Raw genomic sequence first — 128,159 nt, forward strand, 5'->3', positions numbered from 1 at the left:
AACCCACCCTTCTTTCCCCTTTTCCCCCTTTCCCCGTTTCCCCTTTCCCCTTTTCCCCTTTCCCCTTTTCCCTTTTCCTCTTTCCCCTTTTCCCCTTTTCCCCTTTTCCCTTTTCCTCTTTCCCCTTTTCTCCCTTTCCCCTTTTCCCCCTTTCCCCTTTTCCCCCTTTCCCCTTTTCCCCCTTTCCCCTTTTCCCCTTTCCCCTTTTTCCCCTTTTCCCCTTTTCCCTTTCCCCCTTTCCCCTTTTCCCATTTCCCCATTTTCCCATTTCCCCATTTCCCCATTTTCCCCATTTCCCCATTTTCCCCTTTTCCCCTTTCCCTTTCCCCCCTTTCCCATTTTCCCCTTTCCCCCTTTTTTTTTCCCTTTCCCCCCTTTCCCTTTCCCCTTCTCCCCTTTCCCCTTTCCTCTTTTCCCGCTTTCCCTCTTTCCCCTTTCCCCCTTTCCCTCTTTCCCCTTCTCCCTTTTCCCCTTTTCCCCTTTTTTTTCCCCTTTTCCCCTTTCCCCTTCTCCCCTTTCCCCTTTTCCCCTTTTTTCCCCCTTTCCCCCTTTCCCCTTCTCCCCTTTCCCCCTTTCCCTCTTTCCCCTTCTCCCCCTTTCCCTTTTCCCTTTCTCCCTTTTTCCCTTTCCCTCTTTCCCCTTCTCCCCATTTCCCTTTTCCCTTTCTCCCCTTTCCCCCTTCCCCTCCTCCCCTTTTCCCTTTTTCCCTTTTTCCCTTTCCCTCTTTCCCTTTCTCCCCATTTCCCTTTTCCCTCTCTCCCCTTTTCCCTTCCCCTCCTCGCCGGGGGGAGGTCCCATTGTCGGTCCCACAGCGCCCCCTGCCGGCCGTTGTTGGAAGTACCGAGCTGTTCCCTTTTTGAAGGGGACTTTGGGTACAAAAGTTTTTTGGGTACAAGGATTATTGTTTAGTTGCTTTTATGTTCTTTTGTTGTTCTGCCAATACACCTATATCCATATATTTTTCTTTTTTCCATACTTCCTGAATTGGAGCCTCTGAATTTCAGATTTACAGTTGCTGAGAGAGAGGAGTTTGGTCTACCTCATAACTCACCCTCAGCAAAACACTTCAGTCTCGTTAAATTGAGACAGCAGTGTACTGTACAAAAATAAGTGCTCGTCGGCCACCACTTGTGGAAGTCTATTGGAAAGCCTAAGGGCTTGTTGGCCAACACCTTCTGAGTGTAAACTGTGGGCTGGTTGTCAGACTTAAGGTGACTGTACCATAGAAGTTCAAGAGCTCTGTGACACATCTGCTGTCTTTATTCAGCCTGACAAGAATTTACAATGAGCATCATGCCCTTGTTCATGGGTTGTGACACTTTCTTTCTTCCCTATCATCTTATGCCTTTATCCCAACCCTACTGCCATGTGCAGGTCAGGGACTAACATCCCAATTTCTATGGCCAAGTGTGTGATTTACTAATAAAACACTGCGAGTTTTTGTGAACCCTCTGATTTTCGTTGTTCCTTTTGACCACCATCTACAACTGTTGGGTGCTCCCTTCCCCTTCAGGGTGGGACATCACAGCATCTGGCTTTGTCCAGAGCAAAGAGCTTGGAGAGCCTGGAGGGAAAGCTGCTGCCTTCAGAGGAACCACATCAAATGACCTGTGGTGTCTGTCCCGGTTGGAGATCACCCCAGTACAGCCAAGGTGGCACCACTGGTCCCCATGCACAGGTTACCTGGGTGAGGGGATCCAGATGTGACAAGAGCTGGCACCAGGTGCCACTTGGGCTCTGAGGACAGGGCTGGGAAGGGCAGGGACAGAGCTGCACTGGCCCACAGAGTGACCACCTACGTCCCACAGGAGCCCTGGCACACCTGGAGGAGCCAGAGAGCTCCCAGGACCAGAATCAAACATTCCCTCAGCTTCTGGGTGGTGTCAGCACCAAGGAGGTGTCGCTGTTCTGCTGACCGGGCTGTGGAGAGGGATCCCCACACACTCCCTAATGAGCAAAAGGTGCCCAAGAACAGCTGAAAGGGACCTGCCGTGAGCGGCTGTGCTGGAAGGGGCTGCTCGGGCCGGTTCCAGCCAGTTCTGGGCAGGGGCATTTCCATGGCAACTGCCGGGGCTGTGTGATGTGGGGCCTGCAGGTGCCCAGGGGCCACTGTGACACTGCGGGGCCTCCTGGAACTGGGGGGACATTGTGACCCTGCAGGGCCTCGCCCTGCCCGTGGGGTGTCTCAGGAGCCCCCCGGGTGCCCAGTCCAGCAGAGCAGAGCAGAGCACCTCGCTCACGAGGCAGCAGCTCCCGGGCTCCCCAGCACTGTGCCAAGGCAGCCGCCTCCAGCCCAGGCCTCCTCCCGCTGCCCTCAACTGCAGCAGCGGCAGCCTCAGGGCAGCCGGGCCGGGCCTAGTCCCTGGGCGGGGCCGGGCCGTGATGGCCCCGCAGTCCCCGGAGCTGCAGGAGCCCCTGGAGCCATGGCAGCCCGGCCCCGGGGGCACAGGGCCAAGGGCCGCAGCGGGGCAGGGCCTGTGCTGGGGGTCCCTGGCAACCGAGCAGCCCGGTCAGCAGCAGCGCAGCCCACGGCCAGCGCCGGCGGGGCAGGAGCTGCCGGGGCTGCGGTGGCTGGCGGGGCTGGAGCCCCAGCGGTACGCCAAGGAGCCGGCAGTGCCGAGCACGGAGGGACACGGGCAGGGCACGGGCCCGGGAGGCTCCCGGCATCTGCCCAGCCCTGGGCCAGCAGCCGCTGCTGGTGGGGCCCGCCAGGCCTTGGCTGGGGGAGCCGGGCGGCCTCTGCACATTCCCCGGTCTGCTTTCAGCTCCCTCAGGGCAAATCATCTCCTGACCTGCGCTGGTCACGCCAGAGGCACCCGAATGATGGCCTGAGTGAGAAGGAGGAGGTGCTGGAGGGGCTGGAAGCCCAGACACAGACCCTGGCACAAGAGGCACATGCAGCTGCTCCCCAATATGCTGAGCAGGGGACACGGATGGAGACCTCGGCACAAGAGGAGGCACATTCAGCTGCTCCTGAGTCAGCAGAGGTCACTGTTCTGGGATTCAGGGAACTGAATCATCTCCCCTGTGCTCAACATCCCGCCCTCCTCAGTGAGCTGTGTAAGAGTCCTGCTGAGCAGGTCTGAACTTACAGTCACGTAGGTACCTTACGTCTTACTGCAGCCAATGATGTCTTGCCAGATCAGGACTGGAGCATCCACTGGAGCCCAAACCCTGTCAGTTCACATCACCTCCATCTTCCCCATGACACTGGCTGGTGTGTGACACAGCTATGCTGGCTCTTCAGGCAGAACAGGCAAATATTTGATGCCTGAACTGGGACTTTTCTCCTTGCTGTCAACATCAATGCAGCAGGGTTGAGACAAGAGGCCCAGCTTTGTGTTAGACCATCCAAAGAGAACATCCCACAGGCTGTGGGACTTTCCCTTTACTAAATGCCATTGGTGAGTTCAGGTAATACAGCCTCACCTATTTTTACCTCTCATGGGACTTCTCTGGGCCAAATGCTCAGGTGTTCCCAGGAACCTCTGGAGCATGGCAGACCAATTCCTGTGTTCAAGGACCTGGTCCAATGCCTCATCTCCCTTTCTGCCTGGCTCATGTGCAGAGGGTGGTAAAAATGACTGCTGGAGGTGTCTGGTCCTGGCTCCTACCAAGGGCTGGAGGTCACCAACTGCAGGGTCAGGTCAGCTGTGACTTCGTAGAGCTAAAACCTGAAAACCTCCAAAGATGGAGATCACAGAAAGTGTCTGGGTCTCCTGCTGCACTTGGCATTACCCTCCTACTCAGGTTTTCTTGAGGCACGCTCTGAAGTCCCCAGGAAGAAGCCTGTGGCTGTGGTCTCTGCCCTGCACATTGCACATTGCACAGAGCTTGGCTCCACCACCTCTCCAGGCTTTTAGCCTGCCCTGTGCCTGCCCTTCAGCAGCTTAAAGAGGCCCAGTTACCTCAGTCTCTCCACACAACTCCTCATAGAATCACAGAATCAGCCGAGTTGGAAAGGACCTCCGAGATCATCGAGTCCAACCCTTGATCCAACCAGACCATGGCACTGATGCCACATCCAGTCTCATCTTAAAAACCTCTAGGGACAGAGAATCCACCACCTCCCTGGGCAGCCCATTCCAACACCTGATTACCCTCTCTGTAAAGAATTTCTTCCTAATATCCAACCTAAACCTCCCCTGGCACAGCTGAAGACCCAGTCCTCTTGTCTTACTGATAGTTGTCTGGGAGAAGAGACCAACCCCCAGCTGGCTACAACCTCCTGTCAGGGAGTTGCAGAGAGTGAGGAGGTCTCCCCTGAGCCTCCTCTTCTCCTCAGCCCATTGTACCAAACTTCCTCTGCACCTTTTCCAGTGCCTCCACGCTCCTGTCAAAATGGGAAACTCTGGGCTCATGCAGACTTGTGCTTTAATCTCAGCTGGCAAATAAGCAGCTCCCAGTCACTCACTCCCTCCCTTCCGGTGAGATGGGTGAGAGAACGGGAGAAGCAAAAAAACTCATGAGTTGAGAGAAAGACAATTAAACACATAAAGCAAAAACTGTGTGTGCAAGCAAATGAAAGCAAGGGATTCATTTGCCACTTACCGTGGGCAGGCAGGTGTTCAGCCACCTCCTGGAATGCAGGGCCCCATCATTCCTAACAGTTTCTTGGGAAAACAACCACCATCACTTTGAACATCCTCCCCTTCTTCCTTCTTTCCCATGCTTTGTATACTGAGTATGATGTCATATGGTCTGGAATATGCCTTTGGTCAGTTGGGGTCAGCTGTCCTTGCTCTGCCCCCTCCCATCTTCCCATACACCCCAAATCCCCTCCCCAGTGTGGCAGCATGAGAAGCAGAGAAAGGCCTTCACACTGTGCCAGTGCTGCTCAGCAATAACAGAAACATCTCTGAATTATCAACCCTGTCTTCAGCACAAACCCAAAACACAACCCCAGAGCAGCTACTGTGAACAAAACTAACCCTACCCCAGCCAAAGGCAGCACAGAAACAATATTCCTTCACTGATAGGCCTTGTTTTTTGGTAGGAGATGCTGGAGAAGGAAGGTGACTGTATGGAATCCCCTTCCACAAGGAAATTGCTAAAGGAGGAGGTGACCTGAACCTCTTTGCAGAGGTGAAAGTTCTCCAGCTGGCTTTGGACATTGCTGAAGGAGAGAAACAACAATACTTTATCTCTACACTGACTCAGGGATGGTGGCAAATAGCCTGAGGGGTGTTTGCAGCAGTGGAAGCAGAATAACTGGAAGCACAGAGGTAAACCCATCTGGGCTGCTGCACTGAGGCAAAATATTGCTGCCCGGATGGAGAACCTTCTTGTGAAGGTGTATCTCATGGGTGCTCATGTGCCCAAAAGTCAGGGCACTGAGGAACGTTGGAAAAACCAGGAGGTGGATTGGGCTGCTAAGATTGAAGTGGCTCAGGTGGATTTGGATTGGCAACACAAGGGTGAGTTATTTCTGTCTTGGTGGGCCCATGACACCTTGGGATATCTAGGAAGGCATGCAACATATGGGTGGGCTCATGATCGAGGGATCCACTTAACCACGGACAATATCTCCCAGATTATCCACGAATGTCAAACGTGCTGCAGTTACACAAGTCAAGTGGGTAAAGCCTCTGTGCTATGGAGGGCAATGGCTGAAATATAAGTGACAATATCACACTGCCCCAAACCCACCACGACAAGCACCCTGTGCTTACAATGGTGGAAGCAACCACTGGATGGCTGGAAATGTACCCTGTGTGCCATGGCAGCACCCAGAACAGTGTCCTGGGCCTGGAAAAGCAACACGTGCTCCAGAAAGAATGGAGTGAGACTCGTTTCCGAAACAACCTCACAGAGACTTGGGCCAGAGAACCTGGCACTGAGTGGGTGAATCACATCCCCTGTCATGCACCAGCCTCTGGAAAGATCAAACAATGCAATGGACTGGTAAGGAGGACACTGAGAGAGATGGGTGGGGGGGACCTGGAAACATTGGATAGACATTTAGCAAAGGCCACCTGGTTAGTCAGCACCAGAGGATCTGCCAGTCAGGTTGGCCTTGTCCAATCCAAATTTTTACGTACTGTAGAAGGGATGAAGATCCTGAAGTGCACATTAAAACCATGCTGGGGAAAACAGCCTGGGTTATTCCTGCCTCAGGCAAAGGCAAACCCATCCATGGGTTGCTTTTTCTCAGGGACCCAACCCAGTTGCACTTGATGGGTAACAGGGGAAGATGGGAAGTCAGGTGCGTGCCTCAAGGGGATTTGATTTGGGGTGAGAATAGCCAATGAATTAAATTGTATTATGTTAATAACTATCTAACACTGTGTATTACCACTTCTGTGGTGACTGTTTGCCCTGTCAGGGTTATTACAGTAGAAATCATAGAGATTAACGAAGAGTGAACTTTGATGAGGCCACACACAGTGATGAGACCAGCACAATGGTGATGGAACAAGAACCAGCTTCAAAAGGAAACAATCCAACACCACATACCATTTTTCCTGTCCTGAAAAAGTATTATGAGAGATGGACCCCAAAGTCATGGGATAAATGAACTCAATGGACTTTTACAGACATGGTTCATAGACTAAGCAATGAGATCTGTGGGTTTATATCAAAAGATAGAAAAGGTGATGGTGGAAGGTACTGGAAAGTGTGGGATATGGCATGATGTAAATGGTATGGAATAAGGGGTAGATACTGTCCTGGTCTTGGCTGAGAGACAGTTAATTTTCTTCCTAGTGGCTGGCACAGTGCTGTGGTTTGGATTCAGTGTGAGAACAGTGTTGATCACACACCGATGGCTTTGTTGGGCTTTTCAGTGTCTCGTGCTCTGCCAGCGAGCAGGTGCAAGGAAGCTGGGAGGGAGCATGGCCAGGACATCCCAACTGTCCAAAGGGATATTCCACAGCACAGAACACCATGGTCAGTGTATAAAGGAAGGGAGGTTGCCCAGGAGAGGCAGTGGGAGGACGGGGAACTGAGTGAGAAGTTACATGGTATGTATTTGCTCACTGGGGTTAAACCACAAGAAAAGGGAATATACAGAAGTGGAGACCTTGCTGGAATGTGCTTTGTATTCATGAACTGCCCAGCATCCACTGGATAGAGAAGGGCCAGACCTTATGTCCCTGCAGTGCTGGGATTCAGTCACTGACCCAAAGGCACCAAATCTCTCTGAGGAGCCCTGGGTGGTGCCTGTCACACAATTGGTCTGAGTGGGGACAGGGTTCCTGTACAGGACCTGTGCTGTCCATGGCAGGTGCTGGAACTGTACTGGAGAGCCCTGGCACCTCCCCTGGCACTACAGGCTTGGATATTAAATTCAGATTTGGCTGCCCTGAATTAGGTTCAGCAATGAAGGAATGCCCATGAGACTGCTGCCATTGTACTCTAAGGACATAATACCACTGATATAGAAGAGAAGGGGAGAGACTTATGTTTTCCTGTGACACGTGATTGCATTGGTCAGCTGGACACCCCTGTGGGCTGCCACAGACATAAGGAACAGTTATAGGTTCACCTGTCCTACATGTGAGTACCTTCTGCCATTTAAATTGGGCAAAGCAATTTCCCACTAGCCCCCAAGAAGATGCCCTCAGATGCTTCCTTGTCTCCATGGACTGCTCCATTGGAGCCTGCAGTTCCCAGTAGGAATCTTGGTCACCTCTGGCACCTCAAAAGTAACCAAGTGTTTGTGTCCAGCACTTGTAACCAAGTGTTGTGAGCTTTTGTCTTCATTAATTCTCATGGGAGCTGGGACAGGAGCTCATCTGCAGGTTCCTGTTTTGTGCATACCTGAACTGGGGATATGGGAATCCCACACCATGGGAAGTTGTGGTGGGAGGTGAGTGTCCTTTTAGCCCCAGGTCCATAAACTCAGAATGACATGCCTGTATTCACTCAGCTGAGTCCCTTCCCTCAGTGGAGGAGAAGGAGATCCCTCCTGGGCACTGTCTTGGTTTCCTGTCTAATGATGGGACTGTGGTGGGGGGAAAGAGTTTTCCCCCTGAAGTTATAAAATGGTAAAACTCCAGGGGGTGGTGACCCTTGAGGTTTGGAGCCAATGAGCACTTCTGCAAAATATAAACATATCACAAGTAGACCGGAAAAGAAGGAAGTTGTAGTGGTTGTTGAAGAAGTAGCCATGTTCTGAGGCCACGAGGAGAAGGGGCAAGAGCCCCTCTGTGGGACCACGGCCCCCCCAGCCCCCAGCAGGGGGGCTTACAGGGACTTGGAACAGTGTAAAACTGGGCTAAGTACCTGTAGCTAGAAAGCTAAAGAAGTTTTCTCCACCGTGAGTGAGCAGAGACAGAGCAGCAGCAGGAGCAGCGTCCAGAGACTGTGGCTGAGAGCCAAGAGATAACGGAGAAGCAGCAGAAACAAACATGCAGCCGAGCAGGAAGACAGAGTTATCTGAAGAGAACGAGAGCCAGCAGCAGAGAGAGCAAGACTAAGCTCTACAGAGACAGAGTTTTGGGGGTAAGAACTGAAACCAAAAACCCCAAACTCCTTTTGTGACCTTTCCTAAGTGGAGAGGATGGACTCCTACTGAATGGAAGTCCTAAATGCAGCAGCACTGCAGAGAGGAGCTGAAAAGCTCAGGCATCCTGGAAAGCTGGACCGGGACGACTAAAGGAATGTGGAGGGGGTGACCTTGGCTCCCCCTCGCCACTGCTGCCAAGCTAAGCTGGCAGCCTGAGATCAGAGCACAGAGGCTCTGACAGAACTCTTGAGGCAAAGGCCTTCAACTGGAAGCTGCCCAAGACGTTCTGACTCAGGGATGAATCCCCCGAGGAAGGGACCTTCATGGGAGTCTTACACCCCATGATATGATGTGGTGAAGTGAGTTTTGTCCCTGCTACGCAGCCACAGAAGGAGAAGACCCTCGCTCAGAGACAAAGGGCCACGTGTGTACTGGCAGAGATCCAGCTACAGCTGCTGCATGGAAGACAGTGAGATAAGCTGCTGCCCTGAAGACACTGCTGCTCCGAGAGTGGAAAGAGATCTTTTCCTTCTTCCCTCCTGGACTTTTATTTGGAGGGGAGAAGAGATTTGGTCCATTGTAAATACTTTTATGCCATGGTAGAGATAGCTAAGATTGTATATAATGTATTGTGGTGTTTATTTTGTACAGTCATTGTAATATATTCCCTTCCTCCCATTTTGAGTCTCGTGTGGTGTCTGGAAAATCCATCTCACACCGGGCTGAGATGTGGGAGGGGGGGCTTGGACTAGGGAATTGGATTTTTGGGGCTCTCAAACCATGACAGGACACAAAAAGGTGAATCTTGAACTTAACTCAGAGTCTTTGGAGAATTGACACTGGTGAAAGAAGTGTCTGTGCCCAGCTGAGAGAGGGAACATCATTATTTCCTTCAGCTGTGTCCCAGCAGGTTCCCCTGGAGCCCCAGGGACACCTGGAGGGAGCCCCCAGGGGGCAGAGAAAGGGCTGCCTGGGGCTGCTCCTCTGCTGCTGAGCTGGGCTGGGCTCCTGGGCTGGAGGGAGCTCCTGGCAAGCAGGCAGGGCTGCAGAGAGACAGCTCTGCCCAGGAGCAGCTCCTCTGCACAGCCCAGCAGGGCTGAGGGCACTGCCTGCAGCACCCAGGGCAGGGCAGGGAAGGGAAGGGACAGAGAGGTTACAGGCAGCCTGGGGTGGGAGGTGACTGAGCTCTCACTCCAGAACAAATCATCACAGTATTTGAATGAATAATTCTCTGGCTGCAGGAAAGTTAAACTTCCATTCCTGGGGGGATCTCTTAAAGCTGACACATCCCACAGCTTCTAGGATCTTTCAGCAGGACTCTCACAGTTCCTCTAGTGGAGAGGATGTGGCCACATGGCAGAGCAGGACAGGACCTGCAGGCAGCAAGGGCAGACAGGAGGAGTGAGAAAGAGGTCAAAGGTATCCTGGGGGAGGTGAGACCTCATCAGGGGAGGAATCTTCACAGCCCTTTGTCATGGTAAGGCTCTGGCTCGAGCAATGCAGATGAGTCCCTTGGAAGTGTCTCTTACACCTGCCAAATGCTACCACTGACAGGACCTTTCAGGATGGTTCTCCTGGATTTCCTGGTGTGGAGCAGGAGAACCTGCTCCAGAGCAGGACTTCCCTGCTGCACCATCAGAGGCACAGGGCAGGACAGCTCCCTCCTCCCAGGGATGGTGCAGGGTGTGAAGCTGGGTGTGCAGCCAGGGGTGCCCAGGGCTGTCCCTGAGAGCAGAGTCCTGCCCCCAGGGCTCTGTGTGCTGGGTCAGGGACTCTGTAACGTGCCAGCTCCAGCTCTCAGCCCGGCCAAGGAGCTGCCACGGCCCTGCAGGGAGAAGGGGTGGGTGGAAGGAGAGACCCCCCCATGGTAGGTCAGGGATGAGCAGGGCAGGGCCCTTCAGCTGCAGGCTCAGGGCTCCTCACAGCTTCAACCTCCACCTCCTGCCATTTCCAGGGGCCCTTCTCAGGAAGCACATCCCCCCAGAACACCTCCCCCTTCCCAGCCACTGCAGGGAGTCTGGGATCTGCTCTGCAGCCCCTGCCCAGGCAGAGCTGCCCCTGGGCACTGGGCTGGGGATGGCTCTGGCAGCACTGGCAGGGAGCTGAGCTGGGCACAGGGAGGGGCTGCTGGCAGGAACAGCTCCTCACCCAGAGACAGGCAGGCAGGGAGAGGGAGCTGCTGCCACAAGTGTGGCAGGGGGATGTGGGCCCCTCCCTGCTGTCCCTGTGGCACAGACCCCTTCCCTGAGCAGCTCCTCCCTGGCTCCTTTCCCAGTCTAAGCAGAGCCTGTGCCCTCAGGCCCATGGGGGCTGGGCTGTGCATTGCCCTGCAGCAGCCAGAGCCCAGGCAAGGACAAGTCTTGATTTCCATCTGTCTCTGTGTGTCCCTCCTCCCTTGGCAGCAGCATTGTGGCATTTCCCTGCCATCCCCTGCTGCCTGGGATCTCCTTGTTCTCACCACTGGATTTTCTAAGCTACTGTGGGAGGTTGGGGGTGGCAGGTTCCTGTCCAGAAAAAGACCCTTTGGGTCAAGCTGTGGAGATGTGTCTCTGGGAGCAAAGTGCCCAAGTGCCCTCCAGTCAGCTTCAGGACATTCAGCTGTTTCCCTGAGTGTCCTGCAGGGCTGCAGGGTGTCTTCCAGAAAGGCAGGGATGCCCTATAGTACTTCTGTGCTGCCTTGAATCCCCGTGGAGGAGACACCTCAGTGCTGGGGACACAGAAATGATGCTGGGCAGCTACAGTGATCCCTCTGTGTCACAGTCTGGGAGGAGAAAGAAAGCCCTTACCCATGGTCTCTCATGTGCAGTTGGTGAGCCACTCTTGGCACTATGTGGACAGGAAGAACTTTCTGTCCTGGCAACCTTTTGTCTGGAGGAATCTTCGTCCATATTCAATTTTGGCAGTCGGGCGGCCCATTCCAGCGCAGGGCTCCTGCAAGCAAATGATTGCCCTTCCACTGAGGAAAGAAAGCCCTTAACCATAGTCTCTCATGTGCAGTTGGTGGGCCACTCTTGGCACTAAATGAACAGGAAGAGCTTTCTGTCCTGGCACCTTTTGTCTTGGAGAAATCTTCGTCCATATTCAATTTTGGGAGTTGGAGCTGCAATTTCAGTGTGGGGCTCCTGCAAGGGAACAACAGCCCTTTACCCAAGGAAAGGAAGCCCCTGTCCTCCACTCTTGTGTGCAGTGTCTGGGCCACTCTTGGTACTCCGTGGGCAGCAAGAGCTTTGTGTCCTGGCACCTTTTGTCTGGGAGGAATCTTCATCCATATTTAATTTTGGCAGTCGGACTGGCCAATTCAATTGCAGGGCTCCTGCAAGCAAACAACTGCCCTTCCACCCAGGAAAGAAAGCCCTCCCGCTCTCATGTGCAGTTGGTGCACCACTCTTGGCACAGCATGGACAGCAAGAGCTTTCTGTCCTGGTACCTTTTGTCTGGGAGGAATCTTCGTTCACTTTTGGGAGTCGGACGGCCAATCACAGCACAGGGCTCGTGGAAGGGAATGACAGCCCTTCTCTCAGGAAAACAAGCCCTGACCCTCCATCTCTCAAGTGCAGTTGGTGGGCCACTCTTGGCACTCCACGGACAGCAAGAGCTCTCTGTCCTGGCATCTTTTGTCTGTGAGGAATCTTCATCCAAATTGGAGACACCCCCAAAACACCCCCTTTCCCTTGTTCCCTCCCTGTGCCCCATGCAAGACTCTCCCAAATTCCCTCCACCCTCTCTCATCCCCATAACCCACATCTCCTAAGTCCCTCCTGACTCCCGAACACCATCAGGTTCCTCTGGATTGTGGGGGCAACCTCTGGAGGTCTCCCCAAGTGGCTCACGTTTCCCCCCCCTTTCCCCCTCGATATAAAGCAAAGTGTGGGTTTCCTTCTATTTAATCCTTAAAATAGAAAAAGGATTTAGACTCTTAGAATGATGCATAAAGAGGCTCTCCTCTCGATTTAAACCCTGAAAAAGGAGAAAAAAAGGGTGAGTTTCCCTGAAACTGGGGGCACTGGGATGCTATGGGCTGGTTCCTCTGGTCCCGCTGCTCCTCCAGGACGGTGCCTGAGTTGCCATCCCCGGCTGTGCCACGTTCCAGGAGGGCTGAGGGGGCAGCTGGGACTGCCCTGACATGGAGGGGACCGAGGCTGAAACGCTGGGAGCTGGAGAGGCCTCGCTGCAAACTGCCCAGGGTGGGTCAGCAAGAGCAAAGTGCCCCAAGACCCGACTGGAGACCCCGCAGGAAACTGGAGCCCCTCAAGACCCCCCCCCCTTTGAGACAGATCACCCCATAGTGGAGCAGAGTCACCCCACAGGGACTGAAGCCCCCTGAGATCCCCTCTTGGAATGGGGTCACCCGTGAGATATCCCCCTTGGAGTGAGGTCACTCCACAGGGATCCTGCAGCCCCTGGAGACCCCCATGGAGCAGGGACCACCCAGAGAGCACCAGACAAGAGACATGACTCAGAGAGGGTCTGACCTTTAATAGGACACAGGGAGTACAAATTGAGGGTTCTCCCACCTTCACACCCCCCCCCACCATGTCCCACTCCCCCTCGGCGTCCATCCATGGCCCGGGGGAGGAGGGGCCCCCCCTGAAATCCAGCACCGAGGGTCCGAGCTGAGATGAGAAGGAAATCAGTGGGGAAGGGGCACTCAAAGAGCCCCCAAAAATGGGGTTTGGGGGCACAGGAGGAACCCGAAACTATCCTCCAAATAATTGGGAGGGTCAGAGAACTCTGTAGCCGCCGCGCCCCCAAAAAACAAGGGTTTGGAGGGGTCAGGGACTACCCAGAATAATTTGCAGAGGGGTCCAGAGCCAGCACAGCCCTCCAAATGGATGTTTTTGGGGATTCAGGGACGTCACTCCTCCTAAAAAATTGGGGGCATAAAAGGAGAGAACCCCAAAACCATCCTAAAATGACTGAGGGGATGTCAGAGTGTACCACAGTCCCTCCAAAATGGGAGTTTGAGCAGGTTCGGGGACCCCCAACCCCCTCAAATTGGCAACATGGACGAAGACTCCAAAATTTTAGGAGAGACAATAACCCCTTCCAAACTCCACAAAATTGAACTTTGGGGGAGCTAAAGGATCCCCCAAAAATAGCTGGGGGGTGTCAGAAAACAATGTAGCCTCCCTCCAAAAATGGGGGATTTGGGGGGGAGGGTGTGGGGTTGGAGGGTTTTCGAGGTCCCCAGCTGTGTGCAGGGGGGTTCCCCAGGGTGTCCCCAGTCACTGTTGGGGGGTGCCCCCCCCACCCCCCCCGCCGCCTGCCCTACCTCAGTTGTCATAGTTGTCCCGGTACGAGGCCGAGGGGAAGCGCTCGCCGTAGCCCCCCTGGTTCCTGGGGGAGATCGGGGGGGTCAGCACCCATGGGTGCCCCTCCCGCAACCAGGAGCCCCCCTCCTGCCCCCCAAGCACCCCAGAGCTTCCCCCAGGATTCTCCAGCACCCAAAAGACCCCCCAGCTCTACCACCACCCTCCCAGCACCCCCAGGGCCTCCCCAAACCCCAGGGGTGCCCCCCCACTCACCGGCCGCCGTAGTCACGGGAGCCCCCGTAGCCCCCCCGCTGCGCCCCTCGTAGCGGCCCCCGTAGCCACGGTCACCTCCTCCTGTGGAGGGGGGTAGGAGGGGACATAAGAACTCCTCAAGACGCCCCAGAGCCCCCCCAAATCCTCAGTCCCCAAACAAAGCCCAGATGCCCCCAAAACTCTTGTTGCTCCCCCCAAGATCCATCTGGGACCCCAGTGCCACACTGTGTCCTCCAGCTCCCCCCCATACAACCCCCAAGATCCCCCATGTACTCCCCCAGGTCACCCCAAATCTCCTCCAGCCCCCTCCCCTCCAAAGACCCCCCAGGTACCCCCTCAAAGCCAACCAAAATCCCCAAGTCCTCTCCAAAACCACCAGACACCAAATTATCCCTCCAAAAGCCCCCTGAGCACCTTGCAAATCCCCTCACACCACACGTCCCTCCAACCCCCCCTCCCAAACAACTCAAAAACCCTTCACCCTGCTAAGCACTCCCCCCAAACGGCCCCAGGTTCCCCATTAACTCCCCCAAACAACCCCACAGACCCCCTGCCCTCCCCAAACCACTCAAATCCCCCAAAAGCCCTCCAAAGTACCCCAACCCACCCTATAAACCCCCCAAAGAGCCTCTTAACCCCCATGAGCCCCCCCCAGGTACCCCAAAACGTACCTCGAGCGTAGCCTCGGCCCCGGGCCCGGCCCCCCCCGTAGCCCCCTCGGGCACCGCGGGGCGATTTCCCGGCGTGATCCACCCGGATCTGCCGCCGTCCAGGCACTGGGACACGCCATGCTGGGGTCACCCCGGCCCCTCCTGGGACCCCCCAGCCCCAGACCTGTTTAGGGCTCCTCAACTTCTACCCAGTGCCCCTTAGAGACCCCCAATGGCCTCCTGGGGATCCCCAAGTGCCCCCCAGAACTCCCGGGACCCCCCACCAGGGGCACTCAGGGACCCTCAAGTGCATCCTCACACCCTTAGAGACCCCAAGACCCTGCCAGGGGCCCCCAGACCCCATTAAAAATGGCCCAAACCCGCTCAGAGATCCCCAGGCCCACCTGAGGGTCTCCCACATTTCCCCGGCCACCCACAAGGGACTCCAGACCCTTGAGGGCCCCCAACCTCTCTGGATCCCCCTCCAGACTCCTTCTGAAACCTCTGAGTGTCCCAGACCTCCTGAGCGACCCTAAATGTGGTGCAGGGCTCCTCAGGGTCTCAGTGCCCCCCGTGCCCCCCGCCCACCTCGCCGTTCATGGCCCTCATGGCGTCGCTCGCGTGTTCAGGGTTGGTGAAGGTGACGAAGCCAAACCCACGGGAACGTTGGGTCTCCCGGTCCTTCACCACCACCACTGCGGGGGAACAGGGGGTCAGGGGGGTCAGGGACCCCCCAAACCACCACTGAGGGGGAATGGGGAGAGTCAGGGAGGGCTGAGACCCCCTGAAATGGGGTCGCACAGGAGGAAGGGACCCCCACCCCCAAACCCAATCCTGTGCATTAAGACCCAAAACTGGGGTCCAAAGGGACATGATGACCCCCAGCCATGGATATCCCCCCTGAAAATCTGGGGTCCCAAAAGCAGAGGGAACCCCCCAAACCCCATTCTATAGGTTACACCCAAAAACAGGGCCTCCACCCTTGGGTGTCACCCCAAACCCAAGTCCTCCAGTGGGGGAGTTGGCCATTCCAACGTGTCCTCCCTCCCCAAGCAGTTTTCAATACTCTGGGATTCCTGGAGAGATCTGGGGGTCCCCAGGGAAAGGTGGGGGGACCCGAGGGGATTCTGGGGCTCTGGTAGGGGATCCGATGACTCTCAGGTGGGTTTGAGTGAGGAAATGTCCTAGAGCAGAGTTTGGGAGATCTCAGGGGCTTTTGGGGGCAACAGATGGGGTGCTGGGAGGAGTTGGTGTGTCTGTAATATCTGGGGGTCCCAGGATGGATCTGGGGCTCCCAAGGGGCTTTGCGGGTCCCCAGGGGAGGGCTGAGGGTGTTGGGGTTCCAGGGGGTCTTGGAGTGCCTCACCCTCGGCAATGGGCCCAAAGGAGCTGAAGTGCTGCTCCAGTCCCTGCTCGTCCGTGTCGTAGTTGAGGCCCCCCACAAAGAGCTTCCCCTCCTCCGCCGCCATGCGTGGGGGGCGGGGCCGGGAGCGATGTCATAGGGTGGGGCCCTGCCCCTCCAGTGACACTACAACCTGGGGAGGAGGAAAGAGTTTGATGTCATAACCCTGCCCCACACCCCCTGGTCTGCTATGACATCACAGCCCTGGCAGGGAACTCCCTGGGATCCCCCCTGATGTCACAACCCTCACAGCAATCTCCACCCTGCCTGAAGCCTGATGACGCCACAGCCCAGAGGGAATCCCTCTGCCCCACGCAGGGTTCAGTGACGTCACAGCTCGCAGAATGCACTCCCCTGGGCCCCTATGACTTCCTTACTCTCGTGGGCACCCCACGTGGTCTCCAGTGACGTCATAGTTCTCCAGGAGACCCCAGTCCTAGAGAAACCCCCATGACGTCACCGTCTTGGGGCTACCCCTCGCAGCTCCACACCTCTCCTCCCAGTGACGTCACGGGAGCTCCCCGGCTCCCCCGTGACGTCACCCCAGCCCCACGTGGGTCCCCCCGGCCACGTGGGCACCCCCCGGAAGCGCCGCTCCCGCTCCCCGCGCGCGCTGGCCACGCCCTCCCGCGCACGCGCGAACCCCGCGCGGCCCCGAGCGCGGCGGGGCGGGAGCGGAGAGGGGGAAGTGCCGCCCGGCGGCAGCGCCTGCGCGGAGCGGCGGGAGCCGTAACTATCGCGACAGGGGGAAATGGGGGACGGAGCCCCAGGAGCAGCGACGACTCACCCTCGCGGCGCCGGCCGGGCCCGGAATGAGGCCGCGCCCGCCCCGCCCCGGGTTATCAACTGGCCCCGCCCCTGCCGCGCGTCACGGCCGCACCGCCACGCGATTGGCCACCCGCTGGGACCCGCCCCCCCTTGCGCGGAACAGACCATTGGGGGGGGTGGGGAGGGAAAGGAGCGCGTGGTACCGCCCGGGCCGAGGGGATCTCGGGCCCTCGTGGGGTGCGGGGTCGGGGCGGTCCCGGTGGGTCCCGATGGGGACCCGGGGGATCCCGGGGGAGGTGGGAGGGAGGACGTACCCGAGGGCTCTCGAGGGTCACACAGGGTCCCGGGAGGGGCTGGGAGGGCTCGGAGGGGTTCACACGAGGGGTCCCGGGGGGGCTCACACAGGGTCACACCGGTCCCGGGGAGGCTTTAATGGTCGGTCCCGTTACAGCCGAAACGCCGCGGCCCCGCCCCGTCCCCTCCCCCCGTGATGCCGGGGGAGCGACCCCCGTAGAATCCATGACCCCCCCGGGGCCAGAGGGGCTCCGCGCACCCCATTCCCCCCTCCCGGGCCCCCGTGTGAGCTATAGGGAACTCCCCCACCCTATAGAGACCCACAGACCCCCGGGGCCACAGGGACCCACCAAGGGGGCCATAGGAGCCCCCGCGGACCCGCCGAGCCCCCGAACAGTCCAAGGGCCCTTCCGAGGGGCTCCCGCGGCCCCGCAGGGCGCTATAGGGGGCGGGGGGGCCGGGGCGGGCCCCCCCCCACTGCATATAAAAAGCCACGCCCCCTGCTCCTCCCCCTGTACATATATACACGGTACCTATAGAGACAGGGACGGGACGGGTGGGTGAGGTTTGGCGATCCTGAGTGAGGCTGGATGGGAGGGGGGTGAGATGGGAGTAACCTCAAGGTAAAGGGTGAGTAACCAATGAGTTCTCTCTCCCCCAGGGCACGAATCACCCTCAATGTAAAGTGTCCATTTTGTGCGGCCTCGGCCTCGGGGTGGGGGGCATGTGAGTAACCCAAGAGTGAAGTGTCACCTCGGCATCAAGTGTGAGTAACTCTGGAGTAACACCTGATTAGCCCAAGGATGGGGCTGGGTAACCCTGGAGTGAGAAGTGGAGGCTGAGTGCTCTTGGAGTAAGAGATGAGTAATTTCAGAGCAAGGATTGACCACAGAGTAACAATTGTGTGGCCACTGGGTACGTAGGAACCTTGGAGTAAGGGGATAAGCAACTCTTGAGTAAAGACTACTCCCCTCCCACCAGTATACTGGGTAACTTTTGCAATCTCAGTGTAAGTTGTGATCTCTAGTAGCATCTGAGTAATTTCAACATAACAAACCTCAAGTAACTTCAAGATACTGGACAACAGCAAGGGCTGAGTAACCTTGGAGTAAGAGCTGTGAGGCCCAGAAGATAGTTGAGAGCATCTTGGAAGTGCAAAGGGTAAGTAACACCACAGCAAGCAGTGAAGGAGGTGTATCCATTGGGTATCCTCAGAGAAAAGGCCTGGAAGAACAGGGGAGCAGGAAACACCAGAGCTGAGACTGAGTAACATATGAGTAAAGATGTGACACAGGTCAACTCAGCAACCTCTGAGTAGCACAAGGAGGGGCTAAGGAAGCGACTGGAGGGCGGGGGAAGCTCGTAAGCAGAAGAGGGGCTTCGTATCATCTGAGTAAAGGTTGAGTAGCAAAGAAGGCGCTGCCATGTAACCCCAAACCCACTGGGGGTAAACAGGGCTGGCCCACTAAGGCCTTAGTAACTTCTGAGTAAGCATTAAGTGTTGAGTAAGGCCTAAGTCCCTTCTGAGGACCCACTACACAAGCCCAATTACAAGTGTGGAGCAAGTCAGCGTTAAGATGCATTTAAGTAACCTGCTAGTAAGGGCTGAGCAACCTCTGAGTAAGATGAGGCAGGCCAAGACTTGTGTAATGCCGGAGTACAGCTTTGAGGATGTGAGAACCTGGGATTCAAGCAATAAATAGGGAGAGCTGAGTAGCAGAAGGTGGTAAGGGCTGAGTAACTTCTGAGTAAGGGCTGAGTCACTGTGGCGAGTAGCTGGGCAGCAACAGAGGAGCACGCGCGTAACTTCCACGGAAGCACTGAGTAGGCCAAAGGGTTGGTAACACCAGAGTAAGTGTGGGGCAAAGGCAAAGGAGAATGAACCATATGGAGTAACCCTGGAGTAAGGTGCGAGTAGCAATAAAGTATCAAACAACACAAAAGGATGAGCTGAGCAAACCCAGAGTAAGGGCCCATATGAGTAACCCTGGAGTAAGTTCTGTCTAGAAGTACTGAGTAACCTCAGACTGAGTAAACTCAAAGTAAGGACACCCAGAAGGAACCCTGGAATAAGTTCTGAACAGGGGCAACGTATCAAAGTGACTTCAGACTAAGAGCTGAGAAAGCTCAGAGTAAAGACCACCCCCCTCAATCATGAGTAACGCTGGAGTAAAATCTGGGTAGGAGTAAAGTACCAACCAACCTCAACATAAGGGCCAAGAAGGTTCGGAGTAATAATCTCCACGAGCAACCCAGGGGAGGGAGCCCCAGCTGAGTAGCATCTGAGTAATCAGAGTAGAAACTGAGTAACACCACAGCAGTGAGCAAGGAGAGGCTGAGGAGTCATGAAATAAGGCTGGAGTAGGGCAGATACGGCCACAGAGCTGGGCCTGAGCTGCCTTGGAGTAAAGTCAGAGTTGGGCCTGAGTAACCCTGGGGTAACCCTGGAGTGAAGTGGGACCAACCTCAGAGGAAGACCCGCCACCCTGGGGAACCTCCTGGGAGATGCTGAGGCCCCAAATAACAACAGGGTAACCCTGGAGTTGAGTGTAAGTAACCTCAGAGTAAGCACAGAAGGGCACTGTAACTCACCCTCCCCGCCCCAAAACTGCTCCCAGGGTGGCCCTGCCCCTGCTAGGCCCCACCCTGCTGTGCTCCACCCCCTCTGAGCCCCACCCCTTGGGGGGAGGGACCCATATGACTCTTATTTATAATATTGCCTTGAAAAAATAAAACTCGAAGTAAATTGGGGGAAAAACCCCAGACTCAAGGGAACTCCCCAAAAAATAGGGGGGACCCCAAACCCCCCTCCAATGGGGGGTCCTACATGACGCCCCCCAAATCCAGCAGCGGTTCCTCAGGGGGTCTTTTGGGGGGCTGTGGTTACCGGTCCAGGGGCCCTCTGTAGTTCTGGGGTGACCCCTTATCTTGGGCATCACCCCCCAGTTTTGTGGCAACCCCCCCCCAGTTTTGGGGGGTCCTGGGGCGTTGCAGCAGCAGTCCAGGGGCTGTGGGGAGAGGAAGCAGTTAAGGGGGGTGACTCCAAATGGATGAGCCCCTAAATTTGCCCCCTCCTCCCTTTTTAGAGGTTTCCCCATTCATAAGAGTTATTCCGTTTTGGGGGTCTCTGAGCCCCAGATATCATGGGGGCCCATACTGTAGCAGCTCTATGTTTTGGGGGTGTTCTGACCTTTAAGGGTCCCTGTTTGGGGGGTGTTCCCTGGTTTTGGGGTAGATCACCCATTTCTGGAAAGTCCCCTTTCCAGGGGACCCTCCCAAATTTTAGATGTTTGGGGGGGCTCGTTTTTTGGGGTGTTCCCCATAGTTTCAGGACCTACCCCTAATGCTACTGCTCCTCGACTTTGGGAAGAGTCAATTAGGCAGTCCCATGGGAGGGGTCCCCCATTTTGGGCAGGTCACCCGATTTTGGGAGGCCCTACCTGCTCAGCATCAGAATTCAGTGTCGAGCACCCGGAAGGCGGAAGAACCTACAGAGAAAACGAGGGGGGCAGGGTATGGGTTTGGGGAGGTCGCAGTTTCGGGGGGTCACAGTTTCGGGTGCTGACCTGGGGGGGCAGGGGGGCCGCGCGCAGCCCCGGCTCCTTCTGCAGCTGGATCTCCTTCAGCGCGAAGAGGGAGGTGGCTGCAGGGGAAGAGGGGGGTGGGCAGGGCCTCACATCAAGAGGGTGTTACCACAGCAGAGGGGATGTGGTCGTTTTCAAGCCCCACCCACTAGAAAACCACACCTCACTGATTTGCATTACCCCACATCATTGATTTGCATAGCTCCTCCCCACCTTATTGATTTGCATTACCCCACATCATTGATTTGCATAGCTCCTCCTACACCTCTGAGGCTCTACCCACCAATGGCTAAACCCTGCCCCTGGAGTTCCTCCCACTGCCACCCAGTTCCACCAATGGGCGCCCTCCTCCAGGGGAAGCTCCACCCCCTCCAAGGCTCCACCCTGCCCAACAAGCCCCACCCCCCACAAGTGCCCCACCCACTCCCAGCCCTCACCATAGACTTCTCCCCACCCCTAGCCCACCCCAAAGCCACACCCAAAAAGCTCCACCCAGTGCACAAAGCCATGCCCACTACAGCCCCTGCCCTCAGGTCACGCCCACACGACACTCCCCTGGCACCAAGTGTTGGCAGCCCCACCCCCAGGACCCCGTCCCCTCGTCCCCACACTCACTGTCGGGCAGGGCGCTGACCCGCGGGCCCAGGCAGCCGAAGAACGGGTGAGCCATGGCCTCCGCCGCCGGCAGCCGCCGTCGCCCCTCGAACTGCCCTGCCTACCGTCAGGACACGCCCACGGGGCGGGGACACACCCGCAGAGGGCGTGGCCCCACCACTCCCCATCCCCTCCCTCCCTTGTGTGCCTCCCACCCCACAGTAGGTGGAGCCTGTGTAAGCCACGCCCATGGGGGGGGGGCCTTGGGGAGGCCACGCCTCATCTGGGAAAGGGGCCCGGTCCCTTGGACTGGGGGGGTGGGAATGGCACAGGGAGGGGCTCGGGGCAGGGCTGGGAGGGGCCCGTGGGGAGGGGCGGGGCCAGCACAAGCCCATCCCCCTCACCTGCAGCAGCTGCCCCAGCAGGTCGGCGCCGTCGTGGTCCAGCCTGGGGGGTGGAAAAGAGGGAGTCAGGTACCCCCCCATGGGGCAGCAACCTCCCTATGGGATTGGGACACCCCCTATGGGGCAGAGACCCCCCCTCATGGGGCAGGGGAAGCCCCTGCTATGGTGCAAAGAGTCCCCCTATGGTGCAGAGACCCCCACTATGGTACAGAGACCCCCACTTTTGGGCAGTAACCCCCCCCCTTTTGGGGCAGCCCTCCCACGTGCCCCCCCCACCGTGGGGCGTGGTGCCGCAGCCCCTCGGGCGGGTACAGCGGGTACTTGTGGGCCCGGAACTCAGCGTTGGCCCCGATCCCCGGCCACGTCTCCTCTGTCGGGGTCCCTGAGGGAGACAGGGCAGGTCAGAGGTCCCCAAAACCCCACTGAGCCCCCCCAAGTGCCCCCTCACCCTCCAAATCCCAGAGGACCAATCCAAAATTCCCCACAGCCCCCAAACCTTGGACCCCCCCAACCGTCCAATTCCAGGGACCCGCAAAATAACCCCAAATCCCTTTATTCAACCCCAAACCCCTTTAATTTTCCCCAAGCCCCTTAATTTTCCCCAAAGCTCCTCATAGTACCTCAGACCCCCTTCAGTTATTCCAAAACCATTTATTTCCCAAACCCCTGACTCTCCCAAATTTATCCAAACCCCTAACTTCCACCCAATTTTGATTAAAATCTCCTAGATTTCCCCAAGGCCCTTAATTTACTCCAAGTCCCCTGAAATTTTCCCCAAAACCCTAAATTTTCCCCAACTTTCCCCAGTTCCCCCCAATTTTCACAGAATCTCTGAATTTGCCCTAGTCCTGTCAAAAAAACCCCACATTTATCCCCCCCCAAGCCTGTTTATTCTCCCCCAGCTTTGCCCCAAAAACTCTGATCTCACCCCAATCCCCCCAGGTTCACCCCAAACCCCCTGGATGGCCCCCAAAGTCAAGTCCCCCGTACCCAGCAGGCGGAAGATGAAGTGCAGCTGCTCCTCCACGGTGGCTCCGGGGAACAGCGGCCGCCCCGTCACCATCTCTGAGAAGATGCAGCCAACGCCCCTGTGCCCAGCGAGACCCTCAGGCAAGAAACCCCCCCAGACATCCCACTCCCAGCGAGACCCTCCTGCGAGAGACCTCCCACCCCAAACAGGGCTCGTGGACCTCATGCAAGACCCCCAGGCTGGCACAGAGCCCTGTGCCCCTCCTCATGCAAGACCCCCAGGCTGGCACAGAGCCCTGTGCCCCCTCCTCATGCAAGACCCCCAGGCTGGCACAGAGCCCTGTGCCCCCTCCTCATGCAAGACCCCCAGGCTGGCACAGAGCCCTGTGCTCCCTTCTTATGCAAGACCCCCAGGCTGGCACAGAGCCCTGTGCCCCTCCACTCGTGCAAGACCCTCGTGCGTGAGAGCCCTGCAAACCACTCCTGGAGCTGTGCAAGAGCCCCCGGTCCCTGTGCAAAGGGCCCCTGTGCCCCCCGAGCCCCCCTGCACCCACCACATGTCGATCTGGGTGGAGTACTCGGTGGAGCCAGCAGGATGTCGGGCGGGCGGTACCACAGCGTCACCACCTCACTCGAGTACGTCTTTGGTTGGGATGGACTTGGCTCGGGCCAGGCCTGGGGGGCAACAGGGGGTCAGGGTCCCAGAAGGGTTCAGGGGGGACAATGGAGGGCCCCTAAGGGGGTCCTGGGGTTGACTGGGGTCCCGGGGGGAGGGAATTGGGGTCCCTAAGGGGGCTCCCATTATCCAAGGAGAATGGGAGTCCCTGGAGGGGAAAACTGGGGTCTACAAAGGAGTCCAGATGGGGCAATGGTGGCCCCTAAGGGGGTTCTGGGGGTCCCTGGAGGTAAAACTGGGGTCTCTGGGGAAACAAATGGGGTCATGTGGGATAACTGGGGTCTCTGAGGAGGAAATTGGTGTCCCCACAAGGGTCTCCAAGAGTGTTCTGAAGGGTTCTGGTATCTGGAGATGGGAGACTTTTGGGGGTCTCAGGTTGTGTTTTGATACACACCATGTTTATTTTAGAAATGCAGGGACAGGGATTTGGGGTATCCGGGAGGGAGGGCAGGGAGGGTATTGAGGGTTCCAGGGGGGAAGCTGGGGTCCCAGGGCACATTTTTGGGGTCCCCTGACCGAAGTCGGCGAGCTTGAGGTCCCCACGGCGGCTGAGCAGGAGGTTCTGGGGCTTGAGGTCGCGGTGCAGCACCTTGTGCCGGTGGCAGAACGCGAGGCCCCGCAGCAGCTGGAACAGGAACAGCTGCCCCCACCCAAAAATGGGCCTTGCATGCTCAGGGCACACTCATTGTGCACTCATTGCATGCCCCTGGCACAATACTGGTCCCTCCGTGGGTACAAACCCATAAACAAGTCCTAAACCCCCCCACCTCCTGGGAGACACCAGACCCCTCAACACCCTCTCATCACCCTGGCCCCCGTTAACCCCACACCCTGACATTGTGCACCCTCCTGACCTTCCCCCACACCTCCCTGATCCCTACACACACTGGGATGAGTCCCCCCCAAAACTTCCCTCACCCTGACACTGTGCATGCTGATGACCCCCCAGACCCCCTCACCCTGACATTGTGCATGCTGATGACCCCCCAGACCCCCTCACCCTGACATTGTGCATGCTGATGACGTTGCCACAGTCATCCAGGTACTGCTTGAGGTCCCGATCCTGGAGAAGGAACAGGGGGACCCCAAAATGGGGCAGTTAGGGGGGGGTCCTGGACTTCCCGGAGGGGGTCTATGGGGAATTTGGATGGTTCTGGGGGCATCAGAGAAGGTGTGGGCGTGTGGGGGAGAGTTTGGGGGTGCTGGAGAGTTTTAACGAGCCCTGGGTGCAACTGAGGGGGTCAATAGGGCCCTACAGTGATCTGGGGGGTCGATGGGGATTTGGGAGGGCCCTTGGGGAAGATGGAGGTCCTTGGGGGGGAACCTGGGAGGGCTCCAAGTGCCCAGGAGTGAACTGGGGTGCAGGGACTGGATTGGTGTTCAGAGGAAATTCTGGAGTCCAGGGGTGTTTGGAGGTGCAGGGAGGGATTCTGGGGGTCCCAGAAGGGTTTTAGAGGTGCTGACCAAGTACTCAAAGACGAGGGTGAGGCACTGGGGCGTGTGGACGATGTCATGCAGCGTCACCACGTTGGCATGTTTGAGATCCCGCAGCAGCGACACTGTGGGGGACACGGGAGGGGATCAGAGGGACATGGGAGGGACACAGAGAGGACACAGGGGAGACACGGAAAGGGGGACACGGGGGGGACATGAGGGTAAGCGGCCTCAGCCTTCGTGTGAACCACGCCCAGACCTCCAAACCAGCCCTCCCATTTCCACCCAGCCCCAACGCCCCCAGTGTCCCCCAACCTCTGCATCCCCCCCATGGTGTCCCACAGCTCCCACCCTGCTCCCCAGCCCTCAGATGCCCCCAGCCTCCTCTGCCCCCACCTTTGTGCCCCCCAACCCTCATAGGGTCCCCCCATGCCTCCTCTTCATGGATGGACATGCAGACCCCCCTCGGGCCCCCCGGATGGCCGTGCAGGCCTCCCTGTGCCCCTCACCCTCGCGGATGGCCGTGCACGGTGCCCCTCCTCGTGCTCCAGCCGAATCTCCTTCAGGGCCACCAGGTTCTCGGTCAGTTTGCTGCGGCCCTTGTACACCGTGGCATAGGTGCCCTGGGGACAGGGGCACAGGGACATCAGGGACACGGGGGGCATGGGGACATCGGGGACATAAGGGGGACATGAGGTCATCAGGGATACAGGGGGAGGCAGGAATATGGGGGACATGAGGACACAAGGATAGTGGGGACATGGGGACAGTGGGACATCAGGGACACAAGGGGGAACACAGGGTGGCCCCGTCCTCCCACCTACTGGGCACCCCCCTCACCTCTCCCAGTTTGTCCAGTTTGACGTAGGTCTCCAACTTCCCAAAACCGATCTCCGACTGGCCAGAGAAGAGGGAAACGATTACTGGGAAAACTGGGAAGTACTGGATGGGGTGATGTTGATCCCTCCCACCCTGTACTGATTCATATTGGTCTACACTGCCTATACTGGTTTACACCAATTCACACTGGAACACGTTGATATTCAATGGATGCCACTGCAGAGGGCTCAGAAAAACTGACAAGCGCTGGGAAGCCCCAGGAAGTGACACTGGGATCAGCTGCTCTATATACTGGCCTGTACTGGTCCACACTGGGATGCAGCAAGGGATGCCAGAGCAGGTGAAGGCTCATCAGCTGCCCCCCCGAGGAGACCAAGGGGCACACTGGGGGATGTTGCTGTCAGTTCCTACCCCTCAGTATCAGTTTGTACTGGTCCGTACTGGGACGCACCAGGGAGACGCGGCGCAGGCGGCGGCTGAGGGGCCCGGGCAGCCCCAGCCCCCCCTCAGGCAGGCGGGGTGTCGGCCGGCAGGGACAGGCGCTTGGTGAGTCCTGGGGGACACGGGTGACACGGGACCCCAAAACCACCCCAGGATGCCCCCAAAACCCCCACAGGCTCCCCCAAAAACCCCCGTGCCCCCAGTACCCCCCAGTTCCCCTGAACTCTACCCAGTGCTCCCCATTCCTCCCAGTCCCCCAGTGCCCTCCATTCTTCCCAGTGCTTCCCATTCCTTCAGTGGCTTCCAGTGGCCCCCAGAGCCACCAGTTCCCCCAGTGCTTCCAGTGCCCTCCCAGTCCCGCATACTCCCTCAGTGCTTCCAATGCCTCCCAGTCCCATTGGTCCCCCCAGTGTCCCCAGTCCCCCTAGAGTTCCCCAGTGCCCACAGTGTTCTCCAGTGCTCCCAGTCACCCCCAGTGCTCTCAGTGCCCCAGTCCCCCACGTGCCTCCAGTCCCCCCAGTCCCACCTCGCAGGCGCTGGGGCCGCGGTGCTGGCGGCAGCGCACAGGCGATGCCACCTCCTCCGAGGATGTCCCCGAGGGGGGGTCACTACCTCCCCATCCGATCCCATTCGCCCCCTCCCCCCCTGCCTCTGGGGGCAGGGGGACATCAGGACCCCCCGAAACCCCTCAGGATCCCTGAACCCTCCTGAGACCCCCCCAAAATCTCAGAACCCCCCTCAAAGTCAAGGGATCCCCCCCCGGGATCCCCCTGTGTCCCCAAGCCCTCCCAAAGTCCCCACTCAGGGGACCCCCATCTCCCTGATCCCAAGAGCCTGCCCACCAAAGCCCCAGGACTCCCTCAAACCCCAAGGGACCCCCAAAGGTCCCCAGGACTCTCCCGAACCCCCCTCTAAAGCCCCCAAAGGTCCTCCATCCCCTCCCACAAGTTCCCCAGGGATCCCCAATTCTGTGTCCCCTCCTCCGGGACAGGGGCACAGGGGGGACCTGGGGAACAAGTCTGGGGGGGTGATACGGGACACAAGGCAGGGGGGGCCGGGGACAGGTGGTGACACCGGGGGGTGGGCAGGGGACAGGATATGGGAACAGATGGCATGGACAAGGGGGGGTCCTTGGGGACAGATGGACAGCGAAGGACCCAGGGGGTGAAGGGGGGGGCACAGAAGGGACCCCAGAGCTCTTAAAGGGACCGTGCCCCGCCGGGGGTGACTTAAAGGGCCAGGCACCTCCAACCCCTGCCCCGCCGTCTTAAAGGGGTAGATGCTCTCTTAAAGGGTCAAGCACCTCCTCAGTCTCCCCCTCCTCTCAAAAACGCTCTTAAAGGGCCAGGTACCCCCAACCCATGTCCTGTCCCTCTTAAAGGGCCAGGCCTCCCTTAGAGGGGCGGGGTTCCCTCAAAGGGGGCGGGGCTCCCCTTAAAGGGCCGGCGCTCACCGGCTGTCCGCTGCCGTGGCCGTCGCGGGGGTCCCCCAGACCCTTCTCGGGGGCGCGGCCCCCCCGCAGCGTCATCGACAGCTGCCGCTTGATCTTCTTCATCCGGTCCATGGCCGAGCCCTGGGCGGCGACACCTTTGTCCCCCCTGCACACCTGGGCCCCCCCCCGGATACCTGGAGCACCCCACACGCCTGGGCACCCCCTGCACACCTGGACCCACCTGAGGCCCTGCAAAAACAGGATCCTTCCAAGCCTGAGTCCCCCTCCCCAACTGCCAGAATCCCCTCAATTCAGGGTCCCCCCGCGCCCCACCGCCCCGGTGCGCGTGGCCAAAGGGGGCGTGGCCTCCTCCCTTCCTCCCCCCATCTGCTTCACAGAGGCGGGGCCGGGCCGCGGGATCCCGGGGGGCTCCCTGGGGGGTTCCTGGGGGTGTCCCCGTTACCGGCTCAGCGGCGCGGGGCCTCCCAGAAATCCTCGGCCATGGCGGGGCCGGGCCCGACCCCGCGGGCGGCTCCGGGGGGGCCGGGGCCGGTCCGGGCGGGAGCGGCGGGAGCGGCGGCGGCGGCGGCGGCGCAAGATGGCGGCGGGGCGGGGCCGGGTGACGTCAGTGAGGGGGCAGGAGCCAATTAAAATCCTCTTGGGGCGGGCCAGGTGAGGGCACGCCCCCCGCAATGATGGAGGGGCCTCGGGGGGCCTGCGGGCGGTTCTTGGAGCCCCCCAACCGAAGGACTCCTTGGGGCCGGGACCCCCCTGAACTGCCCCGCCGCGGAAGGAACGGGGGGATCCCCGCTGGGGAGGGCTGGGGCAGCTCCCGGATCGCGGGTCTCCCTCTCCACCAGCCCAATGTCGTCACGCCCGGCCGGGCGCCCACCCGCCCCCCCATTTCCATCTGCTCCTTCTCCGCCCCCCTCCACCCCGGGACCAGCCGCCCCTCACCCCCCACGCCGCGTTCGGCTCCTCCCCCACTCCCAAACATCCAATAGGAACCCCTCACCCTGCTCCCCCTCCCCTTGGGCTGGAGGGGGCGGGGGACACCCCAAGATGCTCCAACCCCTTTTTTGGGGGGTGAAGGAGACCAGACTTTGGGGTTACTCGTTATTTATTCCACAGTCACTAATGGGCCAGGAGTGCTTTGAGATTACTCCAACATTACTCCTGGGGCTCCAGCAACTACTCCGAGTTAGTCCAGTGTCAGTAACAGGATACTCCTGGTACCTGAGGTTACTCAGGTCTTATGCTGAGGCTACTCAAGTTTGCTCATACGTTACTCCGGATTGCCCGCAGTTTCCACTGTGATTACTCTGAGGTTGCTCCTGGGTTATTCAAAACCTCTCCAGCCACTGTTGAGCTCCTGCTCTGGGTTACTCATAGATCGTGCCAGTGTTGCATATTGGGTAGTCCAGGGTTACTCCAGGATTACTAAGAGGGACCTGCCGGGGCTGCTGACAGGTGGCTCACTGTTTACTCACAAACTACTCCAGGTTCCTCCTTGAAGGCACAAGCCTTTACCCGATGTTTACACACGTTACTCCAAGGTTACAAAAAGCTCTTTACTCCAGGTTTACATACACGATACACAGGTGAGAGGAGGGCCCAGGTGTCCATCAGGGCTCAGAGGTGGCAGGGGGATCCTGGAGCCCTGGAGCTCCCGCAGGCCCTGGGGGGGCAGAGTATTGGGGTGGGGTCAGGAGGTGGAGGGGCAGGGCCAAGGGGAAAGGAGGGGGTCGGGGGGTGTTACCTCCAGCACCAGCCGGATGTGCGCCCGGATCTTGGCCCCATCCCGGGTCAGGGAGTCACTGAGCCTGTGGGAGGGGTGGAGCCTCAGCAGGGGGTGGAGCCTCCCACATGGAGGAGGCGGGGTCACACTCCCCATTTTTTGGTCATGGGGCAAAGACCTGGTCTCCTCTTATGGTGAGGGGCGTGGCCTAGGTAGGGTGGGCGGGGCTGCAGGGGGTGTGGTTTATCCACCAGGAGCTTCCTGTGGCCACAGCTGTGGGCAAAGGGGGTGTATCCCGAAGCAGGCGTGGTCCAGGAAGGGGTGGGGCTTATTGGGATGAGCACTGCCCCTCCCACCCCACCCATCCCCAGGCAGCTGGGACAGGGGGCGGGGCATGCTGAGAGGGCGTGGTCTTTGACAGGAGTATGGGTAGAGTCTTGGCAAAGTAGGGGAGAGGTTTGTGAACCTTCTGTAACCACCCAACAGCCAGGTATGGAGTGTCAAGAGCCACCTGCTGGGGGGCGTGGCCTAACTGGGGGCATGGCCAAGGCTGGGGTGTGGCAAGTGTTCAGAGGGTGTGTCTAGGGTGTGTCCAGAGGGTGTGTCCAGGGCCCAGAGGTGTTTTGGGGGGTGTGTCCAGGGCCCAAGGCCTAGGGCTGTGTCCCGGGGTGTGCCCAGCCCATGTCCGGGGGGTCTCACGCTGCAGGAGGCGGCTGCGGCGCTCAGGTGCCGAAGGGCCTCGGGCAGCGTCAGCTCTGCGTAGAACCCGTAGCCCAGGGCCCAAACACACGCTGCGGGTCCGGGCTGGGGGAAAAGGGAGGTTTGGGGAGCTATGGGGGTCCTTGGAGGGTTTATGGAGTGCCACAGGGGTTGTAGAGGCCCACGGGGGTCACAGGGGCTGTCCAGAGGAAGTTATGGAATTCCAAGAGATTCCCAGTGGGCTCCCAGGGGGATTCCCTGGGTGGTTTTGGGGTCCCTGGGGAAATCCCACCAGGCTTTGGGATCTCTGGGGATTGAGGGTGTCTCAGGGGGAATACGAGGGTCCCAGGGGAGTCCTGGATTCCTCTGCAGGTCCCAGGGGGAGGTTGGGATCCCGAAGCATCCCATGGTAACCCTGGGGGTGGGGTTGGGTCACTCAGGGGGTTTTTGGGATCCCCTCCAACTCACACTTCTGCAGTAACGAAGAAGTTGCAGCCGAGGTCGACCTGGGTGCGCAGGGGGGCGGTGGCTTCCTGGGGACCCCCAAACCCCCCAATGCAACATAGGGACCCCCAGCCACCCCAGGGACCCCCAACCCTCCTTCAGGAACCTGAAACACTCCCCAGGACCCCAAATCACCCAGATTCCCTCCAGTGCAACTCAGGCACCCCAAACACACCAGGGACCTCCAATCCCACTTCAGGGACCCCCAAATCCCCCCAGGAACCCTCAAATACCCCAGATCCCCCAATATAATGCCTTCAAATAGCCTTCAAATAACCCCTAATCTCCCCAGGGACCCCCAAATACCCCCAACTACCTTCAAACATGCCCAAACAACCCACATACCCCCAAATATCCCCCAAATCCCCCCCATGAGATCCTCAGTGCCCCGCAGGGTCCCCAGCTGCCCCCTCAAGACCCCCAACCCCTCCAGTGCCACCCCGGGGCCCAAAACAATGCCCCCAGTGCCCCCCAAAAACTTGCACTCCCTCCCCCCCAGCCCCCACTATCCCCCAGGCCCCGCCCCCCAGGCCCCGCCTCCAGGCCCCACCCACCTGTAGGCGGGAGAGGGCGGAGCGGAGCTGCAGCACCTGCGCCTGCTGCTCGAACACGGCGTCGCGCTGCTCCTGCACGCGCCTGCGGGGGGCGCTGTTGGACAGGGCGGGGCCTCGGCGCGGGGGTGGGGCATCGGGGCAGCAATGGGGCGGGGCTCGTCGAGAGGGGGGGTCAGCGGAGGGGGCGGGGTTGGAGCGGGGGCGGGGCCTCGGTGCTGTTTATAGGCGTGGTCATTGAATAACGCGGGGTGGGAAGGGGGCGTGGCCAGGCCGCGGGGACTGGACCTGAGCGGCCTGTGGGGACGGGGCGGGGGGAGTGGGCGCGGGCAGAGGCCGGGGCGGGGCCCGGGGCGGGGTGTGACGTCACTGACCGCAGGTCGCGCTGCAGGACGTCGCTCACGAAGGCCTCGTAGCGCTGCGTCTTCTCCGCCGCCGCCATCGCCGCCCTGACGTCATCGCCGACAGACGCGGCGCGGGGCGGAGCCGGACTGCGTCATCGCCGCGCGTCGCGCCGCTGCCTAGTGCCTGGAGCGCCCCCTGGCGGGTGGGAGGTCCAGCCGCCTTTCTTTCCCCTGGGCTTATCGGGACTCATGTCGCGACATTCCCCAGGCTGGGCCTGTCGGGACTCCCCCGCCTCTGCAGAGGCCATAACGGCCCCGGACTCTCCAGGGCACGGAGCCCCCCCCCCAGAGCAATGGGGGTCTGTAGGGTCTACGCTCCACTCCCGGTTCCACCCCCCTCCCCCGGTCTACGGGCCCCCAGGCCCAACATCACCCAGTTCTGGGGGGGTCTATAGCCCCCTGCCCGGGGTCTGTACATTGTACTCGCGTGGCCCCCCGCCGATCTTTAGGTGCCACCCTCAGCTCCAGAGAGTCCGTGAGCCCTCCCTGCCTCGGGGGCCCCCTTCCCCGGCAGAGACACAGCGGAAGCAGCTCCAGGACTTTATTGCCCCTCCCAAAACACAGCAGCGAAAGGGGCGGGGCGAAGCGGGGGCGGGGCGAAGCGGGGGCGGGGCGAAGCGGGGGCGGGGGCGGGGCTCACACACAGTGTCACGAGCACACAATGACGGACCCCCCAGGCTCTTGGGGGGGGGACTTGGGGGTGCGCAGAAAATGGGAGGGGAGGGCTTGGTGCCTGAGTCCCCCCCGGGTGGGTTCAGGGGGTCCCAGAAACCTGGGCACCCCCGGGTGCATTTGAGGGGTTCCTGGGGCTCCCCGATGGATTCTCGAGGCTCCCGGGATCCACCCAGGGGGCGTTTCATGGTCCCAGGTGCCTGAGCACCCCTGTGTTTGGGGGTCCCAGAGCCAGGACCCCGGGTGGGCTGGGGGTGGCGGCCCTCAGTCGGTGAAGAGGCTGGCGAAGCTCTGCCGCAGCGCCCGCAGGCTCTCGGGGGGGCCCTGCTCGGGGGCGGGGCTGCAGAGGGGGCGGGGTCAGGGGGCCCGGGGTCGGGCCCCGCCCCCTCCCACCGCACCCCTCCGACTTACCTTGGGGGAGGGGCTCCGCCCGGTTTGGGGGCCAGGGCCGGTTTGGGGGCGAGGGGTGGAGCCTGTGGTCGGGGCTGCCTAGTGGTGGGCGGGGTCTGCGGGCCTGGGGGGCGGGGCTGGGCAGCGGGGAGTGGGCCTTGGGGGCGGGGCTGGGGCACTGAGGGGGATCTGGAGAGGCGGGGCTGGGCAGTGGGGGGCGGGGCTTGGGGCCGTGGCTGGGGGGCCGGGGCTGGGCCTGGTGGGCGGGGCTGTGGGGAAGTGGGCGGAGCTTTGGGCCTCGGTTGGGGAGATGTGGCTGGGCCTGGTGGGCGGGGCTGTGGGGTGGTGGGCGGGGCCTGAGGGCGAGGCTGTGCAGTCGGTGGGGCTTGGGGGCGTGGCTGCGGGGAGGTTGGTGGGGCTTGTGGGCGGGGCTGGGGGTGGGGGGGCGGGCTGAGGCACAGATGGAGAGAGTGGAGGGCGGGGTTGGACGGTGGAGGGCGGGGCTTGCGGGTGCGGCTGTGGGGAGGTGGGTGGGGTTTGGGGGCGGGGCTGAGGGGAGGTAGGGGGTGCTTGTGGGCGTGTCTGGGGGGATGTGGGTGGAGTTTGGGGGCGAGGCTGTGGACCAGGTGGGCGGGGCTGAGCGGGAGTGGTGGGGTGGTGCTGGGATGGGCGGGGCGTGGTGAAGCTCCACCCAGCGGGGGGCGAGGCTGCCCTTGCGGTGGTGGGCGGGGCTGGGCGGGGCCAGACAGCGGTGGCGCCCCTGTGGGGGAAGAGAGACACCTGAGAGGGCCAGTTAGGGGGAGGCAAAGGAGCCCATTTTGGGTGGAATCCCCCAAATTTGCATCCAGCTCTGTCCAAGCATTGGATGGAAGGGCAGGTTTGGGAGCAGATTTGGGGGGATGTCTCAGCAGGGTGGGGTCCCAGATTTTGGGTGTCTGAAGGGTTTTCTTGGTCCCTGCTTTGGGGATTCCCAGGACTTGGGGTTACACCCAAATTTCAGGGCCTGGTCCCAGTATTTTTGTGGGTCCCACTTTAGGGGAGGTCAGGTTTTGAGGGGGATTGTCACATTCTTGGGAGGCCCCACAGATCCACAAATTATGGAGTTTCCTTAGTTTCTGGGTTGTCCCAGGATTAAGTAGGTAAGGAGGGGTCTCAGTTTTGTGGGTTCACTCACCCTGTGGTTGGGGCCGTTGCTGTGGGGGGGTCCCTGGCCGGGGGGACCCCGATGTCACTGATGTCTGCGGGGCAGAAAGGAAGGGCAGGTTTAAGACTTGGGGGGCTCAGGATGGTTCTGGGGGACTGTGGGGGGAGGGGGAGTTACCTGTAGGCGTGGCCGGGAAGGGGAGGGGCTCCGGGGGCATGGCAGCTCCTCTCTCATCCGCGCCAGCACCAGCTCCACGATCCGGGCCCGATCCTCGGCCGCCCCCGGCCACCAGTGGCAGCCACGAGCCCAGAACCTGGAGGGGAGGGCCCCAGGAGTGACCCAGGTGCCCAGGGGGTCCCCCAGGGGTTTGGGAGGGCCCCCGGTGCCAGGGAGACCCCAGGTGTGGAGGTACCTGCACGATGTGCTCCTGCCCGTCGGGGCCCCGCAGAGCCTCCACGCCGCAGATGTCGACGCCCCCAAAGAGGCCAGCGCAGGCATCCACCACCCCCGGTGCCTGCAAGGCAGGGGGAGGGGCTCAGATGGCCATGCCCAGAGACTGGAGTCACGCCCACTAACCCTGGGCACGCTTCCCTGAGCACAGGGACACCCCCCTTGGGTATTATTGCACCCTCGCCTGAAGCTCCTTCTCCAAAGCCCTGCCCACAGAGCCACGCCCCCAGCCCCAACTCCTTGATGTAGCCCCTCCCCCAAGCAGAGCCACGCCCCTTATGAAAGCCACACCCTTTCCCAATGGCCACACCTCCAATGCCCCGCCCCTTCCCACCCTCATGGCCCTGTTTCCTATGGCCCCACCCCTTCCCATGGCTCCACCCTTCTATGTAGCCCCACCTCTTTTTGCATAGCCCCGCCTCCTCCACACAGTCCCTCCCTGTTCTGTCTCCCTGCCCTTCTGTAGCCACACCCCCTCCCACAGCCCACCCAGGCATTCGACCCCCCTCAGCACTCTGAGAACCCGCCCCTCAGAGACAAGCCCCGCCCCTCATGGGTCAGGCCCCGCCCCCACACTCACCGAGGGCTGAGGGCAACTGGTTCCACGTGAGGCCCCTCCCCGGCAGCATCTGCGGCCCCCAGAGACCACCTGGGTTGTGGAAAGGGGGGCACAAGTGTCAGGGAGGGCCTCAAAGGCCCCATGGCCTCTGTTACCCCCCCAGTTCCCCAGTTCCCTCACACCCCCACAGGCCCCCCCAGGTTCTGTACCCCAAGCCCCCCCCCCCCCGCGGAGGCCCCCCCTCATGAGAGTGCCCAATACCCCCAAAGCCTGACCCCACCCTGACCTGGGCCCTACTCCTCACCACTGGGCAGGTACCCTAAGCCACGCCCTAAGCCAAGCCACACCCCCAGGCCATCACCCGACCCCACCCCCCAAATCTTGCTCCACACCGAGGCCCCCTCCGTGGCCCCTCCCCCACCACAGGACCCTGTACCTCCAAGCCCCGCCCCAAGGCCCAGGCCCCACCCCAGGTCCAAGCCCCTCCTCCAGGTCCAAGCCCCACCCATCACCACAGAGGCCTGTACCCCAGTCCCCGCCCACAAGGCCTGGCTCCACCCCTCAGCCCCACCCCACACAGGACCCTGTACCTCCAAGCCCCGCCCCCCGCCCCGCCCCCGTGCCCCGCCCTCACCGCAGAGCCCGGTACTCGTCCCCGATGCGCTGCACCCGCAGCCGCTGGGTCCCCGCGGGGCCCCCTGCACCAGGGCCCCGGCCCGGGCCCCGCCCATGGCGGCCGCCACCGCCCCCAGCACCTGCGGCGTCCCCACGCGCACCTGGGGGGACACGTCACACACGCCCCACCCCCTGGCCACGCCCACCGGGACCGCCCCCGTGAGCCCCTCAGCCCTCCCAAAGGGATCAGCTTCTCATCTTGGGGCAGGGACGTGGATGAGCCACCCCACAGGGCCACACCCCATTTGGGCACACCCAAAAAGGGCCTCTCCTGTGAGCCCACCCATCGATCCCCCTCCCTTCTGCCTCTGGGGGCGGGGACAACGCTAAGCCACGCCCACTTGTACCCCCACCCCCAAGCCACACACCCCCCATTGGTCCACATCCCCAGCTGGGACACCCCGGCCCTGCCCACTGTGGGCCCTGCCCTGGCCACACCCTCGGGACAGGGCAGGGCTTGAGGAGGGGTGGGGCTTTGAGGGGAAGGGGCGGGGCCTCACCTGGCCCACCCCAGCGGGGGCGGGGCTGAGAGTCACCGTCATGGGGAAGGTCGGGGCAGTCAGCTGGGGACAGATACCAGTGACACCAGTGACACCAGTGACACACCAGTGACACCAGAGACACCAATGACACACCAGTGACACACCAGTGACACACCAGTGACACCAGTGAGACCAGTGACACACCAGTGACACACCAGTGACACACCAGTGACACCAGTAACACACCAGAGACATCAGTGACACCAGTGAGACCAGTAACACACCAGTGAGACCAGTGACACACCAGTGACACACCAGTGACACACCAGTGACACCCCCACTTGCCCGAAGATAGATCCCAGTACTCCCAGTCCCCTCCCCACCCCTCCCAGTCCATCCCAATGCTCCCAGTCCCCTCCCATTGCTCACCAGTCCACGGGGGTGGTTGCAGAAGCGCTGTGGGACCAGAGGAAAGGCCTCGGGGCCCAGTTCCCGCTGCAGCCGAGCCAACTGGGCAAACTGGGAGCACTGGGAGTGTCAGGGGGTGTGCAACCACCCCGCCCAATGCTCCCAGTCTGCCCGATTATCCCTCCCAGTGCCTCCCAGTACACTCTCCATCTCTCTCAGCCCCAGTCTCCCTCCTCCCAGTCATCCCAGTCACCTCCCAGTCCACCCCAGTGCTCCCCAGTGCCCCTCACTCCTTCCCCAGTCCCCCACAGTCCCTCCCAGTCCCCTCCCAGCAGCTCCCAGTCTGTTCCAATCACCTCCCAGTCCCTCCCGGTTCCCCCAGATGCCGTCCCAGTACCTCCCAGTCCCGCCCCAGTGCCCTCCAGTGTCCCTCTCCGTCCCTCCCAGTCCCCCAGTCCTTCCCACCCCCCAGTGCACCCCCCAGTGCCCCACACACCAGGCAGGGGGGGTGGGCGAAGCCGTACAGGGCGGGGAGGGGGTCGGTGCTGGGGACCCCCCCCAGGTGCAGCCCACCAGCAGCCGCCGAGGGGCGTCCCGGCCCCCCCCTCGGGGGGTTCTCGAACCAGCACAAAGTCAGGGCGCACCCGCCTGGGGGGGAGGGGGTCAGGGGGGCCCCAGAGCCCCCGCCCACCCCAAAATCCCACCCCAGAATCCCTCCCTCCACCCCAAGGCCCGACCCCACACCCCGAATTCGACTCCCCATCCCCAAAAACGACACCCGGAACCCAAAAATTCACCCCCACCCCCCAATAACCAAATTCACCCCAAAATCCACTTTGTTCCCCCTAACCCCGGTGTCAACAACCCTCTCCCACACCCCAACATCCAACTCTGCACCCAAACCCCTAAACTTCCCCTGCACCCAAATTCTGCCCTGTCCCTCAAACTCCACCTGTGGCTCCTCAAAAACAACCCCCGGGCCCCCAAAATCCTCCCCACAGCCCAGATTCCCACCTAGTGCCCCCCAAGACCTCCCCAGCCTCCCCAAACTGCCTTCCCCCCTCCCATAGCCCCAGTACACAATTTCAGCCCCTGAATGGGGGAGGGGGGTCCCCAAATCCCACCTGGTGCCCCCCCGGGGGAGTCGATGGTGACACTCAGGGCTCCGTGGGGTGGAGGCAGCCAGGAGAGCTCCGAGAACTGGGCCTGGGGAACCCCAAAAATCCAGGGGGGACCCCAAAGCCTCCCTGGGACCCCTGAACACCCCCCCACCCCAAACCTGCCTGAAGCCTCAAATTGGGTCGAGAAAAGAGGATTCAGATACACCCTCAAAATTCAGGGGGGACCCAAAATCTCACATGGGAGACCTCAAAATCTAGGGAGACCCCCCAAACCTGTCCTGAACCACCCAAACTGGATTGAGGAATAGGAGGTTTAGGGGCACCTGAAATTCAAGGGGGGAACCTCAAAATCCAGCAGGACCCCAAGACCCCCCAAAACCTTCAAACTGAGGTATAGGAAAGGAGTTTAAGGGCACCCCAAAATCCCCCAAAAGACTCCTCAGTATCTCTCAGGGCCTCTAAACTCTCCCTGAACCTTTCTGACCCCCAGACTGAGTCAAGAATGGGGGGGGGTTAGAGCATCCCAATAATTAGGAGGGGACCCAAAAATCCATAGGGATGCCAAGTCCCCCAGAGCCCCCCAAAAACCTCCCTGGGGGCACCCTCCAACCTGTCTGAACCCCCAAACTGGTACATGAAACTCTATGGGCAGGTCCCAGAAATCTGAGGGAGAGCCCAAAGGATTGAGAGACCCCGAATTTTTAGGGGTTATCCAAAAGTGGGGAGGGCCCCCAAACTCACCTGCTCCACTCGCAGCTCCACATCCCCATGGACCGATTTACCCCTGAAGAGCTTCACCCTGGGGGGGTCAGAGGGTGCAAAAACCCAAAACTGGAGGGTTTGGGGGCCTCAAAATGCCCCCCCAGGGTCCCCTCTCCAACCAACCCCCCCCCGAAAAGACACCCCCAAGTGTCCCCACAAATCTGAACCTCCCCAAATCTGCACCCTCAAATGACCCCCCCCAAAGTGCCCCCTCCCATACTGACCCCCCGTTAATGTGACCCCCCAAATCTCCCCACCCCAAACTGACCCCCATACCAGCCCCCTCAATACGAGACCCTAAATCTGCCCCCCAAACTTGACCCCCCACCAAATGTGACCACCCCAAACTGACCATCCCCCCAAAATGTTCCCCGGTGGGGAGGGGGTTGAGGTCCCCCAGGTAATCGGGGGGTTCCACGGGAGGGGTGCTGGGGGTCCCAGAGGTGACGGGGGGTTCCCCGGGGGAAGGGGGGGTTGGGGGTCCCAGAGGGGGTCCCAATACCTACCAGTCGGTGCCAGGGGGGGCAATGACGAGCAGCAGCGGGGCCAAAGCGGTGCTCCGGGGGGGTCTCCCCGCCGACCCCACTCCAGGCCCCCCCCCCCGCCCCCGGCCCCGCCCCGGGGGGGTCCCCGCCCCCCCCCCGCCAGGAAATTCCCGTCAGAGAGACGGCGCCGCAGGAACTCCATCCCGCCGCTGGGGGGCGCTAAGGGGCTGGGGGAGTCACCCTATAGATGGGGGGGGCACCCTATAGATGGGGGGGGCACCCTATAGGGTCCGGTCATGGGGGGGCGTCACCTATAGGTGCCTCCGAAGGGGTCCCGAGACACCCGAGGGGGCTGGTGGGACCCCGCTATGGGCAGCTCTAAGGGTCGGGGGGGTCAGGGCTGGGGGGGTCAGGGCTGGGGGGGTCACCCTATAGGGTCAGGGCTGTGGGGGGGGGTCACCCTATAGGGTCAGGGCTGTGGGGCCCGGCAGGATTCAGGGATACGGGGGCGATGTGAGGGCAGGATCCCCTATAAGAAGGTGGACTGTGGGGGAGGGAGAGCTGGGGGAGAGGGTCGGGCCGCCCTATAGGAAGTATCTGTTGGGGGGGGATCTATAGGGGATGGGGTCTATGGAGGGGAAGGGACCCCGGGAAAAGCTGCTCAATCGGGGGAGGGAGCTGGAGTGGTTGGGGACAGCGGCCCTATGGCCGGGCCCTATAGGGGATGGGGGGCTGTAGGGATGGCCTATAGGGGGATCGGGAGCTATAGGGCTTGGGGAGCTACAGGGATATGAGGGGGCTACAGGGGATGGGGCGCTGTAAGGGATGGGGGGCTATGGGAGAAGGGGGGCTGCAGGGGATGGGGCTGTAAGGGATCGGGAGGGGGGGGGGCGGCCCGGGGGGGGCCGGGGGGGCCCTGTGGGACCCTCTGGAATGACCCCCCTGCAGGATGAGCCCCCTAAAGCATCCCCGGGCGGCCCCGCCCCGCCCCGCCCCCGCGCGCTCACATCCGGCCCCGCCCCCGCCCCGCCCTTCCCAATCCAAAACACACTGAGTGGGCGTGGTCTCGTGGTGACATCATCATCAGTCCCGCCCCCGGCTCTGCAGAGGGAAGGGGCGGGGACTTGCGAGGTGTGGCCGGTTACGTCATCGCGGGCAGGGACACCCGAAAAAAGAACCCCTGGGCCGCCCCTTCTCCCCCCCGAGGCTGCCCCTCCCCGGGACCCCCCTCCTCCCCTCCCCTCGGGATTTCGCTCCCCCACACCCCCCCAGGCCCTCGGGGGCCGCTTCAGTGCCGGGTCTTTATTAGGGGGAACGGTCGGGGGGAGGAGCCAAGCGCGTTTCGGGGGAAATCCAGGCGAGTTTGGGGTCCGAGGAGCGTCCCACGAGGTCACCGGGAGTCTCATTCCTCTGGGGGGCGGGAGGGGGGCAGGGGGTAAATGGGGGACCTCGAATCCGAGGACTACCCCCCTCCCCCCAAGGGACCCACATGTTCTGCCCCTCCCCCAGGGGACCCCCCCTCCCCCCGCTGACCGTCGGGGGGGGCAGGGCAGGACGTGCAGGCAGGGCCGGGTCTCCTCCAGGCGCAGCTTCTGCCCCAACAGGGGCTCGCAAAGCGGCCTCGGCGTCCCCCAGAACGTCACATTCCTGCTCCCGCTGCTGCCCACGTTTGTCACCGTCAGCCTGCGGGGGACACCGTCAGCCCGGGCCCCACGGCCTCACAGACACCCCACAGGGACCCCAGACAGCCCAGAGAGACCCCACAGGGACCCCAAAGAACCTCCATAGAGACCTCGAAGAGACCCCATAGGGACCCTATAAAGACCCCCAAAGAAACCCCACAGAGGTCCCCTAGAGCTCCCAAAGAGACCCCCCAGAGACCCCACAGACACCCCATAGAGACGCCCCCAGTACACAGAGCCCTCCTGACCCCACAGAGGCCTTATAAAGTCCCCCTGGCCCAGTCCCATAAAGCTCCCCCAGCCCCCCCCAGCCCCTCACGCACTTGTAGGAGGGGTAGGTGGCCCGACACTCCCGGCTGCGGCTCCGCGTGGGGTTGGTCCCACACGGGGGGGTGCAGAGCCCCCAGGGGCTCCAGTCTGACCAGTTCCCACGCACTGGGGGCACAGGGCAGCGTCACCCCCCACCCCCCGCACTATGGGGCGGCTCTGGGGCAGCTCTAGAGCTCCGAACGAGCCCTGTGAGACGGCTCCGGGGCAGCTCTGGGGTGGCCCCGGGGGGCGGGGGTCACTCACGGAGGCAGTTCTGGATGTTGTAGCAGGCACGGACGTGGATGGTGCCGAGCCCCTCCCCGGCGGGGCACGAGGGCCCCCCCTGGCCGTGCCCCACACACGCCCGGGTGCGCCGCTGCTGCCCCACCGTGCTCTTGCAGGCGATGGACTCCCAGAGCGGGCGGGTGCAGGGGCTCCAGGGGCCCCACGGCCCCCAGTGCAGCACCTCTGAGGGGCACGGGGGGGTCAGCGGGGCCGGGGGGCCTCGTCCTGACCCACGTGGAGGGGCATCGTGGGCAGGGAACGGGGGGTGGGGTGGGTGCCCCACAGCAAAGGGGAGGGGACCCGTGGTGCCCTGAGGGTGCCCCATGGCAGTGGGTTGGGGGGCCCCCCCCCCCATCTCCTCTTCGAGCCCCGCCCCTGAAGGCCAAGCCCCGCCCCAGGACTTGCCCCGCCCCATGTCACATTTCCCCAGGCCACGCCCCTCCCCGCTGGAGCCCCGCCCCCTCAACCAGAGCCGAGCAGCGGTGCCTGCCCGGGCCCCGCCCCCTCCAACCCCCCCCCAAAGCCACGCCCTTCCAAATCCACACCCATCTCCAGCCTCACCCCTCCAAAACCCATCCCCTTGAAGCTCCGCCCCTCCAGAGCCCCACTCTCACAGACCCCGCCCCTTCAAAACAAAGCCCACCCTCAGACACCCCGCCCTCGAAGCCCCGCCCCCATTGGCCCCGCCCCAAAAGCCCCGCCCCGCACCCGGGCAGGCCCCGACGGGCCCGCAGACCCCCCGCCGGGTGTCTTTTCCTGCGCAGGCGCGGCCGCCGTGCTGGGGGGGAGGGGCGTCGCACGCGCGGCGCAACGTGACACCACCCAGCCCGCACGTGACCGGGCAGGGCGTGGCCGCTGACCACGCCCCCCACGCGCCGTCCACTGCGGGAGGAAGGGGTGGGGTCAGGGCCGTCCGGCCACGCCCCCCTCGCGGGGGGCCACTGGGGGGGGGGGGGGCCTGGGGGTCCCAAGGGTGTGGGGGGGTCCAGGATGTCCCAGGGGAGTTTTGGGGGTTCCAGGGGCTCCTGGGGTTCATGAGGGCGTCTTGGGGGTCCTGTGGGTCCGGGATGTTCCAGGGGAGTTCAGGGGAGTTCAGGGCTCCCTAGGGCATCCTGGGGGTCCTGGGTGTCGGGGATGTCTCAGGATAGTTCAGGGGTCCCGGGGTGATCCTGAGGGGTCCCATGTGCCCTGGCTGTCCCAGGGCAGTTCGGGGTGCCGGGGGGTTCTTGGGGGTCTCATGTGCCCTGGCTGTCCCAGGGCAGTTCGGGGGTGCCAGGGGTCTCACCGGGGCAGGGCTGCAGCCCCGGGCACTCCTGGCTGTCGGTGGCACTCCCGGCACACGGGGCCCCAGGCGGGTCCGTCGAAGGCGGCGGCGAATCACAGTGGCGCTTGCGGCTTCCGCCTCGGCTTCGGCCCCGCCCCCCAGCACGTGCCAGAGCAGCCGCCCCACGGGCCCCACGGGCCCCAGGCCCCGCCCACTGCGAGGGGGCGGGGCTCAGTCCCATCCCCCACACCCTCACACGTCTCCCCCACCCCCGGCCTGTCCACCCCCCTGCCTCCCACTGCTACCCCTTCTGCCCTTCCTCCACCTCCTCCCACCCCTCCCCCTCCTTATCCCACTCCACTCCAACCCCCTCCCCCCCTCCCTCCCCCCAAAATCTGCCTCGCTTCATCCCCTCCCCTTCTCCTCCCCCACCTGCTGCCGCTCCCTCTCCTCCAAACCCTCCCCACCCCCTCTCCCGTGCCCCTCGTCCTCCCCTCACCGGGACAGGTCGGGGTCCTGCCCTGGCACTCCCGGGTCTCCTCGTTGGCCCCCGGGCCACAGCTGCCCCCGCAGACAGGGGGGGGGTTGGTGCAGCTCCGCTGCGCCTCTCAAACCCCCAGCGCACACGTCACGGAGCAGCTGCCCCACGGTGACCAGGGCTCCAGCCCCCCGGCTCTGGGGACAACCAACGGGTCACTCCACGTCCTCCGTTCCCCACATCCTCCACGTGTCCCTTATGTCCCCCCAATGTCCCCATGTCTCCTCATATTGCTCCAATATCCCCTATATCCCCCGTGTCCTCCATGTGTCCCTCTGTGTCCCCCCCCGTGTCCCCACATCCACCCACGACCCCTCTGTCTCCCCACATCCCTCATGTTCCCCCATGTCTTCATGTCACCCTATGAATTCCCATATCCCCATTGTTCCCCCATGGCCTCCCCATGTCCCTTCATGTGCCCCCGTGTCCTCCCCATGTCCTTCATGCCCCCCCCACATCCCCCACACCTCCCCCCATGTGTCCCCATGTCCCACCTGGGCAGCAGGGCAGGTGACACGCTTGCAGCTGCCAGTCCCTCCTGTCCCCATCGTCCCCGCCGGAGCTCCGGCTGCGTCCCCGCCGCTGGGTCCCCTCCCCACAGGTCACTGAGCAGCTGCTCCAGGGGCCCCAGGGGCCCCACTCACCCTGTCTGGGGACATGGGGTACCCAGGGTCACACAGCATCACCTGGCGTCACCGAGGTCACCCGGGGTCACCTCGGGTGTCACCTGGGGTCACCCAGCACCACTCAATGTCACCCGGTATCACACGGGATCACCCAGTGTCATTTGGTGTCAGCCAGGGTCACACGGTACCACCGGCAGTCTCATTCAGTGTCACCTGGTGTCACCTGGTGTCACCCAGTGTCACCCAGTGTCACCTGGTGTCACCCACTGTCACCCGGGGTCATTCAGCATCACTCAGTGTCATCTGGAGCCATCAGGTGTCATCTGGAGTCACCCAGGGTCACTTGGTGTCACCTGGAGTCATCCCGTGGCACTGGGTGTCCCCCAGCGGCCCCTGGTGGCACCTGAGGCCACCTGGTGTCCCCCAGCCCTGCCCAAAGTCCTCTGGGTGGGGCACAAGAGAGGCGGGGCATGAGAGGGCGGGGCTGGGAGCAGCGAGGGGGGTGGTGGGTGGAGCTTCAGTGGTGTAGGTGTGGCCTCACAGGGGGAGGGGCTTTTGCACTGGGTGTGGCCACTTGAGTGGAGCTCATCCAATGCGGTGGGGCTAGAAGGGGGTTGTGGGCGTGGCCATGGAGATGAGTGGGGTCAGGTGGGTGTGGGTTTTAGTGGGCAGGGCTTTGTTGTGGGTGGGAGTACTTGTGGGTGGTGCTGGTTGTGGGCAGGGCTCATTTTGGGTGGGGCTAACCGGCAGGAGAGGCAGCTGCCGTGGGGGCGGAGCCTGTAGCCATAGGCGGGGTTGAGGCAGCAGTCAGCCAATGGGACGGGCTCGTCGCCCAGTAGCTCCACGCAGGCCTCGCCCCCCTCAGCCTCCTCCAATCGGGCGAAGCACCAGACGGGTGTGGCCGCTGGGGGCAGGACCATGAGGGGTCACAAAGGGTCACTGGAGGAAATGCTCCCCAGTGTTCCCAGTACTGCCCAGCATCGCTCCCAGCATCCCCCACCCCCCACCCAGCCACACCCAGCCCCTCCCAGTGCCCCCCAGCGCCCTTTAACCCTCCACTTCCCCCTCCCTCTGCCAGGCCCCCAGTGCTTCCAGAATCCCCTCAGTCTCCTCCAGCACTCTCAGTGCCCTCCCAGTCCCCAGTGCCCTCCCAGCCCCCCCCCCAGTGACCTAAGTCTCCCCAGTGCCCTCCTAGTCCACCCCAGTACCCCAAGTGCCCCTACTCCCTCCTCCCAGTCCTCCCAGTCTCCTCCCAGTGCCCTCCCAGTCCCCCCCAGTTACCCTGGTCCCCTCCAGTCCCCCGAGTCCCCTCCAGTGCCCCACCCAGGCCAGGCCCCCAGTCCCTCCCAGTCCCCTCCCAGGCCCCCAGTCCCTCCCAGTCCCCCCAGTACCGCTGGGCCCCAGGGCAGCACAGAGCAGCAGCAGGATCAGGCCCATGGGCGCCATGGGGGGAAGTGGGGGACGATGGGGAGAGAGAGGAGAGGGAACTCTGGGGTCCCACCCACAGGAAGGACCCAGCGGCCTCTTCCTTCCCCCTATTCCAGCCCCAAATTCCGCTTTTTTTCACTCATTTATTAGAAAAAAATCCACCACCAAAACCAAAAGGGGGAAGGGGTGGGGTCACACTGGGGCCAGACACTGGGGCCCCTGGGAGGGCATGACCCAGGTGGGCACGTCCGAGGAAGGGTGTGTCCAGGGAAGGGCATGTCCTCACAGAGGGTGTGTCCGGGGGGCTCAGGGGCCTTCGCTGAACCGTGTCACCCCCCCGGGGCGGGACCGGGCGGGGGCCTGTGGGGACAGTGGGGTCACACAGGTCACACAGTGCCACCCCCACAACATTAACCCCCCGCCCCTCCCTGTGTTCCCAGTGTCCCCCCGTGTCTCCCCTACTGTCCTGTGTCACCTCCAGCCACCACCCCGGCCTGTTCTCTGTGTCTCCCCACGTCCCCCTGTCCCACCCTTTTCTCTTGTCCCCAATGTCCCCATGTCCCTCTGCCCCCCCCCAAGTCCCTTTGTCCTCCCCAGTGCCCCATATCCCCCCCATCCTGTGTCATCTCCAGCCCCTGACATTCCAGCCTGTTCCCTGCCAACTCTCACGTCCCCGTGTTGTCCCCCTGTCCCGCTCATACCCCCCCATCCCATCACTCCATGTCCCCCTCATGTCCTCCCACGTCCCCCTTGTCTCTCTCTGTCCCCTGGTGTCACCTCCTCCAGCCTCCTCCAGCCCAGCCTATTCCCTGTGCCCCCTCATACCTCCCCTACATCCCACTCACGTCTGCCCCCATCCCATCCCTCCCATGTCCCCCTGTCCCCCTCCTGACCCCCTTGTCCCCCCATGTCACCTCCGGCCTCCTCCGGCCCAGTCCACTCCCCTCCTTCCAGCCCATCGCCTGCAGCATCCGACAGCCCAGGGGGGGCTCCCGGGGGGGCCCCTCTGCGTCCCTGGGGGGCACCATGGGGGGGAGTCACTGGGGATCACGCACTGCCCCAGGGACCCCAATCCCACTGGGGGTCCCAGCACCCCCCAGCACCAGCACTGGGGTCTCTGCACCCAGTTTTGGGGGTCCGTCCCCCACAGCACCCACCTTCAAGGTCCAACACCCCCACTTTGGGACCCCCACACACACACCACAGTACCCCCTTTTGGGGTCTCCACCACCCATTTTTGGGGTTCCTCACCTTACAGCACCCAGTCTGCGGGGCCCACCACCCACTTCAGGGTGCTCAGTTCTCAGTTTGGGGTCTGCCATCCAGTAACACCCGTTTTTGGGTCCCCACCCCCCTTTGGGGTCCTCCCACCCCCATTTCGGGGTCATTCACCCCACCTTCAGCTGTTGGCCCCCCCCCCCACTTTTGGGGTCCCCCAGCCCTCCATGTTCAGCCCCCTTCCCCTCTGAGTCCTGGGGTGCCCCGGGGGTATGTCAGGTGCTCACCCAGGGGTCGGGGGGGGTCCCCCAAATTTGCGCCGCTTGGGCTCGGTGGGGTCGGGGCCCCCCTGCTTCTCCCGGCGCTCGGCAGCACGGTCCCGGTACTTCATCTGGGGGGGCAGCACCCATGGGTGCCCCCAGCCCCCAGGGACCTCATGGGTGCCCCTCAGCCCTCAGGGACCCCTCAGCCCCATGGGTGCCCCCCAGCCCATTGGGGGGTCACACAGCACTCATGGGGGGCTCCCCACCCCCTGGGCCCCCCCTGCCCCATGGGTGCCCCCCAACACCCCTGGGTGCTCTGGGCCCCCCCCAGTTGCCCCCATGTCCCCCCGGTCCCCTGGGTGCCCACCCAAGTTCCCCCCCTGCCACACTGGGATCCCCCTTTCCCAGGAATGCCCCTCAGTTCCCCCTCCCTGGGTGTCCCCACCCCTCCAGGGGCCCCCCTGCCCCTCACCCCCCCGTGCCCCCCATGTGACACCTCCATGTCCCCCCGCTCTGGCCCCTCGGGGGGGGGCAGGTGGCTCCGGCGCTGCAGCTCCAGGTTTTGCTGGGGAAGGGGAGGGGGGACACCCCGTACTGGGGCTCCCAAGATCTCAGGAGGGGGTCCCCCAACCTTGCAAGAGCCCCTGATATCCCCCCAACATCCTGGGGGGGTCCCTAAGACCACAAGGGGCTCCCCCAACCCCCCTTAAAGAGCTGTGACACCTCTCACCGGGGTCCCACCTGCCCAGGGGAAGCTCCTTGCTCTCCCATGGGGTCCCCATTACCCCAGGGTGCCCCCCTGGATGTGAGGGTGTTTGGGGGTACCTTGTGCAGCCCCAAGAGCTGCTGGTGCAAACCTGACACCTCCCAGTGTCACCCTACGAGGCCATGGGGGGGGTTCCTGATCTCTTGGCGGTGTCCCCCTTATCCTAGGGTGCACCCCCGGATTTGGGGTGATTTGGGGGTACCCTGTGCAGCCCTGAGAGCTGCTGGTGCCTCAGCAGGGTCCAACACCCCCAGTGTGACCCTGCCAGCCCTTGGGGGCCCCTGATCTCTGGGAGCATCCCCATTACCCCAGGGTGCCCCCCTGATTTGAGGTGTTTGGGGTACCTTGTGCAGCTCCAAGAGCTGCTGGTGCAGCCCTGACACCCCTTGTGTGGCCCTGACACCCCCCAGCATGACCCTGCCAGCCCCTGGGGGGGTCCCTGATCTCTGGGGGGGTGTCCCCCTTATCCCAGGATGGCCCTCCGGATTTGGGGTGATTTAGGGGTACCTTGTGCAGCCCCGAGAGCTGCTGGTGCCTCAGCAGGGCCTCCCTGCTGGGGAACTGCCTCCGGCACAGCAGACACGCCAGTTTGGCCCAGTCCGTCAGCGGCTCCTCGGGGGGTCCCGGGCCCCCCCCCCCGCTCCCCCTCCTCCTCGCTCTCGCTCTCGCCGCTGTACGCGGCCACCAGCCCGCGGGGGGGGCTCTGGGGGGAACAGGGGTCAGAGGGGCTGGGGGCTTTGGGGGAGAGAAAGGGGTGTGGGGAGCTGGGGGCCAGGTGAGGGGATAAAGGGAACGAGCGGGGCCCTCAGCATTCGGGGGGGTCTAAGGTGTCTGGGGGTGTCTGGAGTGTCTGTGATGGGGGGTGGGTTTAGGGGTCCAGGAGGATCCCAAGTGTTTGGGGAGGAGGTTTGTAGAAGACCCCAGACCCCAGGGAGTTTTTCAGGGGGTGTTGAGGTTTAGGGGGGATGTCAAGGGGTTCAGGAGAGGTGTCTGGGGTCCAGGGGATGTCTGGTGGGTGTCAGAGGGGTCTGTGGGATGTTGGAGGGTCCAGGGGGTGTCAGGGAGGTCAGGAGGATGTCAGAGGATTGAGGGGTTCAGGGTTGGGGGTCTCACCAGCCGCTCGTCGCTCGCCAGCCGGGGCAGCTCCAGGGGCAGGTGCTGCCGCTCAGCCAGAGCCCCCTGGGGAGGTGGGGGGGTCAAGGGGGTTGGGGGGCTCGTGCGGCCCCACGGTGCCCCCATGGGTCCCCCACATCACCCCCACAGCCAGCACCTCCCCTCCACCAACAACCCCAGACCCTCATGGCACCACCCAGCACCCACCGCCACCTCCCCGGACCCCCAGACCCCCACTTCCCCCCCGCACTCACCATGTAACACCCACAGCCCCTCCTACAGTCCCTCCCATATGGCCCCATGCCACCCCCAGCCCCCCACACAGCCCCCCAGCCCTCCCTGACCCCCCAGCCCTCCCCCAAATCCCCTCAAACAACCCCCACAGCCCCCCAACCAGCCCCTCAGCCCCCCAACCCTCCCGGCCCCCCCGCGCCCACCCAAAGCCCCCTCAGACACTCTCCCCGTCCCCCCTGTCCCCTCCAGCCCCACCTTTTTCTCCAGGATGGCGTATCCGGCGTCGGCCGCCGCCGCCTCCCTGCGCTCGTCCTCGCGGGGGGCCGGGGGGGGCCCCGCGCTGCGCCCGCTCTCCCGCTGCTTGTTGAGGCTCCGCGCCCAGCGCTCCATGTCCTTGGCGATCTGGGGGGGCCGGGGGGCTGCTGGGCTGGGGGGCACCCCGAGGGGCCCAGAGACCCCCAGCCCCCCGAGGGGGGAAGATGTGGGGGGGTCAGGGGGTACTGGGGGTCTGTGGGCACCTGGGGGTGATGAGGGGAGACACAGCGGAGACTGGGGGGCTGTTGGGGGACCCACAGGGGATATTGAGGATGCCCACGATGCTGTTGGGGTGGGGGAGGGTCCATGGGGGTTCTTGGACATCCCTGGGATCTGTGGCGACTCACAGACCATACTGGGCCCCCCCACTAACAGAGGAAGTCTCTGATGACCACAACTGCTCTTGGGGTCTCTCCCCTCACTTCTGAGAACCCGGGAGGGCTCCTGAGCCCCCCCCAGCCCCTCCGTTTTTCGGGTCCCCACAAACCTGCTGGGCCGTCTTGGTCTTGTGCTTCTCCTTCTTGTCCTTGGGCTCTTTGGGGGGGCCCGGGGGCCCAGGGGGGCCGGGGGTGGGCTCGGCGGGGGGCGCGGCCACGTAGGTGCGTCGGTCCCCGTCCCAGTACAGGTACTGCCCCGCCCCCGCATCGTAGTAGTACTGGGGGGTGGCAGAGGGGTCAGGGGGGATCCCTGCACCCCAAGATGGGCCCTCTGGACCCCCACCATTCCCCCCAGGGCCCCAAAACCATCTCCCTGCACCCCAAGATGGGCCCTCTGGAGCCTCAGTAGTACCCCCAGCACCCCAAAAATCATCCACTGCACTCCAAAATCACCCCCAGGGCCCCAAAACAGGACCCTAAATGCTCCCCAACTCCCCCTTTTTCACCTCAAAACACCTTCCAGCCTTAAAAAGACATTTCGGGCCCAAGTTCACGCTGTTTGGGCCCAAGATTTGGCTGGAAGGGTTTAAAAGTGTCTCCTGTACCCCAAAACTTTCCCCTGCACCCAAAAACCTCCCACTGGCCTCAAACAAACCTGTAAAAAGTCCTTAAATATGTGAATTTTCCTCCAAACACCTTCCAGCCGTAAAACACTGTTTTTAGCCTCAAATTGCACTTTTTTGACCCAAAACTGTGCTCGACAGGTGGGGAGGACCCCCCGCCCTCCCAGTCCCTCCCTGTACCCCCCCAAAAGTCCCACCTGGGAGTGGGGGTCATAGTAGAGGCCGGTCAGGGGGTCATAGTAGTACCCCGAGGTCTCGTCATACTGGTAGGTGGAGACATCGGGCACGGCTGGGGGGGCACGGGGGGGTCAGGGGGGACCCCCAAAACCCTGGGACAGCCCCCAAGATCTTGGGACCCCCCAAAATTCCCCTCAGCATTCCAGAAGTCCCCCTCAGGACCCCCTAAAACCACCCCAGGACCCCCCCAAACCACCGAGGACCCCCTCGACATCCCCCCAGACCACCTCAGGACCCCCCCAAACCTCTCCCAGGACCCTTCCCCAAGCCTCAGGCCCCCAACAGTCCTTTCAAGCCCCCCCAAGCTCTCCCCAGGCCTCCATTAAAGCCCCCCCAAAGCCCCCCAGCCCCCCCCAGCCCCACTCACGGTACTGGCCATAGGGTTCAGTGCTGGGGGGGGCGGCCGGGGGGGGCCCAGAGGGGGCTGCATTCGGGGTCTCAGCCTTGAGGGGCCCCGAGTAGACCTGAGGGGGGTGAAGGACCCCAAAATTACTCACCACCCCCAAAATCCCCCCCAAATCCTCAAGTCTCTGAGCTCGCCCTTTTCTGGGGTCCCCCCACCCCATTTCCATCCCCCCCCTCCCCAATTTCAAGCTCCCCCTTTCCCGTCACCACTTGCAGCCCGCCCCCAATTTTCTCTTTTTGGGGTTCCCTCCAAACTCAACCCCTCCCCCATTTGTTGGGCCTCCCCTCCTCTCCCCCCCCCCCCCATAAGGACACCCCCCCGTCCTCCACGACTTTCAGGGTGCTCTCCCTCCCCCCTCCCTTTTGGGGACCCCTCCCCGATTTTGGGGACCCACCTGTCCAGGGGCTCCCGGGGGTGTCGCCGTGGGGGTCTCGGCAGCAGGGGAGGGGTATGGGGGGCCGCCGGGGGGGGGGCGGGAGAAGGGGCCGCCCCCTCCCCCCGCGGGGTCCTGTGCCGGCTCCTCCGGACCTGCAGGGGGCGCCAAATGCTCGGCAGGTGCCACCACAACTGAGAGGGCGGGGCCAAACCTGGGGGCGGGGCCACACCTGGGAACACACCTGAGGGGGCGGGGCCACATCTGGGAACACAGCGGGGGGGGCCCACACTCACCTGGGGCGGGGCCATCGGCCTTGTTGGGGGTGGGGCCTGTCAGGGCGGGGCCAGGGGGCGGGGCCGAGCTGCCCTTCAGGTAGGTAGAGCCATAGATAGTGGGGGCGGGGCCAGCAAAGGGCTCCTCCGATTGGTAGAAGCCACTGAAGTCGGTGTTCGGCTCCTCCCCCCCTGACCACGCAGAGTCGCCTCCCGGGGCTGCCTGCGGGGGCAGGGCCACGTCAGGACACGCCTCCTCCACTGCAAGCCCCGCCCACACATCACCAACCCCCACCCCATTCACCCACCAGACCCCGCCCCCCAGTGAGCTCCACCCACTCCAGCCCCTCCCACTGCACCACTCCCCGCCCCACCCCGGCCCCGCCCACCTGTGACAGCGCCCATTGGGCGGCAGCGATGGCCGTGGAGGCGACGGAGGCGGCACTGGCGCGGGGCGGCCCCTCCCCTGGCCCCGCCCCCTGCACCTCCCTGGGGGTGGAGCCAACAGTCAGGGGTGGGGGCAAGGACTGTGTGGGCGTGGTTTAAGGGAAGTGGGTGGGGCATCAGGGTGGGAGTTCCCACCCAGCAGAGGGGGTGTGGCTTCATGGTGGTGGGCGGGGCTTATGTGTGAATAGTGCAATGGGGCAGGGCTGGTTATGGGGCACAGCTGGTTACGGGGCAGGGCTTAGGACACCTGAAGGGAGAGCTTGGGGCAGTCACAGGGTGTCTCAAAGCTGGGCCTGTGGGTGGGGCTTAGAATGGGCGGGGCTTGGGGTTATGGGTGGGGTGAGGATGGGGGTGGGTTTGCACAGGTGAGCGGGGGGGGGGGCCCTGGGGCAGGGGGCGAGGCCAAGGCCTTTAGGGCGTAGCCTGTCCTGGGGTGTGGCCTGTGCCAGTCATGGCCTGGCTGGGGGTGTGGCCATGGGGGGGTGGCCAGGCTGGGGGGCATGGCTTCTGCCAAGGCACAGCCAGCAGTGGCTGGGAGTGTGGGGCTGAGCCGGGGGCGTGGCCCATGCTGGGGCGTGGCTGGGCGTGGCTCTCACCGCTTGGAGCCCTTGGCAAACTCCACGTTGATGCTCTTGCCGTCGATGTGCAGCGGGGGGTGCAGGGCCTGCAGCATCTGCAGCAGCTGTGCCGCCTCCTGGGGGTGTTTTGGGGGGGCCCCACGGTCACAGTGGTGGGGTGGAGACCCCAAACAGGCCCTGGTGTCCCACCCACCCCACGCAAAGCACTCTGGAGACATCCCCATGTGGGACACCCCAGGGACAAGGCCTGGTTGTCTGGAAGGGTTCGGGTGTCTGGGAACACCCGGCTCCCTCAGCCCCCACCCCGACAGTGACCGGCCCTCTCGGGTCCTCCAGCCCCCCCCCAAATTGTGACCAGCCCCCCAGGCCCCCCCAAGCCCCTCCAGGCCCCCACCACGATGGTGCTGAGCTGCACGAAGGCGAAGCCGCGGTTGAGCTGCGTCTGCCGGTCCTTGATGACCCTCACGTTGGCGGCCGAGAGGGCGGCGAAGGGGGCGAGGGCGGCCAGGATGGACTCCAGGCTGCTCTGGGGGTGCAGGTTCCGCAGGATGATGGCTGAGGGGGGCAGGGCAGGGGGGGACACACACACAGTGTCAGGGGGAGCCAGGTTTGGGGGGGACCCAGGTGTGCAGGCACCCCCTAAGGTTCTAATAACACTCTCAAGACCCTCCTAAATCTGCCTTTAGGCTCTTCTGGACCACTCCCCTCCAGATCCAGATCCTTCAAACCCTCCTCAAGGCCCCCAGTACCCCCCAAATTCCCCCTGGACTTGCCCACAGACCCAAAAGGCCCCTTCAAACCCCATAAACCACCCCAGGATCCTTCAAGACCCCCCCTGTGTTCCTCCAGACTCCACTAATCCATCCCAAGACCTATCAAGTACCTCAGAAAACCTCCAGGACCCCCATCAGCCCCTTCAGCCCTCCCTAGACTCCCCCCAGTCCCCCCAAGTCCCACCTCACCTCTTCCGGAACCCCCCAAAAGCCCCATACACCCCTCAGGACCCCCATAATCACATCAAGACTCCTGGAGATGTCCCCAGATCATCTCAGAACCCCAAAGACCATCACAAAAATGCCCTTAACCCCCCCTGAGGGTCCCCCCAACTCACTGTCATTGGCGTTATCGGCTCCGGGCTCGGTGCCCCCCTGGGATCCCCCAGGGGGCCCCCCCAGTGTGGGGCCATAGGCCTGGGGGAGGGGGAGCAGCCCCCCCCCTCCCGGCACCAGCTCCGGTCGTGGCCCCCCCGGGCCCCGCTGCTCTGCCTCTGCACCCCAAAACAGCCCCCGGGACCCCCGTCAGCCACTGAGCCCCAAAACGGGGGGTGAACCACCAGCTGGGGGTTGGACCCCAACATTGGATGGTCACCCCCAAATTCTGTGAGCAAACCCCCAATCGGGGCTGTGAACCCCAAACCACCCCCCACCCTCCAATTCCAATTCCTCCCCCCCCCCCCGGTTCATTACCTGAGCCCCCAAATTGCTCAGTTCACCCCCAAACTCCTCCCCTTTCCCTGCGACACCTTTGGGGACCCCCCCAGGACAGTTTTGGGGACCCCTCAGGGTAGTTTGAGAGCAAATCTAGGAGCAATTCTGGGAGTAAGTTTAGGAGAATTTGGGGGATCGCCTGGGTGTTGGGGAGAACCCCAATAGTTTTGGGGTGAGAACAGCCACTTTTGGGGCAGCGTAGGGGAGAGAAAGGGGGTGAATCCCAAGGGTTTGGGGTCACTCACCAGCTTTGGGGACTCCGCACTTGAAGCATTTCTCACGTCGCTTGAAGTTCTGCACCCCACACTGAGACCCCACAAATCCGTCACACTCAGAGCCCCCCGGACCCCCAAACCTGCCCAGAGACCTCCCAGCTGCAGCACCCCAAAACAATCCCACTCTGAAACCCCCCTGGACCCCCTCAGACACCCCCCCAAGATTTCCCAGGACCTCCCAGTCTCCCTCCCGGACCCTCCAAACCCCTTCAAAGCCCTGCACAGTCCCCACCAACCCCTTTGCACTCTCCCTAGAACCCCCCAAGCCCCCCGTTCCTCCCGGGACCCCCAGAAATCCCCTCAAGAACCCCCAGGACCCCCCAGATTCCCCCTTCAGGACACCCCCACCCTGATGCCCCCCGGCTCTCTCACCTTGGCACACAGCCAGTCCTCGTTGATCTTGGGTTTGGGGTCGCTGTAGTGCAGGGACACGCGGTGCCCCAGGAGGGTCAGCCCGGCCTGGGGGGCACAGTGGGGGCAGGGGGGTACAGGGGGGGTCAGGGGTGGCACAGGTCAGTCAGGGGGAGCACAGAGCGGGTCGGGGAGGCACAGGGACACACGGTGACCCAGGATGGTCAGCCTGGCCTGGGGGGACACACGGGGCAGGCACCACGGCTCAAACAAGGGGGGCACCAGGATTTGTATTGGGGGACACCAGAGGAGGCACCAGGACTTCTTCTGGGGGGCATCAGAGCTCATGGTGGGGGTGCCCTAGTTAGAGCAGCCAGGAACAGTTCATCACTGGGTGGGTGTAACCCAAACTCTGGATTCTACACTCTCCATGTCGTTTCCTAGGAACTGCTAACAACAGACCATCTGCAGCAGCTGCCCACAACACACCTCATCCCTCAGGCCATAAGCTGGGTGTCAGGAAGCCCTTGAGACAGGAGGATGTTCCTCTCCTCACACCAATGACTCAGGTGGGATAACTCCCCTCTAGGGAGTCATCAGCACCTCCACACCCAACCTGAGGGGTCACCTCTGCTAATGGGCCACCAAGGACTCCAAAAGTGTCTCACAGCTCACAATCACCCATTGTGGAACTCCCCGCCCTGGGGGAGGTGCTGGGCATTCCCACTCCAACCTGAGGGTGTAGAATCCTGGGGTCGGCATTTCTGGGCCCCAATTGTCGGATCCAGAGCAGGACCAGAACTTCGAACAGACTGCGACTACCACTCTCGACCAGACTGTAACCAGCACTCTCACCAAGAGGTTTTCCCTCCTCTTTTACTCTCGACTCAGGGGGACCACGTGGGGCTCAGCACAGGGGCCAACAAACACCACTCTCTTTGTGTCCCAGGGTGCTGAGTTATAGATCTGGGTTTTGCGGGTTAAAACCAATTGTCTGTCTGTATAATTGTATTTATTCTATTCTCGTTATTAAATTGTAACTCTGACTTACACTGTCTTTTGAGTCGGGTTTGTTTCTCCTGCCAGTTTACCTGTAAACCAGCACAGGGAGGCACCAAGACTTGAATCAAGGAGCACCAGGGCTCAGTAGTGGCACCAGGTCACACAGCCCTCACACTGGGAGCACTGGGGGCACTGGGGGGCACGAGGGGGTACCAGGGCTCCCCTGGGGTTCTCCCCAGGGCCCCCAGCCTTGGCCGAGGCCTCACACAGAGATCTGCCCCAGGATTTGCCCCAGAGGGCACAAGGACCTGCACCAGCATCAGCACAGGGCTGCAGCAGAGCCCACAGAGTGGAACAAGGGCTCCCACCACAAGGGCACGAGGCCTCCCACTGTCCCTCAGAACAGCCCACACACAAAGGGCACGAGGCTCCCCACCAGGGCTGGCACCAGCGGGCACAGCTCCCATCCCAGGGCTGGCACCAGGGCCCCCCCCCCAGGAGCCAGCACAGAGGGACACACCAGGGACCACCAGAACACACCAGGGCTGGCCCAAGACAAGCTCGGGGAGCACCAGGGCTGGCACCACCAGCACAAAGGCCTGCCCAGGGCTCACAGCTGCCCTCATACCACAGCTCCCCAGAGCACCCCAAGGCTCACCCAGAGCACCCCAGGGCTGGTACAAAGCTGCCCCAGGGCTGGCACAAAGCTGCCCCAGGGCTCACACGGGGGGCACGAGGAGCTCGGCATTTGCACGAGGGTCTCACAACCATCGTCCTGCACTGCAGCGCGCGGGGGGCACCCGAGGGGGGCACCCGAGGAGCTCAGTCCTCACAAAAGGGGCTCAGTCCGCACACAGGGACACCCCAGGGTGCCACCCAGACATCAGTTCCCACACAGACCCACCGGAGTCTGTCACACAAAGCACTCAGGGGCACCCCAGGGTCTCGCACGAGGGGCTCAGTCCTCAGCCAAGGAGGTCAATTCCCACACAAGGGCACCCCAGGGTGTCACCCAGGGGCTCAGATCCCACACAAGGACACCCAAGAGTGTCACCCAGGGGCTCAGAGCCCACACAGGGGCACCCCAGGGTGTCACCCAGGGGCTCAGATCCCACACAAGGACACCCCAGAGTGTCACCCAGGAGCTCAGAGCCCACACAGGGGCACCCCAGGGTGTCACCCAGGGGCTCAGATCCCACACAAGGACACCCCAGAGTGTCACCCAGGAGCTCAGAGCCCACACAGGGGCACCCCAGGGTGTCACACGATGCTCACAAGGTCACAAGGAAGCAAATATGGCCCCTGACACCCGGGACACCAGCACAGACCAGTAACACCGGTATCCCCCCACGAGGCCCAGGCACGCCCCTCAAGCCCCTCCCCCCCGGCCGCCCCTCCCCCACCTGGTTGGCCTCCATCCATCTCGCCGCCTCCTGCACGTGGTGGAACTCGACGAAGGCGAAGCCGCGGCTCTGACCTGGAACGGGCGGGGGGTTGGGGGGGCACCCAGGGACCCCCTGGGTGGGGAAGGGCCCCCCTGGGTGCTCCCAGGACCCCACAGGGTGGGGATGGGCACCCCTGGAATCCCCTGGGTTGGGTTTGGGTGATCCTGGGACCCCTCTGGGACCCCCAAGGAAACCTGGGAGCTCCTACAGACCCCTCTGAGCCCCCTCAAGAGTCTGGACACCCCTGGGTGCCCCCTGGGAAGGGCTCAGCATCCCTGAGCGCCCCTGGGGAAGGGTCTGGCGCCTCTGGGGAAGGGTCTGGCACCCCTGGGTGCCCCTAGGACTGAAGATAGGCACCCCCATGTGCCCCCAGCTTGGGTTTGGCACCCCTGAGTGCCCCCTCTGTGTAGCACAGCACCCCCGGGTGCTCCTGGAAGGGCTCCAGCACCCCTGGGTGCCCCTTGGGTGTAGAGATGGCACCCCTGGGTGCCCCTGGGGAAGTGATGGGCACCCCTGGGTGGCCCTCAAATGTGGTGCAGCACCCCTGGGTGCCCCTAGACGTGGGACCAGCACCCCTGGGTGCTCCTGAAGAAGGGACTGGCACCCCTGAGTGCCCCTGGGGAACAGGACCAGCACCCCTGGGTGCTCCTAGAGACAAGATGGGCACCCCTGGGTGCTCCCTAAGGATAAGATTAGCACCCCTGGGTGCCCCTGGGGACTTGATGGGCACCCCTGGGTGTCCCCCAAGTCCAGATCAGCACCCCTGGGTGCTCCTAGAAATGAGACTGGCACCCCTGGGTGCCCCTGGGGAACAGGACTGGCACCCCTGGGTGCCACCTGGGAGAGGACGGGCACCCCTGGGTGCCCCTTAAGTATGGCACAGCACCCCTGGGTGCTCCTTGAAAGGGACAGGCACCTCTGGGTGCCCCTGAGGATGGGACTGGCACCCCTGGGTGCCCCCTAAGGCTGGCAAAAGCACCCCTGGGTGCCCCTGGGAAACAGGACCAGCACCCCTGGGTGCTCCTAGAGAGGGGACAGGCACCCCTGGGTGCCCCTGGGAACAGGATCAGCAGCTCTGATACCCCCTGAGCCTGGTGCCACACCCCTGGGAGTCCCTAGAAACAAGCCTGGCACCCTGGGTGCCCCCTAAGCCTAACACAAGCACATCTGGGAAACAGAAACAGAACCCCTGGACGCTCCTAAAAATGGGACAAGAATCCCTGGGTGCCTCTGGGGATACAACCAGCCCCCCTGGGTGCCCCCCAGCATGGGCAGGGCATGAACCCAACCCCCTCTGAGGGATCCAAGTGTCTGGGTGCCCCCCCCCCCCCCACACCCCAAAGGGGATCCAGGTGCCCACCCCTCCCCCAGAGCAGGGCACAGATGTGCAGAGAAGGGCCCAGGTATGCAGAGAAGGGCCCAGATGTGCAGAACGAACCCAGGTGAGACTCACCTGAGGACTTGTTGCGCATCAGCCGCACCTCGCGAGGCTGCACCCCCTGGGCCTGGAGCTGTGCACGGATCTGGGGGGACACGGGGCGGACACGGAGGGACACACGGACAGAACCACATCAGGAGGAACACGGGGGGACTACAAACACCCCAAAACTTGCCCAGCTCCCACCCAAGAGACCCCAGTGTGTCTCCAGGGGGTTCCCAGATTGTCTCCACCATGAACTGTCAGTTCTGTGGGGGTGTGGCCTAAAGGAAAGAGGGTGTGGCTTTCTGGGGTAGAGCTGAATTTGGGGGGGGGCCAGGGGGAGGGGCACTGCCAACCCTTCCCAGGGCCCTCTATGGACACTCAGGAGCTGCTGGCACAGAGCCCTGGTGGGATTTGAAGGGACACTGTCCTCGCAAGGGCAGGGCTCAGAGGGTGGGCCCAGGCTGGATTGGGGTGGGGCTCAGTGGGGAGGGGGCGGGGCCAGTGAAAACACCTCATACATAGGGCACGGCTATTAAGAAAGGAGCAGGGTCACTCTCAATGGGAGTGAGGCTCAACGAGTTGGGATGGGACCATCCCTGGCAGAGAGTGGAGCCATCCCAAGTATGGGGCACAGTCATCTATGGCACAAGGTGGGGCCATCCATGTATGGGGCGGGTCCATGCTGGGTGGGGGCAGGGCCATCCTGGGCTGTGGGCGGGGCTGCTGTGGGGGCAGGGTGGGGCCGTGGTGGGGGCTGGGGGCTCACATCGTTCTCGGTGGCCGCCTGGGGCAGCATCCTGAGCATGACGATGGTGCTGGCACGCGGCTCCTCCTCGGGGCCCTCCCGGTAATCCTGGTCCCGGTAGTCGCTGTCGGCGCCGAAGGGCAGCGCTGGAGCCGCGGGGGGGTCCCGGGGAGGGTCTCGCTTCCGGGGGGGCTCCGCAGCCTCGTAGGACGCCTGTGGGAGAGGGAGGTGTTGGGGGGGTCCCAGCACCCACCGCAGGGTGACCCAACACCCCCCTCAGGGTTTGACACTCACCTGCGGGGGGGTCCCGGGGGCAGGGGGCCCCTCTGGGGGTCCCCCATAGCCCCGATAATCCATGTCACGATAGTCGTGGTCCCTCTGGGTGCGGGATCCATCCTCGGGGGGGGGTGGGGCCCCCCCGTAACGCCCCGTCCGGTCCCCACGGCCACCCCTGTGGAGAGGAGTGGGGTCAGGGGGTACCGAGGTCCTCTCTGGCCTTGAAGGTCTCCAATGATTGTCCCCACATCTCACCCCCAGGAACCCAAATGGCCCCTTGGTGGTGCTCAGTGAAATCACCCCCCATTAGAGGTCACCAAATACCCCCCATAGGTGACCAAATGTCCCCATATGTGTCCCCTGTGGGGTCCCCAAAGGTCCCCTCCCACCCAAAGTCCCCAGTGTCACTTTACCCCCTACGAAGTCTCCAAAATATCACATTTTCCTCCGTGGAGAGTCCGCAAGTGTCCTCTGAGAGCTCCCCAAATGTTCCCCCCCCCCAGGTCCTCGGTTTTGGGGTCCCCTGGGGCCCCCCTACCTGCGCTCGTACTCCATGGCACTGACACCTGTAGGGGCGGCAAGTGGTGAGACTGGAAGGGACTGGGAACGGAAAGCTGGGGTGGTCACTGGAAGAGCCTGGGTTTAACTGGAAAAGATCTGAATGAACCAGTGACGTACTGGGACGGACTGAGAAGAGACGGTTCTGTGACAAACTGGGAAGCGTCGAGGGGCCGACTGCGAGGGAAATGGGATGAATTGGGAGTCACTGAGACCTGCACAGCAGAACAGCTGGGGAAGGAGCCCCCGTGATGCCCCGCCCCATCATTAGCATACAACGCGCGCTCAGCCCTGGGTCCCATCCCCTCCTCATCAGCGCGGGGGGCCCCGGTCAGCCCCACCCCTCCCGGTATTCCCGGCCTTGCCGGTTAACCCCACCCCACCCGATAAGACACGCCCCTCCCGGTCAGCCCCGCCCCTCCCGGTAATCCCGGCCCTGCCGGTCATTCCTGCCCCTCTCCGGTCATGCCTGCCTCTCCCAGTAATCCCGCCCCTCCCGGTCCTCCCCGCTCCTCCCGCTCGGCCCCGCCCAACCAAGCCGCCCGGACCTGCCCGCACGGCGCCGCCGCCGCCGCTCCCGAGCGCCAAAATGGCGGCGCCGCTCCCACTCGGCCTGGTCCGGCCCGCGTGCCCGCCCCCTCCGCCCTTTCTATTGGTCGCGATGTCCGCCCATCTTCATCTCTCGCTTCGCCATTGGTCGTCGCGCCGGGGGGGCGGGGTCTGCCCAGAAAGGGCAGGGCGGTGCGACAGTGGCAGGCTGTGATTGGCTCCGCGGCGCGGGGGGCGGGGCGCTGCGAGGGGGCGCCGTCCCGATTAGGCGACGTGAGCGGAAAAGGCGGGGCGGAGCGCGGCGAAGATGGCGGCGCTGGCGCGGGCGCTGCGGGCGCTGCGAGCGCTGCCCGGCGGGGCCCGGGGGCCGCGCCACGGGGCCGACCGGGGCCCTGGCGCTGCCGCGGCCGCTCGGCGCTGACCCGCACGAGGAGGAGCCAATGATGGCGGCGCAGAAGAAGGTGGGCGGGGGCAAGCCAAGGGCAAACCGTGAAGGATGGGGCTTTGGGGAATGGGGGCGTGGCCTCACAAGGGGGAGTCCAGGGGGTGGGGCTTGGGAACAGGCGGGGTTTCCATGACAGCGGGTGGGTTGGGAGGGGCGTGGCTTCGTCGAGTGGGCGGGGTTCAGAGGGCGGTGCTTTGTATGGGGCGGAACCACGCGCTGGGGGCGGGGCTTTGAGGGGCTCATTGATGGGCAAAGGTTCTGGGCGGAGCTTGTTGCCTTAGGGGCGGGGCCTGGTATTGGGGGCGGGGCTTCGGAGCGGCGGGGGCCAGGGCTGGGTGGGGAGGGGGGCCACACCTGGGGGTCCGTGACAGGGAACCAGGGTGGGGGGGACACATCTAGGGGGGTTTCTGGGAGGGGCTCAAGGACAGGCCCCTCATTATCCCCCATCCGCAGAACCCCGACTATCACGGGTTCTCAGCCGACCCCGACGCTGACGTGCTGAACATGCACGCGGTGTTCTTTACCGGGGTTTCTGTCGCCATCGTTCTCGGCTCCGTGTTCCTGCACTACCTGCCCGACTACGGGTCTGTCAGGGGGCCCTGGGAAACCCCCCTGGGCTGAAGGGGGTAGGGGGTGGCCCCAGCCGGGGGGGGAGACTTATAGGGAGTGGGGGGGGCTTCCAGATCCACTATTGGGGTCTACAGGAGCCCGTGGTGGGGTGTACGGGGCTTCTGGGGGGTCTTAGAGTGTCTATTGGGGTCTGTGGGTGTAGGGGGCTCTTGGTGGGTCTTGGGCTGTCTATTGGGGTCTGTAGGGCCCAGGGGCATTCAATAGGAGCCTGTTGGGGGATTTGGGGATCCCTGAGAGCCTCTCTGGAGCCCACGGTGGTCCTTTGTGAATCCCTTGGCGTTTTCTGGTCTGTTGGGCCCCTGGCAGCCCTTGGGGGGTCTATAGGAGCCCATGGGGGACCCTAAGCCATATGGGAAGCTATATGATACCCTGGGGACCTACGGGGTGTCATGGGAGGCTGGGGCGGATCTGTGGGTGGGAGGGTATGGGGGGCTACAGAGCCCTGTGGGAGGGTATGGGGGGCTGTAAGGATCTATAGGGCTCTGTGGGAGGGAGTTGGACACGGGGAGGGTGGATTTGGGATCCCCAGACACGTGGATCCCTGGGTTTGGGGGTTCCCTGGCAGGGGCTGCCCCCCATTGCTGTCCCCTCCCCCCAGGTTGATGGAGTGGGCCCGGCGCGAGGCCGAGATCCAGGTGCGGGAGCGGGAGCGGCTGGGGCTGCCCCTGCTCACCTCCAACTACTACGACCCCGCACGGCTCTCCCTGCCCCCCCCGGAGTGACCTGGACCACTCCGAGTCTCCGCGGTCCCCCCTGGGGGGCCGGGGCGTTCCCACTGTCGGTCTGTGAATAAAGCGCTGGGTTTCATCATGTCTCGGTCTTTTATTTTTGGGGGAGGGAAAAGGGGGGGGGGGGCGCCAAGATGGGATTGTGTCTCCTGGCTGCTCTCACGGTGCCGTTACGTCATCAGCGTGCGACATCACGTGTTCCTGATATGGCTTCTCCCGGGCCCCCGACCTCTCCCATGTACCCCTGTGGCCCCTCCCACGGGCCCCTATAGACCCCCACGGGCCCCTAGAGCCGTTCACCCTACAGCCCCCCCCAGAGCTCCCCGTAACTCCCGAATGAGGCCCTACGGATCTCCGAGGTTCCCCACACCCCTCTCGGTCCCCCCAGGGTCCTGGAACCCCTCAGGTCCCCCATAGGACGCTATGTGACCCCCCCGCCAGCCCCTCCACAACCCCATGTGGCTCTGCAGACCCTCTCAGACCCCTGGACCGCTCTGGATGTTCCTGCATTATCTCAGGGACGCCCCCTTACCCCGCCATAGTCCCCTGTAATTTGCTCTATTCTCTTTATAAACTTCTGTAGGTTTTTTAATCTATAGTTCGCCATATACGCTCCGTAGGCCCCTATAGGCCCTGGTAAGCTTCCATTACACACCACAAACCCCCTTTAGGTTCCTAAGTCGCCCCTGTAGATCCCCCATGGGTCCCTCCGCCCCCCACCCCCCTGTGCCTCCCATAGCCCCCCGTCCCGGCCGCGCTGCCCCCCGTGTCCCTCCTGGGCCGCCGTCGGGGCTGCGCGCGCCGCGCTGTGTCACGAGGCCACGCCCCCTAAATCCGTATGCGGGAAGGGCGGGGCCTCCGCATCCGGGCCCTACGGCGGGAAGGGGCGTGGCCAGCGAGGGCGCGCCCACCCAATCCGCGCGCCGGGCGAGGGCGGGGGGCGAGGGGGGCGGGCGGTGGCGGGAGGCAACGGCCAATGGGCGCGCGGTACCAGGCGGCGGCAGCCAATGGGGCGGTGCGGGGGGCGTGGCCGGGCGCACGCAGGGAGGGGGCGGTGGGTGGCAGCGGCCGCGGCCGCCATCTTGTCGCGGAGGAGCCGAGCGGAGCGGGCGGGACCCGGCGGCGGGGCCTGGACAGCGACATTGGTGCGGCCCCCGCGGGGCACAGGGGGGGCTCCGGGGGGCGCCCGAGGACGGGGGAGGCGCGGGGGGGCCTTCTCGGGGCGCACGGGGCCGGCACCGGGCGGGGGGACCCCGGGCCGGGCCTGAGAGGAGGCGCTGAGGGGGGGCCGGGGGGTCTCCGAGGTGAAACCGCCCCCCCGCAGGGATCCTGGGACGGGAACCGACCCGGGACTGGGACCCCTCTCTCGGGGACCCCGGGGGCTGGGAAAGGCCCTCGGCGATGGGAACTCCCGCAATGGAACCCCCGGAACTGGGACCCCCCGGTTAATGGGGAACCCCTGCAATGGAACCTCCCCCAGTGATGGGACCCCAGGACCGGGACCCGCACCGGGACCCTCATTTCTTGGAGCCCCCGGTGCCCGGGTCCGGGGGGTGCTGGCGGTGTGACCTGGTGTCCCCTCCTGTCCCTCAGTGCCACTGTCCCTGTTCCCCAGTGTCTTCCTCCATTCCTCAGTGTCACCCAGAGTCCCCCTTGCACCCGTGCATCCCTCGTTGTCACGCAGTGTCACCGTATTCATCCCTGGTGTCACTTGATGTCACCTGCCGTCCCACCTGGTGTCCCCACCCCTGACTCCATGTCACCCTGTCTGTCCTTAGTGTCACTTAATGTCACCTTTGATCCCGTGGTATCACCTGGTGCCACCTCCCATGACCCAGCGTCACCTGGTATCACCCAGCATCACCCTGTCCATCTCTAGTGTCACTTGGTGTCACCCTGTCCATCCTGTGGTGTCAACTGATGTTACTCTGCATCGCCCTCCCCATCCAGTGTCACCTGGTGCCACCCCACATCTCCCAGCATCACTCCTTGTTCCTGCTGTCATCCCGTGTGCCCCCTGTCCCACTCATTGCCCCCCCACATGTCACCCACCCCTGACAGTGTCACCCGACATCCCCACAGACATCACTTCTGGCCCCCAGAGCATCCCTCCAAGTGTTCCCCTGTCCCTGGCTGCCTCCTGTCCCCAGATGTCCAGCTCCCTGCTCTCCCTCCTCCTGTCCTCATGTGACTCCTGCCCCCTTGCTTTCCCTGTGACCCCAGCTGACCCCTGGTTGTCCCTTGTCCCCAGATGTCCAGCTCCCTGATGTCCCTCTGCCCAGCTAACCCTGTTTGTGTCCTATCCCCTGATGTCCACCTCCGCAGTGTCCCTGTAACCCCGTCCCTGTCCCCGTTTGTCACTCCCATCCCTGTTTGTCCCCGTCCCCAGATGTCCAGCTCCCCAGTGTCCCTGTGACCCCAGCTGACCCTGTTTGTCCCCATCCCCAGATGTCCAGCTCCCCGCTGTCGAAGAAGCGCCGCATCTCCGGGTCTGAGCCACCGACGGGCTCCAGCCACGCCCCCGCCCCCGCCGTGTCCCCCAGCGTCACCCCCACCAACGTGAGTGTCGCCTGATGGGACCGTGCAACCCACAGAGGCCCTGGCACCTTCTGGGGGGCCTGTCTGTCGCCCCGTGGGAGACCGGCACTTTTTCTGCTCTCACTGTCACCTCTGAGGTGCTCGGAGCTGCTCCAGGTTACATGGTGTCTCCTGGACGTGGCCTGTGGTCACTTGGTATCACCTGGGTGTCCTTATGTGTTCTGGGGCTGACGTGTGTCCCTTATCAGGGGCGATGTCACCGAGCAGCGGTGACACAATCTCTCACCCCTGGTGTCACCCCTGGGGGGTCCTGCTCCTGATCCCGGGGCGACACAGCCCCGGTGTCCCCTGGGTGTCCTCCCGGTGATGCCTCTGTCCCTCCTGTCCCCAGGGAATGGCGAAGAACGGGGCCGAGGCCGAGATCGATGAGGGGCTCTACTCCCGCCAGCTGTGAGTGATGGGGGGCTTGAGGGGGTTTGGGTATCCCTGGAGGGATTCGGGGGCTCCCACCTGCCTGGGTCCTTCCCAAGGGGTTTTGGCATCCCCATGGATTGGGGGGGCTTCCTGTAGGCTTGAACGGGGTCCTTATGGACTTGGGAGGTGGTTCCTGTAGGTTTGGGGTTCCTTATAGAGTTGGGGATTAGTCCCCATGGATTGAGGGAGAATTGTGTGGGCTGGGGAGTCCCTACAGGTTTGGGGGGGCCCTGGACACTTGGGACCATCCCAGGTGCCTTCAGCTGTTCCTGTGGCATTGAGGGGCCCTGTGAGGATCAGGGGGTCCTGTGAAGACTGAGGGGGCCCCGTGAGGATTGAGGGGGCCCTGTGAGGATTTGGGGGGCACTGTGGGGATTCAGGGGTACCCGTGAGGATTGGGGTCCCCCGTCCCAGGTACGTGCTGGGCCACGAGGCCATGAAGCGCATGCAGACCTCCAACGTGCTGGTGTCGGGGCTGCGGGGGCTCGGCGTGGAGGTGGCCAAGAACCTGGTGCTGGGGGGCGTCAAGTCTGTCACCCTGCATGACCCCCACCCCGCGACCTGGACAGACCTCGCCTCCCAGGTAAGTCCTCTGGGCAGGTAACAGCGCCTGGGCAGGTAACACCCCCTAGTACAGGTAACAGTGCCGGGGCAGATAACACCCCCCAGGGCAAGTAACCCCCCCAAGTGCAGGTAATACTCTTTGGGCAGGTAACACCCCCCAGGGCAGGTAGCACCCCCTGGGCAGGTAACACCCCCTGGGCAGGTAACTCCTCCACCTCATCCCCTGGCCCAACCCCCCTCCTAGCTGAGTCCCATCTGGGGTAATTCATTTGGCGGAGAGAGTAAATAGTCTCCACGTTTGTTTTGGGGTGGGGTCAGGTTCCTTTGGGCCATAAGTATTTCCAGGAATATAAATACCTCACTTGGGTTTTGGATATTGCCTGTGGTCCTTGGATATTTTCCGTGGGTTTTAGCTGCTCTCTGGGTACCTGAACACCCCCCAAGGAGAATAAATCCCCCACAATTGCTCCATTTGGGTTGTTAAACTCGCCCTGGATTCAGGGGTGGGGGGTCCCTGGGTGCTTGGGGAGGTTGGGGGGGTTGTGAGTTGCTGGGGCTCCCCTGATCCCCCTTTTTCCTCTTGAGTTCTGCATGAAGGAGGAGAAGGTGGAGGTGTTTGGGGGTGCTGGGCCCCCCCTGATTCCCCTTTGCCCCCCCAGTTCTACCTGCGGGAGGAGGACGTGGGGCAGAGCCGGGCGGAGGCGACGCTGCCGCGCCTGGCGGAGCTCAACTCCTACGTGGCCGTGACCAGCACGCGGGAGCCTCTGTCCCAGGAGCTGCTGGCGCCCTTCCAGGTACCCCAGCCAGGTGTGCCCCCCCCGCAGGGGGCAGGTGTAGCCCCCCCAGACAGATGTGTCCCCCCCTTCCCCCAGGGACCAGGTGTACCCCCCCCGGGCCACCTGTACCCACCTGGGGGTGCCTGTACCCCCAAACCCCCCTGATAACCATGTCAAGGAGATCATCCCCCCACCCCAGGTAGGTGCCCCAGGTGACACAGGTGACCCTTGTTCCCCCACAGGTGGTGGTCCTGACCAACTCCCCCCTGGAGGAGCAGCTCTGGGTCGGAGACTTCTGCCACAGCCACGACATCAAGCTGGTGGTGGCCGACACGCGCGGGCTCTTCGGGTGAGGGGGCCGGGGGGTTCTTGGGGACTGGGGCCTCTTCAGGTGAAGGGGGGTTGGGAGGGCTCTTCAGGGGATTCCTGAACACTGAGCTTCCTTTTTTGGGTCTCCCACTGACCCTCCCCTTGCAGGCAGCTGTTCTGTGACTTTGGGGACGACATGGTGGTGACAGACCCCAATGGGGAGCAGCCCCTCAGCGCCATGGTCTCCATGGTGACCAAGGTACGGGGTCACCTGAGCACCCCGTGTGTGTCCTCCCCCTTCCCAAGGGTACCCTGGGGGGTTCCTGCATGTCAGGGTCCCCTCAGCACCCCCTGTGTGTCCTCCCCCTTCCCAAGGGTACCCTGGGGGGTTCCTGCGTGTCAGGGTCCCCTCAGCACCCACTGTGTCCCCCCAGGGGTGCCCCGGGGAGGTGACGTGTCTGGACGAGGCGCGTCACGGCTTCGAGACGGGTGACTTTGTCACCTTCACCGAGGTGGAGGGGATGGAGGAGCTGAACCGCTGCGGCCCCGTCGAGATCCGCGTCCTCGGTGAGCCCTGGGGCTTTGTGATGACAACCCTGGTTATCTGGGGCTGTTCTAGGGGGTGTCTGACACACCTGGTGCCCTTTTTGGGGGTCTCCTGGATGTCAAGGTCCCTTTTTGGGGTGCCCTGGAGCGGGGGTGCCCTGGTGACACCCCTCCCCCAGGGCCGTACACCTTCAGCATCGGGGACACCAGCGGGTTCGGGGACTACGTGCAGGGGGGCATCGTCACCCAGGTCAAGATGCCCAAGCACATCCACTTCGTGAGTGGCACTGGGAGCTCTGGGGGGCACTGGGAGGGTTCTGGAAGGCAGGGAGGGGCAATGGGAGAGATGGGGAGGATTGACAGGAGTTTGGGGGAATCTGGGAGCACTGGAAGGGGGCAGGGTTGTATCGTGGGGCACTGGGGGAGATTGGGGAGCACTGGGAGAGGTGGAAGGTTGTGGGGAGGGCGATGGGACATACTGGGGGTGTGACAAGAAGAATTTATGAGGGAATTAGCTAGACATGGGTTTACAGTGGGCGTCACTGGTGTTCACCTGTACCTGTCTCGCTGCCCACGAGCGGCTGTGAGGAGGCGCTGGGGAGTCACTGGGTTGTACTGGGGGCACTGGCACATTCAGCTATTGCTGTCCCAAAAGTGGCTGTGGGAGGCACTGGGGGGTCACTGGGATACACTGGGGGCAGTGACCCTCACCTGTCCTTGTCCCTGTCACTGTCCCAGAAGCGGTTCCGGGATGCTCTGGCTGAGCCGGAGATGATGGTGATGGATTTCGGGAAGGTCGAGAGACCCGCAATGATGCACTGGGGGTGGCAGGGGCTGCACCACTTCATGTGCCAGCACGGCCGCCCCCCCCGGCCCCGCCACCAGGTGGGGACATGGGGGGACAGTGGGGTGGGGGACGTTGAGGGTCTTGGGGATGTGGAGGCTACCAGGCCCTACCCCAACGTGACCACCCCTGTGGCCCATCTCCAGGTGCTGGGAACACTGGGGACGCTGAGGGTGTTGGGGACACGGAGGGTACTATGGCTTTGCCCACATTTGAGGTTGTCAGAGCTATTGGCGGCTTGAAAGGACACAGGGAGCATGGAGTCATCAGGTCCTGCACCAGCAGAGACCCCCACCATGGTCCTGCCACCATTTGGGGACACTGGGGCCATTGGGGGTGTCAGGGACACTCTGGAGGTTTTTGGGACACTGTGGGGACCATTGAGGCCATAGAGACCACCAGCCCTTTCACCCCCACCACCACTGCTGGTCGTGGCCCCTTGGTGGCATCCCCAGCTCTGTGTGCCTCCCCAACGCCATGTGTGTGTCCCCCAATGCCATGGGGGTGTCTGTGTGTCTCAGGGTGACGCGGCCGAGGTGGTGGCCCTGGCCCGGGAAGTGGCTGCGGGGGCAGAGCTGGACGAGGAGCTGGTGCGGGAATTGGCCTTCCAGGCCACCGGGGACCTGGCTCCTGTCAACGCCTTCATCGGGGGCCTGGCGGCTCAGGAGGTCATGAAGGTACCGCACTTGGGCCCCTGGGAACCCCCAGCCCCCCGTGTCCCCCCGGTGTCCTTGTCCTGTCCCTGATGTGTCTCTCCGGAGCTCCTGCCTCGTCCCTGACGCGTCCCCGGGGTCCCTGCGCTGTCCCTGCACAGGCCGTGTCAGGGAAGTTCACGCCCATCACTCAGTGGCTTTACTTCGACGCGCTGGAGTGTTTGCCCGAGGAGAACCGCGACTCGCTGCTCACCGAGGAGCAGTGCCGGCCGGTGAGGGGCTGGGGCACCCCTGGGTGGGGCACCCCCGGGGGTGTCTCCTCGGTGGGATGTTGGTTATTGAATGTTTGTTGGAGAAGACCCATTCGTCACCTTGTTGGGGACACCCTTTTTGGGGACACCCATGAGCGGGTACCTCGATGGGGTTGGGGTGGCCCCTGAGCCCCCGTGGGTGGCTGTGCGTTGAGGACCCCTTTGCTGTACCCCCTTGGGGACACCTATGGGCAGGTGTCACCCCTGGGCCCTGTGGTGGCTCTGTGGCCCCAGGGGTGTCCCCTGGAGGTGGCCCAGCCGGGTGACCCTGGTGTCACATCATCCACAGCGCAACAGCCGCTATGACGGGCAGATCGCCGTGTTCGGGGCGGAGCTGCAGGCCAAGCTGGGCGCCCAGAAGTACTTTGTGGTCAGTGTCCCCAACTGTCCCCAGAGTCCACAGCAATCTATTTTTTGTTTTGTTTCACGTCCTTCAGATGTCACAAAATGTCCTCCTATGACTCTGCTAAGCACCGCCGCTCCCACCCGCTTGTCCGCAGCCCTCCTGGGTCATTTTGGGTCATGTTCCCAGGTGTCCCCATGTGTCTTTGGCGGTGTCTTGATTGTCTTTGAGAATCCCTAAAGTGTTCCCTGGTGTTTTCACAGGTTTTACTCTGGTGTTCAGTGTTCCCAAAATGTTCCCATTTCCTTTCAAGTGTCTTCCAAGTGTCCCTGTATATCCCATGAGTGTCCCCAACTGTTCCCTCAGCCCCATCTGTTCCTACCCACATGTCCCCAACCCCCTGACCCACCTCGGGTTCTGTCCCCACATGTCCCCCCATGTCCCTGGCAGGTGGGGGCGGGGGCCATTGGTTGTGAGCTGCTCAAGAACTTTGCAATGGTGGGGCTGGGCTGCGGCCCCGACGGCAGCGTCACCGTCACCGACATGGACACCATCGAGAAGTCCAACCTCAACCGCCAGTTCCTGTTTCGGCCCTGGGACGTCACGGTGAGGGGCCGAACGGGGAGTGGGTGGGGCCTCAAGGGGTGGGAACGTCCATAGGGTTGGTTGACTTGGCCAACAGGCATTACCTGAAGGTGGGCGGTGATTGGAGGGGCCTAAGGAAGGAGTCGGGGTGGAGGATGAGTAGGTAGAGGCAGTGGTGGGACTTGGGTAACCACCACCAAGGTGCTGCCATTGAGTTGCTCAATGTCAGCTCAGTGTTAGTCAGCGGTTGGGTGGAGTTTCCTGGATGTGTCATGGCACTGGCAGAGGCACAGGGAGGTGTGGCTCAGGAGGGTGTGTCCTGGAGGGGGGTGCCTTCACCGGCTCTGTGTCCCCCCCACAGAAGCTGAAGTCGGAACGGGCGGCGGCGGCGGCGCGGGAGATGAACCCGGCGCTGCGCGTGAGCAGCCGCACCGACCGCGTGGGGCCCGACACCGAGCGCGTCTACGACGACGACTTCTTCGAGGGGCTGGACGGCGTCGCCAACGCCCTGGACAACGTGGACGCCCGTAAGCGGGGCCTGGGGGGCTCGGGGAACATCCTTTGGGGGCTGCAGGGGGCTCTGGGGGTCCTTAGGGGTCTGGAGAGACCCTTGCAGGTGTATAAGGAACGGCCTTTTCTGGAGCTGCTCCTGGGGCCTGGCACCACTTGGGATGTCCTATATCCAGGGGATGCCCCGTGGCTGTGGGGTGCCCCATAGCCCCCAGATGTGTCTCCAGCTGACCCCAGGTCCCGGCAGGGCTGTACATGGACCGGCGCTGTGTGTACTACCGGAAGCCGCTGCTGGAGTCGGGCACGTTGGGCACGAAGGGCAACGTGCAGGTGGTGATCCCGTTCCTGAGTGAGTCGTACAGCTCCAGCCAGGACCCCCCCCGAGAAGGCCATTCCCATCTGCACCCTCAAGAACTTCCCCAACGCCATCGAGCACACACTCCAGGTGTGTCCAGGTGTGCCAAGCACCTACCAGGGGTGTCCAGGTGTGCCGGATACCTGGTGCCCCATGAGGGGTCCACAGGTGCCAGGGTCCTGTTTTAGGGGGGCCTCAGATGTCTGCGTCCCCCGTGGGGGATTCCCAGATACCTGGATCCTGTTTGAGGGGTCCCAGGTACTGGGGTCCTATTTTGGGGAGTGCCAGGGTCCCTGTTTTGGGGGGTCCCAGGCACCAGGGTCCCCCCAGTGACAGCCCCTCCCCTGCAGTGGGCACGTGACGAATTCGAGGGGCTCTTCAAGCAACCAGCTGAGAACGTCAACCAGTACCTGATGTGAGTGTGGGGGAGAGGGGGCACCCCCAAAGCCCCCATGAATCCCCTCCATGTGTCCTGCATCTCTCACATGCAGCACCCATATAGTCCCATGCCCATCCCCCATACCCCATGGCCCCCCATTACCCCCATTTCTTCTGGGGAGTGGACACTACACCTGGGCAGGACCCCTGTACCCCCCATAACCCCCCCATAACTCACCTGTACCCACCATAAACTCTTGTAACCCCCCTGTACCCCCTTTTCCCCCAGGGACTCTAAGTTCCTGGAGCAGACGCTGTACTTTGGCAGCACCCCTGTAACCCCCTGTACCTCCCATAACCCTCCTGTACCCCAATTCCCCTGGGGACCCCAAGTTCCCAGAGCAGACACTGCACCCGGGCAGGACCCCTGTAACCCCCTTGTACCCCGCACGATCCCCGTTTCCCCAGGGACCCCAAGTTCCTGCAGCAGACGGTGCACTTGGCTGGGACCCCTGAACCCCCCATAACCCCTGTGTCCCCCTGTAACCCCCTTGTCCCTCCTTTTCCCAGGGACCCCAAGTTCCTGGAGCGGACGCTGCGCTTGGCGGGGACACAGCCGCTGGAGGTGCTCGAGGCCGTCCAGCGCAGCCTCGTGAGCGACCGGCCCCGGGCCTGGCCCGACTGCGTGGCCTGGGCCTGTCGGCACTGGCACCGCCAGTACAGCAACAACATCCTCCAGCTGCTGCACAACTTCCCCCCGAAACAGGTGGGGGGCTTGGGGGGCACAGGGAGGGGCCCTGGGAGAGGGGAGGGCACCCAAGGGGAGCATCGTTAAAGTCAGTTGGTTTGTTAACCCCTACTTGCCTCGTTCACCTCCTCCCCTGCAGACAACGAACTCGGGGACCCTGTTCTGGTCGGGGCCCAAGCGCTGCCCCCACCCCCTTGTCTTTGACCCCGACAACGTGAGTTGGGCCCTGTGTGGGGAGGGGGGGCCTGTCACCTGGTGGGGGGGCATATCCTTCAGGTGCCATCAGTCCCCATCAGGGGCCATCGATCACCCCTGGGTGTCTTTGGCCATCTTTGGGTTCCACTGTCTTTGAGTGCTCTCTGTCCATTTCCAATGTCACCCCACGTCCCTTGGGGGTGGCCATTGCTCCTGGGAGGTCTCGGTCACTCTTGGGTGGAGGATGTCACCTTTGGGTGATGGACGTCGCTCCTGATGGCTGTTGTTCACCTTTGGGTACTGCCCCGTGGCACTCAGCTAATGCCTCTCACTCTTGAACGTGCCATCTTTGGGTGTCACCTGTCCCCCTTTAGTGTCATCCCATCCCTCTTCGGTTACCCCGCGTCACCTGTGGGTGTCACCCGTCAGCCCTGGGTGCCGCCCACGCCCTGTGGGTGCCCCCTGACCCTGGTGCCCCTCCAGCCCCTGCACCTGGACTACGTGATGGCGGCGGCGAACCTGTTTGCGCAGAGCTACGGCATCGCGGGCTCGCGGGACCGGGCAGCCGTGGCCGAGCTGCTGCGCCACGTGCACGTCCCCCCCTTCACGCCCAAGGCCGGCGTCCGCATCCACGTGTCTGACCAGGAGCTGCAGAGCGCCAACGCCGCCCTGGGTGAGGGGCTGGGGGCCATGGAGGGGCTCAGGGGGGCTGCCAGCACTGCCCTGGGTGAGGGGGACACAGGGGGCTGCCAACGCCGCCCTGGGTGAGGGGCTGGGGAGGCTCGGGGGGCTGGGGAGAGGGGCTGGTGGTTGGATCAGGGCGCTGGGGTAACTGCTGGGGTTGAGGGGTACTTGGAGGGCTGGGAGGGTCCTACACATGTAGTGGGGTCCCACTGGGGTCCTGGGGGTGCCAGGGTCCCACTCGTGTCCCCCCCCCAGACGACGGGCGCCTGGAGGAGCTGAGGGCATCGCTGCCCAGCCCGGAGGAGCTGCCCGGGTTCCGCATGTTCCCCATCGACTTCGAGAAGGTGGGTGCTGCCCCCCCACCCCACAGAGGGCTCACCCCCACCCCTGCGTGCCCCCCAGCCCCGGATGCTCACCCCTTGCCCCCCTGGGTTCCTCCAGGATGACGACACCAACTTCCACATGGATTTCATTGTCGCCGCCTCCAATCTGCGTGCAGAGAACTACGACATCCCCCCGGCCGACCGCCACAAGGTGGGGGCTGGGGAGGGGTCCCAGGGTGTTAATGGGGCTCCTGTGGGTGTTGGGTGGATCCTAACGGGTGCTATGTGGGGTCCTGTGGATGCTGTGGGGGACCTGTTGGTGCTGCAGGAGGTCCTGTAGGTGCCAGGGGGATCACAGGGGTGCTATTGGCGGGTGCCTGGGGTTGTTATGGGGGTTGTGAGTGCTGGGGAGGGCCCTGTGGGTGCTGGGGGGGGTTTTGTGAGGTGTTACCAGAGCTGTTACTGGGTGTGGGTCACACATGGGTGAGTCAAGGGCTCACACGAGGCCTCTTGGGACTGTGGAGCCCTGGGGGGCTGCAGACCCCTGGGGGGGGATCAGTGGGGCCGTTGCCCCCCCGGCCCTACAGGCCCCTCCCGCCCCCAGAGCAAACTGATCGCCGGGAAGATCATCCCAGCCATCGCCACGACAACGGCGGCAGTGGTGGGCCTGGTCTGCCTGGAGCTCTACAAGCTGGTGCAGGGGCACCGCCGGCTCAGCTCCTACAAAAACGCCTTCCTCAACCTGGCACTGCCCTTCGTCACCTTCTCCGAGCCCCTCGCCTGCCCCCGCAACAAGGTGGGGAGAGGGGGTGGAGGGGGTGGGGGGTCACTTCTGGAGGGGATTTGAGGTCTCGGTTGGGCTGAGCTGCTGCCCCACGGCTCCCTGACCCCACAGGGTGGGGGAGAACCTACAGGGGCCCTGACTCACCCCATGGTCTTAGTGACTCCCCAAGACCCCCCATTGCCCCGTGGGTGTTTGTGGCCAGCCGTGGCTCTGTGAGTCAGACCTGCTGACACCCCCCCACATTGGGCTGATCCTTCCCCCCCCCCCATGGCTCTGACCCCCCTGCTGTGCCCCACAGTACTACGACGTGGAGTGGACGCTGTGGGACCGGTTCGAGGTGCAGGGGCTGCAGCCTGACGGGCAGGAGATGACCCTGCGCCAGTTCCTCGCCTACTTCAAGGTGCTGGGAGGGACTGGGGGGACTGGGCAGGGGGCGGGGCAGTCGTGGGTGCCTGTGCCACGCTGAGCCCCCTGCGTGTCCCCCCCCAGAAGGAGCACCAGCTGGAAATTACAATGCTGTCCCAGGGTGTCTCCATGCTGTACTCCTTCTTCATGTCGGCGGCGAAGCTGCGCGAGCGCCATGACCTACCGTAGGGCCAGGGGGCCACGTCCTGGGGAGGGGGACAGGGTCTGGGGAGGGGGACACATCCTGGGGAGAGGGACAGGGTCTGGGGAGGGGGACAGGGTCTGGGGAGGGGACAGGACATGAGGTTTCAGAGACATCCCAGGGGTAGGGACGTATCTTGTGGGAGAGGGACAGGGTACCAAAGAGGAGGACAGATCCCAGGGGTGGGGACAGGCCATGGCTGCATTCCCTCTGGGTGCTGATTCCCAGGACCGGGACCCCCCGACCCCCCTGTGACCCCGCTTTGCCCCCAGGATGACGGAGATCGTGACCCGGGTGTCCAAGAAGAAGCTGGGCCGCCACGTCAAGGCGCTGGTGTTCGAGCTCTGCTGCAACGACAACACTGATGCCGACATCGAGGTGCCCTACGTGCGCTACACCATCCGCTAGGGGACGCCACGCCCTGGCCACGCCCCCACAGACCACACCCCTGCACCCCACCCCTCCCCATAGTCGTTGTTGTGTCGGTCCCGCCCACCGGGGGCAGGGCCTGGGGGCGGGGCGAGGGCCCCGCCCAATAAACATAGACGTTGGCAAAGGGGCTGCTGCTGATTGGGTGGGGCAGAGGCGGGGCCACTGAGGGGTCACATGGGACCAGCATGGCTACCAGGTGACATAGGGTGCACAAAGATGGTGGCACATTGGGAACAGAGGGGACACAGCGCTGGTGGCACCACAACAGCTTTATTGGGGGAGACACGGGGGCCCTGGAGCGGTCCTGTCACGAGGATGGTGACAGCACCGCCACCCACTGCTGGAGCTCAGTGTCACCCACAGGGTCCCTGGGGGCTCCATGTCACCCACGAGTGGGTCTCAGTGTCACCTGCAGCGTCCTCGGGGGATCGGTGTCACCCACAGGCAGGTGCTGTGTCACCTGGGAAGGCTCCGCTTCACCTGGGAAGGGTCAGCACGTTACCTGTGTCCCTGTGGGTCGTGGTGCCACCTGTGCTCCTCTGTGTCCCCCGTGTTACCTGCAGAGCGTCCCTGGTGCTCTCAGTGTCCATGTCACGCAGTCCCCATGTCCCCCGTGGTCACTGTGCCACCCTCAGTGTCCCCTTGGGTCTTGACGTCACCCAGCATCCCCGTGGTCTCGGTGTCCGCTGGGGTTCCTGAGGAGCTGCTGTCCCTGGGGGTGTCTCTGTCCCCTCTCTCTCTGGCCAGGAGCCGTTTCTGCCGCAGGAGGTGCCGGTACCGCGTGGCCACGGCGTCCACGGTGCCCTGGAGCTCGGCCACCTCCACAGCCAGTGTCACCCCTGGGGCCAGGGGGCCAGAGGGGTCACATGGGGTCATGACCTTCAGGCCCTTCCCAGTTTTGGTTGATCCCCTGTTCTTTGGGGACACCCCAGATTTTGGACCCCCACAGTTTGGAGACCCTCGCCCTGCTTTGGGGGACCCCTCTGGTTCAGATCCCCCAGTTCCCACCAGAGTTCAGGGGCCCGCCCAGATCCCCTGTAGTTTTGGGGCCCCCCCCAGTCCCAGGCCCCCATTCTCACCCCTCTGGAAGCTGCCCTGTGCCTGCCGCAGACTGGGGGGCACCAGCACCCCAAACCAGCCCAGGGGGTCTGGGGGGGGCCGGGTGGGGGCCCCGCCTTTCTCTGGGGCTCCCCGGCGCTGCCGCAGCCCTGGGAGAGGGACAAGGTCAGTGACACCCCAGAAAACAACTGAGAATACCCCCAGCACCCCCAGTTCCTCCCCTGCACCCCCAGCATCCCCCCCCAGCACCCATGGGTGATGTCCCCAGGACCCCAAATTCCCTCCCAGCACCCCCAGGGGACCCCCCCCGGGCACCCTCAGTTCCCACATGGTCCTCCAAGGGACCCTAAACCCCCCCGAACTCCCCAGGGACCGCCTCACCCCCCCTCACCGTCACCCCCGTCCTGCTGAGGGTTGGGGTCCTCGGAGTCCCCCCCTGTTCCGAGCACCTCCTCAAAGTGGGGGCGTCCTCCTGGGTCCTGCCTGGGGGTGACACAGGGACATGGTGTCACTGCCACCCCTGGTGTCCCTCTGCCACCACAGAGACCCCCCAGCACCCCCTGACAGCCCCCAACAGCCCCCCGACACCCACCCCGCACCCCCCCATGGGGACATCAGTGTCACCCCTATATCACCTCCCCAAATCAAGGACATCCCTTTGTGTGTCCCCTGGTGTCCCCTCCAGCCCTGTGTCCCTCTGCCAAGTGTCCCCAACATCCCATGTCCTCCCCATGTCCCTGCCACCCTCTGCCATGGTCCCCCTGATGTCCCAGTGTCCCCCCCCCGTCCCTGTGCCCCCACGTCCCTGTGCCCCCCATGTCCCTGCCCCCGTGTCCCCACCTGTGGCTCACACGCACTCGGGGCACCATGGTGGCCCCATATTGCAGGGACGAGACGCGGTGACACCCCAGGGAGTACCGGGTCTGGGCCAGGGATAGCCAGCCCTGGGGGGATAGGGGGGACAGTGGGGACACAGGACAGGGACAGCCAGCCCTGGGGGGACAGGAGGGACACAGGACAGAGGGGACCCGGGAGTGCACATCCCAGTGGTGTGTCCCTGTCTGTCCCCACAGCGGTGTGTCCTGGTGCCGAGTGGCACGACCCCACATATGTCCCCCACAGTGGGTGGTGTCCCCCCAATGTCTCCCCACACCCCCTGTCCCCGCTGTGTCCGCCCGTTCCCCCTGACCTGCCGCAGATGCTCCTCCAGCCGCTCCCGGCGCTCCTGCAGCAGCTCCAGCGCCTCCATCAGCTCCAGCGCCGCCGCGTCCAGGGACAGCGACAGTGACCCTGAGGGGGACACAGGACCCCACATCAACACCGGGAGGACTCCAGGGACCCCCAACCCCCCCGGCCCCTCACTCACCCTCCATGGCCGCCCGCGCCACGGCCTCAGCTCGGGCCCCGCCTCCTCCAATAGCAGCCGCCCCCGGGACGCTTTGGCCAATCAGCGCGCGCGCGGGGCCTGACTGAGGGCCCGCGGCGCTGGGAGGTGACACCGCCCCAGGCGCCATCTTGGGTAAGGGCGCAGCGTTACCCGCCCCAATGGCAGCACCGCGCGCTCCCATTGGCCCGCCGGCGCTCGGCCAATGGGCGGCGGCGGTGCTGGGGGGTGACTCCGGCGCGTGCGGAGCGGAGCGGCCGCGACCATGGTGAGGGGCGAGGGGGCGGTTGGGGGAGGTTCGGGGTTCCGTGTCCCCCCCGTGTCACCCACAGGGTCCCCCGGTGCTCCCATCCCTCTCGTCTCCCCATGTCCCACCCCACTGTCCTGTGTCCCCCCAAACGGGCTCCCCGCACATCCCCCTGTGCCCCTCCCAGTGCCCCCCCAGTGCCCCGCATCCCTCTCATTTCTTCATGTCCCCCCGCCAGTGTCCCCTGTCCCCCAAAACGGGCCCCCCCTACATGCCCGTGTCCTCTCCCTCCACTGTCCCCCCCGGCCCCGTGTCCCCTTCCGCAGTGTCCCCTTACCAACGTCCCCCACCAGTGTCCCCCCACACATCCCCATGTCCCCCTCCCCAGAGTTCCGATATCCCCCCATTGCCCCCCCGGAGTCACCATTGACACCCCCCGTGTCCCGGTGCCCCGCCGGTGTCCCGGTGTCACCACTGACCCCGCCGGTGTGACGGTGACCCCCGTTCCAGCTGCGCCGCCAGGCCCGGGAGCGCCGGGAGTACCTTCAGCGCCGGGCGCGGGAGCAGCAACTGCAGCGGCAGCGGGAGAGGAGGGAGAGCCTGCGGAGGGCACTGGACGGTACCGGGAACCGGGAATGGTCCCCAGGGGGGGTAAAGGGGGGCTGGGAGGCCGTAAAGAGGGGCTGGGAGGGGGCTGGGGGGGTTATAGAGGCTTTGAGAGGAGTTATGTGGGGGGTTGGAGGAGATAAAGTAGGGGATTAAAGAGGGTTTGGGGGCTGTAAAGAAGGGTCAGGAAGCAGAAAAGGGGATTTGGGAGAGGTTAAGGGGGAGTTTGGAGGGGATAAAGAGGAGGTTAAAGGGAGTTTGGGGGGGACCAGAGTGGGGCTAACAGGGGTTTGGGGGGATAAAGGGAACTTGGAGAGGGAAAGGGGGGATTGGGACATTTGAGAGGGTTAAAGATGGGTCAAAGGGGAAGACTGGGGTGCTATGGGGCCAGGGTGGGTTATTTGGGGCTGGGGGGGTATTTGAGGCCAGGAGCATTGAGGGTCCTGTGTGAGCCCCCAGTCTCCCCTCTGTCCCCCAGAGAACCAGCTGCTGCCCACGGAGCTGCGGCGCGAGGCCCTGGCCCTGCAGAAGGAGCTCGAGTTTGACTTCAACACCCCTGGGGGTGAGTGGGACCCCCAGAAAAGGGGGTGAGCAGGACCCTGGAATGGGGAGTGACTTCAACCCCAAAATGTAAGGGGCTGCCTCAAAAGAAGGGTGGACTTTACCCCAGATTAGCCCCGAATTCAGGATCAAATTTGCCCTGTTTTCTCCTAAAATATATGTCGCTTTTTCTTAATGCCCTCACCAAACAAGATTAAACTCACCCCAATGCAAGGAGAGGATTTGGCCAAATTGTCCCAAAATGGGATCAAATCTGCCCCATTTCCCCACGTTGGGCCAAGAACTCCCCACAGGGACCCCAAAATGGGAGTGGATTTTTCCAAATCGCCCCAAAATAGGATCAAATCCGCCCCACCCAAATCCCCCCAGAACTGAGTCAGCAAATCGACCCAAACAGCCCCAAAGGGGCTCAGCTGCCCCCATGTGGGTGTGGCTGTGGCAGGAGGGGGCACAGTCCTTAAACCCCCCACCCCCAGGTGCCACCAGCAGCCAGGATGACGAGTACCGCTGGGCGGGGGTGGAGCCCCCCAAGGTGATGGTGACGACATCGCGGGACCCCAGTGCCCGCCTGCGGCTCTTCGCCAAGGTGGGTGGGGTTGGGGTGGGTGTGTTTAATGAGGGTGTGGTCAGATGCAGTTGGGGTGGGTGTGGTCAAGATAGGTGTGATCAGGATGGGTGTGGTCAGGGTGTGGTGGGTGTCCTCTATTAGGGGTGTAACCTCAGGCAGGGGTGGGGCTTGTTGCTCTACAAAGTGGGTGTGGGTTGGGGCAGTGGGAGGGGCTTGGTTGTCCCCACCCCTTTGGGGGTGGTGCTTCATTTGAGCCAATGATTGTACATGGGAGGTGGAACCTGTTTAGGTGGGTGTGGTCATTTGTGGGCGGGGTCTGTAGGTGGGTGTGGCTCCCTGTCCACAAGTTGGCCTGGAGGTGGGTGTGTCCTTGAAGAAGGGGTGGGGCCCAGAGGTGGGTGTATTCCAATGGGTGTGGCCTACCAATGAGTGTGTCCCCGCTGACCCTGCCCTGCCCCGCCCCAGGAGCTGTGCCTGCTGTTCCCGGGCGCGCGGCGCATGAACCGTGGCCGCGCCGAGCTGGGGGCCCTGGTGGGGGCCTGTCGGGCCGCGGGGGTCACCGACCTGCTGGTGCTGCACGAGACCCGCGGGCGGCCTGGTCAGTGTGGGGGAGGGGCTCACAGCCAAAGGGGGCAGGGCTAATGGGGATATGCTAATGATCATGGACAGGGTTGTGGAGAACAGGGTGTGGCCATGAGGGTGGGCGGGGCCCTGGGGGTCTCCAGTTGAAGGAGTGGGGCTTATGGGAGTGGGCGGGGTTAAGGCACAAGGGGTGGGGCTTTGGCAAAGGTGTCCTGAGGGCAGGGCCACAGGAAGGGGCGGGGCTCCACCTGCCAGGCAGGTGTTTGCTGAGTGGGCGGGGCCAAGGGGGGCAGGGTTCTTGGCATCAGTGGGGTGTGGGCCATTGGGAGGCGTGTCCTGACAAGGCCCCACTCCCAGACGGGCTGACCGTGTCTCACCTGCCCCACGGCCCCACTGCCCACTTCACCCTGAGCGGGGCCGTCCTGCGCCAAGAGGTCGGGGGGCTCGGGGGGGCCCCCCTGGCCGCCCCCCACCTGCTGCTGCTGCGCCTCGACTCCACCCTCGGCAAAAGGGTACGGCCGGGGGGCTCGGGGGCAAAGGGACATGGGGGGGCAAAAGGGACATGGGGGGAAAAAGGAGGTGTGGGGAGGCAATGGGGACAGTGGGGACATGGTGGGGACAAAGAGGACATGGGGGGACAAGGGAGGCCGCAGACTTGGGGGGATGTAGGGATGTGAAAGGACGTGGAGGGGTCTCTGGAGGCATGTTGGTATATGGGGTGATGTGGGGACTTGGCGGGACGTGGGGATGTGACAAGATGTGGGGGGGTTTCTGGAGAGACGTGCGGGATTTTGGAGGAGACACGAGGGGGACATCAGGTGGAGTGGGGGGACATGGGGGAGGACATGGGGACACGGGGCCATTCATGGGGCACCCAGGGGTGTAGTGACCCCATCCCTGTCCCCCCCAGGTGGGGACCATCCTGAAGCACCTGTTCCCCGTGCCCCGCCCCGACAGCCGCCGCGTGGTGACCTTTGCCAATGAGGATGACGTCATCCTCGTGCGGTGGGTGACACGGGGGGGTGATGGGGGGTGGGTCACACTGGGACCGGGACTGGGCCCCCCTTGACCCCCCTGTCCCTGCAGGAACCACGTGTACCGGCGCCGGGGGCGGACGGTGGAGCTGGAGGAGGTGGGACCGCGGTTCCAGCTGCGCCGTGAGTGTCCCCCCATCCCCAACCACTGCCCCCCTTGTCCCCAACAGCCCCACGAGGGTCTCCCCATGTCCCCTGCTGTCCCCAATGCCCTTGTGTCCCCCCCAGCCTACCTGATCCGCCTGGGCACGCTGGAGCAGGGGGATGCAGCTGACGTGGAGTGGCGCTGGCACCCCTACACGGCCACGGCCCCCAAGCGCCACCTGCTCAGCGCCACCTGAGCTCCCCGGACCTGCCCTGGGCCCCCCCAGGCAGCTGGGATCCTCCTGGAAACCTGGCACCACCCAGGCAGCTGGGAGCCTGTTGGATGCCTGGGATCCCCCCCAGGCTCCAGGGCCCCCCTGGGCCCCGCCAGAACCCCCCGGGTGTTTCACACACCTGGGGGTCACAGAATCATTTTTTATTTGTCACAATAAACCGTTTTTGGCTACTTTGAGCTCTGTGGTGATTGGCCGGGCTCTGCTGCAGCCCCTCCTTGGCAGAAGGGGCCCAGGGGTCCGTCCCCCCTTCACACCCGGGACCACTCGGCCGGGGGGTCCCGTGGGCCCTTGGGCTTCCCGATGCGGAAGTTAAACCCTGGGGTTGGGGGAGACAGGGGGACATTGAGGGGGGGCCAGATGCCCCATGTCCCCCCTGAATCCCCTCCTGAACCACCCCCAGACACCAGGGCCCTCCTGAACCCCTCACTCCCCACCCTGGACACCAGGAACTCTCTGAAACGCCCCCAGAGCCACCCAGACACCACAGACCCCCCTGGACCCCCCATGCTCACCGAGGCAGGGGCCGCTCACGGAGTCCCCGGGGGGGGTCACAACCTCGTAGGCGCCGTCAGCGGGGCGGGGGGAGCCTGGGGGGCAGCAGGGGGGTCGTCAGAGCCCATCAGCCTCCCAAGGTGCCCCAGATCCCCCCCGAGCTACCCCACTCACCTGCCGGGGTGGGGGAGGGGCGGTGCACGGGGCTCCCCGGGAGGGAGCACGTGCCCGAGGGGGCGGGGTCTCGCCCGAAGGGGGCGGGGTCTCGTCCCGCGGCCCCGCCCCCCCGGCGCGCCTTGTTGACCACGGCATAGGTGACATCCATGGGGGGGGGCGCGGGGGGCTCGGCCGGCACCGAGACACTCCTGGGAGAGGGAGGGGAGGGTGAGGAAGGGAAGGGACCCCCCGTCCGGGTCTCCCCCAACCCCCAGCAAGGACTCACCTGAGCAGGGGCGGCCGCAGGGCCCGGCGGGCGACGGCGTCCTGGTACAGGGGGGGCTGGGGGGCAGGGGGTCACCTGAGCCTCCCAGTGACGGGGCCTTCCCGAGCTCCTGGGTCACCCCCAAACTCTCTTGGCCCCCTGGCAGCCCTGGTCCCTGCTCTAACTTCCCCTTTCCGGGGGCAGGAAGTGCCGCTCAGCCCTTGTGCTCCCACCCCGCCCCGGATGCCTGAGGCCCCCCCTGAGCCCCCGGGGCCCCCCCCTCAACTCCTGCACTGCCCCCAACCCCTGGGTCCCCATCCGCCCCCCCGGGTCCCCCTCTAACCTGGACCCCCCGGGCCAGGCTGAGATGGGCAGGGGGCGGTGGAGGTGCCATTGAGGTCCTGGGGGGTCCCAGGTGTGCAGGGGATGGAGGGGACCAGGGGGTTTTCTGTCCCCCAGGCTCCGCCCCCGGGTTAAACCCTGCCCCTGGGCTGGACGCAAGCTGGGGGGGCTAAAGCTCCTCTGGAGGGTTCCCTGTGCCACCTTTAGGGGTCCCTATATACCCTGTACCATCTGTGGGGGGCTCTGTGGGGCTTCTTCAGGTCCCTCTGGTGCCTGTAGTGTATTGGGGGGGCTCTATAGACCCTATAGAGCCTCTGTGAATTCGTCTCAGAATTTTGTGAGTCCTTATGGACTCGACAGCTGCTGTGGCTGTGTGAGGTCCCCTAAAGCACCTCTGGGGAGCCTATAGAAGCTCTGGAGGTCCCTACAGCACCTCTGAGGTCCCTGTGGTTCCTACAGGTCAGCTGGGAGGCCCTATAGGCCCTATGGGACCTTGGGGTGGGTCTGTACAGCCCCTGCAGAGCCCCCTGGGGTGTCCCACAGAGCCGGGGAGCCTCTGAGGGGTCTCCTATGGCCCCGCAGACCCCTGGGTGGTGTCCCTATGGCCCCTTTAGGGCCCCTGGGTCCCTCCCCCCCCCACCCGGTCACGCGGCTCTGAGTGCCGCAGCCCCGCCCCCTCGTGACGTCACCGGGGAACCCGCCAAAAGGGCCGCCCCGCCTCAGGCCACGCCCCGCCACCGCTAATTGGCCGCGCCCTCTGCCTCCGCACCGCGCGCGGATTGGCGGGCGCGGGCGACGCGGTGACGTCACGCGGCGCGCGCGGCGCGGCGGCCCCGGAAGCGGCGGCAGCGGCGGCGGGAGCGGGACCGCGGCGGGAGGGTGAGCGCGCGGGGGGGCGGGGCCAGGGGCGGGGCCTGGGACCAGGGCAAGGGGTCCACGGGTGGGGGAGAAACGCACCGGAGGGCGGGGCTGTGATGAGGGGCGGGGCTTGGCGATGGGCGTGGGTTTTAAGCCTCTGTTGGTGGGGCTGTGGTATGGCGGGGGCTTCCTGGGGGCGTGGCCGAGAAGGGGCGCGGCTACGGGACCACTCGGGGGGCGTGTCTTAGAGCGTGTGTGGGCGTGGTCTCGCGGTCGAGGGCGGGGCCAATGAGCTACGTGTGGGCACCACGTGTTCCGGGGTGGGGCTCTGACGGGGGTGTGTGGCTTAGTGCTTAAGGAGGCGTGGCCTGATACCGAGGGGCGTGGCGTGGTGGGAAGACCCCCCCGGGGGCTGGGGATATCGAGGTGGGGGGACGTGGTCAGGGGCGTGGTTAATGTATGTGGGTGTGGCTCGACGAGCCCCGCCCCTTCATCACCCCCCTCCTGCAGGTGCCTCAAGGGCAGCAGCGCCCGGGACCTCCAAGCCCGGGTCCCCTGAGCCCCGCCCCGGTGAGGCCCCTGCAGAGGGGTGGGGCCGCTCAGGATTTTGGGCACTGCCCCAGCGCCCCGTGCCCATCACAGGTGTGGCGGGGACCCACCTGGTGGGGGCAGCAGCCATGGCATCCTTGGGTCATCACCACGGCAGGCAGAAGGAGGAGGACAAGGTACCAGTGGCAGTGACAGCCACGATGTCCCTGTGGGGCCACCCTGGTGAGGAGGAGGAGGTGGCAGCGGCCATGATGTCCCCGGGTTGCCAGCACGGTGGGGAAAAGGACGAGGCAGTGGCACTGATGGCGGTGGCAGCCACAGCGTCCTCAGGGGACGCTGGTGAGGTGACCATTGCAGCAACGTCTCCACGGTGTCACCCCAGTGAGGAGCAGGAGGAGGAAGACGTGGCGGTGACGGCGGCAGTTACGTCCCTGAGGTGTCACCCCAGTGAGGAGCAGGAAGAGGTGACAGCAGCAGAGGCCACACTGGCCCCAGACAGGCGGCACAGCACAGATGAGGACACGGCGGCAGTGACAGTAGTGACGCCCCCAGAGTGTCACCCCAGTGAGGAGCAGGAAGAGATGACAGAAGCAGTGACGTCCTCGGAGTGTCCCCCTGTTGGAGTTGAAGAGGAGGTGACAGTGGGGGTGACATCGTTGGGGCGTCACCCCAGTGAGGAGGAGGAGGTGGGAGCGGTGACATCCCCAGGATGTCCCCCCACTGGGGATGAGGAGGAGGAGGTGACAGCAGCAGTGACATCCCTGGGGTGTTCCCCTGTTGGGGATGAGGAGGAGGAGGAGGAAACGCAGGCCGTGACGTCCCCAGGGTGTGTCCCTGCTGGGGACGAGGAGGAGGAGGTGACAGCAGCAGTGACAGCGGCAGTGGCCACATCAGCCCTGGGTGGGCGGCGCGGGGCGGACGAGGATGTGGCAGCTGCGGGCTGGCGGGCGCGGCGCAAACACGTGTTCGTGCTCAGCGAGGCCGGGAAGCCCATCTACTCCCGGCACGGCAACGAGGAGGCGCTGGCAGCCACCATGGGTGTCATGATGGCCCTTGTGTCCTTCATCCAGAGCGGCGGCAATGCCATCCGCGCCATCTGCTCTGGTACGGCACGGGGGACACAGGGAGGGCAGGACATGGGACCCCCCAAACTCACACAGACCCACCCAGGGTACCCCTGAAACAACCCCACACAAAACAGCTCCCTGAGTACATGCCTGCCAAACACAACAGCACACTCAAAACAACCCCTCTCCTGGGTCCAGCTGAATCCACCAGAACAGCCCCCCCAGGTATAACCAGCCCCCAAAACACACGTTCCCCCCAGCCCTCCTCCTTGGTACAGCCACCACCCAAAAACAACTCCCCCCCTAAAACAACACCTGGCTCCCCCCAAAACAACCATCACCCAAACCTCCCCGGGGTGTCCCCAACCGCATGTCACGCTCTGGGTCCCCTGCCCCCTGATGACCCCCTCCCCTCTCTCCCCCAGAGGACCGTACGCTGGTGTTCGAGCAGCGGGGGCCGCTGCTGCTGGTGTCGGTGTCTCGCACGCGGCAGTCGGCGGCGCAGCTGCGGCGGGAGCTGGCGTTCGTGCATGAGCAGATCCTGTCGCTGCTGACGCGCGGGGGCATCGCCCGCGTCTTCGCGCGGCGCCGCGGCTTTGACCTGCGCCGGCTGCTGGCAGGCGCCGAGGCCGTGCTGGACCGGCTGCTCGGCGGGGCTGCGGCGGACGGGCGGCTGCTCCTGGGGGCCGCGCGCTGCCTGCCCCTGCCCGGGGGGCTGCGCCGGGCCGTGTCCGGGGCCCTGCGCCGTGCCGCCGCCGCCGCCCGCCCCGCGCCCGCCCTGGCCGTGCTGGCAGCCCACGGGCGCCTGGTGACGGCGGCACGGCAGCGGGCGCTGGCCGAGGGCGGGCGGCTCTGTGCCAGCGACCTGCACCTGCTCCTCAACCTGCTGGGCGGCGGGGCGGGTGCGGGCGAGGTGTGGACCCCCGTGTGCCTGCCCCGCTTCAACCCCGACGGCTACTTCTACGCGTACGCAGCGCGGCTGGGCGAGGAGGAGGAGGAGGGCGTGACGCTGATCCTGCTGTCCACGGAGCGCGAGGGCTTCTACGCGGCGGCCGCGTGCCGGCGGCAGCTGGAGGACACGCTGCGGGTGCAGGGCTGGCTGGCGGAGCTCGGCGCGGCCGTGCAGGGGGGCGCGGGGTACGGCCCCTCCCGCGCCGGCGCCCCCGAGCTCCGGCACTTCCTCTACAAGCCCTTGGAGGGGCCCGAGGAGATGCAGCAACTGCCGCAGTTCACCAGGTGTGCGGGGAGGGGAAAACACCCCAGAACCGGGGGGCTGGGGGTGTCCCTGGTGTTCACCTCATGCCCACGTTCCCCCCCTCTCTTCCCCCCCTCTCACTGGCTGCAGCCCCGAGCTGGAGGAGCCCTACACCAGCGAGGAGGAGCAGCACCGGCTCTTCGACCTGTACCACTACCTACACAGCCGCGTGCACAGCCCCCAGCGGCCCCTGCGCCTGCTCTACCACGTGGCCGAGAAGGAAACGCTCCTGGCCTGGGTGAGCTGCAGGGGAGGAGCTGTCAGCAGGTTCCAGAGTTAAGAGGGGTGCTCACAGTCAGCAGGTTCCAGAGTTAACAGACAGCATTCACTCACAGTTCTCTCAGCAGGTTCCAGGGTTACTGAAGTTGTGGGTGTGTGGCACAGTCATCAGATCCCACAGTTAACAGGAAGTGCACATTTGTGCTGCCATGAGTGGGTTCCAGAGTTAATGGGGGTTGCTCTCTGTGACCACTCTTGATAGTTTCCAGAGTTAATGGGTGCTCACTGTCGGTGCTGTCCGTAGGACCCAGAGTTAGCAGGTGCTCACTGGCACTGCTATCAGTAGGTCCCAGAGTTAACAGGCGCGGGTTCCCACAGGTGACCAGCAAATTCGAGCTGTACAGCTGCTTCAGCCCACTGGTGACGAAGGCAGGAGCCATCGCGGTGCTGACCAAGCTGCTGCGCTGGCTCAAGAAGGAGGAGGACTGGCTGTTCATCCGCTACCCGGCGCCGTTCTGCGCTGCGCCCGCGCGCCCCGAGGGGGCCGAGCCCGAGGGCTGACAATAAACACTGAGACCACGGGGAAGAGTCCTGAGTCGGGGGGACAGGGGGGACACGTCCTGAGGGGTGAGGGGAGGGGGGAGAGGGAACATGAACAGGAGTGAGAGGGGACAGAGAAGGGGGAAAAGGGAACACAAAATGGGGGGTACATCAGACAGAAAATGGTGGGAACACCTGAAAGAAAAGGTAGGTAAGAACTTACAGAATAGAGGGAAAATGGGACAGAAAAGAGAGGGAAAGGGGGACAGAAAATGGTGGGAAAATGTGTGAGAAAATGGCAGGAAAGGCTAAAAGAAGTGACAAGAAATGGAGGGCAATAAGGGACCAAAGAGATGGGAAAGGGGACAAGAAATGGAGGGAAAAGGGGACAGAAAAGAGGGAAGAGAAAAAGCTGGAAAAAGTGACTGGGAGTGAAAAAGGGAAAGAAAATGGTGACTGGAAGGGACAGGGCTGGGAAAGGGCACAGAAAGGTGAGAGGAAATGGACAGAAAATGGTGGGAAAACATTAGGGGAAAAATGTGGGGGACAGGGTGGGAAAATGTGACGAAAAAGGCAGGAAAACATGACAAAAAAGGGTGGGAAATCATGAGAAAACATGAGGGAAAAGGCCGGAAAACATGAGGGGGAAAGGCAGGAAAATGTGAGGGAGAAAGGCGGGAAAACATGAAGGGAAAAAGGAGGGAAAGCGTGACAAAAGATGCAAGAAAACTTGAGGAGAAAAGGGGAAAATATGAGGGGGAAAAAGGCGGGAAAACATGAGGGGAAAAAGGCGGGAAAACGTGAGGGGGAAAAGGCGGGAAAACGTGAGGGGGAAAAGGCGGGAAAATGTGAGGGAAAGGGAGGTGAGGAGCTGAAAAAGCTGCAGAAGGTGAGAGGAAATGGGGGACAAAAAGGGACAAAGTGGAGGGACAGGAAAGAGAAAAGGGGTGAAAAAGGACCAGAAAGAGGGGGGAGGTGACAGAAAATGGGGGCAAGAGGGGACAGAACCGGAGAGAGAAAGGGGGGACAGAGACAGAAGGAGCAGAAGAGGCAGAAATTGGAGGAAGGAGGTGACAGAAATGGGGAGAACGGGGAGAAAAGAGGGAAAAGGGAAGCAGAGGGAGGGATGAGGGTCAGAAACAGTGAAACGTGACAGAAAACGGGGCTGAGGGTGGGCAAGGGGGGACGAAGAGGGGGACAGCCCAGCACCCGCTGCCATCATCCCCTGTGTCCCCACTGTGCCCCCACCAAAGGCCCCCATGTTCCCCAATGTCCTCTCCATGTCCCTGTGTCGCCCTGTGCCCCCCCATGTTCCCCAATGTCCCCTCCATGTCCCTGTGTCCCCCAGTGCCCCCCCATATCCCCCAGTGTCCCCCCAGGCTGCAGCGATGGACGTGGACCCGCCCAGTGAGGAGCTCTGTGGCCGGGACTCCCCGAGACCCCCGTGTGTTCCCGTGTCCCCCCGCCCCAGGGACAAGGGGTTCCAGAGTGTTCCGGAGGGACACGTTGTCCCCACGTCCCACCCAGTTTCCCCCCCAGGTCCCCCTGGGGGGGTCCCACGGCTTGAGATGCTGCTGAAACGGATTCACAGCCTGCAGAGCGGTGAGTGGGGGGACCGCCATGTCCCTGTGTCCCTGTGTCTCCCCATGTCCCTCTGTCCATCCCAGCATGTCCCACAGCCCGTCGGACCATGGAGAAGGAGCTGGAGGAGGCACAAAACCGCAGGGAGGGGCTGCGTCAGGACCTGGAGCAGCGTGAGTCACACGAGGGGGACACTGAGGGGTCTGGGGAGTCACTGAGGTCTGAGGGGGACACTGAGAGGTCTGGGAGGGTCACTTAGGGGCCTGGGGGTGTCACTGAGGGCTCTGGGGGGGGACACAGAGGGCTCTGGGGGTCCCTCATCCCAGCTGACCCACCCTCTCCTCCCCACAGTGAAGCAGCGCAAGGCAGCACTGGAGGGCGTCTGGCAGCAGGTGCAGGGTGAGGCCGGGGGGACTCAGGGCCTTTGGGGTGGCTCAGGCCTTGACCCCCCCAAGCCCCCCCTTGATTCTCCCTGATGCCTGTGAAACTCCTGACCCCTCCCAGACCCTTCAACCCCTGTGATCCCCCAGACCCCCCAAATACCCCTAATCCTTGTGTCTCCCTGACTCCCTTGATCCTCCTCTGGGATTCCCCCAATCCTGTGACACCTCCTGACCCCTGTTGCCCCCTGGCCCCCCCAGACTCTCTGCGGGCAGTGCGGCTGCACAGGCAGGAGGTGGAGGCCGAAGGTCAGAGGTGAGTGGGGGGACCTGGACACCTGTGACCCCCTGACTCCACCTTTGCCCACATGACCTCTGACCCCCCCAACCACACCTGGTGCCCCCACAGGCACCGGGGGCTCTGCCTGGAGCGGCAGCAGGGCCTGGAGGGGGCAGAGGAACAGCGGGAACAGCTCCGGCACCTGCGCCGGGAATGCAGGTGGGTCTGGGGGGACACAGGTGGGTGTGTGAGGGGGACACAGGTGGGTGTGGGGACACAGGGGGGTGTGGAGGGACATAGGTGGGTCTGGGGACACAGGTGGGTCTGGCGGGGACACGGGTGTGGGGGGGACACATGTAGGTGTGGGGGGACACAGGTGGGTTTGGAAGGGGCACAAGTGGGTGGGGGGGAAACAGGTGGGTCTGAGGGACACAGATGGGTTTGGGGACACAGATGGGTTTGGGAGGGGCATAGGTGGGTGTGGGGGGACACAGGTCTGTCTGGGAGGGACACAGGTGGGTGTGGGGGGACATAGGTGGATCTGGGGGACACAGGTGTGTCTGGGGGACACAGGTGGGTCTAGGGGGGACACAGGTGGGTGTGGGAGGGATACAAGTGGGTGTGAGGGGGACGTAGGTGGGGCCTTGGGGGACACAGGTGGGTGTGGGGGGACACATGAGGTTCTGAGGGGGACACAGGTGGGTGTGGGGGGACACAGGTGGGTCTGGGGACACAGGTTGGTGTGGGGACACAGGTTGGGGGGGGGTACAGGTGGGCTGGCAGCTGTACCAGGTGACCTACACAGGTCACATAATCCCTGTGTCACCCCTGTGTGTTACAACCCTCAGGAGGGAGTTCTGGCAGCAGCTCGATGCCATCATAGACGAGCACAAGCGCCTGCGCGACATGCACGTGAGGCCTGGGGTGTCCCCTCCCACACCTGGGGGGCCACACACACACCTGGGGGAGCCACACACACACCTGTGCCCCCCCCGCAGGCCCCGGCCCACCTGGAGGCTGAACTGGTGCGACTGGAGAGCACAAAGGAGAAGCTGCTGAGCCTGGGTGAGACCCCAACACCTGAGTGACCCCCTGGACTCCTGAGCCCCCCAGACCCCTCGGGCTGACCCACCTCCCCTTCCCCCCCCCCCCAGAGCGGTGCCTGATGGAGATTGAGGAGCAGGTGGGCCCAGAGGCCCCTGTGGTCACGTGAGTGCCCAGCCCCGCCCCCACACCTGGCCCCACCCCCACACCTGCCCTGCCCCACACCTGGCTCCCCCCTGCCCCCCACCCCTGCAGGCGATTGGTGGAGCAGGAGCAGGAGGAGGCACAGCAGCAGCTGGAGATGCAGCTGGGCCTGCGGGATCAGGAGCTGCAGCGACGGGACAGGTATGTGACCCTACCTGGGACAGGTGTGTGACCCCACCTGGAACAGGTGTGGCCCTGACACCTGGGCCTCCTGGGTCCACGCCTACATCTGGCCCTGCCCCCCAGGCTGGCAGAGGAGCTGAAGCAGCTGCAGCTGCCCGGGGAGGCTCTGGAGTGACAGGAGAGGAGACAGGAGGGACCCGCGGGACACTTGGGTACCTGTGTGGCAACTGTGTGTCACCTGTGGCACCTGTGAGGCGCCTGTGTGGTACCTACAGGACACCTGTGTCACCTGTGTGCCACTTGTGTGTCACCTGTGGCACCTGTGTGGCACCTGTGTTACCAGCGTGTCACCTCTGTGCCATCTGTGTGGCACCCACAGGACACCTGTGTCACCTGCATGTCAACTGTGAGGCACCCATGTGACACCTGTGTCAGCTGCATGTCACCTGTGTGTCACCTGTGTCCCCCCATGTCCTCGTGTCCCCTCAATCCCTCCTTGTCCCTGCCATGTCCCTCATATCCCGATGTCCTTCCACGTCCCCCCCACGTCCCCAATGTCCCCAACATCCCCCACCGTGTCCCTCCATGTCCCTCCATGTCTCCTCATGTCACTATGTCCCCATTTCCCCCATGTCCCCAGTGCCCTCATGTCCCCAATGCCCCCTTGTCCCCCAGTGTCCCCCCATGTCCCCAGTACCCCCCATGTCCCCCAATAAACGTCCCCCGCATCACCGCCGCCTTTCACGTGTCTCTTTGGGGTCCCGCGGGGGGAGGCCCGCAGGTAACACTTCCCCCAACATGGCGTCCCCCGGCGGCCGCCACCATTGCCCGCCATGGCCGCTGCCATGTTGGATGTGGGCACGCCCTCAATCGGAAGCGGAAGTTGGTCACGCCCCTCGCTTCCGGCGGCGGCGGGCCTGGCCCGGAGGGTCCCTCGGTGGCGCTGGCGGCGGCGGCGGCGGCGGCGGCGATGGTGGGGGGGGCGGGGGCCTTGGGGGGGTTAGGAAGGTCTTTGGGGGGCTGGAGAGGGTTGGGGGCTGGGGGTCCGGAGGGGTCTGTGGGGGGCCCGGTGACACCCGGCCGTGACCCGACGGCCCCCACCATTGCCCACCCCCAGGACAGCGAGTTCTCGGACGCGGAGGCGGCGCCGGGCGGGGAGGAGAACGCACCGGTTTATTGCGTGTGCAGGAAGCCCGACATCAACTGTTTTATGATGTGAGGGGGGAACGGGGGGGCCCGATATAACTGCTTCGTGACGTGAGGGGGGAGTGTGGGAATGGGGGGGCTTGAGGGATCCCCAAATGCTTCGTGATGGGGAGGAGAAACGAGGGGATCCCAACATCAACTGCTTTGTGATACGGGGAGGAAATGGGGGTCCAACTGCTTCACGATGGGAGGGGGAGTGAGGGGTTCTATGAGGGGGCTGGGGGGGCTCTGTAGGGCCGTGGACTCCAGGGGGGCCGGAGGGGGGAGGGCTCAGGGCCGGGGGGGAGAGCAGATACCTCTGAGGGTGGGAGTTGGGGGGCTCCGCGGGTCTGTTGAGTGGATCCCTTGAAAGGGGGCAGTGAGGGCTCCTTTGGGGTGGAGGGGATGGAGGGACCCTTGAAATGGGGGGGCGTGGAGGGACCTCTGGGGGGTTCCCCAGCTGAGGGTCTCGGTGTGTGTGTCCCCCAGCGGATGTGACAACTGCAACGAGTGGTTCCATGGGGACTGTATCAACATCACCGAGCGCATGGCCAAGGCCATCCGGGAGTGGTACTGCCGCCAGTGCCGCGGTGAGGGGGCCGGGGGGGCATCTGGGGCTGGCACTGCCACCAGTGCCGTGGTGAGGGGACCGGGGGGGCTTTGGGGGATCCAGGGGGACCCTCCATGAGTGGTACTGCTGCCAGTCCCACGGTGAGGGGAGTTTGAAGGGACTGAGAAGCTGATTTGGGGGGTCAATGGGGAGGCTCGGAGGGGGGTACTGGGGGGTCCTGGACACCTGGATACCTTTTGGAGGGAGGGGCAGCTATTGAGGTCCATTCTGGGAAGTCCTTGATCTCGGGGTCCTGGTTGGCGGGGTCTGGGCTTAGATTTGGAGGGGGAAATGGGGGTCCCTGACATCAGGGCCCCTCAGTGAGGGGTGACAGCAGCAGAGGGGGAGCTGGGGGTGACTGAAGGGTCCCCCTGACCCCCCTTTGTCCCCCCTCTTTCCAGAGAAGGACCCATCCCTGGAGATCCGGTACCGGCACAAGAAATGGCGGGAGAAGGAGCACGAGGGGGCCAAGGGGCAGGAGCTGGAGCAGGGCCGGGTGGCCAAGGTGGGCTTGGGGGGTCCTGGGGATGGCCCTGGGGCCAGGCCACCAAGGTGGGGGGGGACCTTGTGGTGTGGAGGCGCCCGGACTGCCCCAGTCCCTTAAGATGGGGATTTGGGGGTTCCCTATATGTGGTGGTTTGGGGGATGTTTGGGTGCCCCCTGGACCTCTGAGCCCCTTCCAGGTACCTGGGTGGGTTTTGAGGGTTTTGGGGGGTGTGACCCCCCCAGATGAAGAGCTCGGCCCGCACGTGTGGGGAGTGCGAGGCGGGGGCGTCCCTGGGTGTCCCTGGGTGTGATTTGGGGTGTCTGACCCCCCCCGGCCCCCCAGATCAAGCGCTCAGCCCGCATGTGTGGGGAGTGCGAGGCCTGCCGGCGCCCCGAGGACTGCGGGCAGTGCGATTTCTGCCGGGACATGAAGAAGTTCGGGGGCCCCAACAAGATCCGCCAGAAGTGTCGCCTGCGGCAGTGCCAGCTGCGGGCCCGGGTGAGCGGGGCTTGGCATGGGCCTGGTGTGTGCTTGGCGTGTCCTTCGTGTGTCCTCAGCATGTTCTCAGTGTGCCCAGCGGGTGCTTGGTGTGGGGCGAGCACTTCAGGTGGGGCCAGTGTGTGCTGGGCATGTGTGTAACGTGTCTTTAGCGTGTGCTTGGTGTGCTTGTTGCATGGCTGAAGCGTGTGCTCGGTGTGACCTTAGTTTGGTGCTGGTCTGATGTTGGTGTGACCTCGGTGTGTGCTTGGCGTGGTCATGTGTTTTACGGGGTCAGTGTGTGCGTGACGTGTGCTGAGCGTGGCCTCGGCGTGGGGTGAGTCCTTCCCATGTTGTCTGTGTGTGCTTGGCGTGTGTTTGGTGTGTGCTCAGTGTCTGTGGGGTTTGGGGGTCCTGGGGGGGATGTTGGAGGGGGTTGGGGTGGCTCCAGTGTGTCCCCAGCGTGTCCCCGGCGTGGTTCCCTGTCACTGTGTCTCTGACGTGTCCCTGTGTCACCCGCTCCCGTGTCTCCATGTCACCTCGTCCCGTGTCCCTGACGTGTCCCCAACGTGTCCCGTGTCCCTGTGTCACCTTATCCCACGTCCCTGACGTGTTCCATGTCCCTCTGCCACCCTGTCCCGTGTCCCTGACGTGTCCCCACTGTGTCCCCACAGGAGTCCTACAAGTACTTCCCCACCTCGGTGAGTCACTGGGGCCCTGGGGCTGGGGGGGGTCTGGGTGGGAGGGGGACAGGCTGGGGGATGGGGGGTTGGGGTGCCCCAAAATCCGGGATCCCCCTGGGGTGAGGGGGGTCTCGTGGGTCCCCAGGCTGGGGGTAGTGTGGGGGGGGTCCCTGGGGTGGGGGTGCTGGTGCCCGGGTAGGTGCTGACCCCCCCAGCTGGTGTGAGGGGGTGCTGTGGGAGGGTCCCAGGGGGTCTGTTGTGGTGTTGACCCCCCCCAGCTGATAAGGGTGTGCCTTTGGAGGGGTCTGAGGGGGCCCGGGGGGTCCCTGGCAGTGCTGACCCCCATCGAGCTGACAGGGGGGTCCTGGAGGTGCCATCAGGGTGTCCCAGGGATGCCATGGGGGGTCGCTGGTGGTGCTGAACCCCCCCCCAGCTGATAAGGGGTCCCGGGGGTACCATGGGGGGTCCCGGGGGTGCCATGGGGGGGTCCTGGGGGTCCCTGGTGGTGCTGAACCCCCACAGCTGATAAGGGGCTCTTTGGGGGTCCTGGGAGTGCCATGGGGGGGTGCCGGGGGGGGTCCTGGGGGTCCCTGGCGGTGCTGACCCCCCCCCAGCTGGCGCGGGGGCGCGAGGGGGACCTGGAGCTCCTGAAGGCGCAGCTGGGGCCGGGGCCCCCCGAGAGCCTCTCGGACGAGGAGCTGCCCCTCGACCCCCGGCTCTACCAGGAGCTCTGCGCCGGCGCCTTCGACGAGCACGGCCTGGTGAGCCCCCAAACTCACCCCCAGGCACCCTGAACTGACCCCCAGGCACCCTGAACCGCCCCTGGCACCTCAAACTGACCCCTGGGTGCCACTGCCACCCCAAACTGCCTCCCAACCACCCCAAACTGGCTCCCCAGGCACCCCAAACTGACCTCCCAGGTGCCCTGGACTGCCCCTGGCACCCTGAAACCCCATGGCACCCCAAACTACCCCCTGGGCACCCCCAACTGCCCCCTGGGTGCCCTGAACTGCCCCTGGGCACCCCTAAACTGCCCCCCCCCGGCACCCACAACTGTCCCCCAGGCACCCCAAATGCCCTCCCAGGCACCCCAAGCCCCTCCCCAGCATGTTCAACATGTTGAGGCCCCATTCTTAAGCACAAACATCCACTGAGGCGGGTTTGGGGTAGGGGGCTTGGCGTTGTGGGGGACTTTATGTGTCGGGGCAGGTTGGAGCATGTTGGGGCAGAGGGAGAGACGTTTGAACCCAGTTTAAACGTGTCAGAGCATGTTACAAGTGTGGTCGGGCCCCCTGAAGTCTTTAGGTGTGTTTATGCACGTCAGGACGTGTGTTAAGCGTCTCTCAGCATCCCAAACCACGCTTAAACACGTTTGGGCAGGTGGGGGGTTAAACGTGGTCACAGGTAAAGGTGTTCTCGGGGGGCTGGGACACCCTGGGCTGGGCTCTGGCGTGTTCAGGCCCACGGGAGCACGTCTAAGGCAGGGTTTGCGTGTCAAGCCCTGGTTTTGTGTGTCGGGGGGGATTTTGGGTGTCGGGGGTGCCCTGAGCATGTCAGGATGTGTTGGTGCACCCGCTGTGTTCTCAGTCCATGTCGGGGCATGTTGGGATGTGTCTCCCCACGTGTCCCTGTGCTGGGCCATACTCTGGATGTGACCAGGCATGTCCTGGCGTGTCAGAGAGTCGCTGTGCCCCCATGTCAGGGCATGTCCTGGCATGTTGGGGCGTGTCCTGCATGTCCTTGCATGTCCCCACATGGGCCGTGCTCTGGGGCGTGTCAGGGCATGTTTGGGCATGTCCTGGCGCGTCCTGGCACGTCCCCCCCGTGCCCCTCCGTGTCCCTGTGCCCGCCCTGACGTGTCCCCGGTCCCACACAGCCCTGGCTCAGCGACGCCGAGGACGCCCCGTTCCTCGACCCCGTCCTGCGCAAACGCGCCGTGAAGGTCAAACATGTCAAACGCCGCGAGAAGAAGTCGGACAAGAAGGTGGGGGGCACTGGGGGCAACTGGGAGGGCTCTGGAGAGAGGCTGGTGGGCACTGGGAGGGCTCCTGGGAGGTGCGGGGGGTCCTTAAGGCTTACGGGGAGGCTACTGAAAGGGGCACCAGGAGCCTCCAGGAGGGCTCTGGGTGGTTGCTGGGTGGTCGCTGGGCTATGACTGGTGGTTACTGGTGCTAACTGGTGGTCACTGGTGCAGAAGGAGGAGCGGTACAAGCGGCACCGGCAGCGCGCCCGGCACCGGGAGCGCCGGGGACACCCCGAACGCGCTGACGCCCGGGACCCCGCGGGGCTGGGCCAGTGCCTGGGGCCCGGCTGCACCCGCCCTGCCCGCCCCCCCTCCAAGTACTGCAGCGAGGCCTGTGGCATCAAACTGGCTGCCAAGTGAGTACCTACTAGTACAGACCAGTACAGACTGGTATAGGCCGGTACAGACCAGTACAAACTAGTATGGATAGGTACAGACCAGTACAAACCAGTACAGATAGGTAAAGACCATTACAAACCAGTACAGATAGGTGCAGATCAATACAAACCGGTACAGACCAGTACAAACCATTACAGATAAGTACAGAGCAGTACAAACCAGTACAGATAGGTACAGACCAGTGCAAACCAGTACAGATAGGTGCAGATTAATACAAACCAGTACAGATAAATACAGACCAGTACAAACCAGTACAGATAAGTACTGGGAGGTACAGACCACTAATGACACGTATAGACCCGTATAAACTTGTACCAACAATCAACAACCTGTGTAGGTTGACAGAAACCGGTACGGACCAGTACAGATTGCTGCAGGTGATTACAGACCAGTATAAACTGGTGTGGACCAGTAGCGACCTGTATAGACCAGTATAAACTAGTACAGACCAGTAACAAGCTGTATGGGCTGATACAAACCAGTACAGACCAGGCCAGGACAGAGCAGAGCTCCTCTGGATCCAGGGGGCCAGTTCCCCCCGGTGCTTCCTCCCCAGGTCCCAGCTGGCCCAGTGAGATCCCATCCCCAGGATCCTGGGATGGATCCCACACCCATTCCCAGGGTGGATCCCACACTCAATCCCGGAGTGCCCGTTAACCCCATCCCACCCATTCCCAGCCGGATCTACGAGATCCTGCCTCAGGGGTCCAGCAGTGGATCCCAGAGATCCCGGGGGTTCTGAGGTGCCTGTTAACCCCCCCCCCCCCATTCCCAGCCGGATCTACGAGATCCTGCCGCAGCGGATCCAGCAGTGGCAGCAGAGCCCGTGCGTGGCCGAGGAACACGGGAAGCGGCTCCTGGAGCGGATCCGGCGGGAGCAGCACCAGGCGCGGCTGCGGCTGCAGGAGATGGAGCGGCGCTTCCACGAGCTCGAGGGGCTCATCGCCCGCGCCAAGGGGCACCCGCCCCGCGAGGACGAGGAGGTGGAGACCCCCCAAAACCCCCCAGGACCCCCCTGGGATCCCCCAAACACCCCCTGAATTCCAAAACCCCCCGGGACCCCCAAACCCCTCCCACGAGCTCGAGGGGCTCATCGCCCGTGCCGAGGGGCACCCACCCCACAAGGACAAGGGGGGGGGACCCCCAAAGTCCCCCTGAACCCCAAAACCCCCCAGGATCCCCAAACCCCTTCCATGAGCTCAAGGGGCACCTGCCCCTCCATGGATGAGGAGATGGGGGCACCCAGGGACCACCAAACCTCCCCAGGGACCCCTGAACACCAACACACATCTCCTGGAGGCTTGGAGACCCCCCAAACCCTTTAACCCCCCATCCTGGGTCCTCCCTGGTCCCCCCCCCGGGTTCTCCATGGACACTTGGGTCACCCCCAAACCCGTTAACCCCTGGTGGTCCTTGAGCCCCTTAACCCTGAGTGTCCCCCCAATCCCTGTGTCCCCCTAATCCCTGTGGATGCCCTCTGAGCCCCCTGTGTCCCCCCAGAGCACAGAGGGGGACAGTGAGGACACAGACCTGCAGATCTTCTGTGTCTCCTGCGGCCACCCCATCAACCCCAAGGTGGCCCTGCGGCACATGGAGCGCTGCTACGCCAAGGTATCCTGGGATCTGGGGGTCTGGGGGATCCCTGGGCTCTAGGGGGGAGCCTGGGGGAGCCACAGCAACCTCTGGGCTCCTGTGGGTTCCTGGGATCTGTGGGATCAACCATGGGACCTGTGGGATCCATGGGATATACGGGACCCTGGGAGCTCCATGGGCTCTTGGGGGACCCTTTGGGAGCCTCCCAGGATCAGCATCACCCCTGGATCCTGCAGAGGCCACAGGGATCCTGTTCTTGGGCTCTGGAGGGGCTTTTGGGGACGGTGGGGGACCCGTGGGGACCCAACGGAGGAGTCTCGGGGGGCCTCTGTAGGGGTCACGGTGTCCCCTGGGGGGGCTGTAGGGACCTGCTTGGCAGCTGGGGAACCATGGGGACCTCATGGAGGGTCTCCAGGAAGGCTGGGGGGCCACAGGGACCCTGCTTGGGGGACTCTGGGTGAGTTCTCCAGGGGCTGTGGGTCCCTGTAAGGGCTGGGGTTTCCCCTGGGGGTCCATAGGGCCCCAGGGGGTCTCGGGGGTCCCATCTCTGCACCCCCCTGACCCCTCCACTCTGTTGCAGTACGAGAGCCAAACGTCCTTCGGGTCCATGTACCCCACCCGCATCGAGGGGTGAGTGGGGAGGGGAGGGGGAGGAAGGGGAGGGGGGTTCCAGGCCCCTGGGCAGGTGAAGGGCAGTTATGGCTGCCTGGAGGGGTTTTCCCCAGACACCCTGTGTGCCCCCCTGTCACCCTGTGTCCCCCCCCAGGGCCACCCGCCTGTTCTGCGATGTTTACAACCCCCAGAGCAAAACCTACTGCAAGAGGCTGCAGGTGCTGTGCCCGGAGCACTCCCGGGACCCCAAGGTGGGTGTGGGGGGCAAAGGGGGCTGAGGGGGGGCTGGTGATGTGCCCGGAACACTCTCGGGACCCCAAGGTGGGCACAGGGGTTGGGGGGGACAGCTGCCCCCGTGGATGCCCCCATGGGTACTATAGGGCACATCTATGGATGCCCCTGGGACCCCCAGCACCTCATTGACCCCACTGCCCCCCAGGTGCCCATGGATGAGGGGTGTGGGTGTCCCTAATGTCCCCAGTGTCCCCCGTGTCCCTGTGCCCCCCAGGTGCCCATGGATGAGAGGTGTGGGTGTCCCCAATGTCCCTGTGCCCCCCAGGTGCCCGCGGATGAGGTGTGTGGGTGTCCCCTGGTCCGGGACGTGTTCGAGCTGACGGGCGATTTCTGCCGCGTCCCCAAGCGCAAGTGCCACCGTCACTACTGCTGGGAGAAGCTGCGCCGCGCCGAGGTGGACCTGGAGCGTGTCCGTGTGGTGGGTGTCACCTGGGGGGCAGGAGGGGCCCCACGGTGTCCCCTGGATCCCACACTCCACACTGATGTCCTTCACAATGTGCTCGTGTCCCCAAGGCAGTCCCTGTGTCACCACGTTCCCACGTGTGGCCCCTTGTCACTGGTTCTGTCCCCACGTCCCCCAGACTGTCCCCACGCTGTCCTCTGTCCCTGACCCTGACTCCGTGCTGTTTCCAGTCCCCAGTGGTACAAGCTGTCCCTGACCCTGACCCTGGCAGTGTCCCCTCTGCCCCCCCAGTGTTAGAGGTTGTCCCTGTCGCTGTCACTGTCCCTGGCAATGTCCCTTTCCCCCCCAGTGGTACAAGCTGGACGAGCTGTTCGAGCAGGAGCGCAATGTCCGGGCGGCCATGACGAACCGCGCGGGGCTCCTGGCGCTGATGCTGCACCAGACGATCCAGCACGACCCGCTGACCACGGACCTGCGCTCGGAGCGCTGACGGGACCCCCACAGCCCCCACCCCCCAGGCCTGGGCCCTCCCCCCCACAATAAATCGGGTGTAAAAACCGTGTTTGGAGGTGTCTGTGGGGCTGGGGGTGTTAATGGGGCTGGGGGCCCTATAGGGTGGGGGAGCCCTTAGAGCGCTGGAGGGTTCCTGGAGGGCAAGGGGGGCAGGGGCAGCATCCCGGGGATGGGCTGGGAAGGATCTCTGGGGGTGTTGGGGAGGAGGGTCGTCCCTGTGGGGGGTTTGGGGGGGTCTTTGGAAATTCTGTACGGCTCAGGAACCCCTGAGAGTTCTTGGGGATTCTGTAGGGCTGGGGGGGGTCCCTGTTGGGTTCCTTGGGGGTTCTGTGGGACTCGGGGGTCCCTGGGGGGTGTTTGGGGGGCCCCTGGGGGGGGTCCCTGAGGGGCCGAGTGGAACCGTCGCGGTTCATTAGCATAGCCACGCCCATAACGGGTAATCAATAGTGTGGCTCCGCCCCCCTTTCCCACATCACGTGACCCGCGCGCGGCTTTTTCGAGGGGCGGGGCTGGGTTTCTCGTTTCATGTGATCGCTTCATTTGCATAGCCCCGCCCCACACGCGACCCTGGCCGTTTGGTCACATGCCCCCACGGGGTCACGTGTGCCATGGGTCACGTGCCCACGCCAGTCTGCGGGGGTGCCTCGCCCCGCCCCTCCAGTTTCTCCTCCCCTTTTCCATTGGCCGCCGCGGCCTCACGTGACCAGCTGATTTCACCCCCCAGCCTTTTCCCTCGCGGCGCTTCCGCTTCCGGCGCCAGGCCCCGCCCCCACGCGGCCGCGAGGAGGAGGAGGCGGAGGAGGAAGAACCGGAACAGCTGCGACAGCGGGGGGGGATGGGAACGGTGAGAGGGGAGTGTGCGGGGAAGGGTGCGGGGAGAGAGGGGGGTGTGAGGCGATGGGATCGGGGAGGGGGGAACCGAGGTGTGTGGGGGCGTAGGTGAGTGTGAGGGGGGGGGCACAGGGGGCTGAGAAGGGGGGGTTTACGTTGGGGGGGAACGGGAAGGGGAAGACGAGGCCGTGAGCGGGGCGGGGGGAGCGATTTGTGAGAGTTTTCTGAGGGGAGGGGCGGTTTAGGGGGTGATTTTGGGGGGAGAGGGGGCGTGAGACGGACAGGGAGGTTTTGAGGTGTTTTTAAGGGGGAGGGGCGGGGAGGGGGAGTTCGGGTGGGAGGGGGCGTGGCGGGGGGGCTGTGAAGGGAAGGGGGGTTGTGGGGAAGTATTTTGGGGGGGCGGGTTGGCGGGTGTTTTTTGGGGACGTGATGGGGAGAGGGAGTTTGGGAGCTGGTTTGGAGCGGGAGGGGCGGGATAGGGGGTGCTTTTGAGGCGGAGGGGGTGTCCAGGGGCGCGCGAGCTGCGGGGAGGGAGAGTTTTGGGGGTTGTTTCTGAGGGGGAGGGGCTGCTCGGGGTTGTTTGTGTGGGGGAGGGGCAGGGCGGGGGGGAGGGGGTTTCGGTATGGAGGGAGGGGTTTGAGGGGGTCACGTGGGGAGGAGACGCGAGAGCGTGGCCTGGCTGTGTTTGGGGGCTTGGCCTCGGGGACCCGGGGGGGGGGGGGGGGGGCGCTGTGGGCGGGGGCATGTTTTGGGGTCTCTGGGAGGTTTGGGGTGTTTTGGGATCCCGGGGGGGATTTGGGGGTGTTCTGGCAGCCCGTTCCGGTGCTGACAGCCCCCGGGGCAGCAGCCCCCCCCCAGGATGGCCGAGGGCTGGGCCGACTGCCCCGCGCTGGGCCCGGGGTGGCAGCGCCGCGAAGCCTTTCGGAAATCGGGGGCCACGAGCGGCCGCAGCGACACCTACTACAGGAGGTGCCCCTCCCCCAACCCCCTGGCACCCCCCCTCGGCCCCTCCCCCACCCCCCTGAACACTTCCCCCCCCATTTCCACCTGCTCCCCAACCCCCCTCCCAACCACCCCCCCCCAGAGGGCCCAGGGACCCCCCAGATTGTCTCAGCCCCTCACCGGTCCTTGTCCCCACACCCTGCAGCGTCGGGGCTCCCCCCAGGCCCCCCCACCCCCCTGGTGTCTCTGCCCCTCCCAGGGGTGGTTTCAGGCCCCCCCAGGAGCCCCCCGGGGCCATTTCAGTGCCCCCTCACTTCCAGCCCCTCCCCCAGCCCTGCAACCCCAAATCTCTCCACCCACCCCCCAGCCAAATTCTTCCAACCCCACCCCAAACCACTGTGGGGCTTAGGGGTCACAGGGGGAACTTTGGGGTCCCCTGAGCTGTGTTGGGCCCCTCCACTGATTTCATCCTCCCCCTCCCTGTTCCTGCTCCTCCCTCCCAGTGTTTCCCCGGGTCACTGACCCCCTCCCTGGGTTTTGGGGTCTCCCCCCGGGTTGGGGGGGTTTGGGCCCCCCCTGACGGGCCCCCCCGGCAGCCCCACAGGGCAGAAGTTCCGCAGTAAGATCGAGCTGAGGCGGTACCTGGGCCCCGGCCACGACCTGAGCAACTTCGACTTCAAATCGGGGCTGGAGCGGGCTGGGACCCCCCGGGTACGGACCCCAAAACCGTGGGGAAGGCGTTCAAAGGCCAGGGGACCCCAAAAACCCCAGGGAGGGAAATCTAAAGCTCCACTGGAGCAGTGGGGAAGGGGGTGGGTCACCCCAAAACTGGGGCGGGGTGGTCCCAAAAATGATGGGGGGATTAAAGAGTTTGGATTAGGGGTTAGGGGGCGGGAAGAAATTGGAGGGGGGGAAGAAAAGGAGGAGAGCAAAAGGGGTCCTCGGAATGAGGGAAATGAGGGGGCCCCAGATCAGGGGGGGCAGAGGGGAGTCACAATATGGGGGGGATGAGGGGTTCCCAGGGTGTTTCACCCTCCATTTTCTCACCCACAGACCAGGAAAGGCCCCAAATGGCGCCTTCCCGTGGGGCGCCCCCTGAATCCCCCTGAGACCCCCCGGGAGGAGGAGGAAGAGGGGGGCGGGGCTGAGGCCGAGGAGGCCCCGCCCCTGCTGGTCCAGGCCCCGCCCCTGGCCCCCCCTGCAGTGGCCACGCCTCCTCCTCCCACCGAGCCCACGCCCCTGATTACTGTGGCCCCGCCCCCACCCACCGAGGCCCCGCCCCCACCGGAGCCCCCCGTTGTGCGCAGGACCCGCAAACGGATCCCCCCGGAGCCCCCCCAGGACGGGGCTGTGGTGTGAGTGGGGGAGGGGGGGGGGGCCTGGATCCCCCTTTTGGGAGGGTTGGGGGACAGGGAGGGGGTCCCAGAGGAGGGGGTTGGGTGGGTGTTCCCCCAGAGCCCAGGGAGGGAGGGGGGTGGGGAGGGGGTCCCTGCGACATTTGGGGGCTGGGAGGGGTCTCTGGGGGGCAGGTTGGGGTCCAGGGGGGTCCCTGGGGAGGTTTGGGGTTGGAGGGAGGTCCCTGGGGGGGGTGTTGGGGTTTCCCCAGCCCCTACCAACACCCTCCCCCTCCCCCCAGTCTCTGTGCCGGCTGCCAGAGCCTCTTCCCGGGGGTGTCCCTGCCCCCCCAGCGCCGCTGCCGCTGGCTCTGCCCCGACTGCCGCGGTGAGTTCGGCCTTGGTGCCCTCCTCATCCTCCTGCTGCCTCTTGGAGCCTTCCTCCTCATCCTCCTCCTGCCCCCCAGAGCCTTCATCCCACCGTCCTCATCCTCCTCCTGCCCCCGAGAACGTTCCTCTTTCTCCTCATCATGCCCTTCCTGTGCCTGAGCACGTTCCTCCTGGTCTCATTCCCAGTCTCAGAGGCTTCCTCATCATCATCCTCAGCAGAGCCTTTCCCGTGCCTTCCTCCTCATCCCTCTCATTTTCCTCAGAGCTTTTTTCCCTGTTTTGGGCTCTTCTGGGATGGAGTTGGGGGGGGGAAACCGGGGGGCTTGAAGGAACCCTGAGGGGAGTCAGGGTGCCCCAGGGGGGGTCCCAGGTAAGTTGATGTGACCCTGACCTCCCCTCTCCCCCAGCCCAGAGACGAGACTTCAACCGAGAGCAGCGGTTCTACAAGGTACTCCTGACCCCCCTGGGCTCCCCCAGGCTCCTCTGAACCCCCGGGTGCCCACAATCCCTCGGGGGGGGTTGGAGGGATGTTGTGTCCCCTGGGTGCCTGGGTGTCCCCCTGGATCCCTCAGGGATTTTTGGGGGTTGCCCCTGGTCCCTTGAGTTTGGGGAGGCTGTTGTGACCCTGTGGCTCCCTAAGGATTTGGGAGCTGTTGTTCCTCCTTGGATCCCTCGGAGAGTTTGGGGGGGGGGGTTTGTTTTTCACCCCCATTCTCTCAGGGGGTTTGGGGGTGTCCCCCTGGTCCCTTTGAGGTTCGGGGGGCTGTTGTGCCCCCCCAGTCCATCCATCACAGGGGTCTGGGGGATTGCGTTGTGCCTCCCCTGATCCCTTGGCGTATTGTGTTGTGCCCCCCCTGATTCCCCCCACAGCGGGTGGGCTGTGGCTCGTGCCAGGCCTGTCGCATCCCCGAGGACTGTGGCATCTGCAGCGCCTGCACCCGCAGCCCCCCCGGGGGGCCCCCCGGCCCCGCCTGGCCCCACAAGTGCCTCCTGCGCCGCTGCCTGCGCATCGTCAAGAAGGTACCGGCACCTCTGGCACTGCCACCCCCCCCCAGCACTGCCACCCCCCCCGGCACTGTCACTCCCCCAACCCGGCACTGTCACCCCCCTCAGCACTGTCACACCCTCCCCTGACACTGTCACACACCCCCACCCAGCCCCCCCTGCACTGTCACACCCTCCCCCAGCACTGTCACACACCCCCTGTCACTGTCACCCCCCTCAGCACTGTCACACACCCCCTGTCACTGTCACCCCCCTCAGCACTGTCACACACCCCTGGCACTGTCACCCCCCCCTCAGCACTGTTACACCCTCCCTTGGCACTGTCACACACCTCCCTTTCCCCAGCACTGTCACACCCCCTGACACTGTCACACCCCCCCAACACTGTCACACATCTGTGTTGGTGCCAGGCTGTCTGTCCCCTCTGTCAGCTCTCTGGTGCCATACCTTGTCTGAGACCATACGGGAGCCACGTTGTCCCACATTATCCCATGTTATCCTGTGTTATCCCGTGTTCACAGTGCTCTCCCATGTTCCTGTGTCTCAGCTGCCTGAGCTTTGCCCGCCCGTACCGTGTCTGTGGCTGCACGTTCACCCGTGTTCACCCACATTCTCCTGTGTTAACCCCTGTTTTCCCATGTTAACCCCTGTTTTCCCATGTTCTCCCATGTTCTCCCGTGCTCACCGTGCTCTCCCGTGTTTCCGTGTCCCAGGGCCTGGGCTGTGGCTCCTGTCCCGGCTGTCTCAGCACCGAGGACTGCGGCAGCTGCTGCATCTGCCTGCGGCGGCTCCAGCCCGGCCTCAAGCGCCAGTGGCGCTGCCTGAGGCGGCGCTGCCTCCGCCCCAAGGTGGGAGACCCCCCCGGGACCCCCAGAGTCACCCACCCTCTTGGGGTCACCCCCCTACCTCCCCCTACAGCGCCAGTGGTGCTGCCTGAGGCACCGCTGCCTCCGCCCCAGGGTGGGACCCCCATTCTGGGACCCCCTGGGACTCCCAGAGTCACCCACCCCCCTGGGGTCACCCCGATACCCCCAGACCTCCCGCTCGAGTGCCAGTGGCGCTGCTTCCCCCAAGGTGGGACCCCCACTGCGCCCCCTTGGGACCCCCCAACCTTCCCCTCCCTCTCCACCCTGGGGTGTCCCCCTGCCCCCCCCCCCCTTAGTCCCCCCCAACCCCCTCTCCCTGTGTCCCTCCAGAAATCGAGGGCAGCCAAGAAGACCCAGATGCCCCAGGCCCTGACGGAGGTGAGTGTGGGACCCCCGGTGGGGGGGCAGGGCCGGGACCCCTGCGTGTCTCCCCCTCACCCCTATCTCCCCCCCCAGAAGTGGAAGCCCTCCATGAAGCAGGAGCCCAGCGACAACCCCAGCACCAGGCACAAGGTGAGTGGGGCCCCCCCAGACACCCCTGGGCCCCCCCAGACACCCCTGGGCCCCCACTGACCCCCCTCTCCCCCCAGAAGCCGCTGACCAAGGGCAAGGAGAAGAAGAAGCCCGGCCGACCCCCAAAGCCCCCCGGGCCCCGGGTGAGTGACAGCCCCTGGCCACGCCCCCTTGGTCACGCCCACAGCCCCTTGGCCCCGCCCCTTCGAGCCCTGGCCCCTCCCCGGTGCAGCTATTAGGGGCAGGGAGCCGTAATGTTCTTAATAGTGGGGCGTGCAGAAATTGGGACAATGTTGGAATTCAGATGATGTAATACGGGGGGGGGGGTGCAGGTGCCGTAATGCTCCTGATAGCTGTGCCAGCGCTAATGTTGGGGTTCAAGCCCTTGAGTAATGGGGTGCAGGTACCGTAATGATTCTATGAGCTGTTCCTAGGGTGAATATTGGGGTGCAGTGCATTCAAACCCCCCAAGCAGTGGGGTGCAGCTACTGTAATACCGCTGATGCTGGGACCAGGTCCCACCTTAGAATCTGGTCCATGGCTGATGGTGTGATTGGGGTACCATAATACCCCTAATAGTGGGGCTAGGTACCACGACACCGTTAATAGGGTGTTCAGTTACCATAATGTTCTTGATAAGCGTTCCAGACATAATGTTGGGATCCAAGAGATTGTAATAGTGGGGTGCAGATACCGTAATGCCCTGTCTACTGGGGCCCAGAGAGCCCAGTGCCCCTAATAGCTGCTCCTTCCTCTCTCTGTGCCTTCAGCCCCACCTGCTGCTGGTGCTTGGCTGCCGTAATGCCCCTAATACTGCACCCCCCCCACTACCGTAACACTCCTAACAGCCGCTCCCACACTGACAGCCCCGGCGGGGCCCTGGGGGGTTCCGGGGGTCCCGGGTGACCCCTCTCTCTCCCCAGCGGGGGGTGAGGAGCAGGGCCAGCCGGCGCTGTGGGGTGTGTGCGGCCTGTCGGCGCCCGGCCGACTGCGGCCGCTGCGACTTCTGCCAGGACAAGCCCAAGTTCGGGGGGCAGAACCTCAAGCGCCAGAAGTGCCGCTGGAGGCAGTGCCTGCGCTGTGCTATGGTGGGTGCCCGCCCCTGCTTCATCCCAGTGCCTCCCAGCAGCCCCTCTGCCCCCTCCCCACCAACCCACCACCTTTGTCTGGGAAAACTGAGGCACGAGCAAGGCTGGGGCTGCCCCAACCCCTCCAGTGCTGGGTGGGACCAGTTCAGACCAGTATGGACTAGTTGGAGGGGAAAGAGGGGGGTTGGTTGGTACCCAGGTGGTGCCTGGATGCCTGGATCCTGTTTTGGGGGTTCTCCTGGACGCCTGGGTCCTTCCTGCATTGCTTGGCTTTGGGGGGGCTCACCTCGGGTCCCTTTGTTGGGGGGAGAGGGGGGTTCCTTGGCCACCTGGGTCTCCCTGAGGGGGTTGTTCCTCTGCCCCCTTCCAATCCACGTTGCTCCCCAAATCGGGGTGCACCCCCGCCCACTGAGGTCTCTCTCCTGGCGCAGAGGCGGCTGCTGCCGGTGTGGGGGGGTCGCTGGGGGCCCCCCTGGAGAGGCCGCCCCCTCCCCCCATCCAGGCCCTGCCGGCGCTGGCCCCCCCGGCCCCTCCACGCCGCCGCCCGGAGCCACCGCCCGCCCCGCCCCCCCCGCCAGGTAACGGGACCCCCCCTCTGTCTGGGGGACCCCAAAACGCTCCTCACCCCCCCCAGATAACCTCATCCCCTAAGTCTTTCCAACCCCATCTCTCTCCCCCCCAGTTTGCCCCCCGCCTTGCTGTGCTTGCTCTGCTGCTTTGTCTGCACGGACCCCCCCCTCGGGGGACCCAGGCGTCGGGGGGGGACCCAGATGTCCAGGAGGGGAGTCTGGGGGGGATTTTGGGGATCCCCAAGCACCTGGGACTCCCCGTCACCCCAAGGCTTGTCTGTGCCTCAGTTTCCCCATGGGGTGGGGGCTCCCCCCTGGATACCTGGGTCCCTCTGGGGGGGGCTGTGTCCTTACAGGACACCTGGGCGGCCAGTCCCTGATGTACCCCTCCCCCATAGGTCAAGGAGGACCCTCTGGGGGGGCCTGAGCAGGGCCCTGGACCCCTCCCAGGCCCCCCCCTGCGCCTCTGTCCCATCAAGGAGGAGGTGGGGCCCCTCCCGCGCCTCGAAGTGAGACCCCCCGGCCGCCTGGGACCCCCCCTGGAGATGTGGGGACCCCCACCGACCCCCCCTGCCCCCCAAGACCCCCAGCTGGGGCTCCTCATCGCCTCGGCCCCCCGGCTCAAAGGGGCCCCCCCGGAGCCCAGCGTGGCCCCCCCGCCGGTGAGTGGGACCCTCTGCACCCCTCCCCCCTTCCCCAGGTGCCCGGGACCCCCAGTAACGCTCCTGCCCGCCTGCAGCCCCCCCCCGGGGATCTGGGGGTCCTGATCGCCGCCACCCCCCGCGTGAAGCAGGAGCAGCCCCAGCCCAGCGCGTCCCTGGTGCCGGTAAGGGGGAGCACACCGAGGTTGGGGGGGTTCCCTGACCCCCCAAACCCCTGGGTTCACCCCAATTCCACCCCTAGGTGCCTCCCCGGCCCCCCCCGGCCCCACTGGTGGTGCTGAGTGAGAGTGAGGAGGAGGAGGAAGAGGAGGAGGAGGGAGGATGCCGAGTGGTGAGGACGAGGGGGGCTGCTGGGCTGGGGGAGGGTCCCACGGGTTGGGGGGTCTCACGTGGCTGTTCCTGTACTGGGGGGGTTGCAGAATTTAGGAGGAGTCTCAAGAAACTTGAGGGGGTCCTGAGGCTCTTATGGGGTCGTGGGGGGTGCGTGGGAGTGGGGTGGGGGTGTCTTAGGGGGACTCTGAGGGCTTGGAGGGGGTGGGGGAAGGGGGTCTGGGACCTTTAGTGGGGGAGCTTTTTGGGGTCTTGGTGAACTGGGGAGGGGACTCTTGGGGGGATTCTCAGGGCTTTAGGAGGGGTCTCAAAGAGGGGGTGTCCTTATGGCTGGGGGGGCAGATTCTGAGGCTCTTGGGGGTCTCCCAAAGGAGTCTCAGTGCTCTCAGGGTGTTCCTCACGAGCTTGGGGGATCCCGTTGTCTGGGATGGTTCCCGAGCCTCCCTCAGAGCCCCCTCCCCACTCCCCCTCCTCCCGCAGGCGCTGCCGCTGCCGCCGGCACCACCCCCGCCCTGGCCGGGCTCGTTCCTGGAGGAGCTGCTGGAGATCCCCCTCCCCGCGCACTGGGGGGTGGTGGGGGGCGGCCCGGGGGGGGGCCGGGGGCTGCGGCTGGTGCAGCGCTGTCCTCGCTCGCCCATGGCCGCGGCCGCCGTGCTGCTCAACCCCGGGCTCGCCTTCCGCGTCCTGGTGGCCCGGGGGCGGCCGGTGCCCCCCGGGCACGAGGTGCTGGCCCGGAGACCCCCCCTGCGCTCCGTCCTCGACCTCGTGGAGCTGCTCTGTGACCTCGAGGCCTACGGGCCCTGCCCCGGCCCCCCCGGGGGCCCCCCCGGGCCCCGCTGCCACGTCCTGGTGAGGGGGGGTCGCTGCTGCCGGCCCTGCCTGGCCACGGGGGGGGACTGAGGGGGGATTGGGGAGGGGGGACCAAAGGGAGGGAGAGGATTTGGGGGGAGGGGGGGTTGTGGGGGGAGGAATCCGGGGAATAAATTGGGAAGGTGGATCTCTGGGGGAGGGGCAAAGTGGGCACAGAGTTGGGGGAGGCCCATGGGAAAGGAACCGAAATTGGGGGAGGTGGAAATGATAGAGGAAGGAATTGGAATTGGGGTGAAGGGAATGGGGGAGGGGTGAAATTTGAAGGGGGAAGAAAACAAGGGAGCTGAAAGTGGGGGGAGCAAAGGTTGAGGGATGTGGGGGCAGGGGGGAGGATTTGGGTGTTGCACCTTTGGGATGGGGAGTGCATTTGGGGATGGACCTGGAGGGAGTGTGGTAGGGGCATTGGGGGTCCTCGGGGGGGTCTAAGGTTAAACCCCCATCCCCTCTGTGGGATCCAGGACCCTCCTGTGGGGGTCAGGGGGACTCCAAAGGGGTGACACCCCCATTTTGGGGACCTCCCTCCAGCCCCTCCCCCAGTGACCCCTCAAGGCTGAGGGACCCCAGAAGTGGCATTTTTGGGTGGCACCACCCCACGTTTGGGAGGGGGGCCCAGTTTGGTACCACCCCTCGGTACCACCCCTCGTTTGGTTTCCCAGGGATTTTGGGGTGCCCCTAGCACCCGTTTTTTGGGGGTTCCCCCCCACCACCCCAGTTTGGGGACATCAGGTTTAGGGGGGCCCCAGAAGTTCTTTTGTTGCCCCAGTTCCCCCCAGTGCCAAACTGGGGCCCCTCCCCCACCCCCAGAGTTTCTATTTTTGACACTGGAACCGCCCCCCCGGAATTGGGGGCGCGGCCCCTTTAAGACCCCGCCCCGTAGAGGTTTAAGGTGGACCCCGCCTGTTGCGCGGCCCCATTAAGGTGGGGGTGTGGTTCAGTTAAGCCCCACCCCTCGGCTTAGGCCCCACCTACGCGTGTCTTCCGCCTGCTGTGACCCTGTAGACCACGCCCTGTTCTATTGAGGAGGGGCGTGGTCTGTACCCCTTGGCCCCGCCCCCCGCGCTGCTTTCAGGGATTCGCGCCGAAGCCATAACCCCGCCCCCTCCTTGTCCCCGCCCCCTCAGCAGAATTAAAGAGACCGCGGTGAATTATTTTTGTTAAAAGTAATAAAAGTTTTAAGGAGAGCAAACGGAGGTTTGGGGGTCGTAGAGGGGTGAGCCTGGATGTGGGGGAGGGGCCGAGGGGTCTCAGCCCCCCCCTCCCCCAAACACCTTCTGCAGCAGCCGCCGGGGGGGCGCGGCCGGGGGGGGCTGAGCTTTGCGCCCCCAAATCTCCTCCTCAGTGGGTCTCTGGGTGAAGCCCCAGGGCCGGGGGGGGTTTGTGGAGCCCTTGGAGTCCTCGGAGGGGTCCCGGGGGGGGCCCCGGCGGTTGTAAAACCCCCCCTCGCGCTTGGCCTGGGCCACCTCGGCCCGGAGCCGCTGGGCCCGGACCTGGCGCTCGTAACTCAGGCGCTCGCTCAGGTGGGGCCAGCGGAACCCGGGCAGGTACTGCGGGGGGCAGGCAATTAATCACCCCAACTACCTCCAAACCCACCCTTAAATACCCCAAAACCACCCCCCAGATACCCCCCAAAACATCCCTAAATACCCCTGAGCCTCGGCAGGGACTAGGGGGGTAAAGGAGGAGTCAGGGGACCCCCCCCTTCAAATCCTCTCTACCTCCCCCATAAGGTTTTGGGGTGCCCAAACATCCCCCCCGTGCTCACCCGGGTGTCCAGGCAGGGCCCCCCAAATACACCCACCCTGGGAGGGACCCAAATCCCCTCCCTCGCCCCCCCCCGTGGTTTTGAGGTGCCCCCCCCCGCCCCCTCCAGCCCCCCCCGTTGCCCACCTTGAGGCTCCAGCGCTGCTCGCGGAAGGGGCTGCGGGGCCGGGCGCTCATGGGGGTCCCGTGCAGGAGTTTGGCCGCTCGTTTGGCCGCTCGTTTGTCCCGAAACTCCACCCAACCCTCGGCAAAGGACCCCCCCGAGGGCCCTCCCGGGCGCTGCCGCCGCCGCCGAACAGACCCCCCTGCGGGTGGGGAAGACGGCGGGGGGTCAGAGCACACGGGGGGGGGAGAGACCCCAACCCAGGGGGGCTGAGAGGCCCCCGCCCCCATTTCTGTACCTCCAGGGGGTCGATGGGACCCCTTGACCTCCCCAGGGACAACCCGAGTCCCCCCAGGACCCCCCCGGACTCACCCTTGGGCTGCAGGAAGACCCTCCCCAGCTCCCCGTGCGGCCGCAGCAGCGCCCGCGCCTGGCGGGGCCCGAACCCCGGGGGGAGGAAGGACAAGTAAAGGACCCCCGGGACCACCGGCTTGGGGGGCGGCCCGGGGGGCGCCTCGGCCGCGGGGGGAGAGCCCTCGGGACTCTCCTCCTGTGCTTCTTCCTCCTCCTCCTGCTGCTCTTCCTCCTCCTTTTCTTCTTCCTCCTCCTGCTCTTCCTCCTCCTCTTCTTCTTCCTCCTCTTCTTCTTCTTCCTCCTCCTCTTCTTCCTCCTCCTCGGCCGCCCCTCGCCGGTCCCGCTCTGCCCCGGCCATGGCCCCTGGGACAGGCAGGAGGGGATTAAAGGTGGGGGAGAACCCCCCCGAACACCTCCAGGGGCCCCCAAAATCCCCCTCAGAGCCCCTTCCTTTCTTGCCCTCCCCCCGGGTCCGCCGCAGCCCCAAACCCTCTTCAGGGACACCAAACTCCCCCCCAAAGACCCCCCGGGACCCCCCAACCCCCCCCCAGGATTCCCGTTCCCTCACCTCGACGGTCGTAAAACTTCAGCGCGGCCGTAAAGGGAGCGGGGGAGTCGCGAAAAGGCCGGAAAGCGCGGCGGGGGCGGGGCCTGGTCGGGGCGGGGCTTGGTGATGGGGAGGTGTGGCTATTACCGGGGCGTGGTTTCAGGTGGGGACGTGGTCCTGATTGGGGCGTGGTTCCGGTGGGGGCGTGGTCTACAGCCGGGGGGCGTGGCACGGCCGGCGCGGGAAGCGCTGAGGCGGCGTTTTGGCGGGAACGGCCCCGCCCGGCCCGAGACCCACCGAGACCCCCCCGGTGGCCCCCCAAGAGCCCCCTGGGACCCAATGGGACCCCTCGGCACCCACAGAACTCCCCGGGACGCACTGACCCTTCAGTGTCCCCTCAGGACCCCCAAAAACGTCCCGAAAGCCCCCCAGTGTCCCACTCAGTGCCCTCAATGCCCCCCTTCAGCCCCTCCACTGTGCCCCCCAGACCCCTCTGTAGCCCCCATGGCCCCCTCAGCCATACAAATGTACCCCACAGCCCCCCAGTATCCCACTCACCTCCCCAGCGCCCCCTTAAACCCCGTCTGGGTCCCCTCAGGGCCCCTCAGCCCGCCCAAAGTCCCCCGTGTCCCCCCTGTGTCCCCCCCGTGTCCCCCTGCCGGGGGGGTCCCGGCTGCAGCCGAGCAGTGGATTATCCCCTGTGCCATCCCCCCCTAATCCAGCAACTGGGGGGGATTAAGGGCCCCCACGGCCCCCCCAACCTCCTCCACACCCCTCAGGGGACTCAGCCCATCAATGGGACCCCCTGGTCTCCTTGGTTTGGGGGGGACACCCCAAATCCCCCTCCACCCCCCCAATAATTAACATCTGGTTTAATTGGGGGGCTCAGGGGACCGTGGGAGTTCAGCCAAAGTGGGAGGGGGGGGGCTGCTCCTCCCCGTCAGCAGCTGGAGGGGGGATTTTGAGGGGGATTCGGGGGGGCCGGGGCAGGGGCCGCCCCCACCCCTCATTCACCAGCGGCTCCGCAGGGACCTGGAGCACCCACGGCCCAGGTGAGTGGGGAGGGGGGTACCGGGACCCCCCGTGGGGGCTGGGATGCCAGATCTCTGTCTGAGGGAGGATCTGACCCCCCCCAGCCCCTTGGGGAGCTGCCCCTCACACTGGGGGCCACTCTGCCCCATCGGGGGTCCCCCCTACCCCAACGGGTGCCATTACCCCCCCTACACCCCATAGAGAGGCCCTCAGGGGGTGCCCCCCCAACCTAATGAGTGCCATTCCCTCCCTCCTCACCTCATAGGCAACCCCCCCATAGGGTGCTGCCCCCTGCTCCATGGGGTGACCCCTGCCCCCAATAGGGTGCGACCCCTGCCCCAGTGGGTGCCATTACCCCCCCACACCCCATAGGGTGCCCCCCATCACCCCTCAACCCCCGGGTACCCTCCCAGGGTCCCCCATAACCCTCCTCTGTCCCCCCCCAAGCCTCCTCCTGGTGACCCTCCTGTTCCTGTGGCCCCCCAGGCGCTGTCCCTCGGCCCCAACCCAGCCCCACAGGGCACCCTCTGCACCCCACAGTGCCCCCTAAGCCCCCATAGGGTGCCATTCCCCACCCACGGGGTGCTGCCCACCCACCCCCTAGTGCCCCCCAACTCCCACCCCGTGGGGTACCCCCTGACCCCCCCCTCCACCCCCCAGCCCGCCATGTCTCTGCCGCTGCCCACCCTGGTGATGCCCACGGTGGCCCTGCTGTCCCTGCTGCCCCCCGGGCGCTGCCCCCCGGCCCCCACGCAGCCCCACGCCATCCGGCTGGAGGGGGACCTGACGCTGGGGGGGCTGTTCCCGGTGCACGCCCGCGGCCCCGCGGGGGTGCCGTGCGGGCCGGTGAAGAAGGAGAAGGGCATCCACCGGCTGGAGGCCATGCTGTACGCGCTGGACCGCGTCAACGGCGACCCCCGCGTGCTGCCCAACCTGACGCTGGGCGCCCGCATCCTGGACACGTGTTCCCGGGACACCTACGCCCTGGAGCAGGCGCTGAGCTTCGTGCGCAGCCTCCTGCCCCCCGAGGGCGGCGACGGCCGCTGCCCCGACGGCTCCGTCCCGCACCGGCCCCCACCCGAGCGCCTGGTGGGCGTCATCGGCGCCTCGGCCAGCTCCGTCTCCATCATGGTGGCCAACGTGCTGCGGCTCTTTGCGGTGAGGGCGGGCACGGGGGGGCTTTGAGGGACGGGGGAAGCACTGGTGGGATGTGGGGGACACTGGGAGCTTTGGGGACGTGGGAGGGTCATGGGCGCCTTGGCCAGCTCCGTGTCCATCATGGTGGCCAATGCGCTGCAGCTGTCTGCAGTGAGGGGGGGCACAGGGAGCTTTGGGAGGATCATTGGGGACCTCAGGGACGTTGGGGGGACATGGGGGAGCATTTGGGACACGAAGGGACATTGGGGACATGGGGCTCGTTGGCGCCTTGGCCAGCTCCATGTCCATCATGGTTGCCAACGTGCTGTAGCTGTTTGCGGCAGGGGGGCGTTGGGGGGTGTTGGGGGGTGCTGGGGTCATTTGGGGGGCCGTGGGGGGTATTTGGGGTGGGGAGGCTTTGGGGACACTGAGGGGACAGGGGAGGGAGCCACAGGACAGCACCATCCCCGCAGTGTCCCCACAGTGTCCCCACACTGCCATCATGGCCCTTCCCTTTGGGGGGGGGCCTGGACAGCTGGTCCCCTCCCTGCCCCCCCCATCCCCCCGGGGCCATTCCAGAACCTTCTCTCCCCCCCCCTCCGGGTGTTCCCACAATCCCCTGGGATGGCAGCAAATGGCCCTGGGGGATTAGGGGGGATTAGGGACGGGGGGGAGGGGGACAGGGATGGGGGGGGTGTCCCTCAGCACCGAGTCCCCTGAGCCCCCCCGTCCCCAGTGGCCTCAGTGTCCCCCTCGTCCCCAGACCCCCCCACCTCAACAACCCCACACTGAGCCCCCCAATTCCCCTCACCTCCCTCTCCCCGTGGCCCCCCGATGCCTCCGAGCCCCCCAATGTCCCCGAGGTGCCCAGATCAGCTGTGCCTCCACAGCCCCAGAGCTGTCACACCTCGATGTGTCCCCCTGAGTTGTTGGACCCCTGTGAGTGTCCCCAGTGTCCCTGATGTCCCCGATGTCCCCAATGTCCCCCATCCCCAGATCCCCCAGATCAGCTACGCCTCCACGGCCCCGGAGCTGTCAGACCCCGGGCGTTACGAGTTCTTCTCGCGGGTGGTGCCCCCGGACTCGTACCAGGCCGAGGCCATGGTGGCCGTGGTGAGGGCGCTGGGCTGGAGCTACGTCAGCACCTTGGCATCCGAGGGCAACTACGGCGAGAGCGGCGTGGAGGCCTTTGTGCACAGCTCCAGGGAGGCTGGTGGGCACTGGGGCACTGGAAGGGGCACTGGGGCACTGGAAGGGGCACTGGGAGCACTGGAAGGGGCACTGGGATGTACTGGGAGGGGACACTGGGATGTACTGGGAGGACACGGGGATGTACTGGGACGGATGTTGGGATGTAGTGGGAACGCTGGGAGGACGTTGGGATGTACTGGGAGCACTAGGAGGGCAAGCTCCATTCTGCCCTGTGGTTCACACTGCTGGGACACTGGGACCGGTAAGTGACTGGGCTAAACTGGGAGGGCACTGGGTTATACTGGGATGTACTGGGAGGGCAGGTCCTGCAGGAGGGGGAGGTGCTGCCCCCTCAGTGACCTCCAGTGAGTCACTGGAGTCTGGGGAGGCAACACTAGTCTGTACTGGTCCATACCTGCCCATACCAGTCCATACCGGTCCATACTGGTCTGTACTGGTCTGTACCGGTCCATACTGGTCTGTACCGGTCCATACTGGTCTGGACTGGTCTGTACCGGTCCATACTGGTCCATCCCGGCGCAGGGGGCCTGTGCATCGCCCAGTCCATCAAGATCCCGCGGGAGCCGCGCCCGGGCGAGTTCGCGAAGGTCATCAGGCGCCTGATGGAGACGTCGACGGCGCGGGGGGTTGTGCTGTTCGCCAACGAGGATGACATCCGGTGAGCCCAGGACGGACCAGGACAGACCAGTATGGACCAGTACGGGCTGGTCCTGCCCCGCGCTGTCCCAGTCCCCCACAGCAGCCTCCCACTCCCTTCCCAGTGCTCCTCGGTCTCTCCCAGTAGCCCCCCAGTCCCTTCAGGTCCCCTCTCAGTGATTCCATGTTCCCCCCAGTCCATTCAAGTCCCCTCCCAGCTTGTCCCAGTCCATCCCATTAGCCCCCCAGTGTTTTCCAGTCCCTTCCAGTCTATTCAGATCCCCTCCCAGTCCCTCCCAGTAGCCCCCTGGTCCAACCCAGTCCATCCCAGTGTTTCCCAGACTCCCCCAGTCCCTCCAGGTCCCCTCCCAGCCCCTCCCAGTCGGTCCCAGTGCCCCCAGTGACGCTGTCCCCACAGGCGAGTGCTGGAGGCGGCCACCTTGGCCAACCTGTCAGGCCACTTCTCCTGGGTGGGCTCGGACAGCTGGGGGGCCAAGATGGCCCCGGTGCAGGGGCTGGAGGAGGCGGCTCACGGGGCCATCACCATCCTGCCCAAACGGGCCTCAGTGCCAGGTCAGTCTGGGGGCTTTGGGGGGCACTGGGGGGGCTTTGGGGGCTATGGGGGCACCCTGTGGGGCTGTAGGGGCACACTGTGGGGGAGGGTCCCATCACCATCCTGCCCAACCCTCAGTGCCTGGTGAGTCTGGGGGCACTGGCGGGTACAGGGGGCTCCAGGGGCACCCTATGGGGCCACGGGGGGAGGTCATCCAGCCCCATGTGGGTGGGGGGGAGGTGTTTGGGGAGGGTCCTCTCACCTTCCTGCCCCTCCATTGCTGCCCCACAGAGTTATGGGACACCTTGAGGGGCTGCAGAGCCCCCCGGGACACTGAGGGGGGGCAATAACGCTGTGGGACACCCTGTGACCCTGCGGGGTCCCTCACGACACTTGGGACCCCCTGCGACCCTTTAGGTCCCCCCTGTGCCCCGGGTACCCCCCTGATCCCTTGGGCCCCCCGGTGCCCCCCTCTGTGCCCCCCAGGGTTCGACGAGTACTTCACGTCCCGGTCCCTGGAGAACAACCGGCGCAACCTCTGGTTCCACGAGTTCTGGGAGGACGATTTCAACTGTCGCCTCCCCCACGGGGGGAGTGACGGGGACCCCGCGGGCGGGGCCGGGACCCCCGTGCGCAAGTGCACAGGTACCACCCCCCGACCCCCCTCCCCATTCTGCAGAGACCCCCCAGGGTCACCCCTCGGTCCCCCCCAACTCACGGGACCCCCGGGGGTCCCTGAACCCCCCCCGTGTGGGGCAGAGCCTCCCTCCCCTCCCCGCGGTCCCACCCCCGCTGCCCCCCAGCCGTGGCAGCCCCAGGGGTCCCTGAACCCCCCTCCACCCCATTCCCCCCGTGGGTCCCTGACCCCCCCGTGCCCCCAGGCCGGGAGCGGATCGGGCGGGACTCGCCCTACGAGCAGGAGGGGAAGGTGCAGTTTGTCATCGACGCCGTCCTGGCCATGGCCCACGGGCTGCACTCGCTGCTGGGCGAGGCCTGCCCGGGGGGGGGGCTCTGCCCCAGCATGGACCCCCCCGACGGCCGCCAGCTGCTCGCCCACATCCGCAGGGTGGCCTTCAACGGTACTGGGGGCACTGGGAGCGGTTGGGGGGGCGCTGGAGACCATACTGGGAAGAACTGGGAGGCACTGGGATGTACTGGGGGCACTGGGAAGGAGCTAGGGCACACTGGGTGCCACACTGGGACAAACTGGAGGACACTGGAGGAGACTGGGGGACACTGAAGGCCACACTGGGACATACTGAGGGGCTCTGGAAACCCTACTGGCCCTTATTGGGATGTACTGGGAAGTGCTGAGTGGGGACTGTGGAGCACTGGAAGGGATTGGGGGCCTTAATGTGATGAACTGGGAGGCACTGGAGGCCATACTGGGAGCACTGGTTTGCCCTGTAGCGGGGGTATGTTGGTGCTGGGGTGGCACTGAGCTTTCCTGCGGGGTGGCACTGGGGGTTGGTGGTTTATACAGGTCTGTACCGGTTCATACTGATCCGTACTGGTCCGTACTGGTGTGCAGGCAGCGCGGGCACCCCGGTGTCCTTCAATGAGAACGGGGACGCCCCGGGACGTTACGACATCTTCCAGTTCCAGGGGGGCAACGGCACCGGTGCCTACAGGGCCGTGGGGCAGTGGGTGCAGGGGCTGCGCCTGCAGGTGGGGCTGGGACCCCCAGGGTGGGACCCCTGAACCCCCCCAAAACCCTTGATCCCCCAGTTTCCCCCCGAGTCCCTCCCAACCCACCCCTGAGCCCCCACACCCCGGTAACCCCTAAAACCCCCCTGAATCCCCCCAACTCCCCCAGGGGTGCCCCCCCCCAGTCAACTGGTGGGATCCCAGTGGCCAACTGGGGGCTCTGGTTGGGGGGTTCCCCTGTACCCCCCGGGGGGGGGGGTGTCTATGGGGGGTTTGGGGGGGTCCATGGGAGAGTTTGGGGGATGGTCCATGGGGGTGTCTATGGGATGTTTGGGTGTCCATGGGGGGTCTTTCAGCCTGTTCTCCCCTGGGAGGAGACCATGGTGGGGGGTCCCACTCGATGTCTCCCCCCTCCGCGGTGTGCAGCCTGGTGGGGGGGGGGGGTCCGTGGTGGGTTTGGGGGGGGTCTGTGGGGCCTCACGCTGTGTCCCCCCAGGAGGAGGCCATGGCGTGGGGGTCCAACTCGACGTCCCCCCCGCCCTCGGTGTGCAGCCTGCCCTGCGGCCCCGGCGAGCGCAAGAAGCCGGTGAAGGGGGTTCCGTGCTGCTGGCACTGCGAGCTCTGCGGGGGGTACCAGTACCGCGCCGACCCCCTGACCTGCCTGCCCTGCGCCTCCCACCTGCGGCCCACCCCCGACCGCACGGCCTGCCGGCCCACGCCGGTGCTGCGCCTGCGCTGGGCCGACCCCTGCGCCGCGGTGCCGGTGGCCCTGGCCACGCTGGGGCTCATGGCCACGGCCTTCGTGCTGGCCACCTTCGTGCGCCACCACGACACGCCCATCGTGAAGGCGTCGGGCCGCGAGCTCAGCTACGTCCTGCTGGCCGGCATCGCCCTGGTCTACGCCATCACCTTCCTCATGGTGGCCGAGCCCGGCGTGGGCGTCTGTGCCCTGCGCCGCCTCTTCCTGGGGCTCGGCATGAGCCTCACCTACGCCGCCCTGCTCACCAAGACCAACCGCATCTACCGCATCTTCGAGCAGGGTGAGGGGACGGGGGGCACGGGTCCCTGGGAGGGCCGGGTGAGGGGCAGGAGCTGAGGGATGTGGGGCAGGGTGTGCCCACCCCTGTGCTCCTCACCCAGACCAGCCACGGCTACGTCGTCACCGAGAGGGGAGTTGGGGGGGCCCGAGAGTTCTGGGGATGCCCAGGTGACACCAGGGGACACGTGGGGGGCTGGGAAGGGACCCTGGAGATGAGGCTGAGGGATGTGGGGTGGGGTCCCACCTACACTGACCAGGCGTGTCCCGGGGGTGCCCAGGTGTCCCAGGTGCCCTCTGACCCCGCGTGCCCCCCAGGTAAGCGCTCGGTGACGCCGCCACGGTTCATCAGCCCCACGTCCCAGCTGGTGATCACCTTCACCCTCAGTGGCCTCCAGCTGGTGGCCGCGGCCACGTGGCTGCTGGTGCGGCCGCCCCACGCCCTCATTGACTACGAGATGGGCCGGACTCCCGACCCCGAGGCGGCGCGGGGGGTCCTGCGCTGCGACATGGCCGAGGGGGCCACGCTGGCCTGCCTGGCCTACGCGCTGCTGCTCATGCTCACCTGCACCGTGTACGCTGTCAAGGCCCGCGGTGTCCCCGAGACCTTCAACGAGGCCAAGCCCATCGGCTTCGCCATGTACACCACCTGCGTGGTGTGGCTCGCCTTCGGGCCCATCTTCTTCGGGGCTGCCCAGTCTGCTGACAGGGTGAGCTGAGAGGGCGTTTGGGGTCCCTGGGGTTTTCTGGGGGTCCCTGGGGGGGTATTTGGGGTCCCTGGGGGGGTATTTGGGGTCCCTGGGGACACACACATCATCTGTGCTCGCCTTCGGACTCATCTTCTTCGGGGCTGCTCAGTTGGCTGAGAGGGTGAGGAGGGCATTCGGGGTCCCCAAGGGGTATCTGGGGGGTCCGTGGGTGGTTTTGGGGTCCCTGGGGGCACACAGGCGGTTCAGGAGTCAGTAGGATTTGAGGTTCCCCTGGTTTTGGGGTGCAGGTCCATGTGCAGATGACCACGCTGACGGTGCCCATGAGCCCTGGGGTGGGGGGTGGTCAGGTCTGGGGGGTTCAGGGGGTGATGGGGTTTGGGTTGGGGGTCTCACAGCTCAGCAAGTTTTGGGGTCCCGTTTCCGGGGTGCAGGTCCACGTGCAGATGGCCACGCTGACGGTGTCCATGAGCCTCTCGGCCTCGGTGCCCCTGGGGCTCCTTTATGCCCCCAAGGTCTACGTGATCCTCCTGCACCCCGAGCGCAACCAGCCCAAGCGCCGCGGGGACCCCCCCCCGTAGGGACCCTGCGCCTGGGGGGGCTCCCGGCACCCCCAGACCCCCCTCACCCCACCCCCACCCCAATAAAGCCGCTCCTGCAACCCCCCCAGGAACCCCCTTTGTTTGGGGTGACACAGAGCCGGCAGTGGGGGGCAGGGGTTTATTGGGGGGGTTTATTAGGGGGTACACTGGGTTTAGTGGGGGGGTTTATTAGGGGGTACAGTGGGTTTAGTGGGGGTACAGTGGGTTTCTTTGGGGTGGAGGGAGTTGCAGTGGGTTTATTGGGGGGAGGGTCCCCATTTTCAGCAGGGCATGGACTTCTGGGGTCCCTCAGGGTGGGGCTGGGGGGGCCCCACCAGCAGCTCCAGCCACCGGGTCAGGGTGGGGGGGTCTGGGGGTGGCTGTGGGGGGGTAAAGGGGGGGAGTCAGTTCATATGCCGGGACCCCCCGTGTGCCCCTGAGAACCATCCCAAGAGCTCCCCCAAACCCGTAAGACCAACCCTGGGACCCTCCCCGTGACCCCAGGACCCCCCGAAACCCACTGAGACCCATAAAAACACTCCCAGGACCCCCCTCGGTGCCCTCCACAGACCCCAAGACCACCCCCAGGGATCCCCCAATGTCCCTGGGACCCCTCCCTCCCCCAAACTGCCCATAAGGGACCACAGGTGCCCCCCCAGAACCTCAAATTGCCCCCAGACCCCACAACCTGCCCCATAGACTCCCCAACCCCCACCCAGGGATCCCCAAATCCCCCCAGGACCCCTCCAAAGGACTCACAGGGATGGGGGGGGCCCCCTCGGGGGGGGGCAGCAGCCGCACCCCCCCGCTCTGGGGGTACCCCAGGTCCAGCTCCAGCGTCCAGAGGGTCTCGGCCCCCCGGGGACCCCCCAGGACCCGCAGGAGCCCCAACTCGGGCTGCCAGTCCAGGGCAAACCTGGGGGGGAAACAGGGGTTGAGGACCCCCAGAACACCAGGACCCCCCCAGAATCCAGGGAACACCCCCTGGACACCAGGGATCCCCCTCAAACTCTGGGGCCCTCCAGAATCCAGAGCACCCCCAAGACCCCCCCTCACCTGTCCTTTAGGTGTGTCCCCCCCTCCCCTCGGCTCCCCCTCCCCCATCCCCCAGGTGTCCCCTCACTCGTCTCTCAGGTGTCCCCTCCCCTCCCCATCCCCCAGGTGTCCCCTCCCCTGTCCCCAGGTGTCCCCTCACCTGTCCCTCAGGTGTGTCACCTCCTCCCACAGCCCCCACCCGTCCCAGCAGCGCCGCTGCAGCTCCAGCAGCCCCGGGCCCAGGGGGGGTGGCAGCGGCAGGGGGGGACCCTGGGGGGAAAGGGGGGATGGTGAGACCCCAAAACTGACCCCCTGAGCCCCCCAACCCAGCCCCTGACCCTCAAGTGCCCCCCACAATCCCTCCACCCCCCAAAAGTGCCCCCCAGGAGCCCCTTCCCACCCCCAGACCCCGAATTCTCCCCCCCCCAGCTCTCCAGGTGCTCCCCAACCTCCCCCTCCAGCCCCTTGGGCTCCCCCCCCAAGTTCCCCCTCAGCCCCCAACCACCCTCCAAATCCCCCCCCAAGACCCCAAATCTCCCCCAGCCTCCCAAAATCCCCCCAGCCCCTCACCAGCACTCGGACCCCCCCCCCGGGGGCTGTGGCTCAGGCGCAGGGGGGGCAGCGAGCAGGGGGAGGGTCCCGGGGGGGGTCCCAGTTCCAGCTCCAGCTCCAGCTCGGGGGTCCCTGAGGGGGGGAGCAGCACCCGGACCCCCGACAGGGCCTGGTACAGGCGGCACGAGGCCCCCGCCCTGCGGCCACCGGTCAGTGGGGGGGCACAGGACCCCCCCGGTGTGGGGGTACCTTTGTGGGGGTGTCCCCCCCCCAAATTCCTGGGTCCCCCCAGTCCCCAGAACCCCCCCACACACACCTGGACATACCTGGGTCCCCACTGAACCCCTCCAGACACCCCCAAACCTCCCGGGTCTCTTCCAGGACCCCCCAACCCAGGGACCTGCCCCCCTCCCCCCCCGCTGGTCTCTCTCAGGACCCCCCAAGATACCCCCAAAATCCCGAGTCGCCCCTGACCCAAGCCCCGCCCCTCCACCAAGCCCCGCCCACCTCTCCGTGGCTCCGCCCCCTCACCTGGTGGCCGCCCCCCTGTGGCTCCTCAGCGCCCCCTGCCGGCCGAGCCGCTCCCGCCGCCGCTCCTGAACCCGGCGGAGCAACTGCGGGGGGGGGACCCCAAAATGGGGGGGGAGACCCTAAATTGGGGGGGGAGACCCCAAAATGGGGGGGGAGACCCCAAATTGGGTGGGAGAGACCCAAAATGGGGAGGGAGACCCCAAAATGGGGGGGGAGACCCCAAAATGGGGGGGAGAGACCCAAAATGAGGGGGGAGACCCCAAAATGAGGGGGGAGACCCAGAATGGGTGGGGAGACCCCAAACTGGGGGCAGAGACCCCAAATTGGGGGTAATTCGGGATCCCCCCCTCCCAAACCCAGGGGAATCCCATGTTGAAGAGGGCTGAGACCCAAGACTTGGGGGAAGGTGAGGGCCCCAAAGTGGGGAGAAACCATAAAATGGAGGGATTGAAACCCCAGAATGGAGGGGACCCCAAATTGGGGGGGGGGGGGGGACACTGAAACCACAAAAGCAGAGTGGAGACAGAAACCCCAAACTTTTGGGGGACAGAAACACAAAATTAGGGCTGGACCCCAAAATGGGGGTGGAACTAAGAAACGAAATGTGGGGAGAACCCCAATAGGACCCCCCCAGGGCAGGGTCACCCCAAGGTGGGTGGGAGGAACCCCCCAGGGGGAGAGGGACCCTGAGGGGGGTGACCCCCCATCTCACCTCGTCCCGTCTCTCAGTGGCCTCATGAATCTTCACCTGTAGCTCCTCTTGCTGGGGGGGGAACAGCACCCATGGGATCCTCCCAGCACCCACAGGACCCCTTCACACCCATGGGACCCCCTCACACCCAGGGGATCCTCCCAGCACCCACAGGACCCCCTCACACCCAGGGGATCCTCCCAGCACCCACAGGATCCTCCCAGCACCCACGGGACCCCCTCACACCCACAGGATCCTCCCAGCACCCACAGGACCCCCTCACACCCATGGGATCCTCCCAGCACTCACGGGATCCCCTCACACCCAGGGGATCCTCCCAGCACCCACGGGACCCCTTCACACCCATGGGACCCCCTCACACCCATGAGACCCCCTCACACCCATGAGACCCCCTCACACTCACAGGATCCTCCTAGCACCCACAGGACCCCCTCACACCCCACAGCACCTATGGAATCTCCTCAGCAGCCATGGGATCCTCCCTGCACCCACGGGACCCCCTCAGGACCCATAGGACCCCCTCACCCCCATACCCTCTCTAACCCACACACAGCCAAGGGACTCCCCCCTGACCCACACTGGCCCCCCAGCCCCCCTTTAGCCACCCCACAGCCCCCATATTCCCACTCCCAGCACCCCCCTACCCATAGGACCCCCCCAGACCCCCAAGCCCTCCCTGTCCCTGCCTGGCCTGGACCCCCAGGGCCCCCCCCACCCATAGGACCCCCCCAGACCCCCCGTACCTGCTGGGTCCGGGCCCCCAGGACTGCCCTGAGCCGCTGCAGCAGCCTCTGCCCCTTCCCCAGCTGGGTGAGGGTGGGGGGCACAGCCCCCTCCAGGGCCCCTAGGGCCCCCCCGTACCCCAACTTCAGCTCCTGCCACCGGCCCCGGGCCTGGGCTGCAGCCTCACCTGGGGGGGCACCTGTCAGACCCCCGGAATGGGGACTCCAAACACCCCCAAAGGGAACCCAAGGACCCCCAACCCCCCCAAAAGAGGGGGACCCCAAACACCACCCCCTGAAATGCGGAGTACCCCAAATAGCCCCAAATGGGAATCCCAAACACCCCCAAAGGGAACCTGGGAACCCCCAGATGGGACCTGGGTGTCCAGGAAACCCCAAACCCCGTCCCAGACTCCCCCATTTTGGCTCTCTCAGCCCCCCCGGAAGAGATCAGGAGGACCCAGGGGAGAGACTCAGGGATCTTTGGGGCTCAGGGGGGACCCAGAGCTTTGGGAAGGGTCGGGGGATTTGGGAGGCTCACACACGCCATGGGCTCAGTTTGGGGTGTCAGGGAGGTTTGCGGGGCTCACACAGGCCCTGGGCTCGGTTTGGGGGGGTCAGGGGACTCACACAGACCCTGGGTTCAGTTTGGGGGGGTCAGGGTTTTTGGGGGTCTCACGGAGGCCGGCGGGGGCCGGGGGCAGCCCCGGGTTCTCGATGACCCCCAGGAGCAGCCGCAGCACCCGGAGCTGGGACAGGAGCAGCTTCTGCTTCCGACGGGTGTCCTGGGGGGGGTTGGGGGGTCAGGGGGAGGTTTAGGGGGTCAGGGGGTCACAGGGGGCACTTTTGTGGGTCAGAGGGAAGTTTCGGGGGGTCAAGGATGGGGAAATGAAGGTTAAAAACAGAAGGTGAAAGGGAGATTTGGAGGGATAATTGGGAGGGTTTGAGGAAAATATGGGGGCCAGAGAGAGGGGCAGAAAACGGGGGGGTCAGGGAAGGTTTGAAGAATAAATGTGGAGGGGGCCAGGGAGGGATTTGGGGGATAAATTTGGGGATCACAGGGAGATTTGGGCCTAAATGGGGGGAGGGGGGGGGCTGTGAGAATTTGGGGGGGGGCATCAAGGGTATGTGAGAATTTGGGGGGGGCATCAAGGGGAGGTTTGGGGGGCAAATAGGGAAGCCAAAAACAGCCGAGGGGGGAATGTGAGTGCTGAGGGGGGTATGGAGGGGCGGGGGGGGTCTCACCACTTGATGTTCCACCAGGACCGGGGCCGGGACATCCCCCTCCTCCTCCTCCAAGGCCAGGGCGGCCTCGAGGGCCGTCAGCACCCTGGGGACACCCGAGGGGACACCCGTGGGCATGGGGGGGACACACCAAGGGACCCCTTAAAGACCCCCGTGAGGATCAGGGGGAGTATCCCAGGGACCCCAGTGGGACCTGGTGACTCCTCAGGGACCCCAATGGGGATCGAGGGGGGACATCCCAGGGACCCCGCCGGGACCCCTTCAGGTCCCGTGAGGACCCAATGACACCTCAGGGACCCTCGTGGGGACGGGGAGGGACCCCCCAGGGACCCCAATGGGCCCCGCAGACGCCTCAGGGATCCCCGGGAGGCCCCGGTAACCCCTCGAGGCCCCCCAGTTGCCCCCGTTCCAAGATGGCGGCGGGGTCCCCTCAAGGGTTCCCGCCATGGGGGGGGTGGGGGGGGGGGTCTCGCGCTCACCCCCCCGCGCGCTCCAGTCGCGCCGCCATCGCCGCCGCACCTTCCCGCGCTCCCGCCTCGCCCGCCCACCCGGCAAAGGTGACCAATCAGCGCCCGCGGCCTGCCCCCTCTGACCAATCACAGCCCGCCGCCTCCCTCAACGACCAATGACCGTCCGGACAAGTCGCATCGCGGCCCCGCCCCACAAAGTGACGGTCAATCGCCGTACGTGGCGAGGACGTCCCGCCCCTCCGTTGCCGTGGAGACGAGACATTAGTCGCCGCCATCTTGGGAGTGGCAGGCTGGGGGCACTGGGTTGTACTGAGAGGCAGTGGCAGGGATCTCTATGCAGTCCAATAGTCTTTATAGGGTCCCAGGGGGTCTCTATGGGGTCCCTCCCCCCAATAACCACACGACTCCTCTTCCCACACCCCCCTTTGGGGGAGGGGCCTTTATTCCCCCCCAATTTGGGGAGCAGGGTGGGGGAGGGGTGTCCCCCAATTTGGGGGGGGTACACACACGACACCCCTCCCCCCACTCATCGCCGCCGCCGCCGCTGCACGAGGGTCCAGCCGTCGGGGGGGGGCGGGGGTGTCCCGCACTCCATCGCCTGGGGGGCAATGACGTCATCAGTGGGATCTCGATGACATAATCAGTGAGACACCCACACCGGTGACCTCACTGCTGCTCCCCCGGGGTTAAACCAGTCCCCTGCTTTAACCAGCCCCTCCCAGTATATCCCAGTCTCCTCCCAGTCCCCTGCCTCCCCCCAGCTCCCTCCCAGTATATCCCAGTCAATCCCAATCCTTGCCCACTTTGATGACATCACCAGTAACCCCTCCCCAATCTGATGATGTCACCACTGCCCTCCCCAAACCAGGGGGTCCCAGCCCCCCTCCCCCAATCCTGGGCATCCCCCCCACCCATGACATCATCAGGGTCCCCATCAATGATGTCATCACCCCCTGAGGTCACACTCCCCTCACCTCTTCCTCCTCTTCCTCCTGCTTGTGGCCAGGGGGTGTCCTGGGGGGGCTCTGGGGTGTCCCGGGGGAGCTCGGGGGGGTCCCGGGGGGGCTCTGGGGGCCCCCCCCGGGCCGGGCCGTGGCCAGGGCGGTGGCCAGGGCAGGGCCCCTTCGGGCCAGAGCCCCCAGGGCTGCCCCCACCCCCACCGTGTCCCCCCCCTGCGCTCGGGAGAACAACGTCAGCAGCTCCCGGCTCACCTGGAATGGGGAAACTGGGATGGACTAGGATGGACTGGGAGCGCCTGGGGATGAACTGGGCTGTACTGGGAGTGCCTGGGGCAGTGCTGGGCAGCTGCTGGGAGGCCCCTGGCCCACACTGGCCCACATTGGTCTGTACTGGTCCCACCTGCTCCAGGCTGCCGTCCTCCACCACGGTGTCGAACTCGTTGTCCATCACCTCAGCCAGGAAATCCTCCACCTCCTCCTGCTCCAGGTCAGCTGGGGGGGCCACGGGGGGGGGGGGGTCACCCCTGTCCCCTCCCCCACTCGGTCCCTCCCCCCCATCCCTGCCTCCCCCGGGGTGGGGGAGGGGCGGCACCCACCGTTCTGGGTGAAGAAATCGAGCAGGGCCGAGCGGAGCCAGGCGGCCTTTTCGGTGCCCTGCGGCCCCCCAAAGCCCTGGGCCACGGCCAACTGGGGGGGACACGAGGACACTCATGGGGACACTCATGTGGACACCCCAGGAGGGACACGGGGGGCCCCCAGCGCTGCCTCTCCCACCCAGATCCCCCCAAATGGCCTCCCCCGTGTGTCCCCCTCCATGTCCCATCGCCCCAGCCTGTCACAGCCGCCCAGTGTCACCCTGTGGGTCGCCCCCGTGTCTCCTCGCAGTGCCACTCGTGTCCCGCTCGTGTCACCTCCAGTGTCCCCCCCTCTCCCCAGGTGACCCTCCCTCACCTGCAGCGCCGCCCACCCCCCCAGCACGGCCCCCACGCCCTCCGCGAACAGCGCCCGGGCCTCCGCCGCGGAGGCCGCCATGACGGCGCTGCGCAGGGCGCGCGGCCGAGCGCCGAGTCACCGATCGGAGCGGGGCCGTCGGGCGACGCCGGAGCCGCCGATGGCGGAGGGGGCGTGGCCATGATGAGGGGCGTGAGCCAAGGGGAGGCGTGGCCAACGCCAGCGTCCGACCGGGACTACAACTCCCGGCAGCCCCCGCGCGACCGCGGTCACGTGACGCGGTGAGGGGCGGGGCCGGCGGGGGGGCAGGGGGGTGATGGGGGGGAAGGGGGGGTCGGGGGGATCTGGGGGCTCGGAGGGGCTGCAGCAGGTGCGGAGGGGGCACGGGGGGGCCGTGGGGGCATAGAGAAGGTTGGGGGGCTATGGGAGGGGCAGCGGGTGTGGGGGGCTCGGGGGCCATGGGGGTGCACGGGGGGCTGCGGGAG

The 128,159-nt window shown here is 64.5% G+C and overlaps 17 protein-coding genes and 1 long non-coding RNA gene across 28 annotated transcripts; 8 read left to right on the forward strand and 10 right to left on the reverse strand.

The window, feature by feature from the left end:
* Positions 1–1,388: 1,388 nt before the first annotated feature.
* LOC116779887 lies at positions 1,389–2,247 on the reverse strand. Its single transcript, XR_004354235.1, has 2 exons — positions 1,823–2,247; positions 1,389–1,683 (listed from the first exon to the last, which is right to left on the reverse strand). It is a non-coding gene; the product is annotated as an uncharacterized LOC116779887 (long non-coding RNA).
* A 10,658-nt stretch (positions 2,248–12,905) lies between these two features.
* LOC116779876 (RNA-binding protein 3-like) lies at positions 12,906–16,862 on the reverse strand. The gene is given in 8 exon segments (XM_032674383.1): positions 12,906–13,062; positions 13,722–13,786; positions 13,975–14,008; positions 14,011–14,055; positions 14,646–14,750; positions 15,209–15,319; positions 15,991–16,159; positions 16,814–16,862. Coding segments are annotated over 6 exon segments (462 nt in total). The 5' UTR covers positions 16,094–16,159; positions 16,814–16,862; the 3' UTR covers positions 12,906–13,062; position 13,722.
* A 2,436-nt stretch (positions 16,863–19,298) lies between these two features.
* CDK16 (cyclin dependent kinase 16) lies at positions 19,299–27,393 on the reverse strand. Its single transcript, XM_032713694.1, is given in 19 exon segments — positions 19,299–20,096; positions 20,529–20,576; positions 20,655–20,731; positions 21,288–21,387; positions 21,671–21,713; positions 21,947–22,052; positions 22,661–22,758; positions 23,194–23,230; positions 23,233–23,284; positions 23,286–23,314; positions 23,832–23,955; positions 24,316–24,378; positions 24,780–24,874; positions 25,259–25,288; positions 25,291–25,372; positions 25,590–25,646; positions 26,041–26,142; positions 26,557–26,681; positions 27,390–27,393. Coding segments are annotated over 19 exon segments (1,572 nt in total). The 3' UTR covers positions 19,299–19,796.
* A 1,619-nt stretch (positions 27,394–29,012) lies between these two features.
* Positions 29,013–31,720, reverse strand: UXT (ubiquitously expressed prefoldin like chaperone). Its single transcript, XM_032713695.1, is given in 9 exon segments — positions 29,013–29,119; positions 29,122–29,140; positions 29,222–29,285; positions 29,557–29,732; positions 29,900–29,982; positions 29,985–30,004; positions 30,368–30,432; positions 30,958–31,039; positions 31,329–31,720. Coding segments are annotated over 9 exon segments (609 nt in total). The 5' UTR covers positions 31,397–31,720; the 3' UTR covers positions 29,013–29,087.
* A 574-nt stretch (positions 31,721–32,294) lies between these two features.
* On the reverse strand, positions 32,295–44,656 carry CFP (complement factor properdin). The gene is made up of 21 exons (XM_032713696.1): positions 44,602–44,656; positions 43,955–44,114; positions 42,546–42,675; positions 42,068–42,260; positions 41,491–41,664; positions 40,762–40,965; positions 40,512–40,623; positions 40,040–40,189; positions 39,558–39,916; positions 38,818–38,884; positions 38,001–38,058; positions 37,263–37,344; positions 36,635–36,786; positions 36,160–36,258; positions 35,749–35,811; positions 35,164–35,349; positions 33,977–34,078; positions 33,742–33,877; positions 33,615–33,658; positions 32,429–33,180; positions 32,295–32,370 (listed from the first exon to the last, which is right to left on the reverse strand). The coding sequence occupies exons 1-21, from the start codon at positions 44,654–44,656 to the stop codon at positions 32,295–32,297; spliced, it is 3,354 nt and encodes a 1,117-aa protein (XP_032569587.1).
* Positions 44,657–44,843: 187 nt separating this feature from the next.
* RBM10 (RNA binding motif protein 10) lies at positions 44,844–60,025 on the reverse strand. Its single transcript, XM_032713791.1, is given in 25 exon segments — positions 44,844–44,998; positions 45,553–45,652; positions 46,144–46,247; positions 46,616–46,684; positions 47,393–47,506; positions 47,508–47,588; positions 47,999–48,064; positions 48,488–48,634; positions 49,035–49,202; positions 49,745–49,836; positions 50,152–50,248; positions 50,585–50,718; positions 50,860–51,061; positions 51,228–51,327; positions 51,882–51,979; positions 52,258–52,418; positions 52,975–53,130; positions 53,596–53,656; positions 53,998–54,084; positions 56,382–56,455; positions 57,877–57,946; positions 58,613–58,804; positions 58,886–59,042; positions 59,406–59,602; positions 59,974–60,025. Coding segments are annotated over 24 exon segments (2,601 nt in total). The 5' UTR covers positions 59,423–59,602; positions 59,974–60,025; the 3' UTR covers positions 44,844–44,944.
* A 256-nt stretch (positions 60,026–60,281) lies between these two features.
* Positions 60,282–61,859, forward strand: NDUFB11 (NADH:ubiquinone oxidoreductase subunit B11). The gene is given in 4 exon segments (XM_032713787.1): positions 60,282–60,338; positions 60,340–60,435; positions 60,873–61,003; positions 61,648–61,859. Coding segments are annotated over 4 exon segments (408 nt in total). The 3' UTR covers positions 61,772–61,859.
* Positions 61,860–62,823: 964 nt separating this feature from the next.
* On the forward strand, positions 62,824–74,857 carry UBA1 (ubiquitin like modifier activating enzyme 1). Its single transcript, XM_032713718.1, is given in 27 exon segments — positions 62,824–62,922; positions 64,226–64,336; positions 64,707–64,765; positions 65,204–65,372; positions 66,013–66,147; positions 66,372–66,478; positions 66,607–66,697; positions 66,873–67,005; positions 67,164–67,261; positions 67,723–67,869; positions 68,350–68,505; positions 68,643–68,753; positions 69,082–69,162; positions 69,586–69,741; positions 70,082–70,247; positions 70,478–70,605; positions 70,607–70,675; positions 70,936–71,000; positions 71,534–71,729; positions 71,851–71,925; positions 72,390–72,579; positions 72,846–72,934; positions 73,032–73,124; positions 73,518–73,709; positions 73,996–74,097; positions 74,187–74,287; positions 74,577–74,857. Coding segments are annotated over 26 exon segments (3,156 nt in total). The 5' UTR covers positions 62,824–62,922; the 3' UTR covers positions 74,713–74,857.
* A 130-nt stretch (positions 74,858–74,987) lies between these two features.
* On the reverse strand, positions 74,988–77,254 carry CCDC115 (coiled-coil domain containing 115). Of its 3 annotated transcripts, XM_032713781.1 has the most exons (7): positions 77,162–77,254; positions 76,985–77,085; positions 76,636–76,739; positions 76,187–76,278; positions 75,816–75,944; positions 75,294–75,575; positions 74,988–75,216 (listed from the first exon to the last, which is right to left on the reverse strand). In XM_032713781.1, exons 1-6 carry the CDS (start codon positions 77,166–77,168, stop codon positions 75,328–75,330), a joined length of 681 nt encoding a protein of 226 aa, XP_032569672.1. In that variant the 5' UTR covers positions 77,169–77,254; the 3' UTR covers positions 74,988–75,216; positions 75,294–75,327. The 3 variants fall into 3 exon arrangements, with proteins under 3 accessions (XP_032569672.1, XP_032569671.1, XP_032569670.1); XM_032713780.1 differs by lacking the exon at positions 77,162–77,254 and having other exon boundaries at positions 76,193–76,278; positions 76,985–77,153; XM_032713779.1 differs by lacking the exon at positions 77,162–77,254 and having other exon boundaries at positions 76,985–77,153.
* Positions 77,255–77,352: 98 nt separating this feature from the next.
* IMP4 (IMP U3 small nucleolar ribonucleoprotein 4) lies at positions 77,353–81,333 on the forward strand. 2 transcript variants are annotated; one of them, XM_032713769.1, is made up of 9 exons: positions 77,353–77,447; positions 77,937–78,045; positions 78,511–78,594; positions 79,070–79,179; positions 79,627–79,759; positions 80,101–80,255; positions 80,654–80,748; positions 80,830–80,900; positions 81,006–81,333. In XM_032713769.1, exons 1-9 carry the CDS (start codon positions 77,445–77,447, stop codon positions 81,116–81,118), a joined length of 873 nt encoding a protein of 290 aa, XP_032569660.1. In that variant the 5' UTR covers positions 77,353–77,444; the 3' UTR covers positions 81,119–81,333. The 2 variants fall into 2 exon arrangements, with proteins under 2 accessions (XP_032569660.1, XP_032569661.1); XM_032713770.1 differs by having other exon boundaries at positions 77,359–77,447; positions 77,937–78,064.
* PTPN18 (protein tyrosine phosphatase non-receptor type 18) lies at positions 80,943–83,068 on the reverse strand. The gene is made up of 5 exons (XM_032713785.1): positions 82,414–83,068; positions 82,092–82,147; positions 81,824–82,014; positions 81,670–81,744; positions 80,943–81,473 (listed from the first exon to the last, which is right to left on the reverse strand). Exons 1-5 carry the CDS (start codon positions 82,462–82,464, stop codon positions 81,406–81,408), a joined length of 441 nt encoding a protein of 146 aa, XP_032569676.1. The 5' UTR covers positions 82,465–83,068; the 3' UTR covers positions 80,943–81,405.
* A 194-nt stretch (positions 83,069–83,262) lies between these two features.
* Positions 83,263–86,940, forward strand: MON1B (MON1 homolog B, secretory trafficking associated). Of its 4 annotated transcripts, none has more exons than XM_032713743.1 (6): positions 83,263–83,291; positions 83,781–84,283; positions 84,401–84,923; positions 85,312–86,122; positions 86,232–86,379; positions 86,739–86,940. In XM_032713743.1, the coding sequence occupies exons 2-6, from the start codon at positions 83,948–83,950 to the stop codon at positions 86,919–86,921; spliced, it is 2,001 nt and encodes a 666-aa protein (XP_032569634.1). In that variant the 5' UTR covers positions 83,263–83,291; positions 83,781–83,947; the 3' UTR covers positions 86,922–86,940. The 4 variants fall into 4 exon arrangements, with proteins under 4 accessions (XP_032569634.1, XP_032569635.1, XP_032569633.1 ...); XM_032713744.1 differs by having other exon boundaries at positions 83,781–84,163; positions 84,551–84,923; XM_032713742.1 differs by having other exon boundaries at positions 83,781–84,055; positions 84,164–84,923.
* A 786-nt stretch (positions 86,941–87,726) lies between these two features.
* Positions 87,727–91,116, forward strand: LOC116800158 (trichohyalin-like). The gene is made up of 11 exons (XM_032713772.1): positions 87,727–87,789; positions 88,280–88,502; positions 88,580–88,654; positions 88,833–88,880; positions 89,123–89,177; positions 89,271–89,360; positions 89,990–90,053; positions 90,140–90,206; positions 90,296–90,350; positions 90,441–90,530; positions 90,636–91,116. The coding sequence occupies exons 2-11, from the start codon at positions 88,289–88,291 to the stop codon at positions 90,685–90,687; spliced, it is 810 nt and encodes a 269-aa protein (XP_032569663.1). The 5' UTR covers positions 87,727–87,789; positions 88,280–88,288; the 3' UTR covers positions 90,688–91,116.
* A 353-nt stretch (positions 91,117–91,469) lies between these two features.
* On the forward strand, positions 91,470–99,840 carry CXXC1 (CXXC finger protein 1). Of its 4 annotated transcripts, none has more exons than XM_032713751.1 (15): positions 91,470–91,485; positions 91,630–91,727; positions 92,187–92,287; positions 92,709–92,812; positions 93,137–93,292; positions 93,946–93,972; positions 94,569–94,715; positions 95,831–95,938; positions 96,149–96,333; positions 97,152–97,359; positions 97,877–97,987; positions 98,550–98,599; positions 98,736–98,832; positions 99,141–99,293; positions 99,628–99,840. In XM_032713751.1, exons 1-15 carry the CDS (start codon positions 91,483–91,485, stop codon positions 99,766–99,768), a joined length of 1,689 nt encoding a protein of 562 aa, XP_032569642.1. In that variant the 5' UTR covers positions 91,470–91,482; the 3' UTR covers positions 99,769–99,840. The 4 variants fall into 4 exon arrangements, with proteins under 4 accessions (XP_032569642.1, XP_032569644.1, XP_032569643.1 ...); XM_032713753.1 differs by having other exon boundaries at positions 94,680–94,715; XM_032713752.1 differs by lacking the exon at positions 99,628–99,840 and adding an exon at positions 99,516–99,590.
* A 706-nt stretch (positions 99,841–100,546) lies between these two features.
* MBD1 (methyl-CpG binding domain protein 1) lies at positions 100,547–110,381 on the forward strand. Its single transcript, XM_032674384.1, has 16 exons — positions 100,547–100,635; positions 101,470–101,591; positions 102,161–102,275; positions 102,618–102,919; positions 103,201–103,286; positions 103,696–103,736; positions 104,159–104,308; positions 105,007–105,141; positions 105,490–105,537; positions 105,616–105,672; positions 105,750–105,815; positions 106,596–106,760; positions 107,728–107,991; positions 108,069–108,155; positions 108,233–108,322; positions 108,802–110,381. Exons 1-16 carry the CDS (start codon positions 100,627–100,629, stop codon positions 109,219–109,221), a joined length of 2,157 nt encoding a protein of 718 aa, XP_032530275.1. The 5' UTR covers positions 100,547–100,626; the 3' UTR covers positions 109,222–110,381.
* ABT1 (activator of basal transcription 1) lies at positions 110,335–112,079 on the reverse strand. Its single transcript, XM_032713771.1, has 4 exons — positions 111,978–112,079; positions 111,428–111,772; positions 111,079–111,257; positions 110,335–110,735 (listed from the first exon to the last, which is right to left on the reverse strand). The coding sequence occupies exons 2-4, from the start codon at positions 111,765–111,767 to the stop codon at positions 110,436–110,438; spliced, it is 819 nt and encodes a 272-aa protein (XP_032569662.1). The 5' UTR covers positions 111,768–111,772; positions 111,978–112,079; the 3' UTR covers positions 110,335–110,435.
* Positions 112,080–112,598: 519 nt separating this feature from the next.
* On the forward strand, positions 112,599–120,543 carry LOC116800136 (metabotropic glutamate receptor 6-like). The gene is made up of 11 exons (XM_032713731.1): positions 112,599–113,008; positions 113,649–114,146; positions 115,122–115,338; positions 115,860–115,995; positions 116,392–116,546; positions 117,013–117,171; positions 117,408–117,605; positions 118,058–118,194; positions 118,670–119,213; positions 119,528–119,919; positions 120,351–120,543. Exons 2-11 carry the CDS (start codon positions 113,655–113,657, stop codon positions 120,495–120,497), a joined length of 2,577 nt encoding a protein of 858 aa, XP_032569622.1. The 5' UTR covers positions 112,599–113,008; positions 113,649–113,654; the 3' UTR covers positions 120,498–120,543.
* Positions 120,544–126,174: 5,631 nt separating this feature from the next.
* Positions 126,175–127,783, reverse strand: TSR2 (TSR2 ribosome maturation factor). 2 transcript variants are annotated; one of them, XM_032713782.1, is made up of 5 exons: positions 127,675–127,783; positions 127,320–127,410; positions 127,124–127,215; positions 126,739–126,975; positions 126,175–126,362 (listed from the first exon to the last, which is right to left on the reverse strand). In XM_032713782.1, exons 1-5 carry the CDS (start codon positions 127,753–127,755, stop codon positions 126,291–126,293), a joined length of 573 nt encoding a protein of 190 aa, XP_032569673.1. In that variant the 5' UTR covers positions 127,756–127,783; the 3' UTR covers positions 126,175–126,290. The 2 variants fall into 2 exon arrangements, with proteins under 2 accessions (XP_032569673.1, XP_032569674.1); XM_032713783.1 differs by lacking the exon at positions 126,739–126,975.
* Positions 127,784–128,159: the final 376 nt, after the last annotated feature.

This window comes from Chiroxiphia lanceolata, chromosome 31, assembly GCF_009829145.1.
Source record: "Chiroxiphia lanceolata isolate bChiLan1 chromosome 31, bChiLan1.pri, whole genome shotgun sequence".
Taxonomy (NCBI): domain Eukaryota; kingdom Metazoa; phylum Chordata; class Aves; order Passeriformes; family Pipridae; genus Chiroxiphia; species Chiroxiphia lanceolata.

Excerpts from the sequence above, each read along its gene's own strand:
- CFP (XM_032713696.1), bottom strand. The coding sequence starts at position 44,656 with ATGGCGCCCATGGGCCTGATCCTGCTGCTGCTCTGTGCTGCCCTGGGG. Across the intron at positions 37,345-38,000 it reads TGGAGCTGCGAGTGGAGCAG|GCCCAGTTCTCGGAGCTCTC; the intron begins GTGAGTTTGGGG and ends GGGGTTCCCCAG. Across the intron at positions 33,181-33,614 it reads CGGCCAGGGACCCCCCCACA|GGGCGCCACCGCTGTCTGGC; the intron begins GCAACGGCCCCA and ends CTTCCCCCACAG.
- CCDC115 (XM_032713779.1), bottom strand. The coding sequence starts at position 77,110 with ATGTGGGGTCCTGTGTCCCCCTCAGGGTCACTGTCGCTGTCCCTGGAC. Across the intron at positions 76,279-76,635 it reads CGAGTGCGTGTGAGCCACAG|GCAGGACCCAGGAGGACGCC; the intron begins GTGGGGACACGG and ends TGTCACCCCCAG. Across the intron at positions 75,576-75,815 it reads ACAGGGCAGCTTCCAGAGGG|GGGTGACACTGGCTGTGGAG; the intron begins GTGAGAATGGGG and ends CCCTGGCCCCAG.
- IMP4 (XM_032713769.1), top strand. Across the intron at positions 78,595-79,069 it reads TGACTTCAACACCCCTGGGG|GTGCCACCAGCAGCCAGGAT; the intron begins GTGAGTGGGACC and ends CCCCACCCCCAG. Across the intron at positions 80,256-80,653 it reads ACTCCACCCTCGGCAAAAGG|GTGGGGACCATCCTGAAGCA; the intron begins GTACGGCCGGGG and ends TGTCCCCCCCAG.
- PTPN18 (XM_032713785.1), bottom strand. The coding sequence starts at position 82,464 with ATGGCACCTCCACCGCCCCCTGCCCATCTCAGCCTGGCCCGGGGGGTC. Across the intron at positions 82,015-82,091 it reads CTGCGGCCGCCCCTGCTCAG|GAGTGTCTCGGTGCCGGCCG; the intron begins GTGAGTCCTTGC and ends TCCCTCTCCCAG. Across the intron at positions 81,745-81,823 it reads CCCCTCCCCCACCCCGGCAG|GCTCCCCCCGCCCCGCTGAC; the intron begins GTGAGTGGGGTA and ends GCTGCCCCCCAG.
- MON1B (XM_032713741.1), top strand. The coding sequence starts at position 83,948 with ATGGCATCCTTGGGTCATCACCACGGCAGGCAGAAGGAGGAGGACAAG. Across the intron at positions 84,924-85,311 it reads CATCCGCGCCATCTGCTCTG|AGGACCGTACGCTGGTGTTC; the intron begins GTACGGCACGGG and ends TCTCTCCCCCAG. Across the intron at positions 86,123-86,231 it reads CAACTGCCGCAGTTCACCAG|CCCCGAGCTGGAGGAGCCCT; the intron begins GTGTGCGGGGAG and ends CACTGGCTGCAG.
- LOC116800158 (XM_032713772.1), top strand. The coding sequence starts at position 88,289 with ATGGACGTGGACCCGCCCAGTGAGGAGCTCTGTGGCCGGGACTCCCCG. Across the intron at positions 88,881-89,122 it reads CGTCTGGCAGCAGGTGCAGG|ACTCTCTGCGGGCAGTGCGG; the intron begins GTGAGGCCGGGG and ends TGGCCCCCCCAG. Across the intron at positions 90,054-90,139 it reads AGCGCCTGCGCGACATGCAC|GCCCCGGCCCACCTGGAGGC; the intron begins GTGAGGCCTGGG and ends CCCCCCCCGCAG.
- CXXC1 (XM_032713751.1), top strand. Across the intron at positions 91,728-92,186 it reads GACATCAACTGTTTTATGAT|CGGATGTGACAACTGCAACG; the intron begins GTGAGGGGGGAA and ends TGTGTCCCCCAG. Across the intron at positions 99,294-99,627 it reads ACCTGGAGCGTGTCCGTGTG|TGGTACAAGCTGGACGAGCT; the intron begins GTGGGTGTCACC and ends TTTCCCCCCCAG.
- MBD1 (XM_032674384.1), top strand. Across the intron at positions 103,287-103,695 it reads GCTCTGCCCCGACTGCCGCG|CCCAGAGACGAGACTTCAAC; the intron begins GTGAGTTCGGCC and ends CCTCTCCCCCAG. Across the intron at positions 105,816-106,595 it reads CAAAGCCCCCCGGGCCCCGG|CGGGGGGTGAGGAGCAGGGC; the intron begins GTGAGTGACAGC and ends CTCTCTCCCCAG.
- ABT1 (XM_032713771.1), bottom strand. The coding sequence starts at position 111,767 with ATGGCCGGGGCAGAGCGGGACCGGCGAGGGGCGGCCGAGGAGGAGGAA. Across the intron at positions 111,258-111,427 it reads GGTCTTCCTGCAGCCCAAGG|GGGGGTCTGTTCGGCGGCGG; the intron begins GTGAGTCCGGGG and ends CCCCACCCGCAG. Across the intron at positions 110,736-111,078 it reads AGCAGCGCTGGAGCCTCAAG|TACCTGCCCGGGTTCCGCTG; the intron begins GTGGGCAACGGG and ends TGCCCCCCGCAG.
- LOC116800136 (XM_032713731.1), top strand. The coding sequence starts at position 113,655 with ATGTCTCTGCCGCTGCCCACCCTGGTGATGCCCACGGTGGCCCTGCTG. Across the intron at positions 115,339-115,859 it reads GCACAGCTCCAGGGAGGCTG|GGGGCCTGTGCATCGCCCAG; the intron begins GTGGGCACTGGG and ends ATCCCGGCGCAG. Across the intron at positions 119,214-119,527 it reads CTACCGCATCTTCGAGCAGG|GTAAGCGCTCGGTGACGCCG; the intron begins GTGAGGGGACGG and ends CGTGCCCCCCAG.
- TSR2 (XM_032713782.1), bottom strand. The coding sequence starts at position 127,755 with ATGGCGGCCTCCGCGGCGGAGGCCCGGGCGCTGTTCGCGGAGGGCGTG. Across the intron at positions 127,411-127,674 it reads GGGGGTGGGCGGCGCTGCAG|TTGGCCGTGGCCCAGGGCTT; the intron begins GTGAGGGAGGGT and ends TGTCCCCCCCAG. Across the intron at positions 126,976-127,123 it reads AGGACGGCAGCCTGGAGCAG|GTGAGCCGGGAGCTGCTGAC; the intron begins GTGGGACCAGTA and ends TCCCCATTCCAG.